Here is a 144,179-nt window from a genome sequence, read left to right as displayed (position 1 = left end):
TCTCTGAATACCATATATTCTTCACTTCATTCATACCACATAGCAACATATATCATATCATTCAACTTACTGTCGGTGTTATGTAAGATTCAGATGATAGCTGGCATCAGATCAAAGGTGTCATTTGAAACAGTATAGCAGTATGAATCTGGCCCAGGCAAAGTTCAGACCTTGATTTTAGGCCTGCTCTTTCAGTGCTGACCCCCAGGCTTAGCTTCCTCATGTTGGCTTTCTTGTCTCAGGAAATGTGCCATCGTTGCAGCAGTCAAGGTGTGTTGACAAGCGAGACGAAGGTGGCAGATGGCTGTGAGACCAGCTCAAGGTCGTCCTGCCCCACTGATGTCTAAGCTCTGGATTTGAAATCCAACACTCTTTTCATCTCTGTACCTCTCTCACTCTCACTTGCTCACTCTTTGTCTCCCTCTCCTTCCCTGTTCCACTTGTTTTAAGTCCCAACCCACGATCTAGGTGAGCTGTATTGACCTCCTATCTTCAGTGCACCACATAAAGACATTCACAAACATGCTTCCCTGCCCTCTACAATGCACACAGCCTCTCTCTCTCTCTCTCTCTCTCTCTCTCTCTCTCTCATATACACAAGCCAACAGTGAGTTGCCCTACATACTTTATGTTCTTGAAATGTGTGTCTGATGGCTTTAGAAGAATATGAGAGGGAGGAGAAAGATTGCTTTAATTACTTCTTGCAAGCATGTCTGTGGGGTATAATAGTAGATATCCCAGCCATGATGTTGGGAGTTGCTGCACATGATTCATATTCATATGATTGTCTTGTCTTCCAATCCTGAGAGAGAAACAGGCAGATGGACAAACAGACACACAGAGGCGAGAAGGAGGGCACCAGAGAAAAGTGAGAAGTGAATGATCAAGAGAGGGAGGGTGAGAGACAGGAGGAGAAAAGAGCGAGTATGAGAGATTATTCTCTGGCTCTGACTATATTTTATTTTTCATGCATCTTCCTGAATCTTCCAGGAGCCTGAGTTAGGCTTTGTAGTGAATTCCAAAACCAAAAAAAATAAAATAAATATATACTAAAATAAAACGTACTCACCTAATAAGTAGCACTGTAACCTGCTTGACTTCTAGCAAGAATGATGGCATTTGAGCAGCTAGACTTTGAAACCACTATCTGCATATAGCATCCTTAGACAAAAGCAATCCAACACTGGAAAAAAAAACTGAAAACAGCAAACCTCTGGAGACAACACATGCAGTTCTTTTTTTTTTTTTACAGCTACATTCAGGAAGAAAATGAAACGCCTGCTGTTACTGCATCCATTTAATAAGCAATTGCTGGAGATAAACCAGCACTATTGTGTTGCTATATTGCTTTATATATGTAAATGTGCATATATATTATAGAAGGTAACACTATTTAAATTCAGCCATCGCATGCAGTCAAGTTTTAGTGCAATACGTACTCTCTGTTCAACAATAACTTGCATATTGCATTAGGATGGCATTATTCCTGTGTTGTTTCAGCATTTTTTTTTTTTATTTAGAAACTCACTGTCATTTGTATTAATTCCTCTGCCTCTCATATACAGTCTATAAAATAAAACATTAAGCCTTTAATACATTGCAAAAAAAAAAGTTAAAAAAAAAAACACTTACTAAACCCAGAGAGAGATCAGAGATGCATTTTAGACAGTCTGGGAAAATCATGAAATGAGACAGCCGTTAAATTACCAATTAAATAATTCTTAAATTCTTTTTGCTTGAATAATTAAATAATTCATTTAGATGCATATGCATTTGGTTAGTATTTATGTGCTTTTGTATATATATATATATATATATATATATATATATATATATATATATATATATATATATATATATATATATATATATATATACACACAATATCATTGGGAGATATATATATATATAGTGTTTATATGTCATTTAATGTGTGTGTCAAAATTCAGTATTTATTTATTTTTGCCTGTGGTTTGTATTTCATAGCATCATTGTTGTAATATTAGTCAACTAGTATGTCAAATTTTAATTTAATAGCTAGCATCATGACTAGAATAAAATAGAAAACTTGAAGTAGTAAAATTTTCATTATATTTATTTGCCAATAATACAAAGTTACTTCCAGTTGCGAGTGAAAACAAGCCAGGTAGTTGAGGGTTAAAGGCTTTCCTTATGGGCTCATCAGGGGGTCACCAGAATTTGAACTCACCATCTCTCACTACTGGTTCAGAATCTTAATCACTGAGCCAGCAGTGCCCACTTTATTATAAGAATGTGAGTAGGAAAGTGTTTTTGGCATAGTGTCAAAAAAAACACCTTTGAAAAATATGTTTTAGTATGAAATATATATTTTTATTACGTCATTAAGTATTCCACGTCGTTTAACTTTATATTTCCTAAGTTCAAATAAGGGGTGTGCACTAATGATGTTTATATAATTTAGGGATTACAACAGAATAACATTCAAAACCGGGTTTTCTTATCAGTTTCTTACAGGGTTTTCTTATCAGTCTAAAAAAGAAATGTGCCATTAAAGCTGTAAAAGCTTTTATAAACATACAGATTTATTTATAGGTTTGTTAAATAAATAACTAACCTGTTTTTTTCTTTCTTTTGGCTTTTGCTATGGAATGCCACACAAATACAGTGTTATTTATCCGCACTGTGTAACATAAGGGATTTTCTTTGTGCAAGAGCCACAAAGCCACAAACTGGAAAAGGAGACAAGAAAGGATCATTGTGTATTGAATATCATTGGGATTTGATATTATATTACAATTATATACTTAAAAAATAAAAACCTAAACATCTCTCGAAACGTTCATCCACGGTTAATGCCAAAACAAGGCTTTGTGAAAAACCCATGTTTATTGCCTTGTACAGAAATATGTATGGCCACAACAGAAACCATCTGGAAATGTTTAGCCACCCACTTTCTTGTCCCAATGTTGAAACAAGGCACCATTTTGTTTTCTGGGTGCATTCAGGGACTTTATTCTTGAAAGTAGAGTGACACCTAAAGGCTGTAGCCTTTCCTTCCATCTGTGTCATGCACTTGACTTAGTGATTCATTCAAGGACATGATGATTTTGGGGGAGAAAGTGATGAGTTTTTAGTTATTTTACTGTAGGCTTACATGCTATTGCCAAGCGTTGCTGCCTACTGGGCCTCGAATTCCCTCCTTAATGAGCCGCCTCAGGCTGGCCCGAGGAAAAGCGTAAGTTGCACGTCAAAACTTCGCGCCCGCTGATTGGCCGCGGGATAGAGGTTATGCTGATTCGCCATCCAATCAGACCACAATGGTGTTAACGTTGTATGACTCCCGGTGCACTTTCGCCCGTATATACTGGTGTAATAAAAAAAAGTACTCACACAGGAGGACATGAGGCCTGTCACAGAATGATATCCGAGTTTTTAGGAGCCTCTAAAGTAAAATTTATTTGAAATATTTTTACCCTTCCTATATGAAAGACTTCCTTTTTTGGTATAACCGCAAAAACGATGCGCGTTCGTTGCCAGGCAGACAGGGTCGAATGTGTGTGCGCGCGCGCATTTAGACGCGCGAGGAAGTTTTCTGCGGCAGGCCTCGTGCAGTGACAGTAAACTTCATCCGGACTGTCATCGGTTCTTAATCACCGGGATTCCAGAAACACAAACATGTGAGCTTCATGTCAGTTAGTGCAGTAGTGAAAAAAATGCAAGTCACTGGACTTCTCCTTTGAACACCTCAGGTTTCCCTTTGAATTCGTCTTTCCATTTCATCACTTGCAAATATGCAGCAGTGGGAGAAAGAGCTGCGGCCAACTGATACTTTCATGTGGGACTTTCTAACATTACAGCAGCAAAATGGCACCACGAAATCCTGCACTTTCACCTCGCCAGTGTCATCTAGGGGCTCTGGGCTTCTTCACAAAAACAGCAAATCTAAATACACCCTGCACAAATCTATATACACCCTGTACAAATCTATATACACCCTATACACATCTATATACACCCTGTACAAATCTATATACACCCTGTACAAATCTATATACACCCTGTACAAATCTATATACACCCTGTACACATCTATATACACCCTGTACAAATCTATATACACCCTGTACAAATCTATATACACCCTGTACAAATCTATATACACCCTATACAAATCTATATACACCCTATACAAATCTATATACACCCTGTACAAATCTATATACACCCTATACAAATCTATATACACCCTATACAAATCTATATACACCCTATACAAATCTATATACACCCTATACAAATCTATATACACCCTGTACAAATCTATATACACCCTATACAAATCTATATACACCCTGTACACATCTATATACACCCTATACACATCTATATACACCCTATACAAATCTATATACACCCTGTACAAATCTATATACACCCTGTACACATCTATATACACCCTGTACAAATCTATATACACCCTGTACAAATCTATATACACCCTGTACACATCTATATACACCCTGTACAAATCTATATACACCCTATACAAATCTATATACACCCTGTACAAATCTATATACACCCTGTACACATCTATATACACCCTGTACAAATCTATATACACCCTGTACACATCTATATACACCCTGTACAAATCTATATACACCCTGCACAAATCTATATACACCATGTACAAATCTATATACACCCTGTACACATCTATATACACCCTGTACAAATCTATATACACCCTGCATAAATCTATATACACCCTGTACAAATCTATATCTATATACAACCTGTACAAATCTATATACACCCAGCACAAATCTATATACACCCTGTACAAATCTAAATCTATATACACCAGGTACAAATCTATATACACCCTGTACAAATCTATATACACCCTGCACAAATCTATATACACCCTGTACAAATCTATATACACCCTGCACAAATCTATATACACCCTGTACACATCTATATACACCCTGTACAAATCTATATACACCCTGCACAAATCTATATACACCCTGTACAAATCTATATACACCCTGCACAAATCTATATACCCCCTGCATAAATCTATATACACCCTGTACAAATCTATATACACCCTGCATAAATCTATATACACCCTGTACAAATCTATATACACCCTGTACACATCTATATACACCCTGCATAAATCTATATACACCCTGAACAAATCTATATACACCCTGCATAAATCTATATACACCCTGCACAAATCTATATACACCCTGCATAAATCTATATACACCCTGTACACATCTATATACACCCTGCACAAATCTATATACACCCTGCACAAATCTATATACACCCTGTACAAATCTATATACACCCTGTACAAATCTATATACACCCTGTACAAATCTATATACACCCTGTACAAATCTATATACACCCTGTACAAATCTATATGCACCCTGCTCAAATCAATTTTTACTTTTAAAGTTTCAATACTTACTATCTTAAAATTCCCACTGTATTTCTTATATTACTATTATTTATTATACTACAACAAATTGTAAAACTTTTTGTAACTATGAATATTTATTTTAATTTTTATTTAATTTTTAAATTTCATATTTTATTTTTATTTACTTAAAAAAATTGTGACTTATTGTTAATATTGCTATGTCTAATAATAATTTTAAAGTACCAAATTAATTAACAATAGTTCAATATTACATTATAATTACACTATACTAAATAAAGGTTTCCCTTTGCTCTGAAAACAGCCTCAATTCTTCATGGCATGTTTCCAAAAAATTTTGGAAGCATTCCTTTGAGATTCTGGTCCGTGTTGACATGATTGCATCACACAATTGCTGCAGATTTTTCAGGTGCACTTTCATGACGAAAATCTCCCATTCTACCACATCCCAAATGTTTTCTATTGGACTCAGATCTGTTGAATGTGAAGGACTCTGAAGCATATTGAAATCTTTGTCATGTTCATGAAACCAGTTTGACACTACTTTTGCTTTGTGACATGGTGTTATTGTGCTGGAAGTGGCTGTTAGAAGACGGATAAACTGTGGACATGGAGGGATGCACATGGTCAACAGCAATACTCAAACAGACTATGGCATTTAAGCCATGATTAATTTATACTAACATGCCCATGATGTGCCAAGAAAACCTTCCTCACACTCCTACACCACCTCATCACCTCCACCAGCCTGGACTATTTACACAAGGCAATTTGGATTCATGCTATTGGGACACAATTCTGACCCTGCCATCTGTGTTCTTCAGCAGAAATCGTGATTCACCAGACCAGGCTACATATTTATAGTCTTTACAGTTAGCTGTCTAACTTTGGTGTGTCTGCCCACAGCAGCCCCAGCTTTCTGTTCTGGTATATCCGAAGTGGAACCTGAGGTCTTCTGCTGTGGTAGATCAAGGTATGATGTATTGTGTATCCTGAGATGCTGTTCTGCTCACTACAATTGTACAGAGTGGTTATCTGAGTTACTGTAGCCTTTCTGTCATCTGGATGTTTTTGCTTCATTGCACCATTCTGAGGAAACTCTACAGAGTTTAAAATGCTTCATAATTTTAGGTGATCAGCAGTTATAATATAAAAATCTGGCACTAACAATTATGCCATGGTCACTGAGATCCGATTTTTTTCTCCAATCTGATTGGTTGGTGTGAATATTAGTTAAAGCTGCTGCTCTGTATCTGTATGAATTTATGCACTGTTTTACTGCCACATGCTAATTGTATGAAAGTGTGGGTGTACAAGTATTAATAAAGTGTTCAGTGATGGAATACCAGTAATCGTTATTATTATTATTATTATTATTATTGTTGTTGTTGTTGTTGTTGTTGTTGTTGTTGTTGTTGTTGTTATTATTGTTATTCGTATTAGTTCTTTTATTTGTGTTGGTAACTTGACCATTCTTTTGTTATTTTATAAACTTTAACTTATAAAAACAGCTTAATCAACACTTTTGTGTCTATTTTTCTGAGCTTCTTCCAGCATTCTGGAGTGTGTCAATTTGCATGAACGATTGTGCAGTTGTGTAGAAAGAGAAGCTATATGTTTTGCACGCAAAGGATTTTATGCTCATTATAGATGCAAGCCATATTTCAATTCGCCAACATTGAGCAGATTCATTTAAGAAATCACTGTGAATTGTTTCCTTAAAATAAACATCACTTTCTTTGGATAGAGTTGGTCTTGCACAGCTGCCAAGCAAACTCTAAGGCTGGTGTTGAATAATTAAGAAGCATTGTCACCACTCTACAGCTCCCAAATGTAACCTTCTCACTTTGGCAAAATTTATAGTTGTCCCCTAAAATGTTGCTTTTGCTGTTCTGTCTCTCTAGCTCTCACTATTGGCTATTATAAATATTTGAACAGAAAATTCAAGGCTGACTCACTCTGTTCACTCAATTTTTGATACATTTTAATAATAGACAAATCTAGAACTGATAACCTAATATTTCAGTCTCTCTGCCATTTTACTTGTTGGAATAAATAATAAAATGTGACGTTCTGTTGAAATATGCTCGTTATGGAGCTGAAAATTGGGTAGTGAATGCATCTAATTGAAAATGGAACAAGCTTTTTTATGGCTCTCTAACTCTAAAAATCCCGTCAGTTTGTTCAAAATATAACATATTACTTTCATTTCCCAAACCAGACAAATTTCAGTTGAAAGCATTTCTCATTATTTGAAGAAAATGTGCATTTCAGAGGTGAAAAAAGAAGAGAATTTCACTTGATCACACCAGAACAAAAATAGCTAATCAGTGTTAAAATGTTAAGATTGGAGTGTTTTCACCGTAGCTTCAGAAATGAGCCAACAAACAGTCTGTGTAATTTATAAAAACACCCAGAATAGTATATCTGTTTTGTCTAGAGAAAGCAGCATTATCATAACACATAAAGGCTATGTCAGCATAGATGTACGTGTGCGTGTAGTGCAGCGAGTCAAATGCACTTGAATATAAATGTGTGTCTAAGCATTTTACATTTCTATTTATAATAGGTGTATGAATGAGCAGTATATCAGCTTACAGTGCATGTCTATATCCTAATTATTACATTTCCATAGTGATTATAGACAAAATATTTTAATTTTATATATATATATATATATATATATATATATATATATATATATATATATATATATATATATATAGAGAGAGAGAGAGAGAGAGAGAGAGAGAGAGAGTATTATTATATTATAATATATTATATTATATTATTATAATATATAAATAATTGATTTTATATATTGATCATCAAGTAATTATATTAACAGTGAACTTTTTAAACTCGAGAAGCAAAATGAACTCAGCGGGAAGTTTTATCTAGGCCAATATAGTGTCATTAGTCTGCAAGGTGACAGTTGACTATCTACGGAATAAAAACTTAATCAATTAATAATGCGATTTTTTCAGGCATCACAGACCAAATGCTTGGTACCAAATGACAGAAATATCTGTGGTCTCAAACCACATTCATGTGAAATAATATTCCTTGTGAGACAAACCACACGAGAATTTCTATTTGCAGATTATGGGAAAGCAGCGAACAACGCTGAGTCCAAGGCACAACGTGTGCTGAGCAGCACAGAGAAACTTAGGGCGTTACTTAATGCGTGCCTTTGTGCACACTTTTATATTCACAGCATCTAAAGGGAAGAAAGAATACAATCCAAGCAGAATGCTGTTAAAAGAGCTGACTTTGATAGAAGTGCTATAACACAAAGTCTACACCAATTGATCAGCCAGACAGCTGCGACTCAACACACACACGCACACACACACACACACACACACACACACACACACACATAAAAAGAGAAGCAAGAAAACATAATACAGCTAAAAAAAAATTAAACAGTCACCTTGTTAAATTGTTAAACAAACAAAATTTACTCATGTATTTTTTTCTTTTTTTTTCTGGTCAAATAATATTCATTCAAAGCCGCCACATACACAGTGTGCACATGGACTGAAGTGTTTTACATAGCCTCCATGACGACACACTGCTTTCTGTGCTTCCAAGGCTTTTCAGGAGGTGATTGTCTTTTGTCTTTCAGTTGCGACATGAAGAAAATACGCATGTGAATTTGATCTGCAATTGAAATCTACATTCTATCCAAAGAGACCGCATGAGGAGATGAAAGCTTGGATCCATTAAAGCAGAATAAAATGTAAATAAAAAAATAATAAATGGTATGTCTTTCTTTAGCTAAAATGGAAAAGAAATTAGTGAAAAAAATGACAGACTAAACCCTTTTTTTCCCTTCTTTTTCTGTTTTTATACCTTTCTCATTCTTGCTGTTTGCGGAATGTTACAAAAGTCTGTGAGTGTGTATGTATGTGATTTAGACATCTGCATAAGCTCAAACTATATGTTTTCCCTTGTCAAAGACACTCCGCAGAAAAATCCTTGACTGCCATGCAGAGCGGTATGAACAAAAAAAAAAAAGACCAACCCAGGCAAACAGAGAGCTTTGCACTTGCTGATTTTTAAACAGGCTTGGATATGTTAGTATGTGTGTCTGACAGGGAACTTTAGTGTTTTGCCAAAATGGTTAGATTTATGAAATAAAAATTCTAGTTGCAGGAGTAACTACATACCTGTCATCACATTAAATAGTGTAATGGTCCTGCAGCTTGATGGCCGGTACGTGAGGAGCTGTCCGATCTGACTGAAAATAATTCACATTTTGTGTTACAAAGTAGAGCAAAACAGAAATATGTCAAACGTGATTACCTCACTCATGGCAAGGGTGTGTTCGTTTGTGTGTGTTTGTGTGTGTGTGCGTGCATGGGAGCACGACTGGGAGGGCTCCAGCTTTTGGAGGACATGTAGGGAGACTAGGAAAGTGAAAGGGAGGGGATAAAATATATATATACATTATTAACTTCATCACGTGTTCCCTGTTTCTTAGGGACTTATTATTCTGGGCCGCTTTAATGAATAACACAAGAGAGGACAGATGAGTGGGTGATTTATGGAGTGAGAGCGGAGACCACCACCATCTGGTTTAGCCCAGTACTACATCATAAAACAGCCTCGGTCCTGCTGTCCGATTAGAAAAGTATACAGAGCTACACAGGACACACTCTGCTTCAGCCAGATTTAACAGTCCACAGGGTCCTTGTTCTGCCTCGATCTGTTCTGATTTCCCTCTTTTATTTTTTTTTTTTGTTTGTTTTATTTTGCAGAGCTTGCTTTGCAGCAGTGAGCGGGTGAAGTGCAATGTTATCGCTTTGTTTCTTGTGATTTTTTTTTTTCTATTGCTGACATGAACTTACCTGCTTTGTAAATCAGTAAAAAAGCATCATTGGCACTGTGCTAAATCTCTCTCTTGTCGTACCCTTTTTACTTATTCCTTGGCCAATGTTGCTCCAATTTATGCCCTTTTTTGCCCTTTCTTTCTTTTCTTTTTGTTGTTTTCTTGGCCGAAATATGAGTTCCCCTTTGTTTGAAAAGGCTCATTCGAATTACACGGCATCGGACTAGATCACTCTTGGTACCCTTTTTAGTCCATCCTCGGCACCCTTCATGCACTTTTCTTCCCTTTTTGCTATTTTTATACCTCATTGTGTTGTTCTCTTTGCTGATATAAATTGCCCTGCTTTGTAGCTGATCAGAATGGCCTTCTCATTCAAATTCTCTGGCACTGCACTAAATCTCTTCTTACCCTTTTTAGTTATTCCTAGGCCAACCTTTTTACACCTTTTTTTTTTTTTTCATTTGTTTGTTTCTTGTGTTGTTCTGTTTGCCAAAACGAGTTGCCCTGCTTTTCATATGATTGGAACAGCCGCCTGAATTCAATTCCCTGGGAGTGCCCCAAATCTCATTTCTTCCCCTCTTTACTACCTCCTAGGACAGCTTTTTTCCCTTTTTGCCATTTTTGTTTCTTGTGGCGCCATTTCGTTTCTCGATGTGTCGTCCTACTTTTTATACGGCTGCAATGCCCATCTCATTCAAATTCCCTGCCACTGTACCAAACCTTTCTTTCTGCACTTTTTTGCCCCACTGTACGCAAACATTCCTCTCTTCTTTTCAGGACCTTTTTCCATTTACTTTCATTTCTTGTGACATCCTGTTGGCTAATGTGAGCTGTTCTGATTTTTAATTCATCGCGATCGTCAGCTCATTCAAATTCTCTGATGGCAAAGAAAAAAAAGTTCTTGTTTACCTCTGTTTTTTAGCAGGGAGGAAGAAAGGTGCATCTTCAAAAACCTGCCCCAGTCCACTTTCACCTGTCACTGGGTGCACTCTCGCCAAAGCCAGTCGTTTCAATGAGTGAAAGCAGTCTCTGGTTGTGCAACTATCCCTGCCTTTTAAAATTGCAGCGAGAACTGAGCTCTTTTGGGGGAGGTGAGGCAATATCGGAGGTTGTCAAGTCCATTTACAGAGCAGAATGATTTGTGCTTGCATTCTCTTTTCTTTGCTCTTTCATTTCTTGGAGAGGAGCAATAGGTGGTGAATTGGGAGGTAAAGGGGAGCCTCAATACACAATGGGGGTTTTAGCCATTTGCTGCTATTCTTTTTAGCAAACTCAAAGGCATGCTAAGATGTCTTGCTTGGCCCATCCATGGTAAATAACTACGGAATTTTTCACCATCCGAGCTTGCAGAAAAGCCTAATCCTGAATTAATTAAACTGATAATGCTGCTGCAACAAATGAAGACTGATGTTTGCTTCTGTAATGACTTTTGTGGGCCCTTATAAATTGCTGTGCCATTCCACCATAATGCGAAGATTAATTTGAGAATTCGTTCCACCATCGTTGTTTTTCAATAGCTGTCCCAGTGAGTCCTGGCTATAAAGTGGCTACATTCATGCCTAAAGGCTACTTATCCTTATTAACGTTTCTGCACCGCATTCCAAAATTTGGACATTGTATAATACCCTCCCTGCAGCAATAGAGGTTTTTCATTTGCTTCCCAGGAATTGACAGAAGCAAGCAAAACCTGTTTGCACAAGGAGCACACTGTAAGATTCTCATTAAATGTTTTGGAAACACAAGCTCCCTATTGATGTTTCCTGTCATTTTGGGTCAGTTCATACTTTGTAACATAAAACCCATTTGCAGTTGTTTTTCAGGCTCTTTGATATTTCCCATGAATCCTGCCAACTGCTCACCAAATGTCCTCCACACCACTGCTTGTCCAATCTGTAGATGACAGCTTAACTATTTCTTTCGCTCTGACGAGGTCTCTTGTGGTCGCTAAGGGCTATGTAAGCCGTAGGATTTGACGGTGAACACGTCGGACAAAAACTTTGCCGGTGAGCCCGGCAAATGTTTATCAACACAGTCTAAGCCTGTGCCTTGTGATAATCTCTTACAAAAAGTCCTGGCTCTTTGCAGCTGATTGAAGGGGTAAGGTGGTGTGCACGGAAGCAGCTGTTTCTGTCTTTGTTAAAAGGAAGAAGCCGGAAGGGGGCTGCATGAGTCCCACACCTGTAACGTGTCATTTAGAGTCTGTCATCACGAATCGCACTCATTAATCATGTTTGGAAAACCATTAATCTTGCTCCTGAGTGTGAGAGCAACTGCTGGAAGAGCTACAGAGAAAGATGTCTTTATTAGAATTGTTGGTTTGATTGAAAATTATAATAATAATAATCATTATTATTATTATTATTATTATTATTATTATTATTATTATTATACATCGGGCATGTTAACTGAGTATTAAATATAATTAATCTTTTTACTGAGTGTAAGATCATCTGCAGAATAATTCTCAGTAAATTATTTGAATTTTAAATTATTTGATTGAATAATCTATTATTATTATAATTATAATAATAATAATTATAATAATAATAAAAATAATAATAATTATTACTATTTTTATTATTCTGTAACGAATAAATTATGTTCTTGTATGTCTTATGAATACAATATCATATTTACACCCACGGACCACATTACAGATCACAGCTATTCAAATCATTCCGCTTAAATGAACACTTACAGCGTACACTGATGGGCATAATTGCCTAGTGTACCTCGGAGAACTGTTTAACACTGTAGGTATTATATTAACTCAAGGTAATTTTGCTGTGCAGCAACAGTGAAAGAGAAGCGGTTCACTATCGCTCGGAGGCATTTCTGTAGTTTTTCTAATGGCTCGCTGGTCTACGCACATTTTTCCAAGCAATAATCCTAGAGAAAATCTCTTTCCCCATGGATCATTACTGTTCAGAGGGCTTGACCCTCAAGATCTACAGCAAAAAAAAAAGGATCCCCATTTCAGTGATACCCGCTCGGAAGCCAAAGTATGTCACTGTTTCATCTCAGCTGCTGGTAAACACAATAAAATGCAATAAATTGGCCAGGTGCATTAAAGTCAGTGTTTGTATACTGGCCTATCGGAGTCAGTGATCTTCACTCGCCTTCATTACTCCTGGCAACTAATAAAGTTAGATCTTCCACTCCTTCACTTTGTCTCTTCACTTTTGTGAATGTTGGGAACAGCTAAAAGGGGAGAGTAATATTGCTCTGGCTGGGTAAATATTTCCCTTCATAATTCAAACCTTATCTCGATTCCCATAACAGAGTAATCTCTGCTCGGCGGTTCAGAAGGAAAACAGAAGGGTCCTGTCTCTGAAGTAATAAAGCCATGTTTGGTGTGGTTTGCTGCATGTCACTGTTTGTCCTCTAGCATCAAATATACAATGAAATCCTACTAAAAGCTACAAACAGAACTGCATTGTTATCAACTTTTGATCAAATTAAAGATTAAATAAAAAAAATTGTTTATATACCGTACATGATTGTATCAGAAATGTAGCATACTGGAAAGTTTCAGTGACCTTCTTTAATCTTGCAAGTTCATGTCCAGAGATCAGATGGTCATCTTGTGAACTGGAGTTTCTTAAATCTCAAAGACGTTGGTGGCCTGCTATCCTCCAGGACTGAAAGAAGACTTAAGCAGAATAACAAATATCCCGGTATGGTTCCGTCCACGCATCAGGCCATCGTGACCCTTCTCAGGACCCGCAAATGCGATCAGGAAGTGGGCACACGAGGAGTTGGCCCTCAGTACTCAGGTGACCAGGAAATGCCTGGCCAGTGTTTGTGACCATCTGTCCACCACGGCGGAGCTGAGTAACAGCAGAGCAGTCTGGACACATAATGAGAGCTGTGTTCAGCTCATTTACTTTGTGAGTTTCTGGCAGTCGAGGCCCCGATTCTGTTGGAAAAGCTGTCAGATGGGATATATCAATCAGAAAAAAACGAGAGAAATATGGGAGCTTGTAATTACAACCTGCTCCTTGTTACCGAATGTTAAGTTGAAAAGCGTGTTTGCTTTTAAGTGTCAACGAAGAACAATTCGAAGGCGATGTTTGGTTTCGGACAATAATTACTTAGCAACAAAAACGTGGGCAGTGTGTTGTGCTTGTTTTCATGGCGCAACACTTTTTCATGCTGTAAGTAAACAGTGCCAACAGTAGCAGCATGATTCAAGCAGACCTCAGAGAGAATACAGCAGTGTATGTTCAGTTGAACTTAATTTTTTCTTTAATTTTTTTCTTCCTTTTTAGAAACCCTCAGTGCTTCATGGATGTTGACTTTTGTTGCTGACTAGTATCTGATGATTTTAGACATCACCTGTCACTGTGTCCTGAGAGGCTATAGCCACTGCTCCAAAGTAACATCCCTGCTGTGTGCAACATCAAGCCATTTAAACTTCTTTTGATGTCCGGATGGGAAAAGAGACTCCAACATTTTTATTAAACAGCATATCAGCTGCCACTCAGTTAATGGCTTGAGCAGTTTGGTGAAAACAATCCCTGTACAGACTAGCCAAATCTCCAAGCTTAATGAGAAGAGTAGGGGTGGATGGGACGTGCAGCTGGGATGTTCTCAGGTTCTCTGTGTGTTCTCTTACTATTTTTGTTCTGCGCTCACACCATATTATTTTTCTTTTCTTTGCTTTGTATCTTTCCATGTCTCTGTGTGGGGTGTAGGAGCCTGTGACCCGTCCACATCCCTGTGGTTCTCGCAGCAGGACATCTCACGGTTGGACACGGCTGAGCGTGTCTCCAAACACCCTGTCTGTGCGGGTCGGGGGTCCGTTTGTTTTACCGGACTTGTGGGAGGCTGAGAACGAGTCAACTAGGGTCAAGGGAATATGAGTCAATTTTGTAAAATGTCCAAAGACCTGGATAACTGAACATCTGGTTAAAGGCACAGCTGGATCGAAGGGTTTATTTAACTTCGCACTAAATGTGTGGGATATACACCAAGGCTTGAATGGAATATTAGTTTGTAAAGGATTTGTGAAATAAACCAAGTCAATTTTTTATTTAGCAACTGACACTGTCAAAAATCAGTTTTACAGAGACTTGGATATAGATTTAAAGTTAACACTGGTAAGGGGTCGACATGAGGAAGAATTATAATTATAATATAGTTTACAGGTATAGAAGTGTAAAAATAAACATCACTACCAGTGAATAAGAATCCTGCAATTAGCACAATCTTTATGATTATGAACCTAAATGTATGTCATCTCCAAACAGATGTGGGCAGCTGTGTTCCTGAATTTCCATCAGGTCTCTGTCGGCATTCCTGCCATTGTAATCAGGATTTTAAAATCCTCTCTCGTTGCCTTGATCAGACCTCATGCTATTTTTACCAACCCAAGAGGCTCTTGAGCTGTTTTTCTCTTTGATTGCAAAAGAAAACGTGCTTCTTTCTCAAACTGCCTGATATCCTCCCTAAACTGCAGCTCAAGCTCAACTAACCTTTACACCAGTAGCTTAGAAAACATCACATTCATGTTGAAAATGAAGGGTGTGATCATTAAAAAAAAACAGCTGGATTGATATTGATACAAAATGACTTAAGCATTTGTTAGAGCCTCACTTTGTATAAATCTTAAACTCGATCGTGTTCGGATTCTTCTGAAAGGTTTTTTTACGACCTCTCTCTGGTGTCGGCTTAATTGATAAGGCAGACGATCTTACCGTAGAGACGGAGACAAGAGGATATAAAAGATAGCTGCCTGGGTGTTCGGATGGAGACAGAATCTTTTTGGAGCTAAGCGGGTAGGAGGCCACCTGTCTGACTGTCTCGGCTGACTGTCGCAGCTACTGAACACTTGACCATGTACATTCTTTTTGCCCCTCCCAAGCACGTACTGAACACATTCAGGAACTCTTATCATAAGAGTATTATTTATGACTTCTTTATGCACAGAGTTCCCCTGAGCTTTTTACTCAAACACAGGCTAGAAACTTCAGAGCCTAGTAGGAGCAGGGGATTTACTCTGAAGAAGTATAAGACCAGTTCTATCAGTAGAGGCCTTAAAAATTATTTTCTTAACTCAACCACAACCCAGTTCACCAGAGTGTGCTGCGTTTTCATCGAGATGTGAAATCTCTTAAGTATCAGTACCAGTGTGTTGAGATGTGGCTTGATTTTCCATGAAAACTGAGGCTAATATTGAACGACTATAGAACGGTTTGCATTTTGCGCTTCAGTGTTTATTACGATCTCTCTGATCACCGTGCATCAAAGACAAGACTATCTTAGAGTCATGTCAACATCATATAGTGTAAAAGAAATGAACCAAAAGAAAAAGGCTGTAATAGCTTTCACGGGAGTTGCTAATTCGAATTAGAATAAATATAATTATATGTATAAAAATAAGTATATGCTATTATATTCCCCTGAACACAGTTTTCTGACTAATTTAATAAGTGCATTTAAAAGAATACAAAAAAAAAAAAAAACACCACACGTTCACCAGATATTTAGATTTACATCAGAACTTTGCCTTGAGAGACTCGTACAACAAAACAAAAAAAAACACTCATAAAGCAACAGAATGCCTTTGGACTGTATATCTCATATCGCTAATGACAGTGTTGTAAGAAATACAGGCTCTAAGAATGTTAAGAGAACATTAAGAAAGGTTGCAGGGGAAGAGCAATGTCCCCCTGTGGAAACATGAAAACATGTTTTGGAAGTTCTCTCCAGCAGGCGTAACGCTTCTCAGCATAAATCCATCAGCATCAAGCAATTCTGCAGAACTTAAATACAGCCACAGTATTATGGCTAAATCACAAGGGGAAAGGGAAGTGACTTTCTGCTTGTTTCATGATCAAATCCATTTTATCTCATTAAATCCTCGATGGACTGGCAAATAACCTGACATTAGCCAGGTTAATACAATGTTAACAAGCAAGTGATTTCACTGAGTGTCTTTTATTTCAAGGCAGGAGGTTGGATACAGCGAGCCCCATTTGTCAGCCATTTAGTAAAATTGTGTGGATATGTTTTCATAGGCCAAAAAATCCCCACCAGATTCTCACCAGCTAATTTTCTTCATACTTGCACATGTATGCTGATCATTGGCCATCATGTATAAGGCAGAAAGCGAGTTCAGGACACATTAAAGATGCCCACTAAACTCAAAAAGCCAAAGCTCACAGAGAGCTGAAAAATAAAGCGGTGAAGCAGAACCTCAAAGACGATGAATGCACTAAATCCAGTAACACCTCAGTCACTGCAGCCTACTGTATGTACCACCAAGGACGCAAAGGAACTCTTCCTACTTTTATATTTGTTTTGTCTTAATTGAATAGCTAGTCTTATTTGTATTTCATTTACAGATTTCTTCTGGATTACATGAGTTGAAGCCATAATATGACTGTTTCATAATGTTTGCTATTTAAATAAATAAGCTTTTTAAACTTGACAATGTAATCTGTATATAAAATTGCAGTACCCCAGGCCAATTATTTGATCTTGAAGCCTATCAGTCAACGTTTACATTAGTGAGTCTCCTCATACAAACTCAAAAGCTGTAGTTGGTTACAATATTTTTTCATTATTTTTTTTATACTAACTGGATTTTCATGAATACTACACTTCTTATGTAAATGCACCTGCGGACAATTTCCGAATAAATCTGTTGGTATCCAGCTTGATAAATGAAGCTCGATAAAAGGAAAAAAAAAACAAACAACTCAGCTTCTGACCTAATATACAGCATACAAGAAGCGTTTTTTTTGTTGTTGTTGTTGTTGTTAAACAGAGTCCTTCACTGAAATCAAAAATTGAATTAAGGTTGAAAATCCTCCCAAGGTATAAGCCTTCGCAATATTTTAGTCCCAACCCATTGGATCAAATGAAGGTGGAAAGTGAATAAGAGGTCTGACGGCATGTAGAGTGATCACATCCTCCTCATCCTCCGCAGGCAGCTATCTCCAGAATGATTCCTTTAAATTCCTTTTGCCTCTGACTCATCAAATGGTAAAAGACGACAGACGGTTATATTTGTATTACCACTCCGCTATATTTACCAAAAACTGATTGCATGCTAGACCACGGCACTGCACATGTCATCAGAAATTTCTGGTTCTGCAACAGTAATATTGCCTACTTGGAGTAAGAATGTCTACATGAGTCATGCAAAGCTACATAGCTAGAGAAGGATGAGGCATGATTAACGCTATATGAGAGCTCGTGCTACAGTATAAAAACAGAAGGGAAATGCTGAGCTGACTATATTTGCTAAAACCTACAAAAAACATGCACAGCTTTGACATACAGTTGAGGCCAAAATTATTAGCCCCCTTATGAAATTAGACAAAACTCTTGATTTCTCCATGGAAATGACCATTAACAACAAGTGTTTTATAGTGTGTTTGTTTCCAAAATAACAAAGACAAAATCTCCACTAAGTTTGATTAGGATATTTAATTGAAATAGTGAGTTGAAACAAGAAAGGGCAAAAATGAAACGTCCAAAATTATTAGCCCCCGGTCATTAATAGTCAATAGTGAACCCTTTCTGAGCCACAACTGACAACAACCTCTTAGAGTAGTTCTTTACTAGGTTGGCACAGGTTTCCTGAGGGATTTTAGCCCATTCTTCCATTGCAAATTGCTCCAGCTGGTCCAAATTACGTGGTTTCCGAGCATGGACATTCACTTTGAGCACTCGCCACAGATTCTCAATAGGATTGAGGTCTGGGCTCTGTGCGGGCCACTCCAGGACCTTTGTTTTGGTATCCTTCAGGAACTGTTGGACCAATTTCGATGTATGCTTTGGGTCATTGTCTTGTTGGAAGACCCAGCGACGACCTAAGGCTAGACTACGAGCAGATTTCTGCATATTATCCCTCAAAATGTCAACATAATTTTCTTTTTTCATGATGCCATGCACCCGAACAAGGCTCCCTGTGCCTGAAGCTGCAAAACAGCCCCACAGCATGATGCTCCCACCACCATGTTTAACTGTGGGAACTGTGTTCTTAGGGTTGAAGGCCTCACCCTTTCTTCACCAAACATAAGCAACATCCATGTGCCCAAACAGTTCCAGTTTAGTCTCATCAGACCAAAGCACAGACTCCCAAAACTCATCTTTACCTTTCAAATGTTCATGGGCAAACCTCAGTCTAGCTGTGATGTGCCGCTATTTGAGTAAAGGGGTTCTTCTGGGACGATGGCCCTGAAGCCCACCACGATGAAGAGCCCTCATAACTGTGTTCCTTGAAACATCAACTCCAGAAGAGGCCAGGTCAGCAACAATCATCTTGGCAGATGTCTGGGGCATCTTGCTGATATCTCTGACTATTTTCCTCTCCAGGGTTCTTGAAATCTTGCGCTTACGACCACGCCCAGGTTTGTTTCTTACAGAATTTGTCTCCTTGTACTTGGCAATGATGCAACGTACGGCGGTTCTAGACACTGTGAAAAGCTTGGAAATGGCAGTATAGCCTTCCCCCTTATCATGAGCCTCCACTATCTTCTTTCTGAGCTCAAGACTGATTTCCTTTGTCTTTGGCATGGTGAGTAAAAATAGTCTCTCCCAATAATGTGTTCAAGTGCCCTGTTCCTTGGAGTCCTTTAATGCTGATTGAATGCCCAGGTGTTGTTAGGAAGCCAATTGACTGCACAGGTGTGGTTTGAAAGCTGATTGATTAATTAGGTGTGTTTTGAAAGCTGATTGATTAATTGGGTGTGTTTTGAAAGCAAATATTCACAAGGGGCTAATATTTTTGACCACCCCATTTTCACTATATTTGATTATAAAGCAAGCCTAAAAATGTATTTTATATTCCAAAATGTACCAAAAGCTACTAAATAGCACTGGCGAATGTTTGATTATATCAAGTTTTATCAATGCTGCAAACATTGGAAAGATCTTTAGGAAAATGTTCCAAAATTCCTGGGGGGCTAATAATTTTGGCCTCAACTGTATTTAGAATAAATATTAAATTACATTCAGAACACACAAGTTCTGAGTTGATTTTTACTCATTAAGCTGTGAATACATTAGACAGGAAAAAAAACTCACTGAAGGTGTACCTGCTGGTCAATAGACCACTGCTCTGCACTGGAATGAGGTCACAGACCCACCTGTTGAACTTAATCGGCTTCCCGATTTCCAGAACCTCTGCTTGGCACTCTTGAACCAGAGCCCAAAAAGCTTCAAATCTTCTGACTCTGAGCAGAGCTTAACCTAATTTTTGACTTCCAGTGGAGGCTGGCCAGATTTACTGATTGGCATGAGGTCCAAAGACAGTTGTAGCAGTGGCAAGTAAGAATGCATGAGCTTATGTAAATGGAAAGAATAAATAGAGAAAGTCCTACTGATTGAAAACTATCCAAGTTTTGTTTCTTTTCTTTTTTTTCAGTACCAGCTTTAGCCTGGTCAGAGTCACAGTGGATCCAGAGGCTACCAGGAACACTATAAATGAAGCAGGAACAAACTCAATCCATCACATGGACAAGCATGGTTCTGGGAGGAAGGATGAAACTAAAGAACCCAGAGGAAACCCACATTTTCGAACTGTAAAAAGCTTTACACTTCCTAAAGGCTTCACTTCCCTGCTTATGACCCTCTGTTGTAATGATCCACATATTACCTTAATGAGGGTCCCTATTGGAATAACATAAAAACTTTTTTTCTAATTGTGTTCATATTCAGAAATTTTAATCTTTTAAAGATTTTTTCTTTTTTTCTTTTTGCATATTCAGTGAAACAAGAGCCTATTAAAAGAATTTTTGACCAACAGCTTGAAAAATGTGAGCTCCTTCTCTGAGAAAAAATTCTGTCTGATTCACAGCTTCAAACCTGAGCAAATTTAGCTAGAACATGTTTGACCTTACAGTTGCGTGAACATGTCAGATATGAGGAAAATATTCATAAAGAGGGGAGTGAGGTCTAGGAATGGAGCAAAGGTTTAAACCCTGGTTATATACGGTTTATTTATGGTTCACACTGACCTTCTGTTGCTCATCTTATGATTCTATCCAACATTTTCTGAAATACAGAGAACACTCTGACAGCCCTTATTGTGCACTGTTGGGCTGAACAGAATTAAGCATGCCTGTGAATAACCATCAATTCAGAAAATGACTGCGCTCAGCATACTGTGGCTTTGAAAACAAGGTGAAAAGAATGTGGACTTGATTTCCATTAACATGATGAGTACAAAATGAGTTTTCTCTATGAAAGAAAAAAAAACCTAAACAAATGAAAGCTTTTTAAACAAAATAAATACCTTGTTTCCTCGCAGCTACAGACAAGAAACTTTCCAGAGCAAGTAGTATGCTTTGATAAAATTAATTACAATCAGAACAAACAAAATAGTTATTCTGCAATTATTTCAAATGAATTAAATCTGAAACCTAGAAGACGAGATGCGAAGAAAATGTGTGAAGCAAGATTCCATTCAATAGGTTCAGAAGTGTTTTTGCAACTTAAATAATTGTGTACTCCTTCTTACCAAGCCTATGGAGGTTAACCAATCAGTGTGAGGTGGGAAAGTCCTCTTACCCAAGCTACTTGTGATCTTTAGATCAATACTTGCATGTGAGTCAACATCAGGAAACTGTCCTTAAAGTCTCACGATATCTTGACAGCATAAAGAATGGGAGACTGGAGGGCAAAGTTAGAGCACTTTGTCAATGGATCAATCTGTTTCCATTTGCTTAAGCGTCCCTCAAGATGATTCTTGATCCAAAGGTAACCATGCAGAATTACAGCTTAGAAATACAGCTAGCACATCTAATTAGCTAGATTCAGCAAAGGTAAGCCTCAAGTGCATTGGCATGCAACATCAAGGTGGGAGAGTGATAGAGTCTGTCTGGTCTCTGAGCGAGCAGACAGCTGTTTGTTCCCTGAGCTCAGCAGTAGACTAATGGGCAGAGCAGCTCTGTCTCATGTCTCTGAGCCTGGCTGGAGGGGATATATTGATAATCTCCACGAGGATGTCTCAATCCCCACAAGAACTCCCAGACCAGTCTCCTGGGAACAGTTGGTCTTTCTACTCTGACACTGTCATACCACTGAGAAGGAGCAGTGGGGCTCCTTCCTGCCTTTTGAAGCGCCCCAAGTGGTAGAGAGAAAGAGGAAGTGAGTGATCCAGCTCTCCAGATCCAAGCCCCAGCTGTTTCAGAAGTGCTAATTTGGCCTCAACAAGGAGCTTGTGAATGTGCTATTTTTCCTGGTTCAGGGCAGGCAGGCAAGCTCAATCTTTAATCTATCACTTTTATTGAAAGTGTAGTACATGAAGATAGCTATATCTGTAGATCTATTATCTCAGCACACTCAGATGATGGTCTTTGGGGCAGTCACTAGAGTTCCATGCTGCACGTCATCCTAGTTCTGGAACAGTTGAGAGCTCTTTGTAAGCTAAGCTCGGGACTTAGGGTCCAGTCAGGAGTGGAAAAATTATATCAGGAAAAATACAGTACTCTTAACATTCTCTTACAATGTTCATTCAGAAAGCATCTTTCCAAGGCAATGTGGTGTCAACTGATATTTAAGTCATGTAAAACTAAAAAAAAAAGACATGCTTGATAATAATAACTGGAATAACGGCCTAACGTTATAAATTAGGCCATTGGTTATCTTATTTTCACGATTAAAGCCCCTTATGAAGGATTTCTGTCCTTTTGACTTACAGGATTAAAACAAATAGGTTTTCGCATTCACCCAGGACATGATCAGAGACAGGCATGATATTAACAAGACCTGTAAGTGGGTCACTGGTCAGATCCTACATAGTGTCCACACTCCAGGGCAGGTGCAGCTCGGTTCCCACTTGCTGACCATGCTGGGTGACAAGGATTTAACACCAGAGGGCAGGGGAATAGTCCTCAAGTTTCTGAGTGAGTTACTTAGATAGCACCGCCATTGTTCAAGGAAGAATTTCAAGGTCATGACTCTACAGCACTACACTTGACAGATAGAAGGAGAGAGGGATGTAGGGGGAGGGAATGCAGAGACGAGAAAAAGATGGCTAGCAGCCTGGAATTGAGTACACTAGTGTAAATAAGGGATAGGATCACATCTATTCCCCTGACCATGAGTCATGACTTGACACGACAAGGTTAGTGAGGTTGCTCTTCTGAGTTTTCACATGAGACGGGGTGGAATGATGCAGAGTGTCAGTTTTATGCACGTTGACAAGTGTGTTGCACATATGTGTCAGTTATTTAGATATTCTCAAGATCGCTCGTGTTACAACAACATTAGAAGAGAGAACAAAAAGCAAAGACAAAATTGCCATTCAATTCAGTGGGCAGAAAATCAAAAGAGACAAAGACAACTTAATAATATTTACACAGATAAAATAAATCTAGAACCACCAGTCTTTTATTGCTGTTAAACTTAAAAATCTTTATCTAGAATGAACATGAATGAAATCCAGGCATAGTGAATTGACACTAAGGGATAGGAGGGGAAAAAAATAGCATACAGGATTCTTAGCATAAAGTTATCGGCATATTCATTAAAAAGGACTGCTGAAGGACATAACCAAAAACATCCTGCATTAGCATTTTTTACGGAATACAATCTACCTGAAAATTAGCTACCAGGAGCTTTTTCAAATTGAAATTCTAACACTACCTACTGTCATACGGAGCATTCTAATTACTCACTAACCTCAATTTAGAAGCCATTAACACATTCCTGTTTGTGCTTAGACTTGGCACGCCACAATCTGCACTGGCACTTGCATACAGGCTGAGAAAATGCAGGGCATTGCTGCTAAAACACAAACATGGCAGTTTAGCATAGACCTATGTTACTTTAAAACTCATTCTCATACCTTTAGTATATCACAGAAAACCCTAATGAATAAAACCTAATAAATAAAAAACCTAATACATACAATTTACACAAAATGAAAATAGGCTTTAAAACACTTAAGTTAGTAGTGCATGTAAATGAAATCATTTCAAAGAAAATAAATAGCATAAATAAGTTCAAGTATTTCTGATGTGCAGTGATTTGCCCTTCGTCAGCTGAAAACATCTCATTTTGAAGTGTAGGCATAAACATGTGTACGTCGGCTGCAGCAGTGCAGAATTGTACTCTCTTCTCTGAGAGGCATGTTTTCAGAAGACCTTCCTTCATTCTTCAAGTAGTTTTACAGAACCTTTCTGTACCTCTAAATTCTTCTTACTACTACATACTGTGGCAAACTGTAATAAAATCATGTAAGAAAAACAGCACCGGCCATTGGCAAACGTTGCAAGCAGCGATAAAGAAAAACAGCATTGTATGTTATCTTTCTTTAACAATGAGCATAAACACAAATCCCATTCCATCTAAATTTCACTGAAACATTCACTGTTATTGACAGAATTGTTTTGCAAGTCCTGGACATAAATCCATGATGGGGAATCATAATTTACAGTATAATAAAGGATATAACTGAACAGCAAATTTTTTTTCTTTTTTTACACGAGATCCACGGGCACAAGCCGAACTCAAGGGAGGGACTGCCCAACGTCTGCCTCCGATGTACCAATGACTACATCTAAAAAAGCGGACTGGCAAAACCCCTTTTTGCATGCTTTCAGAGTTAGCGTATCCCCAAGGAGGGGAGGCATCTTTGCCCCTTTCCTCCCCAGGAGGCGGCGAGTGTCCAAGGTGGATTAGAAGTGGCCCATGCGGGTGGTGAAAAGACTACGGGAGGCCACGTTCCGGCTCGAGCTGGAGGAAGGCCACTTGATGATGAACTGGGAGGTCACTGGCACCAGATACCTACACACACAGAGAAATGGGAAACAGGGACCGGGGATGGACAGGAGATGTGAAAGCAGGATTAGAGCTGCAAAAGGTCAAATGAGGAGATCAGACTGCGTTAGCAATTTGACAACATAAAGCAAACCCACCCAGCTACCCCCCTACTGTCCAACCCAACACGTTCAACCTCTCTGTTTTCCCCTGATCCCTTCTTGTAAGTGCCGTCTGTTTTTAATGATGAGTGACATTTTGCATCTTCACTCGGGCAGCTGAACAAGCTTCGTGTTAATAGACTGGCGGAGGACACTGTTTAACATCAATGCTGGTTAAATCTATCTAACAGGAGAAGGATGTCCGAAAGTAGATACAGACTCAGATAATTAAGGCCTGAAATGAGACGTAGAGGTGAACCAACTGAGACATAAGATGACCCACATAGGATAGCTGTTCTTATCTCATCACAGATTGTTAATGAGGGCATTTAAATTGTTTGTTCATTAAAAGGTAGTGAAAGCTAACACAATGGTTTGCTTTAACCAAAAACCTGGTTAGTGCAATTTGTCAGTAAAAAAAAATCAACTGTAATGGTAACTGTAAAATAACCCCTGGGCTTGTCACTGTAACTTGTGACAGTTTCCTTGTATAATATCCCCAGGACAAATTAGCCATGCTGCTTCTTCTAAGTATACTAAAAAAGATTTGCTCTGAGGGCTTCTGCTGCATTGCCGCCATACCCAGGAGACTTGTGAAAAGTCAAATTAACTTCATTTAGTTCAAGAAGAATGCCCTTGAAACTGCTCAAGAGTACTGCTAGTGCTTGTAAAGCAGATATTTTAGAATGTAGATTAACTTCTGTACATCCAACCCATTCACCAAACTGCAGTAATAAATGGAGGGAAAAGACACATTTGTTTTCATCAAAGTTAATTTTTCTCATTTATTACCGTATATGCCATATATAAATGTCACTATTTGAGAATATGCACCGTTTTATCAAGTAGTGACATTAATTAGACACTTAGTTGGATCTACAGTCATTTAAAATGTATGCCAGTCATTTAAGAAATGAGATTTTAGATTTTTATTCAATTTTAGGAGCTATTCACATGAAAATCCATGTAATTCCAAATGGGGTTCACAAATATTTTGCCAGCCAAAGGTGCCATTCCCATATAAGTCTCTGACAAAGGTGTCTGTTTAAGGATGCATGTAAAGGGGCTCCGTTACTCAGAGTCCAATCAAGCTGCCGGCAATATTTAATTGGGCCTCTATAATGCTTCCACCAGGTCCTTGGCTTTTGATCACTGAGTAGTTCTTAGGAAAACCTGCCAACCGAAAGCCCCCTGAGAGCCAGCAGCTGTCTAACTGTATTTTTCTTTTTTGAGAATGTGCAGGTCTTCCTAATTATACACAATGACTTGGAGATCTGCACGTATCTCCAGTCAGTTTGCATGTTTAAAGTATATGTTCTGTAGTCCTGCCACACTGTACTGCAGAATATTGATGGGGAAAATAAATAAATAAATCAGACTGGTTATATGATGTGATATGAGACTTGATATATACTGTATATATATATATATATATATATATATATATATATATATATATATATATATATATACACACACACACACACATATATATATACTGCATATATATTATATATATATATACACACACACACACATATATACTGCATATATATATATATATATATATATATATATATATATATATATATATATATATATATATATATATATATTACATTTTAAAGTATCGTATTCATTAAAAAAAGTAAATGTTTACAATTTATTACATTTGAATTTGTAAACTGTCATTATAGTGTTAAAAAAAATTGGACCGTAAAAAATCCACTTAATTTCAAACAAGCATCATATATTCTAAGATCGATCTCAATAGGAATGACTGGAATGATGGTTTGCAGCCTACATCCTTTTAGAAATGCATCTTAGACAGTCACTCAGAGAGTCTGTCTCTGCCACCCTGATGGCTCTGGACCCTGTGTCTCTCCACTGGCCAAGACTGGCAAGTGGAGGCAGATGTAGGACAGGCAGCGTATGGGTGCAGGTAGGGGGGCAACGCACATGCCAGAGAGGAGGATGAGTGGCTGTTGAAAGGAGGGGGGGGTCACCAGCAATATGGTGCCATGCCCCTACTCAGACATCATTTTCCTAACGAGGCAAAGCATATGCCGGCTAAGTGAAAAGTCTAATCTGTCATCCCCCTGCTCCGTTCTGCCACTGAGCCGTCAATGAGGCATGTCCTGGGAAAGATATGGAAGTGCGCGTCATGCACCATGCAGTGAAACTGTTGCGATTCGCTGTGACGAATGAGCGGGTGCTTGTTGCCATGGTAAGTGGAGAGGATGGAGGAATGGCTGGCTTGCTTTCTTAGAAAACTTTTTTTTTTAGTCAGTCAGCACCCCCTCCAAGATGCCATGTTTAGAGACAAGCGAGCAAAAGTGGCAAACAGGTGCATGAGGGTGGGTGGTTAAGGTCTGGACAGACTGGAGATATGGAGGGAGGGGTTGATCCATAATCAAGAGTAGAAAGACCTGCGTCAAGGAGTGAGAGGGTAGAAGAGGAAGGGGTCGAGCCACGAGACGAGACTGGTCCGGCTGCCGAGGGCGAGCTTCACCGCAAGTCCGCAAGTCACCGCAAGAGCAGAAAGACAGGGTCATAGTTTTAATGTGGGAGCTGAAAATGTTGGAGGCCATGCCCATACAAAGCTTTAATCTTTAAGGAAGGATATAAATTTCTCAAGTCAGTAAATATTTTAGTGAATACTAGCATCAGAATAATATATATGAATGTTGGAACAAATGAAGTGTTAGCACAAAATCTGAAACTTCAGTCCTTGGCCAGAGTCCAGTAAAATTTCACAGCTCTAACACACCTAATAAACTTGGTAGTTAAATGCTAAGTTGAATTAGGTGTCTTTGAGCAAGGATAACACTGAACCAGAACTGGACTCCAACACAGTGGAAAAAAACAAAAACACAAATGAAGCATGTTTGATTGACTTAAATAAGTATACAGCTGAACACAAGTGTTTGATTTATCATGCATACTTTTGACATGCTTTATTCACACTTAATTTTTATAAATGGGAAATGAAATATTGTATGGGCAGGACCTTGGTATAGACTTGAGTCAAGTACAGTGAAGCAAAAATACATGCTGGAAAGTCAGAGAGTTTAAAATAGAAATACATGAACCTATTGCACGTAAACATTTTTAAAAAATCCAAACATCTGGATTTGGATTACACCTTAATTTTTGGATTACACCTTGTGATTACGCAGCTGTTAGCAAACGCTGAGTTCACCTGCAATTAATTGTCTCATTTGTTTAGAATGAAACAATTAATTGATAGCCTTTAATTTTACATTACATTCTAACTAAAAGCAAAAACATTGTGCTATATATTACAACCAAACGCCTGTTAGAATATATAGGTATAAATAAATAAATCCCCAGGCTGTGCACAAGCTTTTAAGATTATTTCGCACTGGCTCATCTCTTTTATAATTGAATTAGCTGCGCCTCAGGGGGCCTACTAAGTTAAGTGATAATCTGAGGGTCATTCTTTCCTGTTCACAGCTTCTCCTGTGCAGCTGAAAAGTCAGATATGCCACTTCCCAGCCATGTCCCCGTGAACTTTGCTACACAGGGGACCGAGGTGGAACAGATGGAAAAGAGAGGCGTGGAGGAAAAAGAAAGTCTGAATGGAGGGATTTACCTGGGGTCATCCCACTCCGGGTTGAGTCCGGTCAGCGACCCGTGCGACTCCACTACGAACTTGTAAACTATGAGCAGGCAGTCACGGCACAGCTGCACCAAGCGCTGGCAGCACTGCAACTCCTGTGGTGTCACCACATCGCTGCTCTTGCTGAAGATGCTCTCCCATGATGACCTGCTGTTGGTCCAAGCATGTACAAGCAAAAAAAGGATCTTAATACAAAAGGTTCCAAAAAGAATTCAGTAAACACCCCAGGACTTCTGTCTCACCAGATGCTTTGATGAATGAGTGTCAAAAAAAATTCAAAGGCCCTGGTCCTCAGCGTGGGCTGAATAAAAGGGAAAATATTGAGCTAAAATAATGTCTTTTTCTTTTCAAAGTCGTTGGACAGCAGCAGTGATTGTGTTTGATTGTGGAGATGAAGGAATATAATGGCTGGGGATCTGAGAGTACATTACAGGCGAGGAGGCCTTCACAATGCTCCCATGCTGGGCTTTCCTCTGAGCACTAGCTGCCCACAGACCTCCTGCATGCACCGGGCCTTGATTAAATGGCAGCAGCATGGGGTGCTTAGCACCATCACTAATCCCCTAGTGCCATGCATACTCTCATTAAGTTAAAATAAACCTGGGTGGTTACATATCTCTATATCTGTCAATTATACGTACAAGTGGGTTGTTGAAAAACCTTGTAGACCCACTACACTACCCACACAAGAAATGAATAGAAGAATACTTCTGGGATTTTATGTATTTCTTTGTTGTCCTAACGGTCAAGAAACACAAAACAATTCTTGGTTGGCTTGTCAATTTAAATGCTGTTAAAGACAATTACATGTACACAATAGAATTTTCATTTTCATTCATGCAATTATCCAATAAGACAGTCACACAGCAGCAGAGCAATACATAAAACATGCAGATAAAGAGCTACAGGTTCATTAAACTGAATGGCTGAAGAGTGGAAAAACATAGCATGTTTTTTTTTTAATTTTTAAATCACTGTCCTAAGATTCCCGGTTGACTGAAGTGGAACTTGATGTGGTCTTGTGCTGTTGTTGTCCATCTCTCACATTAATGAGCCACCCTCATTTTGCCACCCACAGAAATGCTGCTTGTTTTTTGTACTATTCTGTGTAATCTCAAGAGACTGCTATGTGTAAACCCCAGGAGATCAGCAGTTTCTGAAATAATCAAACCAACCAGTCTGGCATTAACAATCATGACACACTCAAAGTCAATGAGAAGGGTAAATTGTGGAGAGACTTCTTCAGTGATGTTTGATGTTAAAATTAACTGAAGCTCTTAAGATGTATTTGCATGATTTTATGCTTTGTGCTGCTGTGACCTGATTAGCTGACTGGATAATTTAATGAATTTGCAGGTGTACATATTTTGCTATTAAAGTGGCCGATAAGTGAAAGCACCCTTTTGAATCTCTGTGAAAATGTCTATAAATCGCTGCTGAATTAACCTAGATACTTCACCAACAAATGAAAACATTTCATACAATAACGTTACTAATCATTTTCTGGACGAGTGTTACAAATAATCTTTAAGTCAAAAGAGGAGTTCAGCCAATCATCTTGTTTATTTGCTCTGTATCTGAATTATGAAGTGTCCCTTACCCCGAGCTGCAGAAACAGTTCCACAGGCCTTGACCATGGCTCCAGAGCAGGCGGCTGAAGACACGGTTAAAAAGGCGGTAGAGACGTAAACTGTCAATGTCAGGCTCCCTCCAGATCCTCTGGAGCAATGAACGAACATTTGTGCGGACGATGTCCAGGACCTTAACGTATGAAGCACATAGATGAGAACAAATGAATGGCACTACAGAATCTAAGCAAGCATATACAATTAAAATTATTCACAGAATATTTTTTTCACTTTCTATAGTCACAATCAAAAGACTCAAGAATGCAGATTTGGTGCAGGTCTAATCAATCGATGAGGTCTGTAATGAGGGCTAGAGAGGGGGAAATATGGATAGGCAGGTGCAAAGACTGAATAGAGTGATTGGAGTGCAAGGCTGAAAGATAAGTACTAGAATGTCATGCTCAGGCTAAACTCAGGCTAAACACGTTGAAGAACCCTAACAGTCCCACAGGCTGATTTTTCAGGCAATTTTCTGTCATGTGACACTCAAGCTCTAAAAGATCTTCTGTTGGAAATTCTCTGCAGTGTGATCTTTTATATTTCAAGCTAATATTCAGCATGACAATGACCATCACTGAAAATAATCAGACCTTCTTTATATTTTTCATGTCAATCTTGCACTATAGATTTCACAGAGTAGGTACAAGTCTAAGAAAAGGTTTTGAACAGAAGTCTTTTAAAGTTATCCTAATTATCTATAGGGCTGTATTGAAAATTGGCAAATTATATTCAAAATATGATCCGGTTGATACCTGGAGAAAATGACTCACATTTAGATTTGTGTAAGTTTTCTAGCCAGTTTGTTCAGGTTACTGTAATTTGCTGCATGCACTTCATGCTTTCACAATTTTTACCACCTTTACAAGCACCAGCTAGATAAAGAAACATGCTGTCACGTGAAAAAGACAAATAACTGCAAATGTCATTTAGACTAATGTCATAACATACAGTTAACAAGGCAACATTGAGAAAAATCTTAAATCCTTAAATAGACTGTGTCTAATTCTAATGATTAGTTCTATTCCCATCTTTGCAAATGATTCTAAAATTAGCAGTTTGGGTTCTATCTACATTAACTCGCTGCCAGCCTAATTAACACTTGACACATACCACAGTTACTACATCATTACTACTACTATATACCACATTTCCTAACTATCACAGATGCAAGCCAAATGAAGAAAGTCTTTTTTTTTACAGAATAAACTAGAAGGGTATTAAGCGTACCAGAATTTGAGGGTTTAGTGACGACTAAAATGTTTTGCTGTTGTATATAATTGCATTGGATGTATGGACAATTCATGATTATTTGTCATAATGGCATATTTATATATTAATTGTACATGTTAATGCTGCACAAAGCTTCAATTCCAGGGTGATATAATGTGGTTACATTATATATATTCTATTAATAACTGTGAAAATGCCAATAATGCTGAGTAATAACATGGATTTTTGGCTCAAACGGTTCTGAGCTCAGAATATAGATGTGAAAAATGTTGGAATGGATGCCTCTATGAATACAGTCATGCAGAAATATAGAGCCATATTTTGACATTGGTTATTTATGAAAAAGGCACATAATCCTTTACATTCTTAATAACACCAAGAACCTCATAAGAACCAAACAAATATTGTAGGTGCTCCATTTGCTCAAATCTTTTATCCTGGATCAATGAACTGCTTGAGATCACACCACAGTAAAAATGTAATAAACATCTGAAACGCACATAACTTCTCTTTTTCCCCAGCCACACCAGCTCAACATTTGTCACTGTATACTGTACTGTACTGTATACTGTATAACTACGTATATCCAGGTAACCAGTGGATTTCTACTCTCCAGTATGCTCTGAGCATCAACAACTGATGGGGACAAACTGATCAAAACTGGACAAATAAAGACCAGAAAAATGTATGCCTGGTGTGATGAATCTTGATTTCTGCTGAGGCACACAGATTACAGGGTCAGACTTACAGCATTGGTCCTAACAGCATTAATTCATAGATTCAACCAACCTTATGTCAACAGTCCAGACTGGTGAAGGTGGTGTAATGATGTAGGGAAGGTTTTCTTGGCACGATTGGGACATGTTAATACCAATTAATCATGGCTTGAATGCCACAGACTGTTTGAGTATTGTTGCTGACAATGTGTATCCCTTCATAACCACAATTTACCATCTTCTATTATCTACTTCCAGTATTAAAAGGCACCATGTCACAAAAGCAAAATGAGTTTAAAACTGATTTTATGAACATAACAATGAGTTCAGTGTTCTTCGGTGGCCTTTTCAGTCGCTTGATCTGAATCCAGTAGGACACCTTTGGGATGTGGTAGAGGAGAAGATTTGAATGATGTAATCATGTCAACATGGAGCAGAATCTCAAACAAATGCTTCCAAAATCTTGGAATAGATCTTCAAAACTTTCAGGCTGTTTTCAGAGCCTAATCATGTGCCCAGGGTGCATTTTATACAGAGGGGTTCAAAAGACTGAGACCAAAATGAATCTGGGGTTTTAGTTTTTCATTGTAAATTGAAACTAAACAGAAGATTTTGATTTTTTAAATGTTGAAAACAAAGAAAATAAATCTATTCTAAATCCCTATCTGAATCCCTATCTGAAATCTTTCAATGATTTTATTTCACACAAATCACCGTCAATAAAATAAAATGTTATGTTCAAATATTTACAATAGTGGTTTATATTTAAATGGTGGAAGGTGAATATGGACTCCGTCCAGGGTGTATCCTGCCTTCATGCCCGATGACGCCTGAGATAGGCACAGGCTCCCCGTGACCCGAGGTAGATCGGATAAGCGGTAGAAGATGAATGAATGAAGGTGAATATGGGTTACATTAGTACATAACAGATTTGATGGGTGTCAACTCAATCTCTAATCCAGTAATTAGCCAGCTCATTTCAATCTGCAGCGTGCTTCACAAACCACACAGAAGTTAACAATATTCTAGTCTGAGAATAAGGCAGAGGAGACTGACACTTATCAAGGAAATGCTGGTTCATTATTTGGTGCTGGCTGTTGCAGCAAGGTGAATGAAGCGGTTATACATTGGGACACGACAGGAGCACAGTGTATGTACAGCCCTACTGGCAGCCAACTGTGAGAGGCCAGGATGTACTGCCATGATCTGATATAGAGACAGCAGCTGTTACTTAGCAACCCAGCAGTACAGGATTCTCACAGTAATTCACCCCATTATACTTAACATAACACTAGAGAACACAAATAACTGCCTCTACCAAACTTTAGGCTATTTTGCATAAGAAAAATAAATATGATTTCATGGATCCAGAGTTTAAGAGTTATCAAACCAAAAATGAAAAGAGATTAGTGCATTAGTGCATAAAAAAAATGCTACTACTTCCACCACCACTAATAATAATAATAATAATAATAATAATAATAATAATAGTAATAATAATAATAATAATAATAATAATAATAACAATAATAGATTTGATGTTGTTGTTATACCTTTTATTATCAACAGGCTCATTAAACTAGTTGCTTTATTCCAAAAAGATGCAGAGCTGAACAGAGCTGATTATATCATTCCAAGAAAAGCTGCCCTCACTCTGCCATACTCAGTTGACAAAGCCCCAAAATGCACGCTCGTTAGAATGGAATAAAAACTCAGGCTGGTTATTTTGGAATGACAAATCCAAGTGACAAGTCCATATAACAGCAGTCTTACATTGCAATGGCAAAGTGTAAGAACCTTCTGACATTTCACCACTCTGAGAAGGACTAAGAATGCTGACATAACAGTTCTTAATAAATTAGCAATATTTTTCAAAATTTGTTACCTCATCAGAAAATACTGCACAATGCGAATTTCCGTCCATTCAAACATTTGAGGGACAAAAAAAATCTAATTAAGCTTATTCTGGAGTGCTTATACTGTAGAGAAGTGGGAATGTCGAATCTGATTCCAGGCAATTGCGTTAACTTTAACTTAAGCATGTTTCTAAATTTTTAGTCCATACATTACTCTGGAGTATTCAAGAACAGGAAACTCTCCTGTATGCTCAATAAATAGCATCAGTGAATAAATAACATACTACTTAATCTACTGTATAATCTATAAATAGTGAAGGACAAATAAATAAGATATTATGATATCAACAATGCAAACAGTCAAGAAAACAGTTGTATCCCAATCTATCATACTCGTATGAAGTGATTAATGCTCCTGTAAGCAATTCTAGCACGTCTCCCTACCTAGAGTTAACCACCTAAGTTGAAGTCAGCCAAGAAAATTTCTCTTTAAACCCTTTCTCCAAAGACTGGCACTTGCACAAAGCCAAATGGGTTACAAACTTAATTTCATGTGAACGTAAAATTAATATATTATCATCACACTGCAAGAAATTGGAGAATTAGCTTTAGAGACTTTTTTTTGGGTTGGTTCTCATCCTTTTAACTCCTTTTAAGCAAAATATATTCACTAAGCTAAATATAACTAGATGTTTTATAGATACTGCTATATAGATTGTACAGACAGAAATATGTGGTGGTCTGAGAATTTTTCCACGATGCGCCTGCACTGTTACCTCATCTAAACAAATTGGTTAAAACAAACGAATAAAAAAAGGTTATAAATAGAAATTTATTAATCAGCATTAATCAGTGATTGTTTTCATAAGGCATGTTAGCATTAACAGAGATCAGTTTGAGTGAAAAGAGGATGATAATGAGGCTCAAAAAAGCCATGAGTGCCTTTTTACCTCAGGTGATTAGACAGAGACTGATGCGGATGATGCTGATAATCAAAGAGCAACTGAATTAGACTAAAATTTGGCAGGGATGCTTTTTTTTTTCCCCCTAAGTAGATTAGGTTACAAATGTAGTGAAGAGGAATGGACCCAATAAATGGGATTTTCCTGACTTTCAGTTTTGGAAGTATCTAGATTTTAAATTGCTATAAGTTGCAAATGAGACATGTGCAGAGAAGACACCAGTCACTTCAGGAAAGCCTATTTTTCAAAATGAAACACAGCAAAAAATATGAAGCAGTCACAAAAGCTAGTGTCGTGCTCAAGCCCTTTCCACTCTCAGGTGGAATATTCAGTTGACTGTCAGCACTGCTTCCATGTCAAATCCATAAAGTTTCCACTTTATGAGTGCACGTGTATGCATAAAACAATTAACAGGCAGACCACATCATATGATTGAATAATACAACAAAACGTGGAAATCTTTTAGTTCCAGGAAATTCATGAACAATTTTTTTTATTTAGTGCCATCAGAACATAAAGACAGTTTAGCTAAATTATTTATCAAACTAATTATCTAACTTATAATTTTTGTGTTTTACTATGAAAAAAAAAACATTTTAAAGATGTATATAACTTGTATATACTGTATATATGTATGTATATACAGAGTCATATCCTGTTAGTGGATTTATAATACGTTACCTTTCTTTGTTTGGTGGCATCTAACTTCACAAGCCAATAAGATGCCACTTTTGGTTTATGATATTTCCAGTTGTTTAAAATCTGTGGGTGACAAAAAAAAGCATTACATTCATTTTGTGACAAAAGACAACATTTCTGTCCCATTAAGTATGCATTTCCCATTAAGTTGCTGATATTCAGTGCATTTTTTCCCTTAGGCATTTCCTAAGAATGGCCCTGCTAAGTTGTTTTTACATTATTTGAACTGTTTTTTACTGCTGTGAAATAAAATCAATGCCTGTCTGCAATACATGCATAAACAAACACAAATCTTGACACACACAGACCACACAGCGTTCTTTTTCCTCTTTCTTTCTGAAATGAGACGCTGCATACTTTATTGTTTCCTTTATTCATTTTTAACTAGTTCATAGATCAATCTTAATGTGTGACTACACTGAGATTATTATCAAGTATGAACAGGCAAATCTTTCTTCTTATACTTATTCTCTCATCAGCATGTCTCGTCCCTGTGTTACTGAGCTAATATTCTATTTATGTTCTCTAGTGGACTTGCAAGTCAAGACAAATCTCTGGCTTGTTCCTCCTCAGAGGAAACGAACCGTGGACATGGTTACAATGAAGGATGATGGCAGAGCACTCTGGCATTGATATGGTCATAAACGTTAAATTCATCTTCTTGGATAAATCATTAATAATTCATTTAGGCTTACATCTGCTCCTTACTAATCAGGAGGCCATAAATTATGATGCACACTGATGCAGACCGATATCTAAATTACAGTGTTCTACTTTCTAATGGAAAGTACTGTACTGTAATGAAAGTTAATGTACAACGGATTTTTCCTGATTTTTTTTTTTTGATAACGGATTTTTTCATTCATAGTGTTGTTTTATTACATGAGAGGCACAATAAGCACAAAACTTGCAAACATTTGTAAAATTTTCCTTTTGAAAGTGCAAGTGAAAACATTTTAGGATATTGGAAAGGGTCTCAAACAGGTGCTGCTGCCCAGCTGCGTTTTCCATGGCGACAGCTAATAGCTCTCATTAACCATACAGGTGGACGGCTAATGACACTATGTACAAAATGAGACATAGTGAGAGAGAGAGAGAAAATGAGAGCCAGTGCTACAGGCAGCACTCTCCACAAATGAGCTGGGGGAACAAGGAGTGCGGCATACTAACTCACCTCATCCAGCACGGCCTCCGCTTCTTCCTCACTCTTCCCTGGGAATCGGATGCGCAACTCCCCCAGCGCGGCCAGCGTCTGCCGCGTCAGCTCCGCCTCCTGCTCCTTGCTCCTCACGTTCAGCAGGGACTCTCCCTGCGGTATGCGCACACACAAACACACACACAATGCAATGAAGATGAATTAGTGCACGCTGCCTTTTTTCCTTCCGTCATCAGCTTTTCCTTTTCTCACCGCTCTCCGCAGGCCCGGAGAGCGAGGCGAGGCAAGGATGCCACAATTAGAGTGGCACAGCCGCAAGCTATTGCTTGGCGGCTCCAGCCTAGATCCCAAAGGTACCCGCTGTGCCAGATGAGCCCAGGTGACTGGAGGTTGGCTCAGCATGTCAGAACTGTCAGATTGTGAGACGGAGTGTAAAAGTGTTAGTGCAGCGCTGACTGTAGGACATCTTAACACTCGTTACAAAAAGTGCTTAAAGAGAGGAGCACCGCTGAATGGAGGGAGTTTAGGGGCTAGTAATATTAGCATAAAAAGAACGAAAGTGTGAGCTGGGGCACATGTTAGAGGGAGCAAATGCGGTGTGTGTTAAGGGATATGCGTGTGTGATGGAGCCATGGTGCATATTCATGACATGACATGTTTATGAACACATTTCTGTGTGTGCATACTATCACTCAGAAATTCATGGCAACTGGCTTTGGTGTGCACAAGAGCCCATATCAAACAAGTGTCCCTAATTCAAAAAAGATCCACCTTACCTGTTTTATGTACACTCACCAATCACTTAATTAGGAACAACTTTACACCTACACATTCATTCAGTTATCTAATTGGCCAGTTGTGTGACAGCAGTGTAATGTATAAAATCATACACACATGGCTCAGAGGCTTCGGATAATGTTCACATCAACTATAAGAATGAGGGGAAAAAAAAATCTTAGGAATTTTGAATAAGGAAAGATTGTTGGTGCCAGTCTATTTGGAATATGTCTGATGTCAACTCTTGAGGCTACAACAGCAAAAGATCATGTTGGGCTCTACTTCTGTCAGCCAAGAACACAAAGCTGAGGCTTCAGTGGGCACAGGTTCACCAAAACTGGACAGATGCAGACTGGAAAAAAATGAAATCTGGTCTGATGTATCTTAATTTCTGCTGAGGCACACAGATGGTAGGGTCAGAATTTGGTGCCCATAGCATGAATCCATGGACCCAAACTGCCTTGTGTAATCAGTCCAAGTTGCTGAAGGTGGTGTAATGGTGTGAGGAAGGTGTTAATACTGTACCAATCAATCATGCCTTGAATGCCACAGACTGTTTGAGTATTGTTGCTGACCATATGCATCCTTTGGCCACAATTTCTGAATCTTCTAAAGACAATGTATGATAATGCATTACAAAGCAAATGTCACAAAGCAAAAGTCCTCTTATACTGATTTCATGAACATGACAAAGATTTCAATATGATTCCCAGTCACCAAATTTGAATCCAGATGCACACATTTGGGATGTGGCAGAATGGGAGATTCACAGCATGAAAATGCAACAAAAAAAAAATCTGTACCAATTGCATGATGCAATCATGTCAACATGGACCTGATTCGCAAAAGGAATGTTTCCAGAATCTTGGGGAATACATGCTACAAAGAACAGAGGCTGTTTAAAGAGAGAAATGGGAGCCTAGCCAGTATTAGTGTAGTGTTCATAATAAAGTGTTCAGTAAAGGTATAAATAAATACATTATACCATATATACATTAGAATTGGCTTTTTAGCTGAAGGCGCTAGATTAAATTACTGTGAACATAGTCTGGTTTAGGTAAGAGTGAGTGTGTGTTTTACACTTACCGAGGTGGAATGGATAGTGCCCAGGCTACTGCTGTGGGGCATTCTGTGGGCAGAGCTGTTGCGGCTAAGAGAGTGTGAGCGCAGAGCTGTGTGGGGTCGAACCAACGATGTTGGCGTAGCTAAAGCTCCTGCATGGGCTGATGCCACAGCAGTGCTTCCTATCTGGGGCATACTCTTGTTCGAGGTGCTTCTACTGTCAGTGCTGGGTGATTGTCCACTAAATGAAGAGATGGAGCGTGGGCAAGAGACAGAGCGGCGGATGAGTCCTGACAGCGCTGGTGAGGAAACTGAGCCCAATTTCTCTGGTTTGGGAGAAGGCTTCCAGTGCACTCGGCCTGAAAAAGAGGATAAAACAAAGCTTTTTTACATTTCAAATATTGCTGTTTTTCTTTAACCATTGAGTGATACTAGATGCCAGAATTAAGCCTCTGAACTAAATACGTGAGCTAAGAGAGTAATGACTAGACTCTTAGATACACACAAAAGCACTGACATGCCTGTATTGAGGCACAGATGAAGTAAGAATCCCCCCTCCCTGACAACAAACACAGAATAACTGTGGCTTCCATTAATCACAAAGGCATGTGCTGGTCTTAGTGGCCTAGCTCTGCAGTTTTCGGATTAGAGCCGCAGCAGCTTTTGCCCACACGCGCACCGAAGTGTTGAACGACCTCCAGCTTGTCCACGGGCCAGCCGGCCTCGGTGTTCTGCCTGCGAGTCTTGAGGGAAGGAAGTTGCCAAGTCGTGCGCATTATAGGGGCTTAGCTTAGGCCACCCCCAGATGGAGCGTCAAAGTCACTCCAGCCTCAGCGACTCACTCACCCCTCAAACTTCAGCCAAATCACGGCTTTGTCCTTCATTCCAAAGCTAATGGAAAAACTGGAGAGTTTGACCGCTTGCTCAAGCAAAAAAGAATCTTTAAACAATCCGCTCTGGCCCTGTGACACTTCAATACAAGCTGGCATGTTGTGATAGCAAGACCTGGGCATGGAAGGACAAAGGCAGGTGATGAAAATAAAACTATAAGAACTATATGTTTGTGGACCCCAAGGAAGTTTGAAACCTTTCCATTTTGAGAGAATTGGGTTTGTTTGCTCTCTTTTCAAGGTAAACCAAAAGCCCTTCTGTGAGGATCTCCCGGAATTGCGCCTTTCCCAAGCTGAGACCCTAGGCTCCTTACAGACTAGTGGACTAAAACACATCAAAAAAGCTCATTAAGGCCACTGTGTATGGGAGCCTAGAGAGCTTTCAAGCTATCACCCACTACTGCCAGCCAGTCAAATTAAGAGCCTCTGGACTACACCATCAGATCCTTGTGACCCTAATTAAAAAAGATGGATTTTGGCTGTTTCATGTATTAATTAGGTAAACAAATGCATTAAACTAGATTTACATCTGTAATTTGGGGTTAGCACTGCAGCTGACACCACTAGATTGCATAATTGTGTCTACAGTTGATCTGTCCAGAAAAAGGCTTGAGGGTGTGTATGTCTATCTGTGAAAATGGTATAAGTTTGTTTAAGTAATTAAGAAGCCTTCATGGTTGTATGAACAGCATCAAGGGAATGAATTCCTATCAAGGGCTGTGATATAAAAGAAGGGGAATGTGTGCAGCATAGTGAAGACTGTCCTAACTGGCCCCTGATGAGTACTAACAAAGAATCATTTCCTTCACAGACTTACTGGAACGCTCTGAGGCTTTCTGTCTGCTCTCCCCAACTTCAATGGAGACCTTCTTCTCCTGGAGGTCATTGGTGCTCTCTTCCTCTTCATCTGTGTTTGAGCCTGACGTTCTGCTACTGTTGCAGCTGCCTGAGCTGTCTTCATAGTCCCTGTGCCTCCTGGGCATCTGGGCGCTCTCAGGCATGGAGGACAAGGCCTGCAGAGACAGATAGACATGTCCAAGCCAATGATGTCCAGTGACTTTGGGAGGAAAAGACAATGTTAGACAGAGTCAGTGCCTTGGCGGATATAGCTTTCATCCTGACTCCAATTAGCATTTGTCATCAGCAGTAGCTAAGGTGACATGAGTGGAGAGGGTAGGTGGATAAAGTGATGGGAAAAGGAGGGGGAGTAGGATTGTGACACGGCCCTTGGTGTGCACCTTGATGACAAGTTGAGTGTAGACCTGCCTGTGATTAATGTCACAGAGGAGATGCGTTAATTCAGTATAAGTAACTCTGCCCAGATACCACCTTTCATAGCTAAGCATTCGGGAATATTAATTTATCATTTCCTTCCAAGAAAAAAAAGATAGGGAAGCAAAGTTAATTGAAGTGAATGCCTGTCTTGCGCTCAGGAAAGAGCACACTGTTAGCATTAATAAAGCATTCACATCAGTTATTCAACAGCTAATTTAGCTCGGCTTTCTCTTGCAAAATTAACAGTTAGGCAGCTATTGCGAGCACAGGTTTAAACAAATCAATTAGAGAAAGTGGGAGACGGAGACTGAAGAGACGGAGACGAACTCAAACATCTATCTCCGTTTGATTGTGCTGCTCTCCGTGGCATATTTAAGTGGAAATGCTTAAAACTGAATCCCGCAGTATTTCAACTGCTTCATTTCTGCCCTGATTTTTCCAGATGGCCCATAAAGCACCCCTGGGAGTCTGTCTATCCATCAGATCATTGAGCGCTGTGGGCTCATGGGTTGTCAGAGAAGAAAAGCATACTCAGAAGTGACAGGGGCAAATTAATTTCAACTAATGCCAATTGTGTAAGAAAGAATAGTTAGCCTTGTGAGCTTGATGTATTTAAAAAGGCAACTTACCTTCACTCCTCTCTGCCTGGATGTCTTTCCCATCAGTTTCTCATCGTCCAACTCACACTGCTCCAGCAGATCCAAGATGTCCTCTTCCTATACACAAACAATACAGAAATGTTGTGTTTTAAATGATGGTCATATGAACCGTTTGGCCAAAGATTGCTGACTTTTGCCGAGGGCATAAAAAAAGTGTTCTAAATCAGTGTCTGATAGATCATACAGGTGTGTGTATCCCTTAGTCCAGATCAATGCGCTTAAAAAGCTAACTTTTTTAAGCTACCACTTCTTAGCCTAGCCAGTTAGGTTTACAGACAACCATTGTGGAGCTTTTACATGTCTGTTGGGCTAACTAATGAATTAATGATATATCTCCCCCCCGTTCGTAAAGGCAAAATAAACAAAATATTATATCTGACTGCAATGAGTTTTACATAAAATTATTAATTGTTTAAGAATTTAGTTATATATATATATATGTAAGGACTCTGCCTGGACTCCGGCCACGTGCGTTTGTTTACGTTTCTCGTCACGTGTCTGCCCCGCCTTCGTCTGCTCCTCCCTGTCATCACACCTGATCCTTATTGTGTCATTGTCCTTTTTTGTATTTAACTGTGCCGCGTTGCCTCGTGCAGCGCGGCATCTACTGTGGTCTTAGTCCTGTTTAGTCCCGTCTCGAGTCTGTGTTCCTGTTTTGTGTTCTGTTATTAAACCCCGTTTATTTATGCTATCCTGCGTTTGGGTCCGCTCTGTTCCGTGTTCATGACAAAATTATATATATATATATATATATATATATATATATATATATATATATATATATAAATGTTTTTTTTTCTTCTTACTTGATATATTCTTGATATATCTTTCTCTTTTTTTCAATATTTAGTCTAAGATTTCGCAAAATTAATGTGTTTAACTAGCTACCCATACAAATGACTACTGGACATTATGCGCATGATTTACTTAAAATGTATTTTTACAATTGATAATTAACTTTCAGTGAACAATTTGATTAACACAGTTGTCCTAAATGTGAATGCGAACCCCTCTGTCAATGTCAGACTCCTTCTATACACCAGAGTGCCATACTCAATACACACTTCACCTTGTGTTAGTGTTTATATTAAATAAGAGTTTATTAAAATCATTTAATATAAAGTCCAGCAAATAGCTAGACTAAACTATGAGATTTTTTTCTTGATTTTATTCCTCTATCCAAAAGAGTGAATAGACAATGAATTACATTTTCTGAAATATGAAATATCCTTGACATAAAACATCACATAAAAGGCTCTCAGATGAACATTTGTCTCTAGTCATCTTGGCAGGTTTATAATGAGAAATACTGTCCGCTGTTCCACAAAAGAAAAGAAAAAAAAAAAAGATAAACTCTTGCAGAGTTAACACCTGTAATCTCCTCGCTGATTTGTTCTACTAGTGCAAATGGACATAAGCATATTCAGTTCCATTTCTCACACATCTGTGCATTGTTTCCTAAATCCAGATTACTATTCAGGCAACAATCCACAGAGAAATCAGGCTGTTAAACACTCATGTGAGTTGAAGCCAGTTATCTTCTCCATGTTGTGAAACATTCCAGTGACTTATGATTAAGGAAACTGATTTCTAAATCATCTCTTCTTCAAATCCAATGCTTGAAAGAGCGAGCGAGTTTCTTCCTCAGCAATCCTAACCCGTACCCAAATAAGCCAGATCCACAGATTCCACTGTATAGGAATTGCATTCTCATGCAGATAGATGTACACTAGAAAGCAGTAGAGATGCCCAGGCCATATCAGCCATTCTGATGCATGTCTAACTGATCCCACCACAGGCAGCTCAAATTCCATTATGATGGAGAGTGTGAATGGGCGATATTTAAAGAGGCTGTCCAACAATGCAGCATGCTGATGTGCCTGAGCTGACATATTCGTGCCTTGAAAATCCTCTTCAAACATCTCCAAATATTACTGCGGGAGGCACAGGACAATGATGAACTCCAGGTGAATAAAGAATGAACACAGAGGCAGAAGGGGAAAAACAACGAGTAAAAAGGCAGGTGGTGCTTGTAACAAAAAGGGATGTGTTTGGTCTTTAAAACATCATGTTCACTATAGACTGGAAAGCCTTAGACTCAAGCAACAAGGTCATGGCAGGAAACATAAGGAGGAGCCACAACAGTATCTTGCAACAATTCCTTTCTTCTCTTGCTATTTTCTAGCTGAAGGGATATTCTAAATACATAGAAGGAAAGAAGAGGGAGACAGAGAGTGCATAGGTAGGAGGGAGGGGGAAAGAAAGAGTATTCTGATTCTGCTGAGACTCAGGTACATGCCTTCATTCGTTTCAGAGGATTATTCATTTCCTTTTGAAGTGAGGCTGCTCGCCCAGCGAGGAACGTCTGAAAGGCAACCGAGAGGAGGCCCTCATACTTCTCCAAGAGCAGCTTGTCATCTGGGGGGTAAATACGTCTGTAAGCAAAAAGAAAAAGAGAGAGAAAGGCCATAGAGTGTGAGTGAGGAGAATGCACCTGCTTATCATATTCTTTAAACAATGCACAATCACACGTTTGACACCAGGGTTGGTATTAAAGTAATGCACTTTTGTTAATATGACTATTAAGGCTTGATGGAGTTGCAGTACCTTTGTTGGAAGGAACTCGAGGGTGAAAACTAAACAGAATAACATAACAAGTCTTGTGTAAACCTTCCATCTGATCTATGTCACACATCATGATTTAACATCTACTTACTTACCGTGTCGTGATGTTAATCTATATAAACATAAGGTTGGTAGGAATGATAACTAATATCTGTCGGAGATACATATTTTTGCCTGGTAAATATTCTGTTATGTTTGAACGTCCGCTGTAGTCAGGAGCTCGGCCAGCTGTTGGATAATTAAGGGATCAAGGAATGTAAATGTTAAGATCTTTGTCTAAAGCTCTAAAATCCATTAAGGCCTACATATGTACATTATGGCCAAACTTGTGCGGCAGCATAAACCTATTAGAGGCACGTGGGCCTTTGAATCTTCTCACCTCTCCTTCTCTCGCCTTGTTCATACGTGGTAATGTTTAAATCTTGGTCTGCCCCACATATTTTCTGAGCTTTTTTAATGTTTCAGCATCTTTTTGGTGTGTTTTTATTAGGATAGAGATGTAGGGAATAAAAATTACATCAGCTGGAAAACAACCTATTTAACAACCAGATTCTCTCCCCATGCTTCCTCTGTGCTTTTTAAGTGGTGGCATTATTCCAGAGCGACTCGTCACAATTATTCATCGAGCAGTGTGATAAATGCTACAGACACTAAATGGCTGTGGCTCCTCTTTGAAGCAGGCTCCTTGTACCTGAACTCTGTTCTAGTAAATGGAAAAAAGGTTAGTTGGTAGACTCAACTAATGAGGGGTGCCTTAATCAAGTCCCAGTGCCGCTTCCCAATTGGGGGGTCTTCATTAGGCAGCACCAGACGCTCGGCATTCGAGTGTAACAAACAGAGAGCAGCAATGGTAATAAAGCCCAGGGCACTGCCGTGGCGTATAGCAAGCACTTCTTTTAAGCAAAAGAGCATTGGCAATGAGCAAAGGACGAGGTGAAGCCAAACCACCCCTGACTTGTCCTCTGAAGCAGGCATCTGCTCATCTGACAGGCGAATATTAAAAATTGATGATCCCTGTTCTCTGTGGCCTCATGTAAGAGGAAAGCTCCTGATACTTTGGCATAACATGCCGTAGGTCTATGAATGTGCATGTTTAAGTGTGTGCATACCAAGGGGCATTCAATTCACGCCCTGGCCGCTGTCTTTTCTCATTTCAGACCCGTTCTGCTTCTTGTTTCTTTCCTGAACTGGGCCGTGTAGCTGTTACTTTCTCTAGTGCTCTATTCTCCTGGGAACATCCTGCTCCATAGCTGACCTTATAAATGTAAGAAGAGTCCCACAGGACGAGATGCTCCCGTGGCCTACCTGTAGTTCCCCAGATGACGCTTTTCGTACTCCTCCCTGGAGATCTGTTTGCGAACCTGGGCCAGCCTCTCTTTCTAAAACAAAAATATACAAGGGTGAGGTCCTTAGAAAGGATCAAACTCAATTGGGTTTATTTCGACAAACAACAACATCAGGCATCTATGTACCCCATTAGAGGCACCTTAATGAAGTCGAGTATCGGAGCGAACAAAGAGCTGAATGCAAAAATCCACCTCTCCCTTACACTTGTTAATATGTAGAGTCGAATCATAATTCATATGGATTTAAGTCCCGTGTTCCCATTTTAATACATCAAAAACGGTAATTGTGAAAAGGTCAGATGGTCAATTTGCAGCGGAGCAGCAGGGAGCCTCCAATTATAGTCACTGATCTCTGCTAAACACTAGAACATGATCGCTTGCTGAAGACCCCCCCTCCTCAATCCCACGCTCTTACCCTCTTATGCACTTTTCGCCCTGGCCTTTGAAAATACCACCTACCTGCGGCAATTTTACATTCATTCATCACTTCATACAATAAAGCTTGGCCCGAAAGACCAATCAAGAGCCGGACCAGAGCACAGAGCACGTCTCGCTGAACTGCCACTTAAAAGTTTGAAATGTATCGCCTCTGTAATTTCTGAACATGAATAATTAAATACTGCATTGTCGCCCTGAACTGCCAACGAAGCATTACCCGTGTGCCTGGGGAGAAGTTTTAGAGAAAGTTACTGCAGGAGAAAAAAAAATCTATTATGCCTCACCAGCTCTTCTTTCCTCCGCTCCAGGGTGAGGCGCTGTTTTTCCCACTCGGAGGAACCTGCTGCAAGTTTCTTCATGGTGCCCTGGCCGTAGAGGCGGCGCTGCGCCTCGGCCTTCTGCTGAGCCAGGTTTCGTCGCTTATCACTTGCTCTGTGAAGAAAATAATGTAAACGTGACCAAAAGCTGTGAATTGCATTGCGCTAGTATATGTCAAAATTTTCTGTTAACGGGTTCCTCACTTTTTGTCTTCACTAACTGGAGCTTTGAATTTGCTGTTGTTCTCAGGCTGCCTAAGGTCACTGAATTCTGAATTCTTGTTTTATTTGACGTTGAAGGCCTTGTGCTTTCAATTTCTCTTTATATCCCTAATGCTGGGAGAACTAACCCACCGAGCCAACGTATTACTACTTCCAAGCACTAAAGATGTCATACTAACTTTCCGGAATGGGGAAGACAGGTCGCTCGGGCACTGACGATATACTGCCTGTTTAATGGCGAAATGTGTTGGCTTTCAAGCAGGAATGACTCTTAGTCTGGAAATCCACAGAACCGCACTAAACGTCTGGAGAGGCTAGAATGAATTCGCTCTGACAGTTGGATCACAATGCATCTTGGTTCGTTTACACTTGAAACATGATCCTGTGAGCTGCAGAACGTTCCACGTCCTCTTATGTCCTGATGCAGTGCTGGCGCTGCTTTGGAGAGCTATATTTAGGACACAAGAGTCCAAGCATAGAGGTCAGGTCTGAGATGATCAATCAGCCTGGACTGTGTGTACTACCTGGGGACTGTTGTCTTTGCACACACACACAAACACATACACACACACACAAACAAATGCAAATACAGTATGTCCTGTATGCAAGTGATTAATTACTGTACACAGTCAAACAGGAGGCATGTTCAATGCTACATATCAAATTACACATACACAAACACACACGATCCCAATCACTTACATACTTTCAGCGTTGTTAAAAGTGACTTTGGTCAGTGGGCTTTAGAGAAAACAATACTGGGGTATTATTCCACAGTCTTACAGATTCCTACACATAAACGAGCACAAACTAGTGTGCATAAAATTCTCACACACGCTCTAATCAGGACGCTCGGAAACATGAAAAGTAGCTTGATCCTTTACAGATGAACTCAAGCTAATCGATAAAACTAAAAATGCCTGAACGTGTGCCTTCCAGACTTCCTCCACTTCTGCTAGGAAAGAATATTGAGTGGCAAAATAAAAACTAAACAATAATAGAAAGACACCTTTCAGCCTACCTGATGTTCAACAGTTTCAGGGCATTGAGCAAGACCCCCCTCTTCACGTCATAATCAATCTTCTGATCTGTCCCAAAACTCGGAGCGCGATTGATCTGGAAATAAATACAAGAGTGCATTTTTGTGGGTGTAGCATTTCTTTCTTCCCTACATTCCCAGGAAACAGTAGCAAACACCGTAGTGAAGTAGAAACATACAGGGTGCTTGGGATCGAATTGAACTTTGACCTTGTCTCTGAGTACATCCTGTCGAGCTTGGGGCAGCTGTCATTTGATAGTTAGATTCTCCAGTCAGTCAGCAGCAAAAGCTCATTCTTTCTGTTTTTCTGTCACTTACCTCCTTTTCCTCTCAGCATCCTTGTTTATAACCAACTGCTGAAAACTACTCTAGGCTTTATCAGTGTCACAGAAGAAACTACTATATCAGGAGACTGTATCGTGTTCTCTGCTAATAAGGGGGCGCCATGGAAGTTGATAACTTCCCCCCCCCCCCCCCCACACACACACCCCCCACAAAAAACCTCCGGAATCTTATAATAACCTTCCTTTACTTTTTAGTAGGTAAACAGTTGTCAAGCCAATGAATTCAGGTATCAAGTGTTATTTGTAACATGCCAAAATCAATTCTTTGCTCTGTCTCTCCAGATGGCCCGAGAGCTGCTCGGTGTAACAAAAGGACTGAAGGAGTGCACTGATTGAATTGCTGGCCAGTGGAAAAAAAAAAAAGAGTGAGGTCAAATAACAGTAGAAGTGCCACCTCACAGCACAAGCGTTAGGACACTGCCATCTGACACATTCTTCTAGAAAACTCCATGCCAACAGAATACTGCTGAAGGTTTATCTACTATAAGATCTGAGAGAAACAAAAACATTTCAAACCCCATTTTGTCCATATGATCTGAGTGCACGAGTAAAGTGAAATATCCGTTCATGGCGTCAATGCCGTTCTCCTAATGCATCGCAGAACAGTGTGAAAGGAATCCGTAAACACGCTATCGTATTTTTTTTAAATCGTTCTCTTCAAAGAGAATTAGTGTGTTTCATCAGGCTGGAAGTGTTTAAGAGGGCCGCAGGGGCAGCGCAAACGGACACGCACAACGGTGGCAGATTGGGACATGGAGTAAAAAAGGTGGTGAAAAGAACAACCCAGCTGCATCCCTCCTCCTATGCGGCCACGGCTACACAAAGGCTTCCAGTTCCCTGGATAAATCAAGCCCTGGCTGGATGCTAATCCCACAAAGGTGCTTACTGATGTGTGTCCAGCTTAGAAGTGAGCTGTAAGATAATATTTACATCACAACTGAGTGCCAGGCACAAATAAAAGGAGAGAGGCCCGGCAATAGTGGGTTAAATCAACGAATTTACTGTACCAGATGTAACCTTAGCAGCTCTCTCTCTCTCTCTCTCTCTCTCTCTCTCTCTCTCTCTCTCTCTCTCTCTCTGTGGATGCTTTCAGCTATGCAACGTTAACCACACAAATGGCTTGACTCACAAACCAACAAAGAGGGTTCATCAAGTTTGGCAACCCAGGTGTGCTGCACATTTACTATGTCAGGTATAAAGAACGGCTCTTTTTCAACTTTTATTGTTCTTGATCCTTCAAAAAACACTAGATTTCACAGCAGCTCCCAGGGAGTCGTCATAGGTTTCCACATCAGACACAGCGCAGGATTGTGTGTGGCAGAGCATTTGAGCTTCTTTTCGCTCTAATTCATAGGCCGCATTTATCAGGGTGCGATCAGGGCAAGCTCACGCTGAGGAAGCCGAGCAGGTCTGAGGTTAATGAATCCCCGTAGTCAGTAATTCTCAGTGCTCAATTGTTTCCGTGCACCTTTTAGCTGGGGTCTTAACGGCCATGATTAAGTAGGCATTAAATAAAATTGTTGATCTGTTTATCTATTTATCTATTTTTTCCCAAATTAAAAAAAAGGTTGTACGGACAAACACATAACAATGTAACAGCAAGCAGACAGCAACAAAATAAATATCATTTTTCAGGGTTTTTTACTATTCTGCATTTTTAAAACCCAGTCCAATTAACAGCATGCTTTATGGGGTAAACTACACTGACTGAGTCTTTAGTTTTCACCTCCCCACCTGAATATGTCTGGCTTTGATACATAAATAAGCTGTCAGTGATCTCAGGGACCAGTGGTGTGAGACGAAGCTTCAGTGATTCAATTTCTCTGTGCGATTAGTCCCACATGTATGAGGCTTTTCGTTTGGTTTTACTTTGATCTACTAGTGGGCTAACGATTTTGATTAGTGTTCTTTGAGCGCAGACGCAGAGTCACAGCGTGAGCTAAATTTTACAAGATTTGATTTGAATATTCCTGTTGAGGAAATCAAGGAAATGAACGCAAGTATAAATTTTGCATAGTCTGACCGCCAAAGGTGCAAAAACAAATATTTGCGAGGAACACAAAAGCTTGCAGAGGAATATTTTAAAAACTTGATATGTGATATTTATCTTCGGAAAGATCATCATATCCGTGCCCGTGTGAGAATAAACAAATGGTGCTTCTTGGATTCTCGGCAAGCAAAACACACATCAATACGGAAATACAGAGTGTAGAACAGGCTGACTGCTACAATGCAAATCAGAGGGTGGAAAGAGAAACCCGCTACAGCCGGGTGCCCTACGAAAACCTTTGTGGCTCCCGTTTCACATCGTTATCAATCATTTTTTTTGTTCCTTCGCCACATTTCAAGTGGCTAATTCCAGCACTGAAACTCAATAGCTGCCGTCTGTGCATTTTAAAGGTCAGGGAGCTAGCCAACCTGCAGCCCTTGAGGTCACCTTTACCATACGGCTGAGAAAGCTTCCACATACACACACTTACACACGGTCTAAGACAAACACACACAGTCTCTTGGGCTGCACAAACCCATGGCCTAATGATAAATGGCAGTATGACCGTTGTGGCTCTTCTGCTGCATTGCCCATCCTTAAGGTGTCTATTTCTTCAGAAAGTACAGTAAAAGTGTAATTTAGTTTTTGTGTGAGTATAGATAAAGACGGACAGATGAATGGATGGCTGCTATCATTCTTTAATAAATCTCCCGATGGTACCACACGGGAAAGCTAAACACTGCCATCTAGAGTTATTGAACTCATCAAAACTCAGCACAGCAGCTTATATAGATGAATCAAAATTTTGCTTAATGGTAAATGTACACAGAGGAACTAACAGACACAGGAAACAAGACCTTATAAAATTATGCCCTTCTTGTATAATTTATGAACCCAGTGCTTAATCCTGTATCAGATATGAAAGAATCTGAAATTTTTGTTTCATTCGCAAATTCTTGATGTTCAGAAAGCATGTGTAACCAAATACCAGTCTACATTTTTTCACTGAAAGTATGACTTTTCCCGTGTCCCTGTGAAACCCACTACTACAGATACTGTTTAACAAATGAAAGAATGTGCATAGAGACATACCCCAAAAAACTAGGTTGATATCTTTGAGAGAATGCATCAGCTTTGTAGTTGTGTGTCATCTGAAAGCACGCATGTCCGGGCTGCACAATGCAACATGGGGGAATTGGCCGTCATAAGGTTGCAGAGACAGCCCTAAGATCAAACAGGCGCGTCTGAGTGCACCTTCAAATGGGCCTCTGTTTGTGTACGCTCTCTGATCCAGATCACTTCCATTCATTCACTCACTCTGCACGGGAAGAAAGAGCCGAGGTCTGGCTTATGTCGCCTTTCAAGGGAAAAGGTGACCAAGCTCATCTTGAAATGATCGGGGCTGGAATGGTGGCGAGAGAAAAGAAAAGACATGGAGGCCGAAAAGAAAGAAAGAATGGAAGTGAGATGAGATACGGAGACACTTTGGCCCCTTGGTAAGTACTATCCCTGTAATGGAGCCATGCTTCTGCCTCATGGCTCCTTCACAGGCTGCCAATCACCCACAACACACATTCCACAACGTCCCCTGCAAGATGGCAATTATGCCACATGACCTAAAAACAAGCCCAAAAAATTGCATGGACTACCCGTCATAGCCGTGGCAACACGTGGTGTTGTGTTTATTTACCATTGAGTATGTGGTGGTCAATAGAAGCAGGGACAGAGCCATGGGTGCTGAGGTCATGTGCTCTGGCCCTTGATTGAAAAGCAGTGTTGATAACTACTGGTTTAATAACTATAGTGCATTTGTGACTGTGTGTGTATGTATGTTAAATCAATAAATAGCCAAAAGGTTATCTTTTGCTTGCTGAAGTTAAGGTTAAGCATTAATTAGTTTGATTAATAATCATGTCAATCCAAGGACCCGACAAGGATAGTAAGACATCCTTGTGTGTGTGTGTGTGTGTGTGTGTGTGTGTGTGTGTGTGTCAAAAAAGAGCCAAAAGGTCCTCACAAGGATAGTGACAGTGTGTGTGTGTGTGTGTGTGTGTGTGTGTGTGTGTGTGTGTGTGTGTGTGTGTGTGCACCCAGTAACCCTCCTGTCACTGAGGACAAAGACTCCCACCAATCCTTTTTCAGGTATAATTACTGTATTGGTTAGAACACCCCCCACCCCCCATTTTGCATGTGCATATGTGTGTATGTGTGTGTGGAAGTGTGTGCTCGTGTATTTAGATTCACAAAGTAATCTGTGCTTTAATGAGGCTGAACGCTGTGAGGGGTCTTCCACCCCTGTACAACAGGCCTGTAAAAGCCGCCACACAAAATTCATAACCATAATAAACCCCCTCCCAGTCAGAGTCCGCCCTCATGGACCTGGGACACATTATTGTGAATGTATATTTTATCTGGCTTTCTCTCTGCCTTTCTTCCTCTTTGTCTATCTTCTTCTGTCCCTCAATCTTTCTGTGTACCCTGAATATCTCCCTTTCCTTTCGCCTTTGCATTATTCATCATGCCAGCTTAACAGCTCCAGTGTGACCGGCTTCAGCAAAGACTTGAGGGAAAAAAGGATGGGAGGGAAGCAAAAAAAAAACAGAGAGTGTGCCCAGGGGGCAATGATATCAGTGTTGCACCACAGCATTTGACTAATGGGTGTTCGTGTCCCTCTGGAATCCTCCTGACCTCTGGAGGGGGCTATCCTTCCTAGCAACCTAGGCCTGAATCACATCGCCCTGAAAATTAGCATGCCAACAGCGGCAGTCACTAAAGAACCGAACAACGGCGGCTAACCGCATCTAGTGAAGAATGTGAGGCTTCTCAAGTTACGCTGTTTTGGCATCCTCACTCATGTAAATGCCCCAAATGTTTTGAATGTCAAAGGGAGGTAAAAGCGGTTGTCGAAAACCTGGGGAATTAAGATAAGGATCGTAACAAAAGCTTCCTTTTCTCTCAACGCGGCACAATGCTGTGTGCCTGACGAGCTTGAACATTTTGCCGAGCTGCTCTGCCTCCTATCTTGTTCCCGTCATACATCTGACGAAGAGTGAAGCACTACGGAATAATTTTCACAGGTGTACACGTGGAAGTTCCTCGCAAATATTATAATGTCTTTTAAACAGAACTGTTGGATTTTTTTTTTTTTTTTTTGGCTTCAGTTCAAGTAGATAATATTGCTATGGGAGTGGAATTCTTGTTCTTCTGTCTGCATGAATACATACACAAAACCGAAATGGCTGATGATATTGAGAAATAAATCTGCATAAAGCCTGAAAAACGTAATTACTTTGTAGTGTAATTACCAAATTTAATGTGAAGGACATTTCCTTGAAATATGTGCCATGCAAGTGGGGGGAAAAAAAATCCTGTTCTACATTTATACATCATCTACCTTTCAGATGAGTGTGCATATGTGCGCAAAATTGATTTGGGACGTAGATTCGTTCCCTCGTTAGGTTTACTTGCACTCGGGAGTTCGCAGGCTGTCTGAAGCAAGGCAGGAAAAGGGCCTTGCTAACACCATTAGAGGCTGAGGGCTGGGACTGCTATCAGAGCGGCTGCCTAATCTAGGCTGACACCAATCAGGCAAGCCAAGACTCTGTGATGGAAACCATCTGCACAGGAAAAGAGAAATAAACACTGCTTCGGAAAAATAAAAAAACAGGAATAATAATTAATAATTATCAAAGAATAATTCATGTAAAAAAAAAAATTCAAATATAATTGTTATTACATTATATTTCTTCTGCAATCTATAATTATTTAATAAATATGTTTTAGAAATCACAGCATTCGCAACACATTTTTGTGTGAAATTAAATTGCATTTTATACAAATGAAAATTCTATATTCAGACTAATCATAATGTGTCTATTGTGCTAGCTACACATTATTTATCCATTACATAGCTTCTAACAGCGCTCTCACTTTTGTCTCTCCCACGTTTGAAAAGTTACAGTGAGTCCATGTTGCCTCTACTGAGACTGAGTTTGGAAGTGTCTCCTGACTAATCTCTCGAAATCGGAAATAAATGTGTACCGCTGTAAATGTAGCGTGAAAGAGAAACAGCTTTTTTTCCCCCTCTGTGCGGAACTTGTGGGGATGTTAATTGATGACAGTTTGCGGTGGGCTGCTAGTAGCACCAAGAGATCATTAGCGTTGAAGTGTAACAACTGTATCTACCACTGTTAGCACTCTGCCCCAGTCACAGACACACAAACACCTACGAAGACCAGGTCTGTGAACTTCAGCTTCATTCAGCATTCAGCAAACATGGCCACAGTCTGAGACCTACAAATCTCAACCAAAGTAACCAGAGAGAAACAATCCATGCATGCTTACACTTTCAAGGCTCTATAAAGGATTTATTAGGAGTTTATAAAAAAAAGTAGAAGAATGTAGGTGAAAGAAAAAACTTTTTTAATAATAAAAAATATTTACTATTTAGAAGCCACTTCATATCCTGGAGTCAATTGGAGGGGAAAGGAAAAGGGTGGAAGTAGGTTTTTTAAGCACTTTGGGTTAAAGGATTTGGGTCATGCTTTAACTGGCTGACATCAGTGTGGGACAGAAAGAAAACCTGACATGGAATGTTCAGAAACAAGCATTCCATAAATCCTTAACACCCCGCATCCACACCACCACCACCACCACCAGCACTACTACCGCCCACCCATACACACACACACACACACACACACACACACACACAAAACTAAAAAAAGAAAGAATTCTAGCAATCGCGGGCCCCAGCCACTGCTGAAATTACAATCCTGACCTACATTTTTGTGAGTCTGAGAGAAAACGAAACAGAGACAGATACACAGAGAGAGAGAGAGAGAGAGCGCGAGAGCACAGAATGTAGCATAAGCCATATTACCCTCATGTTTACGTGATTACTCGCTTCCTGATTATCGCTGCTGTCTTAAAAGAGATGCTCCCGACAGCCTTTTGCCTATAATCTTCACCGTCCACATACCCTTGAAACATGTGCTGCATCACAACCCAGCTTTACAGATCGCATATACACACTTAAAGGGTAAAGCATTTCACATTCAAATTTTAACTGTAAATAAAAACACTTCAGGCACTGACTAAATTATGCCTTTTTTCTATTCAGGATTTGGCCGAAGACTGTGAAATTATTGTACCATCTCAATATAAACAACATGCCAGGTAAAAGTTCCAGTTATCCCTTCTATTTCAGCAATGCTGGCTTTCTCTATTTTATCTACATTAAAGAAATATAAATGTATACAAAATTCTAGATATAAGCAGACGTAATAAAAATGAAGCATCTAGGAAATAACTGTGGTGTACCTCAGATGTATTAAAGCTTAAGCACGGTACATAATGTTTCAGAATAACAGGATTTTGCACAGCTAATAGAAAGACTTTTGGTGTAATATGCACAATCATGAACTTACTACATCTGCTGAGTCACTGCACATTCCTCTTCTTCCTGATATATCTACCACTTTAACAATGATTCGGTCATCAGCTAATCTTATGGCAGATGCACAATGCATAAAGTAAATGCAAGCCAACAGCTTCAGTTCATGTTCACACCAAAAGACTGAGGCTATTTTTGATCTGGGTGACTTTGACCTTGGCATGGTTGCTGGTGCCAGACAGGTAGAAACACCTCGTTGATTAAAGAGGCAGAGCAGAATGGCAGGTTAGTTCGGGCTAGATGGACGGCTGTTGTATATCTAATAACTACTCTTTACAGCTATAATGAACAGAAAAGCAGTTCAAAATAAATGCAGATTACATACGGACTGGACTTTATATTTATCTTCAGTATGTTCTTGTCTTTTGTGAGGTAGATTTAAAGCTATATTAATGATAGGTAGTTAGTTATAGTCAAGAATATTACTACCTAGAGATATTACCTTCTACAACTATTCAGGATATTTTTTCTCAAATTTAAGTCTCTCTGAAATGCTAACCAGATTACCAGATTACACTGAACTCTTCTCACCGTGGTTAGATCAATAGAGAATTCAGGGGCAACAGAAACGTTAGATCAGTACAGACTTTAATCAGTCTGAGCTGGTTCTTTAAACAGATTATGGGCTGTTACAATATTTTTTGAGTAATATTACAGCAGCTATATTACCTAAACTAAAACTGGATGCCAAATGGCTTCCTTCTCCTTATGAAACACTTAGTATTAATACTGATTTATGCAGTATTGCAGTATAATGTACTATAGGAAGCTGGGATTGAGACTTGGGTTTTCATGCATTCATTTTCAGTGCCCACTTTATCCTAGTCAGCGTGATCCCTGAGCCTATCCCGGGAACAATGAATGTCGGAGCTTTTAGAAAAGATTTATTAAGAGCTTATGAAAAAGTGGAAAAATGCAGAGGAAAAATGTGTTTTCAATAATAAAAAATGTAGTATTCAGAAGACACTTCATATCCTGGAGTCGACTGGAAGAGGAAGAAAAACCTGAAGACTATCCCGAGAAGAATGAGTGCTATACAGTTGGAGGTATGTAAAGCCATCACAAGGCATCAGGCGCACACACACACACACACACACATGCGTGTTCACAACTGGGTGCAATTTTACCATACCCAGTCCACTTATCATTATATTTTTAGGAGGTGGCAGGAAACCAGAGAACTCAGTATAGAGTCTGTACTTTTGACACTGACATTAACAACAATCTGTCTCTCTCTTACCTGCCACTTTACAGAAAAGTTGGGGACTAGCAGAAATCTTCAATTTACATACTCTTGAGATCTAAGAGCAACTACACAGATTAAGAATAAAAATACGTACCTCCAACAGCCACGGCTTGAGCTTGCGGTCCAGAATGATGTCGAAGCCGAGGACCTCGAAGCAAACGCTGTCGCTCCCTGGCGGTTGTCCTGGGCGACACATACGGTATGCATGGAGCACATGAGGCTCGGCCACAATCAGCGTCTTCACCACCAGCTCCTGCCGTAGGAGAAAAAAGAAATGAGAAAGAAACACTAGTCGAATTAGCGATGATGTTTATACTATAACGTACGAATCTTTCCACACCAATGCACATCTTTGATGTCATGTGTCATCATGTAGCGAGTTTAATGAAGTTATAGGTGTGAATCATACACAGAAGATGCAATTATCATAACTATTAAGTAGTACTGATAAATTCTTTTTCAGTACATCCTAACAAAAAAATCACAAAAATATCATAAATGATAAAAAATAAAAAAAGGCTTTAATTCCTTCAGATGAGAGCAGTACAGAGCAGCAGTACTGAAGAGTGAGTGCTTGGTTCTTTGGTCTTTCATCGGAAGTCATATTTGGGTCGCTGTTTATGTATCAATGTGTACTTCAGCATGTTTTTAGCAGCCTGCCTATCAGGTATTGTAGCTATAGTCCCTGACCAGTGTATCGAGTAAGCCTGCCATGAATTTTTGTAGGTCTACATTTACTGACTATAGTCCGTCTGTTGCTATGCACAATCTGTCAAACCCAGAGTTAATAGAGTGAATCCACCAATTGAAAAGGTCCACCGATGAACATACAGTATGCTATTTGGGTGATGGAACATTCTCAGTGATGACAAAATGTTAGTGTGTGTCTCGTTCTGGCAGAGACACATCAGGCCCAGCAGTTAAGAAAAGTCCACCATGCAAAAAACATCCAGCCAGCAGATTTCTGCGGTCAGAAAATGACGCTAAAGAAAACGGCTAGAGGATCAACACAAATTGTGCGTGAAAAACATGAGCTATAGCTTCAGGGGTTCCCAAACTAGGAGTCGCAACCTCACATGGGGTTGTTTAATTTACAAATGGGCTCATGAGAGAGACACACAATCTCCTCTTGTGTTTCATTGGTTTTTACAAAGTAATATTTCAAATATCGCTCCTACCCTGAAACAGGATGCCGTGTGCTACTTATTTGAACTGGGAGTAAAAGGCAAACAAGTCACATTATTGAACATGCTATTTTAGTTTTGTTCACTCTCCCGAAACGGTGCGCTAGTGTAGGGGGAAAAAAGCCCTACACATTTACCTCTGCTAGTCCCTCACTAACATGGAGTTACTGTAACAACAGAAATCAAGAATTAAAAAGGATTCCTCAACGTTTCAAAATATGGGTTGGAGTTGTGGTGTGCTACAAAAACAGTACTGAGATGTTCCTTTGAAATGTTCTTTGTTTCTCTTCCAAACTCCCATCTGTGTGAAGAGTGATTCTGTACTCTTGCTTGCATTAAGTATTACGCCATGGTTTGGAAGGAATAACACACTCTGGAGCATGCTGTTGGGGTGTTAACTGTTATATATAACATTCTGGAATATTTCGGAATGCAACTCCAATATCTCTCCATTTGATTGTCCATTAATACGCTGGAAAATTGTGAGGGAGAAAATAAGCTTTTACACTTTTGCTTCATGACGGAGAGCTGAAATACGACACCGCTGTAACCGTGCTAGCAACGTGATTGCAGAGCAGCAAACAACCGCTAACTACTCACAGAATACAGCACAAATTAGCAGTAGAATCACTAAGCACATGGCAAATATTTCAATATGAACATATTTATTGTGATTCAGGGTAGAATTTTTCTTCAAAGGAACAGCCTGCTAACTAGCTTGTTTGGGTTCAATTACATTAGATGCCATTTTCTAGAATGTCATTTTTTTTTTTTCTTCAGCCAAACAAAATGTGGACTTGCCCTGTGGGGTAGTTAATGTGTATATAATTTGTCCGCCCGTTCTCAGTGATTAGTATTTGGTCACAAGTTTAAACAAGACACGGAGTAATAAATGCTTCAAGGATCAGCAAGAAGCAGCCACATGGTGGAAGCGTGGTGGGTGTGGCATTTACTCGCGTGGATGTTCCCTTCAAGCCGAGAGAAACCCAGAATAGATCTTTATCTTGCGTAAGAACTGGACATCAATATACAATACGTTAAAAGGGAAAGTAATAGAACGAGTCAAATGGTCAAAGAGGTGAAAGAAATAATTAGCACACTGACAGGAAACTGAATCAATCTAAGCAGAAGGGGAAAAAAAACGGTCATGGAGGATGGAATAAAAAGGCAACGTTTGCTGGTCGTTTACAAAATCCAGGAGGATTTTAAAACCGTTAAAAACAGCCTGGTAAAGAAAAACGGAAAGCAGGATTGCTAATAGCTGCATATTCACACGTTCACGGGTGTCAGAGAGGTGAAGGGCAGTTACATGAGTGGGACAGGTTAAGGCTGCCTACTATAGCTAGCAACGCTGCACTGAGACGCCGCAGCGCTGACAGATGAGCTAGTAAAACACAGAAGCACAGGACGAAAATAGAACAGCGGGGGGAAAAAAAGAATGACAGCTCAAACTGCAGGCTGCAGACAAAAAAGTTCCCTTGGGGGTAAAAAGGGTAAAGTGGAATAGCATGTAGCCCAAGTGTCAGGCTAAAGTGGCTACCCAGAAACATATGGGTAAATGTGATTGAAACAACAATGGACGTTTCATGAAGACGGATCAGGCTACATACACTGCCATCAGTAATACTGTTTTAATTGAACACGCACTGTCAACACAGGAGTACAGAGATAAATGCACGTTTTCTGTGAACCATAATGTATTAAATATGTTTAGGGGAAAAAAACTCCTGCTTATGTAAGGTGGCTTGGGGAAAGTACAAGAAAATACACATTTCGAGTTTAGATGTATTCCTCGGCTTATATCGTAATTTCTCACATCAGCATCAAGAAACCATGAATATAGTTTTAAAATTGACAAGGAAATGTTTTTATTTATTCTCGAACCTTTCCTCAGCTGCAAAGATCGTAAGGGGCCGGTTTAAGAGTCTGCGTGACGTTGTTTAAAACCTCACTAGCTAAGTGTGACTTCCTCACACAGTGTATGTTTTTATTAAGTTGCACTATATCCATGTACTATAGACAAAAGTTTAATCAATCACGTTGTAATCGAATACTGACTGTCAACACAGCTACATTCTCTTGTTAGAATGGAATCTTTAAATTTCCTTTAATTCAGGGTGAAACCAGATGCTAGGATTTTACATAAAGTTTACATTTTCCTTTTGTGCGAAGGAGAAACATATTTCGTATTTAAGTAGTAGAAAAGATCAGGGTTTCATACCGTGAGGTTCCTCTAGGCCGTCACATACACGATCATTTTTCTGAACATAGCAGACTTACGGAAACGTCTCCCCAGAATTTGCCGACGTCGTAGTTGTTGATGCGGAGATACTCGGTGAACCAGCCGATGGATCTCTTGCTGCCTTTGTCCACGGTCTCATCGCGCTCAAAATTCTCGTTGTGTTTGTTTACTGAGTAATTCGTCAGGTGCATGTATAGCTGACTCTGAGAGAACGACAAAGAAAAGAACTAAATCAGCTTTAGCAGCGACCATTTGGTATCCGTTACAAAAGATCTGTTGGCCTATTAACAACAAATGAGGTCTGTGAGATTTATTTGCGTGTCTGTGCTAACAATTAATATCACGCTATAATTGTATCCAGATGATTGTCTGATAATAATCATATTTCCATTAATCATTTTAGTATCAAATGACAGAAAGTGTAGAATTCATCAAAGAACTGCAGGAAGGAAATATCCAATAGGCCAAAATATTAACGCTGTTTTCTTTCCGTTTTGATAAAGTGTGGCACTCTCACCAGGTTGGACTCGTTAGGCGTATGGTACTTCTCCGTCCCCATCCGCACCAAGCCGTCATTGTAGAGGAAGATCCTTAGAGGGTCACAGGATGTGACCAGGATGTAAATGCGCAGGTCAAACTTGTATCCCTCCATTAAAAACGGCTTGTCCAAGTATTCCTGCACGATGAAGTGGTCTTGCGCCGGGAGCTTTTCGCAATTCCGAATCAAAGATATACTGCAAAAGAAAAGGTTTAAATTGTTTTTATTTTTAAAGGAAACATTCCTGAACTGTGCTCCATACATATTTAAGAAGTGGATTTGTGCTGGTATTCAATATGGATCTCTGTAGTATAACAAAAAAGGCTGGGGTTTATTAAGACTGCCTCTACAGCTGGTTTCTAGACCATGACTAGGTGCAGGTTAATAGGATCAGACATCACGGACCATTTCAGCCTCTGCAATCATTTATTTGCTTTGGGGAGCTTGTCGCTGGAGCTCAGGCGTTATGGCACACAGTCATGAGTACGTGCGCCAGTGGAAGAATGCATGATGGAGTGAAGTGCTGGGGATTTTGCAAACAGGGGGTCTTAAAAAAACCTCTTCAGGCAGCAAAATATACTGACATCAGGCGAGGATAGCTTAATTGGTAGTGTGCTACTCTGGTTTACATGAGTTTAAAAATGTTTAGCCGAGGCTCTAACTTTGCGGCACTAAGCCACTTGTAAGAGGAGGGAAAAGAGTTTGTGAGTTACAGTTCATTTGTTCTGCAACCTATTAAGAGTCAGACATGTTACACTTGCTGTCCTCCAGCTTCCCATGATACATCAAAAATGGTCGTGCTTGTTTTAATCTTAGGCTTTTTATCAAAGAAAGTATTAAGCTAATTAATAAAATCATACAAAATAAAACAATTCCATTAAACATAACATTGATCTTGGAATACAGCTTTATCTCAGGAATCTTTTGGGGAAAAGAGGCATAAATCTAAATCTTGTTATGAGGGCAAAAGACATTTGGCAAGCACCTCGCACAGCATCCCAGACTAAATCCTGCATTAGACATAACAAATTAAATAAATCTAACACATACTGTAGCTGTGCTGTTGAACTCTTGAATCTGATTGGTCAGAAAGTCTTGTTTAATTTCCTACTGTATAAATCTAGTGCCGGCTTTATGTCAACGCGTCCTTAAATGTAACAGCTCATTCACAGGGATTTGTGTAACAAATAGAAATGCCTACTTGGTGTGTTGTAACAGTCAGAAGGTTTAATGTCACGAGAAAGACTTAAAAAGCATCATGAGCTGCGTTTATTCCTTTACATCAAGAAGAGAAAAAAGCTATATATAACTAGAGATGGTTAAAAAGCATGATGTGTCATTTATTCATAAAGTAAAATTTGTGATCGTTCGCAAATTTCTGTCGTATAAAAAAAATAAACCACTATTTTTATTAGAAAATAATCGACATTGGAGTAGGAACAGCATCACCGCACCGTTATTGATTATATTCCTATACCAGTGCAAAGCTAAGTGGTTTATTGCTTACAATGCAAACACAGCATGGTAGTATTTTAAATGTGAAGTCAGTGGTAATGATACAGATGTTCAGACCCCATGTTAAGTACACATCATACCATTACAGAAATAAGACTATATTTTTTCTCAGCAGCATTCCAAGATGTTTTAATGACTACATGTGTAGTGCCAATAATACTACCTGTCATTTGGGCCAACAGACTTTTGTTCATTTAAAGTGCTGTTAAAAATCTATAACTCAGTCATTAACACTAATAACGGAATACACCCGGCTACATAACCTAGTCATGGTGATACATCATACTATATTGTTGTCTGTATGTACTGTTTTGAAACCTGGCTCCACTCCCCTGAGCTGCACTACATCCGGACGGGGTTAGAGTCGTTTGCGGCTGTGGTGGCGAATCATATGACATGATTGATGAGCTCTGATGGCAGATAATCAAAACCCACTTTAGCCAACTGTTTAATTTGGCACCGGTGGGGATCTCTTCTTTACGCCTCTGATGCTCTGTGCTTTTTTAACGTGCCTAAGCTCAGACATAAACAATGAGTTTAGCTTTCCAACTGGAAAATAAATTACGGAGGAAGATATAACTTCATTTCCTGCGTCACGCCGAGCGTTTTCAAATTTAATCTCCCGCCTCTCTCCCCTCTGAGTGGCCAAGTTAAGCTCATCTTCTTTCACATTCATAACATGCTACAATAATTCAACCTTTGATGACTCTTAGTTTTAATAAATACAGGCTTACTTGTAGCATACGTACATAAGCAACGCACATTCATATACCTAAAGGACGTCTAACAAAAAAATTATTTAAAAAAAAAAAAAAAAGTGCCTGTGTTTTTTCTACTGCCTTATGTGTCAACAGCACCATCTGCTGGTGCAGAAATAAACTACAAGCTGAAAGTTAACAGAAAGTGATTATTAGAAGACCCCAAGCCAAAGGTTCTGAGAAAACTACTTGTAATAAAGTTTAGAGCTGTTATGGAAATATATGAGATGGAAACTGTGATCTCTTAATAACACTACATCCATTTTAATTCAGTTTATCCCATCGATCTGTGCAACTTCAGATTCTAGGCTAGGCCTGTCATTAATAAACAGTAATAAACACCATACAAAATGTGGGAAATTGGTTAAACAGAATTTACAACAATATGATTCAAATATAAGTCCTAAAAAAAATGCAACTAAAACAGAAAGAGACAGGGACAGAAATCAAAGGAGTTCAGACACAGCAAAAAAAATTATCATCTATTTATAATTAATAATAAATAAAGTCGCCCTGCGATGGGTTGGCACTCCGTCCAGGGTGTATCCTGCCTTGATGCCCGATGACGCCTGAGATAGGCACAGGCTCCCCGTGACCCGAGATAGTTCGGATAAGCGGTAGAAAATGAATGAATGAATGAATAAATAAAGTCATTTCTGGCAAAAACAAAGCTTGCAGAGTATTTATGACTATTTCTGTGTGAACATTGCTCACACTTGTAAAAGTGGACTAGACTCAAGCACTTACCCATGACCCATTGCACCGTTTGCTGGTTTGACAATAAACGTCTTTTGCTTCCGTTTGCGTCTAAGCTCCTTCACGTAGTTCTGGAACTGAGTGTACTCCGCCGGGAAGATCCAAGTTTTGGGAATGAAGCTGTATTCCTGAGGCTGGCTTTTAATCATCCTGAAGTGAAGGAGGAGAAAAAGTAGTAAAAGAAAAAAAACAGTCCCTCTAGAGCTTGGATTAGGAGAGTGAGCTGGAGGACGGTGTTTGATGAGTAAGTCGCTAATCAGGTGTTGTAATATTTATGTGTGCTTGGAATGTTTTGAGACTGTTTGTTATTTTTTTTATGTGAAAGTGACTTACTTGGACATGTTTCTTGCCAAACAGTCTTTCCGACAGATCTCTCCCATTCCCGGAAAGTGGTTAATTCGCTGAGGAAAATAATAATAATAATAATATTCGGAGGTCGTTTAAAAATTCACTTCACAAAAATAAAACCAGCACATTACAGCCAAAAAACATGAAGTGGAACTATTATTTTCTGACATTTATACCCAATTACAGTCACAAAACAAAAGCCAATTTTAAAACCTTTAACCCTTATTTAGATGGCCAGATGATTTTAGATGAACACTAAAAAAAGACAATCAATCTCATCTTCAAGGGGCAAAGTAATTGGTTCTGCATCAGAGCCCCTGCAAGTGTAGGTAGTGACAGATGAATGTATTGCTTTGAAAACAACAAGAGGAAAAAGGAAAGGAGTATGAAAAGTGGGCTTTTCTGTATTCTGCAAGCAAATGAGGCTGAACAGGGCCATTAATTAGGACCATATGAACTGCAGCTTGACAGCAAAGTTTCTGAGCAAATCACTGGGAAGGACGAGTGGAAAAAAAAAACAAGCGTTTCAGTGAGTGTAAAAGGAATATGTGATTATCTGGATGGGACAGCCATAAGGAGGAAGAAGATCAACAACATGGTGACATGAGAGAGGATGTCATACATGCGAAAATCCAGAAAGATTCAATAGTGTACATTTAAAACTGAAATCATTTTGAATGAAACATTCTGTACAATAAGGTCTAATCCTGGAGGTCACCAGCCAAAGGAAAAGGTGCTGATTAGTACCAGTTTTTCTAAGAGTGTGTATTGTTGTTTCAGAAAACATTAACAGAACCTACATATGACAGCAGTTCACGCTACTTCTACATCAAATAGGGTTGTTTCAAAATGCACAAAATAACATTAAGTAGCTTTCTACCTGAGGTTAGGAAGGAATAGATCATGACAGGGCCTGCTTTTACCAGAAAACAATCCATGATGATTTTGTGTGATACGACAAACCACCAGGATTGTTGCTTTCCTACAACAGCATATCCTACGTTTTATTTTTCTTGTAGCTATGTTCATTTGATGCTATGGGATATCTGTGAGACAAATTAGATTCTGTTATCACTTGTGTTATTTCAATTTTCTCTCCAATTATTCGCAGACGCCCGAGACTCCTTCCATAAATGGCCATATCAAGGATTATTCATATTTCTGTCTGTAATAGAGGCATGCTGTTTAAATTTGTCTATTAGCCTTATATGTAGACTGTTCGCCACACGTCCCTATTACTACAGAAATATATTGAACGTTTATTTTATTAGAATCAGATTATTATTTAAATTAAAGCCTGTCAGGACCATAATGTTACAGAAAATTATCTGCGCCATCTGAACAGTCAAATTCTGGAATTCAGCATCATTCTGATAGAAACCACAATAAATAAGCAGCAGAGTATGAACAATTTGTTCGTACCGTATGTCAATAAAACAAAGCCTGTCAAAGGATATAATTGACTTTACCACAAACATGTGCTACAGAATGAATAAATCAATCAAGATTTTTTATTAACATGAAGGAAAAGGAGGTATGCTCAGGCCCATATGTGCTCCTGCCACTCAGAGCAGTGTTAAGGCTGGGTTTAGACTGACTGGCACATGGATATGGCAGGCTGACAGCGGGGAGAGTGGAGAAAGTTGGAAGCGTTGGCAGAGCCAGACACATCATTCTATGTTTCTTTCCACACACACCCCAGAAATGGAGGAGCCTGAGGCCCTTATGCCTGACTACACACACACACACACACACACACACACACACACACACAGAAAGACTACATGCTTCCTTCAATGACCTTCACCGTATTACTGACTGCCTGTCGCTAGCTCGGTGTTGCAACCTGATGTGTGGATGTGGGTGAATGGCACTGCACCTGGTAGTTCCTGAGCTCTGCGATTTTCTCATGCTGTACAGCCGAGTCGTTCCAGATGAGGTTAGCTGTTTCGTCCTCGTCTCTGGTTTTGTGGAAAGCCATCTCCCCAACAACAATACGAACTGGAAATAAAAAAGGAAATTACAGTGGGCATAGATCACAATACTAAGCTTGTAGATACTATAGAATTTAAGTCAAAATAACACATTGCAAATATGGATCTAAGGGTTTAAAATTGACCATTGACAAATATGTGGAATTTGTGAGTTTGCTTTTTGTTGCATTTCGCCACGCACACACACACACATGCACACACGCACACGCGCACACACACAAGCATGCATTTATTCTGAATACAAATCAGGCAAATAAAATGATTTATTTTCATATTGCTAATGACAAATAAAATGGAAAAAACTGCTTATTTAAATAACTGATATATTTTCTTTACTCTAAATCTATTGTTTAATCCCCATGCTATAAAAATGACTTTACTCGTGTTAGTGGAAAATCTTTTGCTGAGTACGTATATGTACTAAAATGCTCCTAAAGACTATAACCTTATTCCAGTACTTTGTACTACTGTGATGTTTCTATTATGTAAATACTAATAAACTAATAAACTGTTTCCTGTAATTGGATGGCACTGAAGTAGATGTGTAAGTGACTATGACCGAAGACGCAACCGAAGAGAGCATTAGATGAAAACTGTATTCACCAGCAGTGCACTAAGTGGTACACAGCCTCCAGAAATGCCTTTTTTAAACAGATAAATGAACAAACAGTAATGTATTTAATTCCAAAGGGTAGCTGAACATTTCAAATAGGTACAAATTTGTACATTATACCAATGACTATTCATTATTAAGCCACTAAAGTAAAATTTAATGAAGCAGGATATTAGTTATTTCTACAGTCCATTAAAATCTATGTTACATCTAATGTTGTGTGATGACTTTCTTGCTTCATTTCCAATTGGTTATAGCAACTAAAGTGTAAAGCCCAGAAGTGTTAATGCAACAACCTGGTGATGACGTGATCTCTCAAATATAACCGTTATTTAGCTGATAAACCTCATTTTGTCATTATCATTAGACAAGAGCACTTTAAAGTCCAATTAGTGCTGTGTTTCGAGATGTGATAATGCTGATGGGTGAATTTCTGTTTGTTTTGCTTGCAGCGTGTTAAAGGAAACAGCCACAGTGAGGCCTGTGAGAAGGACACTAATGTGACATGGTATGGTAATAACTTACTCAAGCAAAGTCCTAATTAATGGCCCTGTTCAGCCTCATTTCCTTAAAGAATGAGGAAACTAAGTGGTAAATACACAGAATGGCAGCGTGATCACTTTTTTACGCTGTTGGGGCTGCAGAAAATTCGCCAAAGTGATTCCTAATTCTGAAAATTCTTTCAAAATAGAAAGAACTACCATTGGCTGCCTTTAACCAGTTAGCTGTAAAGTCATCGGAACAGCGGCACATCTTTTGTTTGTGAAGGCCAGCCATAGCTGTGAAAGGAGGCAGGGAGAATAAAAAAGTACTGTGCATCTGTTCAGCATGTAAATTAGTTCGTTAGCAACCATTTTACCTTTTTGATCAGGTAATTCAAGTTGAAATACGTGTGATCCACAGCAAGGAATGCAGCAAGTTTCAATAGTGCTGGCTGGGAGTTCTTACCGATCTCATATTTTGTTCCTGCCGCGTTGGCAGTGATGATTCCCTTCTTCTTCTTAGTGCGCACTTTCCTCTTTACACCATTCTGATTGGACAGCGCAGTTGGCAAGTTCACGGGGGACGACTTTTGATCATCTATGAAAACATGAGAACATTAGTGAGTTTCGCTTCTTTACACATGCACCCAACTCATTTACTGACATGAGATGTTATCAGGCGTATCACGACAAATATCTCCTGAAATATTTACTATTAGCCATAAGTCATGTCTAATACCTCATAGACATCAAGGAAGGTAGTAAGATTTTTGACATAGAATGATGCGTTTTCATTACATTACGTAAGCTAAAGCCGTTTCATTTATCATTTTTTTATTTTTTTTTATCACTTTTAATTTCAATTTATTTTTCTGTTTTGACATTTAACACAGACGTTTGATTGACATGTTCAATGGTGATAAATGGCTATTCTAAGAGTGGCATACAGTCAACAAAAAAATGACAATTAATTCATTACTTGCAGTGTTTTTACAATTAGATTATTTTGCTATTAATTAAAATTTTATAATTGGAACAAACCTAATTATGAGACAAAGGTATCATTAACAGACTTGGTATTTATGTGTGTGATAAATTACTCTGATTTAATCACATTTATGACATTCTAGTGCAAGTATATGTAATGTTTTATAGAGCTATATGTTAAATGATATGCTGAATGTTACTGCACATATTTAAGGAGTTTCTTATATGCTGATATTCACCTCCATCATTGGGGAGTGATGGCATGTCAGGGATGTGTGGACCAGACGTTTCCTCCGCCAGGCCTCTGGGACTTGCCAGCGAAGCCTGATGCAACTTTCCACAGATCTACTTTGTCTTTCCTGTCTGTGTGGCGTTGTGAGCAGCAGACTGTCCGTTCATCGGCCTTTACCTTCCCTCCTGGATCTGGTTCTCTCTTTCTCAGTAATAGGGTGGAGAGGGAAGGGGGTGGAGGAAGGGAAGGGGGACGTCTTCTCCCAAAAAATGTAACCACAGTGCATTTATGTGGATGGATAGATGACTGGACAAGTTGCCTATTGAGAGAGTAGGAAATAAAGTGTGTGTGAGACGGAGTGAGAGAAAGAGAGACAGACAGACAGACAGACAGACTGTCAGGGCTAAAGGTGGGTGGCAATTGCATTGCTCAAACTGTTCTAATACATATCAGTCAGCCTGACAAGAGCAGTTTCGCTTGGCTGATCACCCTCTAACATCTGAGTGAGGATTTCGGCAGTTGTTAAAAGCAGATGACAACGTTCTGTCTTCTGTCAATCTGATAAAACATTAATGCAGCTGTCTAATTAACAGCTTCTGGTTTTGCTTTTTTAAACATTTAACATTGCAATCAGTGTCATGAATCATAAGGTCTTGGATGACAAGTTGTCCATCTGTGTATCTCAGTACTTTTGACCTGATTGGCTACTTCTGACTGGTTATTGTGTGTGATGCATTTACTGGTCGACCCTGACCTCTTGTGGTTCATTTGTGAAGCACAGCTGAGTACATGTTCAAGCGCGGCTGAGTGCAAAAATTAAATACCCTTACTTCAAAATACTGAAACATTTTATGTCAGTCATGTTTTACAGATTCTTCTCTTTCGGTGTCAGAAGTAACAGAAATAGAGTAGGTAAACTGTTCCTGTCCTGATCGGTTTCTTTTATTTCTGAATGATGAAATTATGATCCTCCTCTTTTCAAAAATGAAATTCAGGTCCTATACTAAATAAATCAGCTGTTACAGGGGAAACACTAACATACACCAGCCATCATTATGTGAACACCTGACCATCCTTTCCACTTGTAGTCCATCATGTAACAATCCCTGGGAAAGGCTTTCCACAAGATTTTGAAGCAGTATGTATGGTGGCTTAGTGTTTAACACGTTTTTCTCATGTTTGCCGCTGCTAGGGTATAAATTCCACCTTTTGCTTTGGCCTTTCCATGTACTTCAAGTGCTTCAGGGGTTTTGTCCTGATACTTCAGTTTCCCACAATCTTAAGACGTGTTGTAGGCTGATTGGAATCTCTAAATTGTTAGTAGTTTGTGAATGTTAGTGTGTAGAGATTGTGCCCTGCAAAGGGATAATCCCCTGAGTCACAAGATCATCAGTAAGATCATGCGCTAATGGTGGGCGAGGTTGGTGTTCCAATTCTACCAAAGTTGTTCAGTGCAGGTCGCTTGAGTTTTCCACTGCAACCTATAATTGACCATGTCTTCATGGGCCTGCGCTTAGTGCACAGCGTCACCAACAGGCTGGAACAGGTTTGCACCTCTTTGTTCCAGTGAAGGGAAACTGTACTGCTACAGCACACAATTAAAGACATTAATGAGAATTGTGTTCCTCCAACTTTGCGGAAACCGTTTGAAGAAGACCCACATATAGGTGTGATGGTCAAGTATCCACGTCATAGAGGTGACACTATAATAGCTCTAAATCTAAAACCTTATTTGAAAACCTGAAAAATGAAAAGCTTAATCAGCTATTTTTGATACTTTTCCAGCAAACATCAAAAATTATACACTACACTGAGTGCTGTTTAAAATTTTAAACATAATCCTCCTGTCACTGAACTGAGAGAAACCAGACAGAAGGTCACAGAAAGGCTGAGGAAGCGCAGCCGTCCCTAAAGCACTGTACTATGTGCTGTGATCTGTGGCATAATTTGTTCACTCAGCAAATACTATTAACTTTGTGAAGCTGTATCTATTAAACACTTCTTTCTCACTCACTCACACACCACCACCACCAAGCCTAAGCCCTAAGCTCCCTCCCCATATGCAACCCTGCTTCCCGCAGCCCCCCTTCCTCAATCCCAGGCAATGCTCATTCAGCATAAAAAGCTTTCTAGAGGAACCCAGGCCTACCTGACAGATATTCAATACTGTGCTCTCTACAGTGCTGTGTCTGTGTTCGATCGATTAAAAAGAATTACGTGTTATGGCAAAAGCTCATAGGGCTAAATAAAGGCTAGCTTCCTACTTAGGAAGTTACATGGGCATCTATATCCTCTCCTTTATTTTGTATTTAAATATTACTACTGCTGCTATTTCATTAGTCATACTATTAAAAGATGGGCACTTTACTTCCAAAACTAACCAATGAAGTGTGACGAAATAGTCATTTATTTTAAGCCAAGAACCGCTTGAATGCAAGTGTTTCTCTGAAAGCCAGTTTCTCTCTTGTGATGCTGTAGATAGACACAAAAGAATCGTATGGGGCACATAGTAAGTGATCTACAAAGAGCCCAGTGTTGAAGCAATCGCTGTAACACAGCCTGGACAACCGGTGTCCTGTTCACAATGAAAACAAAGCTGTAATGTCGATGATCATAGAACGTTAAATTAGTCATGATAACAAACGCACATTTGTCTGGACGGCGTGTCAAGAACCAGCTTCCACAGCCACTAGCAGATTTAGGAACTAAACACATATATATTTAAAAGATATATATAAGATAACCTGTACTGCTTAGAAATACACACTATATTGAAAAGCATGAGGAAATATTACTGCTGTAAAACATTCTTTGGCCATGATATATTTGAAAAGCACGGTCATACATATGCTAGGTAAAGTAGACTTAGAGTTAAGGTTTAATGTTTACATTCATATAGACTATAGCCCTATTCGGACGGGATTAGTTTTACATGGGGACGTTGGGGTAAAGTAATTATTACCAGAGCTTCTCTGTGATTTTAGTCCCGTCCGAATGTGCCATCTCGGTAATCATTACGGACAATGTCAGTAAAGATTACGCCGACTTTTACCTTCTGTAAAAAGGTCCGGAAAAATTACCTCAGGTAATACTAATCCTGTCCGAATAGACCCGCTGTAAATATCTCCGGTAAAATTCCGTCATTTCCTGTTTAAAAGTAGTTTTTGGCGCTTAACTCTTTTTACCAGTACTTTGGCGTTCCATTCCAAATCAACTTTCTGGACTAGTCAGGACATCGTTGGCTTTTAGTGTGAGACATTTATACCTCTGTTGGAATAAACTTACACAGAATTTAAGTGGAAATATTATACTTCGAGTTTAGCTGCTTATTAACAAGTACTTGGGAACAAATACTTGACATGACAGTGAAATCCAATGTTAAACATAAGCGCATCAAAACTGGTGGAAATTCCATCTTTTGCCCTCTGGTTAAATAGAGTTAGGTTTAAAAAGCAGTCCAGCAGTTATTTATGCACCTTTAAGAATTCGTTATTCACAAAATGCCATAATCAATGGATCTGATTTATGATGACTCTGTCTTGTTAAAATGCCATATCATCACAGTCATAGAACCAGCAATGATGAGCACTTCTACGAAGAGGAACAGGATCTCTACCGAATCGTAATGCTGACTGGAGATGCCACAAAACCATTTAGTATAAGACGCAAAAATTTCTGTATCATTATCAACAGCAAGGCTTGTGAAACGTCAGTAATACAAAAAACATCCATATAAACTCATTAACCATTTGCACGCCTGCACATTCATGCCATCAATCCATAATGTGGAGGAAGCATAACGCATGCAGATTCCGATTGAGAGCTTCTGTTTACAGTAAACACCAGAAGTAAACACCAGAATTAACAAAAGTGTCATTTCTGAGACTGGGACTTTAACAGCAGCATGGCTGTTAGTGCCAGGGAGGCTGGCTTGAGATTTCAGAAACTGCTGATCTGAGATTTTCACGCACAACAGTCTCTAGAGTTTACACACAATGGTGTGGGGAAAAACACACACGCATAGCAATCGACAGTTCTGAAGAAGTAAACGATCTTGTGATGAGAACAGTCAGAGGTTTTCGGTCTGACCTTTTTTGAGGTTTTCTAAAAAAAAAAAAAAAAACTAAAAAAAAACTTGGTACAACTGAGAAACAGAAAAGCATTTCAGAATGCAAAACATACAGAACCTTGTGGTGCTTTAACAGCAGAAGACCACATCGGTTCTACTCCTGTAGAAAATGTTGTACCTTTGTACAAAAATGTTTTGATGAACTGATATTTGGCATTTTGTTTCTCTTACCAGATATGTTATAGCAACTATAAACAGTTGTTCCCTCAATAGCCTAGGGCTGGGCGATATGGCTGAAAACTGTATCATGATATCAGAGTTTCATATCGGTCGATATCGATAATTATTGATATTTTTTATGACCCATTTAAAATAAGAACCAGGAGAAAAATATATTACATTTAAACATTTTTATTTTAAACTTAACCTTCCTCTGATCATAATCCCCTCAGTTATTAAGACAGAAATGTCAACAACAATGGAAAACTCAAATAATTATAATGTAAACATAAGTCTAAAGTCACAATGAATCCTAAAGTCACAATGAATCTTATGATTCCTGTGGGTGTTGCAGCTACAGATGTTGTTGGTTGAATACGGCTGTGCTCCAAAGGGTGAGCGTGGCTAAGGTGGTAAATCAAGTTCATGGTATTACCAGTCTTGGTGGGGACGACGGTCTTGCATAATTTGCAGACGACATTGGTCTGACTACGGTCAGACTTATAATATCCAAAAAACTGCCATACTGGCGAGCTGACTTTTCCTCTTTTATTTACAATTTCACAGCCTGGACAACCGGTGTCCTGTTCACAATGAAAACAAAGCTGTAATGTCGATGATCATAGAACGTTAAATTAGTCATGATAACAAACGCACATTTGTCTGGACGGCGTGTCAAGAACCAGCTTCCACAGCCACTAGCAGATTTAGGAACTAAACACATATATATTTAAAAGATATATATAAGATAACCTGTACTGCTTAGAAATACACACTATATTGAAAAGCATGAGGAAATATTACTGCTGTAAAACATTCTTTGGCCATGATATATTTGAAAAGCACGGTCATACATATGCTAGGTAAAGTAGACTTAGAGTTAAGGTTTAATGTTTACATTCATATAGACTATAGCCCTATTCGGACGGGATTTGTTTTACGTGGGGACGTTGGGGTAAAGTAATTATTACCAGAGCTTCTCTGTGATTTTAGTCCCGTCCGAATGTGCCATCTCGGTAATCATTACGGACAATGTCAGTAAAGATTACGGCGACTTTTACCTTCTGTAAAAAGGTCCGGAAAAATTACCTCAGGTAATACTAATCCTGTCCGAATAGACCCGCTGTAAATATCTCCGGTAAAATTCCGTCATTTCCTGTTTAAAAGTAGTTTTTGGCGCTTAACTCTTTTTACCAGTACTTTGGCGTTCCATTCCAAATCAACTTTCTGGACTAGTCAGGACATCGTTGGCTTTTAGTGTGAGACATTTATACCTCTGTTGGAATAAACTTACACAGAATTTAAGTGGAAATATTATACTTCGAGTTTAGCTGCTTATTAACAAGTACTTGGGAACAAATACTTGACATGACAGTGAAATCCAATGTTAAACATAAGCGCATCAAAACTGGTGGAAATTCCATCTTTTGCCCTCTGGTTAAATAGAGTTAGGTTTAAAAAGCAGTCCAGCAGTTATTTATGCACCTTTAAGAATTCGTTATTCACAAAATGCCATAATCAATGGATCTGATTTATGATGACTCTGTCTTGTTAAAATGCCATATCATCACAGTCATAGAACCAGCAATGATGAGCACTTCTACGAAGAGGAACAGGATCTCTACCGAATCGTAATGCTGACTGGAGATGCCACAAAACCATTTAGTATAAGACGCAAAAATTTCTGTATCATTATCAACAGCAAGGCTTGTGAAACGTCAGTAATACAAAAAACATCCATATAAACTCATTAACCATTTGCACGCCTGCACATTCAATGCCATCAATCCATAATGTGGAGGAAGCATAACGCATGCAGATTCCGATTGAGAGCTTCTGTTTACAGTAAACACCAGAAGTAAACACCAGAATTAACAAAAGTGTCATTTCTGAGACTGGGACTTTAACAGCAGCATGGCTGTTAGTGCCAGGGAGGCTGGCTTGAGATTTCAGAAACTGCTGATCTGAGATTTTCACGCACAACAGTCTCTAGAGTTTACACACAATGGTGTGGGGAAAAACACACACGCATAGCAATCGACAGTTCTGAAGAAGTAAACGATCTTGTGATGAGAACAGTCAGAGGTTTTCGGTCTGACCTTTTTTGAGGTTTTCTAAAAAAAAAAAAAAAAACTAAAAAAAAACTTGCAAAACATACAGAACCTTGTGGTGCTTTAACAGCAGAAGACCACATCGGTTCTACTCCTGTAGAAAATGTTGTACCTTTGTACAAAAATGTTTTGATGAACTGATATTTGGCATTTTGTTCCTCTTACCAGATATGTTATAGCAACTATAAACAGTTGTTCCCTCAATAGCCTAGGGCTGGGCGATATGGCTGAAAACTGTATCATGATATCAGTGTTTCATATCGGTCGATATCGATAATTATTGATATTTTTTATGACCCATTTAAAATAAGAACCAGGAGAAAAATATATTACATTTAAACATTTTTATTTTAAACTTAACCTTCCTCTGATCATAATCCCCTCAGTTATTAAGACAGAAATGTCAACAACAATGGAAAACTCAAATAATTATAATGTAAACATAAGTCTAAAGTCACAATGAATCCTAAAGTCACAATGAATCCTATGATTCCTGTGGGTGTTGCAGCTACAGATGTTGTTGGTTGAATACGGCTGTGCTCCAAAGGGTGAGCGTGGCTAAGGTGGTAAATCAAGTTCATGGTATTACCAGTCTTGGTGGGGACGACGGTCTTGCATAATTTGCAGACGACATTGGTCTGACTACGGTCAGACTTATAATATCCAAAAAACTGCCATACTGGCGAGCTGACTTTTCCTCTTTTATTTACAATTTCCTCGCTCGCTGAGGCGCTCATTTTCTGCTTATCAGTCGCCGGTTACTGAAGAGGAATCCAGCAGATCTGCACGAGACAACGATATAGCGCAACCAAACGTGATACTGTTACATGATTGGCTGTTAGCGTGTCACTCCCTACGTTGCTAGGTTACCAGAGAGTGAGTGCCTTTGTTAATGCAACCAAAATTGCTTCGCAACCTCTGTTTTCTTCCAACTTATAAAGAATCGAACACATTTTTTCGAACACATTTTTTATTGATATCGATCACGTGTCTATCACGATACATATCGTTATCGTTTTATCGCCCAGCCCTACAATAGCCCCCTTTTTTTTTACTTACATCTCCATTACATTTCCAGCATTTAGCAGACACTTATCTATAGCGACTTACATTTAATCACATTTTATACAACTGAGCAATTGAGGGATAAGAGCCTTGCTGGGACCTGGGACTTGAACTCACAACTTTCGATCATTATTCCAACGCCTTAATCACTAATCTACCACAGCCCACAGTTCTCTAAAAACATTTGCTTCTCAAAACATAGTTCCAAAAGAAACGGAAAGCAACTATATTTCCTGTGACCAGTTCTCTCACTAGTCCTCTTAAAATGTTCAATAAATCTTTCTCTCTTTCTTGCATCACTCAATGGTACTTTTTCTAATTAAATGCTAACTGCATTGCACATGATCTGCATAATGGCAACAGATCAACTCTAATCTCATATAATTTAAGTGTTAAATTTACAGCTCCTTAGCATTGGGGCAGTCTCTATCATCAATTGTACGTTTTATTTGTTAAATAGAGGTACATTTTAAAATTGTTTATTTTTTTTTTCATTTAATTTTGGCAGAAGTGTTACTGCAGAAGTGATACAGTGGCAAGAAAAAGAATGTGAACCTGTTGGAATAAACTGCAAATAAATTTTCTGCAGTAATTTGCCATAAAATGTCATCTGATCCTCATCTAATTCACAACAATAGACAAACACAATGTGCTTAAGCTGATAATACACAAACGATTCGATTTTTCTTGTGTTTTTATTAAACAGACACATTAAACCTTCACAGTGCTTGAACCCAAAGAGAGTGAACCCGTAGACTAATTACTTCAAAAAATGCTTATTTATGTTTGTTAAAAGTGATATCCATAAGGACGGAATGGATACATAACAATCTCCATCAGTCAAACAAAATCCATCAGTCAACAGTGCTACTCTTCCTAGAAGTGGGCTCCCAGCCAAGATGACGCAAGGCAGAATCCTCAATGAGGTAAAAGAAGAACCCTCGAGTAACAGCTAAGGCTTGAAGACATCACTGGAACTGGCAAACATCTCTGATCATGAGTCTACCATATCTACCATATCTCTGATCATGAGTCTACCTTTGAACAAGCAGGGTGTCTACAGCAAAACACCACAGAGGACGCCACTGCTCTCCCCATAAAAACATTGCTGCATGCCTTAGAGAGCACATCAGCTATCCACAGTGCTACTGGGTAAATGTTCTAAGGACTGATGAAACAAAAGCTACCATACCACTTTTTCTCTTCCGATCCGATACCGGCGTTTGCCAGTATCGGCCGATACCGATCCGATATCTGTGTTCTTTTCTACCTTTAAAACTAAAGAATGTATACAACTCGCTTAGTTATTAAGTTATTAAGACAAAAATGCCAATTACTGGATGAAAAATGAAAACACAAGAAACCTGAAAAAAGTATTACTGCAGTAGCAAACAGTACTTTTAACAATTAGTGGTATAACAATCTAAACAATATATACTGCAATTATTAAATGAAATTATTTTCTGAAGAAAAGGCAATATTTTAAAGTCTTAAATTAGAACTCTTGAAACACAATGCAAAATGTATTAAACAGAAACCCTGCACCCAAATGAGCGACATGTTTAACGCGCTGAGGTAAATGGAAAGGGTGCCTGCTAAACTTGCCTGTCTGTCGCAGGCGGTTGTGCAACATATTTCCTATAAAATTTATTATATTTATTTTCATTAATGCAGTTTAATATATAAGTGTATTTATATTATAAGTTTAAGCAATAGTGTATGATGTTTGCTGTTCATTAATCAACCACCACAGTCATGGGCGGCGGAAGCAAATAAAAAGTGGGCGTGTCCTGTCCCACCCACATATAATGGTTCTGACGCCCATGGATTTCAGGAAGCAGGAGCGTGGTCAATGCTGTAGGTAAAACGCGGAATGGAGTTTAATTTATTAGGGCATTCCTCAAGCAGAATGTATTCGACTGGCGGTGCTCTGAAAAGTAATAAAAAAAATACATATGCGCTGAATAGAGACGGTAAAAGTGGGTGGGTGCAATATTATTGGTCTTAAAAAGTGGGTGTGTCCTGTCCCACCCACATATAATGGTTCCGACGCACCACCGATACCCGATCCACTCAAAATGCTTGGATCGGCGCCAGATACCGATCCGAAATATAGGATCGGTATATCCCTAACAAAAGTTGAATCGTTTCAAAAAGGACACAGCTTTCCAACATCACATCATCCCACTGGTGAAGTGTGTAGGAGGGAACATCATGATTTGGGCTTGTTCACTGCCTCGGGGCCTGGACCACTTCCATCTTTGAGGGGAAAATGAATTCCCTAGTTTACCAAAATATCCTACAGGATAATCTCAGGGTGGCCATCTGCCAGCTGAAGCTTAGTACAAGTTAGGTGATGCAGCAAGACAATGACCCTAAGCATCGGAGTAAATCCACCACAGACTTAGTTCTGGCTTCAAAAAAAGAAATTGTGCCTAAACCTTGTGCAGGTCTAATCCAGAGCTACCAAAAGTGCTTGCTTGAAGTCCTTGTTGCTTAAGAAGGGTCGACCAGCTATTAACTCCAAGGGTGCACTTACTTTTTCCTCCTGCACCGTGAATGTTTAATGGGTGTGTTCAATAAAGTCACAAGAAATATGTTACCACAAGACCTTTTTAACATTTGAAACTAAACTGACCAAAGATAAAGGACTATGAACTATTTTAAAATGCAAGAAAAAGGAAGTGTTTATAGCAATTATTGTCAATCCATAATCACAGTCCATGTTTCATAAACATCCTACCAGCCATGGCACAGATAATGTAGTAGAAAATAACAGAAAAAGAAATGTCCTTGAACAACACACAGTCATGACCGGGCCCAGTCTGTTTAGTGTAGAGGAAACAACAGAGATGTGTGATTATTTTACAGTCGCTTTTGCTCAAATTAAACACAGCTACAAAGATGTTTAAAGTGGATCCAGGAAGCAGCATTAAGTGTGGTCTACGTGCGAGAAGGTCCATCCATCACAGCCTGACACATACACAATGATTGAAAAAGCATAGTGCTTTTTTTGATGAAGATATAAGAACAGTTGACGCTTTACTGACACATTCACCTGAAAAAGGAAACCCATCCACCAGTTTGTCTGTAGACAATCAAGAAAGAGTTTCCTTTGTATGCAAATCATTAACGCACTGGCAGAGATCGTGTGTCAGAGGTATCAGCACTTACTAAATTTCTGTGTAGGAGGATATGTACTTTACTCAAGTGTTACTGGAAGTAAATACTTTTACTCAAGTACATTTGCAAGACTATAATATTTACTCAAAGTACTAATCAAGTAGTACAACGTATTACTCAAGTGCCCAGAGTTTACCACATATACACATCTTTCATATTAGTTTACTGTAGTTTACAGCATTTGACAAACATCCTTATCCAGAGTGACTTAGACTTATCAAATCTTTTATATATAACTGAGCAGATGAGGGTTAGGGCCTTGCTCATGGGTCCAGCATTTGCAGTTTGGCACTGCTGGTATTTGAACTCACAAGCTTCCAAACGGTAGTTCAACATTTTAACCACTGGGATACCACTAATTCGTAGAAGAGATACCTATAGAAAGCATGTACAGGTTCTTTGTTGCCCCTCTAGGAAACCCCTTAAAGCGTTTGTGTAGCGCTTCCCTACCAGAAACGGTTCAGAGTAAGACCTTGTTGGGAAGAGGACTTGACAACCTGGCAAAGTCATCTAATGTGTCCTGTCTAACTTTGTCAGGGATTGCTGGAAGAATAAGAATTTCATTGTATCGTGTAAATGATTGTCTTCTACACATATGACAATCAGCTCTTGAATATTGAAATGTTTCTTTGTATAGGAAATGCATAATAAGTCATAAACATGCATGCATCCAAATGATATCCAAGTCCCCAGTGATCATGATTATAATAAATGTAGAGTTTCTGGCTAAGCATAACATGGGATATGGGACAAAACCTTTGCCTAGATGTGATGGTTAAGAAATGTATAATGATCTGTGTGTGGCTACCTGGTTATGCGAATAAAATATCCCCTATCTCTGGACATCAATTTTAAAAGTGAAGAGGTTCATCAATGACTCAAACTGAAGAGAAACAGAAACAGAACAAAGATTTAGTTGAATGGGTCTTTTTTATAAAGAGTATATCACTGATTTCACTGCCAACAGATGAAGGGCAGTTGATGGTTTATCTACCCCGGACCAGCTCAAAGAAACTGGCCAGACTCTGTCTCAAAAGAAAATGATATTGTAAAGCTTACACTGCAATAAATCTACAGGCTGCTTTTTGGATCAGTTGATTCTTATTCAAGACCACTTGATGAAATTATTTGAGAAAACTGATCCTTTTTAATATCACTATTTAGTTTCAACATATTCACCATATTTTCAACAATGTTTTCTTAATCCAGGTGGTTTAATCAGGTTTTATAATAACTGCTGAAATGTGATGATGAAATAATAAGTGTGAAAATGCTAAATGTAAATGAGCTTGTCTTTATTTTTTACTAACATTGATCTTTGAATTCAAATCTCACTAATCTAAGCGTTAAAAAAAAGTCTTTTGTCTGTTTCAAAAGTTCAGTATCAGTAAACATTTGTTCCAGCATGCTTTAGCGTAACCCAAGCTGCTCTGTAGCAGGTGAACAGGCAGGTCACTATTGTTTTTTTTTTCCAGACAATCATTACTATTATATATCTCTGGGCTGCAAATTAAGAATCAGATTTTTTCTCATGCTGATTTGGCAAACCGGCGTCACATTGCCCTGATGCGCTCTCTGTTCCAGTCTAGTGTCTGGTCAAATGTATTCACTTTTTGAGCAGATGTTAGCAATGACACATAGTATCATGAAATAACAGCTGCTGGTGGCACACGTTGACAACACAGATTGTGCAAGCCTATGTTCCTAACGATAAATCATTGATCGTCAATGATCTCAACCACCAATCACTGATCACCTTTTGTTCCGAACAACCAATCAATACTCACTGATTGTCTCACCCCACACTTCTTTGTTCTTAGTATTAAATTCACTCTCTCACTCTCACTCATTTTCTACCGCTTACCCGAACTACCTCGGGTCACGGGGAGCCTGTGCCTATCTCAGGCGTCATTGGGCATCAAGGCAGGATACACTCTGGACGGAGTGCCAACCCATCAAAGGGCACACACACTCTCATTCACTCACGCAATCACACACTACGGACAATTTTTCCAGAGATGCCAATCAACCTACCATGCATGTCTTTGGAACGGGGGAGGAAACCGGAGTACGCGGAGGAAACCCCCGAGGCACGGGGAGAACATGCAAACTCCACACACACAAGGCGGAGGCGGGAATCGAACCCCCAACCCTGGAGGTGTGAGTCGAACGTGCTAACCACTAAGCCACCGTGCCCCCCTGTATTAAATTCAATTCTTGTTTATAATTACAAATAATTTAACAACTTCTCCCTAATGATTCTTCATTTTGTCAGCTTACTTTATAGAAATTATGGTATTTTTTTAAATACACATTTTTTTTACTTTCTATTCTGATAAAAGTCAAGTATTCGGATGTAATTAATTTATCTGGGAATTTCCATAAATTAAATGTTCGTGTTCAAAATAATATGCATCAGGACAGCAATAATAACTATGGAAGAAACGATTCTAGGGTTTCTAGTGCGTTGTATTTCCTACAAACGTAGTTTGCATCATGTGGTCATCCCCAGAAATCCAATGTTAAATAATGATAAATTAATAACTGTAAGTAATAATTACAATATAAACTAGAATTAGAATATAAACAATTACATCATTGACAAGTGACAGTGGGCCTGACAGTGTGTATTTATCAACATTTAACATTTAGATATTTAAGGAACTCTCAGTGATACTAGTGAGTTAATATGCATTTATATTATACTGCAGATAAAATAAAAATAAAAATAAAGTAATACTCTATAGTCAAGGTTTTTCTACCCAGACCAAGTACATGGTTGAGTGTCATTTACTTAAGCATACATTTTTACTTTGAGATTTGGGAAGTGTTTAATATCTGGGGATTAGACACCGTTATACATGCTTACGAGGCTAAATGCGGCGGGGAGCAGCAGTCAAAAATGGTTGTTTCTCCCAACACGAGGTAACATCTGTACAATGTGTACCAATGTGTCGGCCTGTAATTTCTGAATGGAGGACAGAGAAAAACACTAACGTGCCCAATCTAGATGAAATAAAATCACAAATAATAATGGACCCCAGGACCCTATGTAAAATGTATTCTGTGCGTTTAAAAGGTTTTTGGAAAGACTTCCATATTCATGTAAAACGTTTGGTTATGCAAATATATACTAATGAAGCAATGACATCATCCGGCGACTTCTAGCCACCTTTATGAGTATGCATCAGCTACTTGCCCCTGAAAACAGTGACAACAATGCTATGGTCACGTCAATGCCCCACCGCAATCCCTACTACAGACGTGTAAATCAAGGTGGGGACGCATTTTTTTGCTGCATAATAACAGTTTTATAGTGAGGATGAAGCCTATAGTTCACCGAGATCATCTTAGTGAAGGAATCCTGTGCCCCAGATTCATACTGCGGATCTGCAAAGTCAAATCTCATGCAAATACACATGCATAAACATGTAAGCCGTTTAGAATCGTGTGCAATTTTAGGTGATGCGTTTGAATACACAGGGCTTTAGTGTTTAGCTCGCGCTGCTATTTCTGCTCAGGTTCTTCAATGGGCGCAGATTTCTCACTATTTGCACTATTATATCCCATAATGCAGTGTGACAGAGACTCGGCTGGGCCGTTAGTGCTCAACACATCTGTTTACAGCTGTACACAACTATAAATTATTATGTGGTTACCGGTATAAGGAGGATAATGTCCGTGAATCAATCAATCAATCCACTGCTTAGCCGGTGAGTTAGCTGCTAGCTAGCAAGTGAAGAATGGGATAAATAACCCTGATAACGTCGTGAGGTTTTACCTGAACACTTGTTCCAGCTTCTCTGCTGCGTCCTTTTCGTTTTCTTTCCTTTTTTATTAAACGCACTGCCGTTTTTTATCAGTATTGTATGTTTTTTTATTCGTTTACAATATAGCTAGCTGTCTACAGTAGTGGAGAATGAACCTGTCGTGTGTCGCCTAGTCAACACAAGCGTATAGTGGGGGGGGGGGGGTTAACGGAGCGGTCCATTCGTCACACAGGGGGATCCGTGTTTATAATAACCATCGCTCAGACACGAAACATACTCTGAGGCTTTGCTAACTGTTTTTCACTACTTACTTTATTTCCTGGTGATATTAATGTTGTTAATATTTATATCTATTAAAGAGAAATATACTATGCACCGACTCCCTTTCCTATAATTAGGACATGGTGCCTTCCACGAGAAAGATTTAGAAATATTTCTAGAAATATAATCTACTTAAATTAGTGAAATATGGCCATTTGTATTCTGGTGTTTTGTTTTGTTTTGTTTTTTTATTTACGTGTGTGTTTCTTTACTTTACATTTTTTGATTTTTTTTAAAAAACAAATGTAACATTTGATTCTAAATAAAAAATATATACAGCAGATATTTATGAATTTTTGTTGCTTGTCATGTACTGTTCTGTTTACCTTGGGAGATTGCATTCTCTTTAGAATCATGTAAGAGTCAAATTTAACAAAATGCAAATGGGCATATGGCCAGTCCTATGTCAAGTCAAGTCAAGAAGCTTTTATTGTCATTTCAAACATATATAGCTGTTGCAGTACACAGTAAAATGAGACGTTTCTACAGGATCATGGTGCTACATAGAACATAGACAGAGCAATAAGGACTCGGTAAGTTGTCCTAGATAAATAAAGTGCTTCTGTGCAACATGGTGCAAACAGTGCAGGACAAGACAAAAAAGACAGAAAGACAAAAGACAGTGCAAACAAAAAATATAAGACAAATACACAAAAGACAATACACAGAAACTGCGCCAGTGTAAATACTGTATGTTCAATCAATATTACGTGTGCAGAAATACCAGAATGAACACAGTATTATAGCAGCAGTTACATGAGATATTGTAAAGTGTTGTGCAAAACAGCAATCGGCTGAAATGTGACAGCATGTGCAAAGAGCACAAAACAGTGTGCATAACAGCATGTAAACAGTTTTGATGGATGTATAATGGAAGAGTGTGTAATTGATGTAGGTCTGTGCAGTCCATACAGTTGATGTGTGTGTGTGTGTGTGTGTTATGCTCTGTACAGTTCAGTTCAGTCCAATTATTAAGGCTTGTGGATGGCTTGTGGAAAGAAATTGTTGCACAGTCTGGTCTTGAGGGCCCGAATGCTTATGTCTATGTCTCTGTGTAGATGAGCTTGACAATATTAATCAACATGTGTCTGAAAAATGGTGTGTTTTCACTTTGTAAATAAATTTATCTGACCGCTCACATGCTATCTCTCGGCCCGATTATGGAGCTATCAATCAATATTCAAGGAGGGTTTTATATGTAACATAGCTACAGGTTCATGCACTTGATTATGGGAATATATTTATTGAGATATTCAGGTTGGATTATGGGAGCCTAGGGCATATTGCTCAGAAATGAGAGAAGCACTCCAACATTCTAAACTTAAGCTGATAGTATGAGTGGTGGAATGAAATTTCACCAAATTTTCAGAGGTAAATGAACCCCAAATCTGCACATATGAAATAAGGAGCAAATAAGATCCATACATGACCCATTCATTCAACGTCAGTGACAGCTTTACATTGGTCATGCAGGATCAATACATAGCATGCACCTGAGAAATACATTGTCTAAGCAAAATATGTGTTATAACACAGATATAACTACAGTAATACATATGATAGGAAAGGATCCGTTATTGCTAAACAATCTACTGCTAAAGTTATATATTTTTTAGAGGCAATGTCAGTGGTGACTGGTGTGATAACAGTGGCTCATAAATGGCACATCATAAGTCTAACTGTTTCATGTACAGATTTGGTTTTGCTTTGCTTTGTTTTGTTTGTACTATACAACTGAAGACATTTGGGTTTGAGATCAAAAAGTCAACATAAATGTCAAATCAGAATGTCAGATTTTTTTCCTGATTTTTAAATGTAGATGTGTTAAACTTACAACATGACACTTTTCGTTCATAAAATATTAATACATGTGATTGACAGGTGTTTATTTTTGACCAGGTGTGCACTATTGAATAGATTTTTTGTTACAATTATTAGCTCCAGCGTCAATTATTATTAGAGTGTGTTCTCTAGGTTTGAGCCCTGGGCTTCACCTGTAAAATCTGCATTTGTTGTTAAAAACAATGAACTAATATGAAGATCAGAGAGCTGACTATAGAAAAGCAAACCATTATGATGCTGAGAAAAGAGAGGGTCAGTCATTTTACAAACATTGGGCATAGTCAATAAAACCGTTTGAAATCTCCTGACAAAGAAAGAAAGCACTGGTGTACTTAAATCCAGATATTGGATTTAACAATACGTCAGCCAAGAAAGGCAAAAGCAGTTGAGGACAGAAACCTTTTGAGAGCTGTGAGGAAAACCCCAAACACCGCAATCAGTGACAGCAGCAACAAGCTCCACAGGGCAGGGGTGAGTGTATTACACTTCAGAAAAGGCTTCAATAGCAGAAACATAGCGGCCATACTACAAGACACAAACCCCCCAATTGGCAGAAATTCAAATATGAGCCATAAAGTCGTTAAATCCAGATTAACCTTTACCAATGTGATGAAAAGGCCAAACTGTGGTGAATGAAAATCTACTTATGATCTACAATTTAGAAGCTTATTGGTCATGGCTTGTTCCTGCATGGCTGCTTCTGCTTCTACATGACTGTGTGGCTTATCAAGACTGATAAACTGATGCAACACTTGCCTCCATACACCAAAGTAGATTTCCATACGTTTGTAATTGTTAGTAATAATAAACTTGGTATATACTCACTAGACACTCCATTAGGATCACCAGTATTCACACATGTAATTATGAAACAAGCTAATGACATGTCATAAAAGCATACAGATCTACTGTAGCACAAGAGCTTCAGTTAAAGTCCATATCAGACTTCAGAATGGGGAAAAAAGTGACTTCATTTACTTTGACCTTTGAGTATTTTACAAACTGCTGATCTGATTGTTAAATGTTTCGTGACCAGGCAGGAGTTTAACATTGCATTTTAATGAGAACATTGCCCAAGCATGGAATATGCAAGTATCTGTAGACATCACAAACTTCTTAAACACATAGCTAATGTTATAATTACTCAGTCAACTATTTGTATTAACTATTCTAACACAGAAACGCAGTTAGGCTGTGTGGATCTTAATTAACATGCATGTGAAATTTCATGAGGACATAAAAGACCACGTATGAATGCAATACCTATTGCAATGATTTTTTTTTTTTTTTTTACAAACAAGGCAGTTCCATTTTGTGTTTCAATCCTGAACCCAGGTTAATGTCCATGTTAAGGTTCCGTAAATGTTCCCACTGTGTCCAAATTTCTACTACCTACCTACTACCTTCCAAAGGTTTTGTAGGGTGTATTGATATCCATCAAAACTCTTTACATGCTGGTTTGCACACTGTTTTGTGCTCTTTGCACATACTGTCTCACGTTTCAATATCTCTTTACAATATCTCATGTAACTGCTGCTATAATACTGTGTTCATTCCGGTATTTCTGCACACGTAATATTCATTGAACATACAGTATTTACACTGCCGCTGTTTCTGCTTATTGTCATTTGTGTATTGTCTTTTGTGTGATGTCTTGTATTGTTTGTCTTTCTGTCTTTTTGTCTTGTTCTCACTGTTTGCACCATGTTGCACAGATGCACTTTATTTATCTAGGACTAACTTACTAAGTCCTTATAGCTCTGTATTTGTTCTATGTAGCACCATGATCCTGGAGAAACGTTGTCTCATTTCACTGTGTACTGCAACAGCTATATATGTTTGAAATGACAATAAAAGCTTCTTGACTTGACTTGACGTGACGTGACGTAACGTAACGTGACGTGTCTTGACTTGACTTGACGTGACGTGACGTGACGTGACTTGACTCGACTCGACTTGACATGACTTTACTTGACGTGACTCGACTTGACTCGACTCGACTTGACTATTCCTGTACAACCTCTAATGTTCCCAGGACAGACTCTGGATTCACTGCAACCCTGACCAGGATAAATCCATTACCAAACTCAATTTACTGAACTGAAATCACTGTGATGTTAACCAACAGAGAGAATGTGATGCTTGATGTGGCGTGTGATGCTTTCGGGTCCTGATGCAGGCCGTAATGTGGCTTGTGATCCACTGACTGGCGCTATGTTTAAAACCAGCAGCAGGACCACTCAATCTGCGTCATATCCGGTTGTTCATTGGGATTTGTTTGTTTTTATTTTTGCTCGGAGAAGAGTTTTCTGTGGCTGCACTGTTTTTGGTCGGCGACGTTTCACGGGTCTAATAATGCACACGAATGAATGTCAGTAATAACGGGTAGATTTGCCGATGATGTGTAAGCGCCTGTGAGGCGATACAAAGTGCTCCCACTGGAAGCTGTATAGCCGATTAGCCGCCGGTGTTGGCTACCATTGACTGCTTGCTAGCTAGCTTGCTAACACGATTAATGCAAACTATAAAGCAAGCTGAAGCGCACAGCTAGCTAACAGGCCAGCTGTCCACCTGGACCGGAGACGAGGAAGAGCGCTTGTTAGCTAGCGAGCTAACCAACCAACCCGGGAGTCCTCTGGTGTCCCAGCAATACTCATCCGACAGGGTTTCCGAGTCTTCCTGACGATGGGAAACGCCGCTGCAGCCAAGAAAGGCAACGAATTAGAAAGCGGTGAGTGCTTAAAAAAAAAAAAAACACAAGCCAGGTTTATACATTAGTCAGCTAGCTAACACCGAGGTTAATGTTATACTGCAGCAGGACAAGATTTCACTCGTTTACTGTGTGACTGAAAATGTCAAAGCTTTCATTAGCACTGCGGCTATCAGTCTGAAAGGATTTAACCTGCATTGACTGGGACAGTTTACCATGATGATAAGCACAGAAACTGTAAATTAATAATGATTAATATAATACTACTACTAATAATAATACATTTCATTTATAGGCGACTTTCAATGGACTCAAGGACTCCTTACATAGTAGTAAAAAAAACAACAAAGCATGAAAGTACCATTAAAACCAGACAAAAATAAGAATATACATTAAGTGTCGTGAATTAGATTAACGTTAATGTCAGGATGCAAGTTTGAAAAAGTGTGTTTTGAGCCGGGATTTAAAGGTGGAGAGAGAATCAGTACTGCAAATGTGATGAGGAAGAGAGAGAGTGAGAGAGATCCAGAGTAGGGAGGCAGAGCGACTGAAGGCTCTGGACCCAATGTGATGAGCTGAATAGCACAAGAGGACCCGAGAGTACGGTGGCGTTATGAAGAGGCTCGAAGGTGAAAAGCCGGATTTTAGATTTCTACTCAAAATTTAAAGGAAGCCGGTGGAGCTACTGCAGAACAGGAGTTTTGTGCATTATGGATGGAGTTCTAGCAATGATCTGGCAGCTGCATTTGGAAACAGATGGAGTTTATGTAAAGTCTTGTGAGCGAGACTGAAGAGGATAGAGTTAGAGTAGTCGATACGGAAAAGTCACTGAGCTGTGGACAAGATTAGTTCTGATGTGGCTTTATGCAGAGAAATCGTTCTTTATTCGACCACAACTGGATTCGCCAGGTTAAAGTGGAGCTGATTTTAAAAGGATCGCTACTATGCGTGTCTATTAAAAATGAACTTGATATCTGAAATGTCTTTATTAAAAAAAGTGTCGATTGTTAATACAGATTTGTCTTTTAATTCTCAGAAGGTTTGTAGAAAGTAATCAGTCACGGTAGATACATATCTGACTGTGGTTTTGAACTCTGCATGTACATGCTGAGATGTATCCTCAAAGACATGAAGTGACACATGACTTAGTATTTGATTTAAATACCTTCATTCCTTGGCACTGATTGAACGACCAAGTACCTGGTGGTTGATAATCCAGTGTTCATGGAATGACTGTACACATGTAAATAGCTTTCTACCTCAGCGCGAATAACCTAGCACAGTTGTGGACATGCCATGAGAAATCCAGCTGGAAGATGAATGCCATGCTATTCATGCTAACCTTGTAGCATCAATGCTATTCTCACATATCCAGACCTTCAGACTGACCACAGAAGGTCTGGAATCCTTTTATTGGCCAAGGACCACCCAAAAGGGTGACTGACTGACATGTAAATCAACAATCACAATTCGTTTTGTTCAACATCATGTTTCAGGGCGTGAAAATGTAAATGTCCCTACATAAACAGACTCTATGATTCTATACCGTGAATTTCACATCTTTTTGGGGGAAAAAAAGCATTTAGTTGATCCACATAGTTGATGTCACAGTTGTAAAAACAACAGCTTTTTTTTTTCTAGCTAGCAGAGCTTCACAATGGTTTGTATGCAGGCGGACCGTTAAAAGCTGTGACACGCTGGAAGTATTGCAGAATCCAACCAATCAGATTTCAAAACTGACTGAAGTGTTGTTTTTTTTTCCTTCAATTTTGTGTCATATGCATCAGATGTTCCTGGAGCAGCACACTTCTAAGTAATGGCCATGAGAGGGAGACACTCCTTTGTAGAGTGGCAAAGTAGGGGTAATCTCTGTAGGACAGCTCACTCCAGTTTACAGCTGAGAGTAAACAAGGCCTGTATAGTATGAGCTTTTGCTTTTTAATAGTGCTTCTTTGGCTTCAGGGTCCAAAGGCGCAGAGAGGCCAAATTTGCCTGCAGATTATTTGGACAAGGGTGCCAAAACTTGTAAAGATGCCCAGGTGTGCAGTCCAGTAGTAAGAGAAGCAACTGGGAAATAAAAGATCTCAGAGTACCACTGGACCATACGCTACCCTACTGGGTTAAATAGTGGCTGTGCAGGTTTACAGTTTCAGAAACCCAGGCCTTTCCTGCCAAATCTTCTGCCAAAGGTCCAAAGAGGGACCCTGGCACAGAGGCTAGCTTTAACATGACAGATTTAAGTTTAACAGCATGAAATGTGCCAGCTACACTTGCCATGGTTTATAAACTAGATTGGTGAAGAGATGCTATGGTCATGGTTTAGGTATACAACTGCATTTAGAGAGAGGTTTTGTTTCATTTGGGACAAATTCAAGGTCCAGATCTACCTCCCTGGTGCAGGAGGTGTTCTGTCTGGAGACTGATTCTCTCTGAGAGTTTATACATAGTGAGCAGACATCAAGCTCTTATTTGCCTCCAACTTTCAGGGTGTTTAGACGTTCCCTAAATGGGGCACATGAGAAGCAGTATGTATACAATGCAGGAAAAAGAAATGGAATGATGGATTTATGGCTTCGTGATGAAGGTATTTATATCATTTATTTTGTCGTGTAGTTGTTGGCTCGGCATGCTGATGCACTCACAAGATTGTTATAAGTGATATTCACTGCCTCCGGTGTGAAATTGGACTGATTATAGCTAACAGATTTCTCAGAATGAAGCAAATGTGTCAAAAAAAGGTTTTATGGCACATTTGATGATTTTGTGTTTGAAGTTTTCTCTGCGAGACATTTAAGAAAAAAATTCCTAAAAGGAATCGCATGTGAAATTATGGTTCAAGAAACCTGATTAAGTTCTGTTAATGCGAGGCTGTCGTTCATCCAGGCCGTGTGCTTACAGGTCAGACTGACCACTGAGGATTGCATCTCAAGACTTTATCTTAACATTTTAAATGCTTCACAATTTTATGTGCACTTTCCACTTTCAGTTTCCTTTGTTTTATTTTATCTTCATTATATTGAAGATAATATTTTTGTAATATTTTTATTGACTTATTTTCATTTCTGTAACTTCTGTAAAGAGTTATACAGTATGTAAGATATGGTTACGCAGTCTTTCAGTAGTTTTTGTGATTGTTAATTTTTTCATTTATTTTTTGCTGCATTTTTCAAAATTTGCAGTTTCTTAATGCTTGAATGCGTGAATGGTAAAATTGGGGGGATGTGGTAGCTTAGTGGTTAAGGTGTTGGACTACCAATTGGAAGGTTGTGAGTTTGAATCCCAGGTCCACCAAAACCCTTAACCCTCAATTGCTCAGTTGTATAAAATGAGATAAAATGTAAGTCACTCTGGAAAAGTAAATGAAATTGCATGTACAGGATTATTCTTTTAAACTCCTACCAGTGAAGACACAACATGAATCCAAGAAGACTTTGGCTGAATGTGTGCTGTGTTGTCATGACGTCACATGACGAGTCTTGGCGCCAAATCTGCGGAAAATCTGTGGTAATTTTGAATAATTGCAAATTCCTTCTGATATCAGAGAGGGATCGCAAATTCAGGAAATCCTGGAGCGTCTGGTGGTAGAAGCACGGAGGATGACGCCTCATTAAATTCAGTTACTGGAGAAAATAACTAAGGCAAATGACAGTATACCATCAAAACTCTATTCCAATCTATTCCAACAAAGAATCTGTAAGTCTTTTTTAAAGCAAGGATTTAAAAAAAAATTTAAATATTTAAAAATATGTCTTTTAAAAAAAAAAAAAAAGCGTTAATAAAGATGCATGCTTTATGTGCTTTCGTTATTTTAAACCATGTTGAATTTTAGCTATAATAAAAAGAAATAAAAAGTAAACTTGTTTGTAAACTGGTATGTACACAAGGTGTTTTAGTTATCAGTTGTTTTATTTGTCCGTCTATCATTTCATTCTAAAATATCCCTGTGTCTTTTTCACAGCTTAGGTTACAGAACAGAACAGCTAAAGCATGAAGATGATTTTATTTAAGTAAATATTTGATTTAATTATGCAATAAAATGAGCGTTTTAGTTGAAAGTTGATATTGTGTTGTGAGTGTTTAGATCTAGATCTAGAGTCTCTCTCTCTCTCTCTTTCTCTTTGTTTTCATTTCATTGACTTTTCCATTGATCTGCGTTTAGAACGTAGCATCAGTTATGAAATCATTAGGAGTTAAGTAATAAAACAAATGAAACACTTTGGGCATGCTGTTATAGAGTGCTGTAGGGATGAGGACTTTTTGACAAAAGGCTAATAGGATTTTTTCCATTGACTTTTTGATTATTGCAGAAAATAAGCTCTGTGACCAACAAGAGTTCATGATGTGTTTTTTCATCATTGTGATTAAACGGACTATACCAAAGTCACATGACTTCAGCGTCACCAGCCCTAATCTTTCAACTCGTTCTTATATACAAAGAAGTATTGGTGCCCTTTTTTAAAGGTGAAAGTTCTTGCACCGGCTCCAGAACAAACAGCAACCACAATTAATACAAATAATATTTTTTTTTATTGGAGAGAATAAGAGCACTGAGCCACTTTCTGTAAAGCAGATATGTCTTCATATCTATATGTAATTTCATTCACGCAGGAGCTACACCTGATCCCACCCAGCAGACTTCACCTTCAGACAGCAAACATTATTGTCTAACCAGCTTTTTCTTGTGTTATTTAGAGTTTGTGCGTGTGGACCTACTTTATTGTACAGGTCACCATTTAGTGTTGATTTGGGTTATATTACTGAAAGTGTCAAGTTTAGAGGAAACCAGTTTTATTATTGGGTAAAATATCCTGCTTATGCATCTTGCTCAGACTTTGAAACTTCTGTTATGGTTGTGATTGTAATTGAAGGCATGTTGTTTTTGTACATATGTTTCCTACAGGACAGTAACTTTCTTTTTTTTTTTTTTTTTTTTTTAAATAAATTTGTAGCGGATTATCTGTGTTAATTGTAATTGCATTCATTTTAATTTTCATTTCATCCATTTTTTTCATTTCATCCATTTTATTGGCAATGGCATTTTAAGGGGTGGCAATAAGATTCACAGCTATTTTTGAGAGAAAATGCAAAAAAAAAAAATAATAATAATAATCGAGTGAATTTTGGGTAAGGGAAAATGTTTGATGGGATATTTTCATTCATTGAATGCAGTGTTCATTTTATATATATTTTTGTTGGTTCCCCCAAAGGGTGCCAATAATTCTAGAGATCAATTTGATTTGAAATATTAATTATTTTATTGTTATTTTTATAATCTAGCCATATGGGGTTGCAAGCTAGTGATTTCTGTGCTCGTCCCAAGCCCGGATACGTAGACAGGGTTGTGTCAGGAAGGGCATCCGGGATAAAATGTGCCAAATTTAAACATGCGACTCGTCAGTGGGAATTCCATACCGGATTGGACGAGGCCCGGGTTAACAACGACTGAAATTGGACTACTGTTGGTCGTGGAAGGAGAGGAGGAAGAAGGGTTTGTAGACAGACAGAATAGGAAAGGCAGGAGTAAGGATGTTGGAGATGGAGCTGCCAGGTAAGAGGTCAAGAGAAGGCCAAAGAGGAGATATATGGATGTGTTAATAGAGAACATGAAGTTAATTGGTGCGAGACTAGAGCATGCAGAGGATAGTTAGGTGGGAACAGATTTTTTTGCTGTGGTGACCCCTAACGGGAAAAGCTAAAAGTAGAAGAAGAAGAATTGTTATTTTTCTATAGCACTTAGAAGCACAAATAGAAGCTGTCACAAAGCAGTTTTATAGAAAAAAAGAAATATATACCTATGAATAGATATTTACATGAATATCAATAAACTTTTCTGTAGGTCTCGGATGCACAAAGTGTTATAACACCATTATAATATGGTATTGTTTCAGTAAGGCTAAGCAGAACCAGTGTCCAACACATGCTTTAAAAATATGAAGCTGGTTAACGTGAACAGGAAGTGGAACTAGCTGTGTGTTCGTGGTAAGGCAGACCAAAGTTGCTATTTAGCAAAGTGAGGGAAGTATCGCAAACAGGAAGTGTATTTTTTTCATGCAGGTCCCTGAAACGTACAGTCGATGCACACTGAACACATAAGTCAGTCATAGGACAGAAAACATCAGCCAATGGCCCAATCAAGGGATTTAACCATTCGCCAGTCTGTGGGCACCAACTCGGCTCTGCAAAAGCTGGACACTTTAGCCAGTCGTTTTTTTTTTTACAAGCACCGCAAGGGAAACAATGATAAATCGCAAGACAGTGAAGGACCGCATGTCTCTGAGCACACCGTCATGTGGGACGAAACAAGTAAGTGAAATCAAGCTGATCTGGAATAGGAGAGGAGAGTCGAGAGTAATGTATTAACACCCAAGGGGAAATTTACCCACACAACACCAGAACAACAGGGAGGATGCACTTGGCGCACAGTAAAATACCACAAATAAGAACAAAGTTAAATACATAACTCTCCAAGTTATGGCAGTGCAGGTCATGTGTTTTTTTTTAATACAAAATGGTTGGATAAATCATGTGATGTTGCTAAAGGGCTACTCAGTCACCTGCTTAATTACCATGAATAAAACGATCCACTATGTTTCACTATGGATAAGAGAGTAAAGGTAAATTTGCCTCGCAACAGGACAAAATGACTTCCTATACAGTTGTCTAGACTCTACACAGCTGAAAGTGAAAGAAGTGAAGCCATTTTATTTTGCGACCTTTTGACATTTGAGACAATTTTTATCTTTTGTACGTCTGAGGCCAGTTCATTGTACACTTCTTTGTGCAAGATGACAACAGACTGCATTATTCTTTTAAATGTGTACATGATGTATAAATGATGGTTTGTAGGTGATGTCAGGAGTATGTGTGCTGTCTATTTCTTATTTAACAACTTTCAAATATTTATGAATTTACTTCAATTGCAACCAATAGCTACCTTCCTTACCTTGCTTAAACAGACTTAAGAGTATTTAATACTGGTTTATCTGCTCATTTACTTTTGTAGTTACTTTTCACTTGCTGTTCTTCACGGCCTCTTCAACATCCTTTGGCAACTTGTTACAAGCTTTTGAATGTTTGCTATCAAAGTTGAAATCAGAACTGTCAGTTGATCTTTTATTTTTTCAGGAAATGCATCATTTTTTACATTTACAAAAAAAAATAAATAAATAATAATAATACACAGTGTCCAAAGATAAACACTATAAAATGTCTGTTTTTTAAATAGAAAACTAGCATAGTGGAATAAATTATTATATTTTTTTTTTTTGCCACTGCTTTTCTTTGTCGCACGTTCCTTTATTCAACCTTTTTAACCATTTAGTTGCTTTAAATATTTCTCCTATCTTGTCATATGAAATCAAGTGCTGATTAATAAAATTCAGGACTGTGAGTATAGTCTGACTGCGTACACAGTTGTTGGCGTTTCAGACCAGCCCTCATGTTTTTTGTGGTTAGCACAGTGCTATCTGCACTCTGACAGGAAGACTTCTGTTTCCTTCTCATGTTGTAGGAAAAAAAAGCTTTTAGATTTAACGCTTCATCAGAGTGGAACTTGGGGGAACCCTTAAAGCTTGCCGTGTTCCCTTCGTGCTTGAGTGTATGCCATGTAAATAACTTTGAGTGTAGCCATGTTGGAAGTTTCTGTGATGTTTGATGGTGTTGAACGTTTCCCCTCCCTCTCCCCCTTCCCCAATATTTTAATAGTTGTTGCGTCTGGAATAGTTGTTGTGGCTTTCTTGGCCAGGCCAGTCTACAAAATCCTGTCTTATAAGCTGTTTTAAAATCTGTTTTTTAAACAGCATTTTGTTATTATTTCTATACAAATGTTTCTCTTTCAGGCATATCTTAGTGTGTGTTATATTGTGTAGATTAAAAAACTGTATTTAACAGTATTTGACCTAGAGATCTAAATATTTCTAACATTTATCTAAACATTACTTTTTCCACTCTTTTTATCCCCTTTTCTCTTTTCATCCGCATGGGTGAATGTTCCTGCAATCCTCGGTGAACTGTAGAAGCGTTTGGTATGCTCTTGGTTTCCAACCTGCCCTGTGTTTCAGAGAATGTGATTTTAACTACAGTCTAATGCAACTTCATTCAAATGAATTAATGAAATGAAAAAATATCAGTATTTAATAAAATAGATGCACATCGTGCACAAGGTAGAAGTGATCGGTTTTATTTATATCATCCTTAATCCCACACTGAGAATCCTCACTGAAAGATTTTCTAGCCTGATCCCAAAATCTTAACACTGCCTCCAATGTGAATAAATCAGAAGTTTAAAAAAAACTGAATTTCTTCAAATGCTATAAAGCTTTCAATAGTGTTTCAATTTCTGTAACAACTTTAAGCTCATTATCATCGTACTTTATTAGTCAGTTATTCATTTATCATTACCCTGATAAATATTCAGTAAGTTAGCGATCCTGTTGTGATTTTAGGGAAATTTTATGCTCTCTCAGTCTCTGAAATGAAGGGCAGATGTATTTACTGTTTAGGACAGCTGCACGTTTCTTGTGGTTTGTCTGCTTTGAGTTTGCATGTACATCTGTAAAACGTTGCACCTCCTCATAGGTTGCCTTAACTTTGTAGAGTTTTTTTTTTAAAGGTTTGTTTTTGGTGGAATGTGCCTTTAATCTTTAGATTGTTGCATGCATAGTAAATATACAACAGGAAAAAATCCTAACATCCGATTTTTCTTTGTTTGTTAGTGAAAGAATTTTTAGCCAAAGCCAGAGAGGATTTCTTGAGGAAATGGGAGTGTCCATCACAGGTAATGGATTTACTATACAACTCTCCAAAGAGATACTTACATGTCTACGTACAACGCTTTCACACAAGCAGTCTTCTCTCTAATCTCTGTAGAGCTCGACCTGCCTGGACGACTTTGAGAGACTGAAAACTCTGGGCACCGGTTCTTTCGGAAGAGTTATGTTAGTGAAACATAAAGGAACAGAGCAATACTATGCTATGAAGATTCTGGATAAGCAAAAAGTGAGTAGAATGCGAGATAAAAATAATCAGAGTTTACTAGACAGAGGAAACACTTTTTTGTGTTCAATGTAAAACCTTAAAGATGACACCTACACTTTTTTAAAAATCTTCTCTTTTAAAAATTGAGATTTGCGTGACACATTTACTTAAATCACAAATCACATTAATAAATTGATTAATTGACTTTTATAAATGTTCTGTTATTCTCTTGGCTTTGTTTTTTTTATATATGATCCTTATATTAAGGATCCCTTAATTAACATTATTTGCTGCATTTTGGTGACTTAATTGTGGCTTATTGATCATGGAGATAATTGTTAATAAAGCATACATACATGTAAAATAAATAAACAAATGTATTAATCAATTATCTTTAATTCTATAATTTAATCATTTTTTTTTTTTTTTTGCTGATTAGAAAGTGCAAGACAAGCCGTTATTTAAAGCTGTAGTTATTCAGTTATGGTTATTGACAGTAAAAGTATGAACGTTAATCCAGGGTTTAGGAACGTACGTTGTGAAACCGCAGATTACGAATAACCAAAATGTAATTGTTGACCCCGGATAACGAATGTGTAGTGTGAACAAGGAAATCAAGATATCCCAGGGTTCTGTGTATCCGGAGTTTACAATGAACCAGAGTTAAAGTGTGGAGAAAGATTAGTATAATTAGACCAAGTATTATTTATTTTATTTATTATGTTTGTGTTATTCATGGCTTAATAAATCTGAAGCATGTTGTGTATCAAATAATGTCAGTCAAGAGAACCTTAATATAACATTCTAAACACGCTACCAAATGAAATTTTCATGTATCACAATTATCATTTGAAAGATTTTTTACTATTTGAAATATCAGTGTACAAGTCAAAAGTAACAAAATTGAGTCTTGAGACTAGTGTTTGTAATTTTATATATAGCCACAGACCAAATAAGCATGGATATTAGCAGTACTGCTACAATAAGGATAAGGCTGTGTAAACCGGAGTCAATACGGAGGCAGTGGTAGCTTAGTGGTTAAGATGTAGAATTACTGAACAGAAAGCCAGTGCTTAACCCTCCACTGCTCACTAGATGAGACTAAATGAGAGAAATGTATGTCGCTCTGGATAACGGCATCTGAATGTAAATGTAGTGTGAAAATAATTCATGTGTCGAATTAATAGTAATAATAAGGGTTTCCTGATGTTGATCAAAATTATACACATTTAGACGAACCAAAAGATCTTTTCATTTAGAACGAATGCTTTCCTACTCACTAAAAATGTTAAGTAGGTAATATAATGGTATAATGTTCACACAGTCAGTTCATCTATTTTTTTGCTTGTGTTTTTTAGGTGGTGAAGCTGAAACAAATAGAACACACGTTAAACGAGAAGAGAATATTGCAGGCTGTCTCTTTTCCGTTCCTCGTCAGATTGGAATACTCGTTCAAGGTAAATGGACAGTTGGACGATTTCTCAATTAATGCCTCTGTGTGTGTGTAATAATTTCATCATTTTCGTAGCACTTACTTTAACAGTTACGTTTTGGCATTTCAGGACAACTCAAACTTGTATATGGTTATGGAGTATGTCCCTGGTGGAGAGATGTTCTCTCACCTACGACGAATTGGAAGATTCAGGTGAATAGTACGACTGAAAGAACGTGTTTTCCCTCCTTATCTTTAGCAATATTTCTTAATTAGTTTGGACTAATTTAATATTTTGCATTGTGCCCAAAGTGAGCACCATGCCAGGTTCTATGCAGCACAGATTGTGCTCACGTTCGAGTACCTCCACTCGCTAGACCTTATCTATAGAGACCTGAAGCCTGAGAATCTTCTCATTGATCAGCACGGATACATTCAGGTAAACCAGTTACACCCACCATACATCTAGTAACCCTAAATTAGTTTTCTTACATTTTACAACTCTTTTTTTTTTTACAAGCTCTAACATGTGTCTGTCAGGTCACAGATTTTGGCTTTGCTAAAAAAGTAAAAGGCAGAACTTGGACATTATGTGGCACACCAGAATACCTGGCTCCAGAGATCATCCTTAGCAAGGTTAAGACTACATTGTATATCCTGTGCAGTGCTTTCACATACATAGCTAATTTATTTCAACATTACATAATGATGTTGTTCTGTACTTTGTGTGTTTTTAGGGCTACAATAAAGCTGTGGATTGGTGGGCTCTTGGTGTTCTGATCTATGAGATGGCTGCAGGTTACCCACCTTTTTTCGCTGACCAGCCGATCCAGATATACGAGAAAATTGTATCTGGAAAGGTAAACAGTTGTATGCCATAGTTATCTAGAAGAAACTTTTTTACTTTTTTTAATCTCCAAAGCTTTCCTAATGACATTTCTTTGCAGTTTGTTTTTCTTTTTTCTGTGTTGGACCATTTTAGCATAGCTTTAGAATCAAAAAACACAAACGTTTTTATTCCAGTCGAAATCACATTAGTAAACATTTGCATATTTTGTTTCCAGGTACGATTCCCTTCTCACTTCAGTTCCGAACTGAAGGAATTGTTGAGAAATCTTCTTCAGGTTGATCTCACCAAACGCTTTGGCAATCTAAAAAACGGCGTCAACGACATTAAAAACCACAAGTGGTTTGCTACGACAGACTGGATCGCTATTTATGAAAGAAAGGTATTCCTGCTTGTTTATTCATTTTAATTATTTAAAAAGGTTTTTTGTGTCGAAGTCACTTCTAGTGTGAAATAATTGTTAAATATTTCTGCACAAATTTATGCGAGGAGAATACACAGTGGAGACTTTTGTAGTTGAGATATTGGGGGCCATATCGTGTATCCAACACTTATTTTTACAACACTTATCCTTTGGGTCATGGGGGACCTGGAGCCTATCCCAAGGCAGACACACCCTGGATAGGGTGCCAGTCTATCGCAGGGCACAATCCCTCACACACTCACACACCCTTTCATACACTGCAGGTAATTTAGAGATGTCAATCAGCTTACAAAGCATATCTCTGGACTGGGGGAGGAAACGGAATACCTGGAGGAAACCCCCGAGGCACAGGGAGAACATACAAACTCCAAACACACATGGCAGAGGAGGGAACCCTGGAGGTGTGAGGCAAATGATCTAGCCACCAAGCCCACGTAAACACGTAAAAAAAAAAAAAAAACTGGTTCCACACCTCCAAAAATTAGCATGATTTCATTAGTTGGCTGCTGAATAGGGTCAACCTGATCTCCTGAGAAATTCATTCACAATTAGAAAGCATAAGAGTGATGTGGTTGGAGTTCATTAATCCCATAAACATCTTTGCCACTATCCCCTAACCTCAACCTTGCCGTTCTTTCCTAAAGAAACGATATGATGTTTGTATGAAATTAAATTACTTCCATCCACTTCATTTACTCAGATTTCTACAAACTTTACATAATATTACAGTCTTAAACGAGTAGTAAAGTTAGCATTCCAGCTAAGAATAAAACATTATCATATCTCAAAAACAATTCAAATGGCATAAACCAAGCAACATGGAGACATGGGTTGCTAAGTTTGATGTGGATGATTTTGAGTTGTCCTGACCTCAACCTCACTGAACAGATGGAACCTTTGCCTGACCTCACTAACGCTCTTGTGGCTGAATGAGCACAGATCCCCATAGCCTCGCTCTAAAGTCAAGTGGTAAGCCTTCACAGGAGAGTGGAGGTGCAAATGGGAATACCTATGGTTTAAGAATGAGATCATTTGTGGCTCTGATTGTCAGGTTTCCACATACTTCTAGCTATATAGTTTATGTGGAAACATTGACAAAGCCAAGTAAAAGAAAGAGCCGGGCCTAGCTCTCCTTCTAGCACAATACGTCACTCCATCGTTAACCATGGGAGAAAATAATAAAGACGAAAGCCAGATTTACATGATTTGATACATCATGATGTGAACTTAATAACCTCATCAGGAGAGAGTAAGGACAGTACCCTGCCCAGATAATATACTCAATTCCTTGCCATATGCTATTCCATTAGTTACCACTTCTTAGACCTCACATTTTAGTCGTCTGCTGTTTTGCACAATACATTGCAATACTTCATATAAACTGCTGCTATAATACTAATGTGTTCATTCTAGTACTTCTGCACAAGCAATATAGAACATACAGTATTTACACTGGTCAGCGCTTCTTTTGTGTGGTGTCTTTTGTTTATTGTCTTTTGTGTAAGGTCTTGTATTGTTTGTTTGCACTGTCTTTTGTCCTGCACTGTCTTTTTGTCTTGTCTTGCACTGTTTGCACCAGGTTGCACAGATGCACTTTATTTATCTAGGACTAACTTACTAAGTCCTTATAGCTCTGTCTATGTTTTATGTAGCACCATGATCCTGGAGAAACATTGTCTCATTTCACTGTGTACTGCAACAGCTATATATGGTCGAAATGACAATAAAAGCTTCTTGACTTGAGTCTTGACTTGACTTGACCTGTTAACTAGGTTTCCAGGCAAAGAAAGCAGACATCACATCGTTGGAACATTTGTCATGTACAATGTACAACGAGAGAGGAGTTTTGGACCCACTTTGTGAACGTTCTCTTTTCAGGTTGAGGCTCCCATTATACCAAAGTGCAGAGGGCCAGGTGACACGAGCAACTTCGATGACTATGAAGAGGAGGAGATCCGGATTTCAGACACAGAGAAGTGTGCCAAGGAGTTTTTGGAGTTTTAGAAGGACAAGAGTTCTCAAAGGGCTCTTACATGTTGGAATTTTTTTTTCCTCCTTTACTTTGCACTCCTTCAAAGGTGAGAGTGAAGCTCCGACCATCATGTGTGTTTAGACTGTTTCACGTTTTTTCATTCCATGAGGTTGCGAGAGATTAATGAGTGCCATGATCTCTGCGTGCAGTTTGCACCAAGCTATAGATGAAGTTCGGCACGAAATGCAGTTTCTTTTGGGCTGCAACACAAAGCACCAGACACACTCTTAGTTTATTTGTTTCTCTCGCTCTCTCTCTTTTTTTTTTTTTTTGGTTAGGTTTCTAGCATCATTTTAAAAAAATGTTTTTTTTCTTGTAATTATTTTTTTAACTGTAATGAACGAAAAGAGGCCACTTTTACTTGTGTTTGAGGAAATTATTACTATTAGTCTGTGATATTGCACTTTTTTAAGGATTGGTGCTGCTTGTTCTTGCCAGCAACATATTACATCAGTTACATGCTAATTTAGTTCTGAAGCTTTATGCTGTTCGTGACATATTCACTTCCCGCCTACGTAGCGTGAATGTGTGTGTGCTTGTGTATCACTGTGTGTGGGTGGTGTGTATGTGTGTGTGGTCAAAAAGCCTACTGAAAGAGTATTCTTAAAGATGATGATGATGATTATTATTATTAAACACAAATTCCCAATTACATCCAGAGCAGACTGTAGAAAAATACATATTAAAATAATGCATCCCTTCTGTGTGTTAATTTCCCGATGACCTAGCTAAGATGCTCATTACCTTTGTAAGACCGGTACATGAGCCAGCTAGGCCTGTCCCGATTATAAAATTCTGCATGACAATTAGCATCCAAACACTTACAGTTTACTACTTTCTTTTATCTTACTCATAACATAAAAGCAAAACAGTAGTATAATTAAGAGTAGTGTATTTTTGCATCCCTCATGCTTTTAGGATGAAATCTAACTATCTACAAATAAATTCCACAGATTAAATGTGCGTCTATCCATCAGTAAGACAACAGTCTAAAATGTAAAAGGACATTTTGCCACAATCTAAAAGGATTCAGTGGGTAACATCTGTTCTATATAAAACATTTATATCAGAAAAGAAAACTCTTACCATGAATGATTAACCTTCTTTTTGTTACTAAATTACATCATTTCCTTTGGTTTCTCATGAGGGTATACAAAGTTTTGCACTAGACTGTGCATTTATCAACAGTGAAAAACTTTTTCAAAACCATAAAAAAAAAAAAAACACTGGGACACAAATTCCAAATCATGAAATATGTAAAAATCTTTTACTGAAATTTGTAAGAAGGTACAAAAGCAAAAACTAGAAATAACAAATAATGTACTGTTTTATGCTAACTTTTAATCTCTGCACATTTTACCAAGAGTTAGTCTATTTATACTAATTATTACACCACAAAATCGAGTCAAATATTTAAGCCTGCTTAAAGTCTTTGATTGAAAATAGTGATAATTGTGCAGCGATTCGAGTAGATAAATAACAAGCCGATAAACTTCCGACGCGCAGTAAATCTCTATGTGAAGGAACTGAAGTTATTTTGTATCACAGAACTGTTACATTCTTGAATCTGATTTTTCAAAAGGTGTAGATTTTTTTTTTCTAGAACAGCAGCTCTGACTGTCGATTGTAATTCAAGTCATGTTTATTATAATGCACTCGTTCTAATTTATTTCTCTATCTGTTGTAGCTACTTATTCACAGAAACTTGGAACTTGAAGGACGCAGCACACGATCAGTATGTGTTCTGTTGATAAGCAGAGAAATAAAATGTGAAGTTCAAATTATTTAACATAGAGATATAATTGATATGGTGAAAGTTTCTGTAGGGATATGTTTCTCATATGAGTCTCAGGTGTCAGAGCTTTGTAACGGTCAGAGGTTTTCCTCCAAGACAGAGGTACAGGATGAAGTACAGTATCATGACAAGCTGCTGAGAGAGAGAGAGAGAGAGAGAGAGAGAGAGAGAGGAGCTGGTGATGGAACGACTGTATAGTCCAGAATGTTACATGTTCACGTAAAAGTACAATGTGTCACTCATTAATAATTAAATGCTGACAAATCATTATAGTGCAAGAGGAAGAAAACTTTCTAGTAGAGGAAAATGAACAACTTTGCTGTAACAGGAAGTCGCCGTTACTCGATCGCATGCCTGAGTGTTTTTTGTAACAATCATTTATTTTATGGGGGCAGTGGTGGCTCAGGTGGTAAAGGCTCTGGGTTGTTGATCACAAGGTCAAGGGGTCAAACCCCAGCACTGCCAAGATGCCACTGTTGGGCAATTGAGCAAGGCCCTTAACCCTCCCTGCTCCAGAGGCGCTGTATCGTAGCTGCCCCTGCGCTCTGACCCCAAACTCCAAAGTTGGGATATGTGAAGAAAAGTATTCCACTGTGCAGTACTGTATATATGGCGATAATAAGTGCCCAATTTTATGCCTCATAAACTTCAGTATAGGTTTATTCCGGTCAGTGGATCCGAAGCAGGAATAAACCCTAGGTGAGACAGTAGGTCATCACAGAACACATTTCTTTCAATCAGCTTGAATAATCTCATGATTAAGCCATCATATTAACTGTGAAAGGCCTAACAGCTGCATGGAAAAGACAGGCTTTTAATCTGTGACTCCACTTCCTCAGTTCACACTGTTACTCTTCCAGAATATCCTCAAATGTTTACTGTATTTCGCCTCATGTTTTTCTAGTCAGCTTACATTCCACAGCTTTTTATTTCGTTCACTCAATCGCTAGCATCTTATTATGGTCGTGGCATTTACATTCAGCACAGAAAAACACATTCTTTTGCTGACTGAACTCTGTTTATCATTTCATATGTCTGTTTCTCTTTATGAAGTTTATTTATCAAAATGTTAAAGATGACTTCTAATACTTATAATACATATAATGTTCTATTCGTTGAACCCTTCTGAATGACATTTCTACAAAAAATAAATAAAAGAAATTAAAAAAAACATTCAAAATTTTTCAGTTTTTAGTGGAAGCCAGTGTTTTACTTGATTTGAATGTTCAGCATTCCCAAAAAGAATATCTTAAAAAATGAATTAGTATTTCACTCGTCAGTGTGGGCTCTAGTATGCAATGTCTATGTATTTAGTTTGTATGATAATTTGCACAATGTCATTTAGAAAGCGCGCCCTGTTCCCCCTGCATTATTAGCCTACATGTATTTTTAAGGGATGTGTCCACTTTTTCGCTGTAGCATATTTTATGTATTAAATGATATGTCACTGTAACAAATAAAGGAAACTGCTTTGTATTTCAGTGTTTTTACTTTTTAAAACCGTTGGTCCTGTATGCACTGCAGAATTGTTCACTAACTCACTTTCAGAATGAGCTTTGTCCTGCTCAGGGTCATGCTGGATCTCAGGAGAAAGTGGGAACACGCCCTGGATGGGACACCAGTCTGTTGCAGGGCACCATGCAGACACACACAAACACACACATTGACACACTTATACACACCTAGAGGTGCCATGTTTTTGGGATTTAGTACGATACCTGAGAATGCGGCTGTAACCCATGCAGGCACAGAGACAACGGAGAAATCTGCACACTCAGGATCAAACTGGACACACTGGAACTGTGAGGCAGCATATTACTTATTGTGCCACGCTACCACTATATGTGGATGTTGATTCATGTTTTTCTGTTCAGTTGTCTAATCCACTGCATAGTATGCACAATTTGAAGCTGCCTTGAAATTTCTTGAAGGGTTGGAGCAGCAAGAGGAGTGAAAACTGAGTCACATGCCTTTTCTACTTTCATTTCTGAAATTGCTAATATAATAATTATAATTGTTATTTAATATAATATATATTTAACCACAGTCTGCTAAATGTATTGTCTTCCGGCTGTAATTCAAATCACAGGTACACAATCATATATGTACATTTCATGTAAAGTCAAATATTAACTGGATTAAAATAAGCATTACCAAAGCTGCTGACGGTTTCTGTATAGAGACATGTATACAGATTTTTGGAAGGAGTCTCCAGTGGCAGTAAGACTTCTGCCATGGGAAACGCTTCATGACAGTGGACTTTTCACTTTGACTTTATCTGGTAACATTAAATTCAAGCTTGATTTTTTTATTATCTTAATATATTCAAGAGAAAGGAGAAGAGAGGATGGACAGGCTGAAGCATTCGGGCGCTCACGACCAGACTGTGTAACAGTTTCTTTCCACAAGCCATCAGACTCCTTAATAACTGAACTGAACTGTACTGAGCACAACACACACACATCAACTGTACGGACTGCACAGACCTACACCAATTACACACTCTTCCTATATACATCCATCAACCTGTTTACATGGTGTTTTTGCACACTTTTTTTGCTCTTTGCACATACTGTCTCACATTTCAGTCGTTTGCTGTTTTGCACAACACTTTACAATACCTCAGGGACCTGCTGCTATAACACTGTGTTCATTCTAGTATTTCTGCACACGTAATATTGTTTGAGCCTACAGTATTTACACTGGCGCTGTTTCTGTGTATTGTCTTTTGTGTAATGTCTTGTAATTTTTTGTCTGCACTGTCTTTTGTCCTGCACTGTCTTGTCTGTCTTCTTGTGTCTTGTCCTGCACTGTCTTGTTGTGTCTTGTCCTGCACTGTCTTGTTTCTTGTCCTGCACTGTCTTGTTGTTTCTTGTCCTGCACTGTCTTGTTGTTTCTTGTCCTGCACTGTCTTGTTGTTTCTTGTCCTGCACTGTCTTGTTGTTTCTTGTCCTGCACTGTCTTGTTGTTTCTTGTCCTGCACTGTCTTGTTTTGTCTTGTCTTGCACTGTCTTGTTGTGTTTTGTCCTGCACTGTCATGTTATGTGTTGTCTTGCACTGTCTTGTCTGTCTTGTTGTGTCTTGTCCTGCACTGTTTGCACCATGTTGCACAGATGCACTTTATGTATCTAGGACTACTTACTAAGTCCTTATAGCTTTGTTTATGTTTTATGTAGCACTATGATCCTGGATAAACGTTGTCTCATTTCACTGTGTACTGCAACAGCTATATATTGTTGAAATGATAATAAAAGCTTCTTGACTTGATGTGGGGAACAGGAAGCTTATTAATATGCATAGGAAGTGTCTTAGTCCTGAATCAGACACTTTTTTAGGACTTGTACAGATGTTTCCATCTTTGTATTAAGAGTCATTCATTCATTCATTCATTCATCTTCTACCGCTTATCCGAACTACCTCGGGTCACGGGGATCCTGTGCCTATCTCAGGCGTCATAGGGCATCAAGGCAGGATACACCCTGGACGGAGTTGTATTAAGAGTCATGTTTAATAAATACATTTGTGTAGAGAACTACATGACTCACAATGCATTGCGGTAGCACCAGCCGTACGCGTCTGATTGGCTGGACGGCTCGTTTGCGTCGAAGGATTTTGCCGGAAGTTAAAATGGGTTTGTGTCAAATTTAGCAGAGCTGCAAGAGGCAACATCACAATCCTATTGATCTGTTCGTGATAGTGTGTTCAACAAAAAAAGGTGTGTTTATTGTTCTTTCGTGTTTCCCGTTTGATGAGTGTGTGTGTGAGAGAATCTGTGTGAGTTTAAATACAGACAGAATTATAGTCCTGCAGTAACGTGAGCTCCAGTTTAATTAACGTTGGGTGTTTTTACTATTGTAGCGAATCAGCCTGTAATAAAGCGACTGATGCTAACGTGCTAACGTTATTAGCTGGCTAGTGGACATGTTTACTATGTTTTTGTTTTTTTAATCTTTTAATTTAATTTCTCTCTGTATGTGTTTGTAGAGTGTTTAACATGAAAAAAAGTTGTTTTGTTTCACACGTGGGTTTTCTTGCGAAACTCCGAAGTGATATATTTACATTTTGACTTTTGCTAAGCTAACAACAACTCGGTATCGTATTAGTGAGTCAATTAGAGATTCGATTCATCTTATTAAGGACAAATGTCTTTATGTTAAACATCTACGTTAACTATATCGAGACATCCTGTATGTCTTTTCATTTAGAATTTGCAAATATGAGTTTAAATGACATCGTTATTTGAGCAAATGTTTTATTCATGACGGTTCTCTGGTTATTAAATGACTGAGAAAAAAAGTTCCTGAAGTCACCGGATATTGTGAACATTTTCAGTAAACCGATAATAAAGTCATGGTGTAAAGAAGTAAATGAGTGAAAATACGAGAGCTGTTTTTCCTGCTTGTGCAAATATGGATCACAAGAATCATTAGTGAGAAAATCCTGAAGAAAGTTCAGACAACTTTGTGTAAATTCTGTACTGCTAAACTGTTTAAGTTTAAAGCGTATTCAATTTGTGGCATTACTTTAAATCTTTGTTTTTGTTTTGATATTTGTTTATTTGTGATTTGTGCTTCATTGTCTTTGTCACATCCATCTCTCTCTCTCTCTCTCTCTCTCTCTCTGTCTCTCTCTCCTCCTCCTCCTCTCTCTTTCTCTGTCTCTCTCTCTGTCTCTCTCTCTCTCATACATCCTATTTTTTATTTTGTTAATCAAAGATGGTTTGATGTCTTTCTTTTGAATGAATTCTTTTCTATCAATCTGCCCATCTTTACACCCTCATCCATGCTGTGATTAGGATCGTGTCTGCTGATGTTTGTACAGTTTAGAGTTCAAAACTTATTCAGTATTGCTGATATTTTGGATTATGTCTGTTCACTAGCATAGACCAAGAATGGACAACATGAGCCACGTTACTGGGCAAAATGTGTTAGAAAAGAGAAAATTAGAGATACATTCTGGTGAGTTTAAAAGAGTGATGTTAGAACTCTGGGGATTGTTTTGGTACATGATGTTGCTCTGCTGCTGGGATGTTTCTCTGAACAGCTACCAATCAGTGCTAACACATGGCTCCTCATCCGAGGCATGTGCTTCCAGGAAAACACTTCTTTTTGAACTAATAATAATGTAGTGTCAGGGAGGAGGCATAACGCTCTATCCTCCTCTAACCTGCTCCTGCATGAACGAGCTGAATGAGGTGATGATTGGCAGGTGTTCCTGTGATTGATAAGGGAGAGTGTATACCTCCCCTCCCTTCTTAAGAACATGGCCAGTTTTGCTCTTCTGGATTTCCGGCCCCGGATGTCTGTGACATCATTGAGATTTAAACTCGGACGATGGGGCGAACGCTTTTCTGTTTTCAGTCACACCACAATACAGCGACGTTGTCAGCATTTCAGGCCGTTGTCAACCCTGGAAACCGTGTTCGGCTCACTTAACGTAGGTTTTCTTCTAATACGTCTTATTCTAAGCTCACGTCCAGTAGGTTTACTCTCTTTCAGGTAAGAGAAAGTTTTACACAGACCACTGATCACCTTTACTGACTGTTTTGAAGGTTGTCATCACAGCGCCCCGTTCTGAAGACACTCGGCAGCTGTGAAGGCGGTTAAAACAATGGCCCTGAGTGTACCATGAGGTTTGAGCTTAGGACATCAAATGAAACATTGCGTTCAACTTTGACAACCAGGTAAATACAGGCACATTTATTTAATAAGTTTGTTTTTAAAAGATTTGTCACCTTGTACATGCTCTTCAATGGACACACCATCGTAATTATTAAACATGCCAATGTAATATAAATGTAGTATGTAGTCATAAAGAATACAATGCTCATACTGAAAACAGTTTCAGCACACTTGCGCTACATTCACACAAAGTGACTAGCAAAAAAGCAACCAGAGATCATTCACATTCAGTTCAAGCTGCTTACTTTCAGTAGCGTGAGCGAGCGTTTGCGACTAGCTGTGGGTGTGTCCAGCAACATGACCAAGTTGAGAGAGCTTTATGCAAATATTATAGTAATATCAGTGAGTGCACGTGATCCGTGGCACAGAGTGAATACTGTATTGGATACGCTAGTGTACTGGAACTAGAACATCTTCATGCTCTAATACTAATCTCAAATACATTTTTTATGTACTTAGTTAACAAAAAACTGTGAGGTTTTTTACTGTGCGGTTCTCTCTTGGAAGATTTATTTATCCTTTTTGGAAGGAGGAAACGCCAAGGATGGAGGGCTTAGCTTTTTTTCTTAAGATCGAAAGCGGCTTGTATTGATGGACTGTTTATTGTTGCTAAAATGCAAGCGCTTACAGGATAAAATTTTCTCTTGGATGTTCTATGTTACTGAATGTGTCTACATGTGTTAGTCATGTTTTTGTCATGCTTTTCAGTAATACTTAAAAAATATATATAATCTTTGTCAAATTGCTGGAGCGTAAGTGGAATAAACCAATTCAAGATGCTGTAATAATAAAATTTGTATTTCACTGTTAATAGTGAAGTTCTATAATTTATTTAGTATAATAATTTATAGAATTTTATAATTGTATTTTTTATATTCTATGTACAGCTGTGAAAAGTACTGATCTCTGAGCTTTTTACTGCCTCTGGTTTTCTCAGTCAGAATATAAATCTTCCTCTGGTTTCTGTAGATTTGAGACTGTTGTTAGAAGCGATATCCCCAAAAAAATACATTGAAATTAATATTCAAGTTCCTGTTATTAATAGTGTATCTTCGCTGATGAAATGAAATGTGCTGGTCAGTGCTTATCTTTAACTGGCCTGCATAATGTGGTGCAGACTGCATCTTTGCATTTTTACCTGAATTCAAAATTGCTGAACAAACCTGTTGCTAAGCAACTGCGTGCTGTCGACATGTAGAACTGTGGTTATGTGTTTAATCGACTCAAGATCTTCCGTAGATTGCAAAAGCCAGAGGCATATGAGTTTATTTTGTTTCCTGGGAGATGTTTGCCATGACAGTTTGACTTCATGAGAACTGCATTATGAAAGCGATGTTTAAGTTAGTTGCTAAGCTACTTCTTTTTTTATGACAGTTTTTAAAGTTCGGCCACATCTTTAGTTTTCTAATATCACTTCAGGAAAATAAAAATTCCAGTTCAAACAAAAGTGTGGTTTGGTATTTGTTAGCAAATTGGTCTTTTGCTTCAGATTTCAAAAAAGCATTAATTCAGGCTCAATTTGAGTCATTAGCTGGTGAGTGAAGAGCACAACACATAGCCTGGGACAGAGGCACACTGTTCAGTTGGAGTCTTGGCAGCTTCTTAATGAGCTGTTTGTGTTTTTCTAGCTGTCATGGAAACCAAGGCAAATGGTTCAATGGAAACCAAAAGGTACGTACTTCAATGTGTGTCCTCTTTTACTCCAGCTATATAGCCTCATGAAAATCACCTACTGAGTTTGTGTTTGCATTTGTGTTTCATTTCTCCTGCATCTCATTTGATATTTGAACTCTTGTATCATGACATGCAGATTGAAAATTAAAGGTGCCCTGCCACACGTATTTCATTACTTTTGTGGTAATGTCTGAAGTTTACCATGGACTCTGTAACATTTTTTTGTGGAAATAATGCCTTGGTTAACTTGTTTCAAGCCATTCTAGTGTGGTATAGAAAGCCTGCAGGAAGACTCAGCTCGATTTGCGCCAGTTCTCATGAATATTCAAATGAGCTATGCTGCTTGGCTCCGATTAGCTAACCGCTAGGATATGAGAGCATGACTATTCATTCACCCAGCGCAATAAGTAGCCTAGGCTAGAGGAAATTTGTTTACAATCACCTTGAATTGCGGCAGAATGGCTTCTTCACAAGCCCGTTGACGTTCAGCCATCCTTGCTGTATAGGAAACTCACTGAGCTACACGAATTCTGGGGGCGTGGTCTCAAGTGGGAGAGCTCATGAATAGTAATGAGCTCAGTCACTCTGACATCAGAGTGACCAGCTTTTCCAACTGACCTGATTTCTCCCCTTATTTCTTTTAAGTGGCTAGAACTGACTGGGGAGGTAGCAGATCGTTTTCAAATTCACGACACAACACAAACACATATGCATCTAACACATATCAAAAAATCCAAGTAAAAACGTTTTTGTGTGGAAGGGCACCTTTAAGTAAAGAAAAGACACCGTTGTAGCAGGTGACACGTTTATTTTTCTTTCATATTTTACAATTATTTTTGCCATTTCACAATTTTCTCTTTTACATCCTATAATTGTGAACCTGAGCAGTGTGATGAACAAATGAAATAAACAAAGAAATAATTATATGTGCAGTAGTACTTTAGTTGTACAAATATCCTAGATGTACGACAATAACACAAAAACAATGTGTTATACCTGACCTTAGAGCAAGTGTGTTACGTTGCTGAGAAATTAAAACTTTTATGCTTGAGCTTCTTTGTGTTTTGAAGCACTTCTTGTCAGTCATTTTAAAGACACACTTCTCTACAGGCCACAGTAGAGATGCATCAAGATCATGTGTGGAGAATCATAAAATTTTGAACTAACCGAAATATTTGAGACACAATCTTATGTATATCACCTTTTAAATGTTTTCACTACTTCCTGAATAACAACTGCAATTGTTCAGATACCTTATAGCCAGACCTTTCAGAAGCTGGCGTACATCTATGCCTTTTTTCCCCCCAAAATGAGAACAGGTTTATGTTCTTTCGGTTCTAATCAAACACAATACTGATACTGAACCGAGTACTTTTTACAAATCAATTAAGAATATTGCAGAACATTTTATTGAGGTGCTGGAGGCAGGAAAACTTTCACAATATTACAACTTTTAATATTTCAAATACAGAATATTTTTGAATTTAATTAAATGTTTGATTAACATCTGCATTTGCTATGAAATCGCTAGAGAGGCTGATATGGCAGTAAACTAATGTAAAAACAAACAAACAAAAAAAAGAGAGTCAGTACAGTAAGTAAAGTACGTTTCATTGTAGTCATTATGTTGTATTTTGTTAGTGACCGAATGTCATGAACAATATATTGGACGAGAGGCTTTTCTTGCTTAGCCAGCATTTGCTGCTGCTGTGTGCTGCTAGCAACGACCTTGTGTTTGTTTGAGTTTTAGATTTATTAATAGATCTGTGATCATCTTATTTGTATTGTAGGAAGATGCTATATTTCCTCCTCTTTATATTCTAAAAGAACACAGTTTGCAGCACACTTTGCTTTGACTGCAACCGTTAATGGAGTTAGTATAGCCATGTTGCTAGATTGTTCATTAGTGTAACAACATACACTTGCCTCATGTCACATGGATGTAGATATTAATGGATATGAATATATATATTTTTTATCAGTACTAGTAAATTAAAAAACTGCTACTAGAAAAGTAGAATTTTCAGCTCCAAACCGCACTATTTGGTCCCTTGATAAGTCCCAAGAGAAACTGTTTAGTAATGCTGTGCCTCTGCACTACAGAGCTTTGATTCCTCTACTCTCAAATAAGTCTACTTTCTTATTGGAAATGAATTTTTGAAACTGCTTCAGAGAATGTGCTCTTACTAAAAGCAAGATCAGTTTGACATACAATCACAGATTTATGGATGAATTTTGTATTCCAGTTCAGTTATAATATACTGTAGATTATTATATTTGCTTCTGCCAGTAATGGATAAATTGATTCATAAAGTTATTAATGGTTTAGTCTCATTAGGGTTGAGTGAACAAACATGTACATGGCAATCTAGTTGTAATATTATTATGTACACAGGGATTGAATGGATTTTTATCAAATTATTTCTTTCTCTCTTTTTCTCTCAGTACGGTGGAGAATGGGCAGCTTCCCGATCCTGCCCACTGGGCTGTAGCCGATGTTGTCAATTATTTTAAAGCTACTGGATTTGAAGAGCAAGCCAATGCTTTCCAAGACCAGGTAGAGTAAATGGTTATGCAGGTTTTGTTTTTAGACACTTTAGTTTTTATACATCCTGACATCTACTATATAAGGTGTAAATTACCTCAGAAGCATGGGCATAAATTTCATTTAACAGTGGGGGGGACAATAAATATAAAATTTTAGAAGGGGGCATAAATAATACAGTCAATAATACAGTCAATGGTAATTCAAAAGAAAGTAAAAAACTATCATAAAAAATAATCACAACAATAAAAACAGGGAATTAATAAAAGGTTTAAAATTGTATTTAAATTAAGACACTTAAGAACAGAATAGAAATTGATTATACAAAAAAATACAGTGGGGTCAGTTCGGACGTAGCACAGTGCTCATTTAGTAAATGCACAGCTAAACAATATGTTAATTGTGGCCGTTAATGTTAAGTTAACATTATGCCAAGTCATCCCAAATAAAACAATGCACGGGAAACGGCTTTGGCGTGTTAATTGCAGTGCACTATGCAACAAGCTATTTTAAACAAGCTAACGTTAACTAGGTAAATAATATTTTAATCGCTAATATAGCAGATTCATGGAAAATTACATCGGTAATCAGCATTTTTGCCGCAACTAATTTATGAATGAGTCTGCATCAACTACATTAAAGAGAATCGCTTTATTTAAAGTGTATAAAATACCCTACTTAATGGAGTTCAACATTAATTGAGGCGCAGCCACACACCTGACTCGTGTGTGCAGAGTAGGTGAGATGAACTGGGAAAGCAGGCAGTGGGTCAAACCACTCTGAGGAAGGGGAGGGGGAACTCAACTGTTTCTAAATGTGTTTTTTGCGTTTTGTTTTTTTCTACTTACACAATTATTTAGGTATACATACATGTATTTTTCACAATAGAGAGTGCAATATTTTTTAAATAATTTTTTTTGGCCCATGAAAATACACTTTTTCTTCCATCAGGTACAGTAACGCATTCTTTAATTTGTATAGTTTTTAAACCCTACAACAGAGTTCGGTTCTTCAGGAGAGATAGAAATTCATTCATTCATTCATTCATTCATTCATCTTCTACCACTTATCCGAACTACCTCGGGTCACGGGGAGCCTGTGCCTATCTCAGGCGTCATCGGGCATCAAGGCAGGATACACCCTGGACGGAGTGCCAACCTATCGCAGGGCACACACACACACTCATTGAGGTAGAAATTAGAAAGTCAATATATTTAACCACATCTAAGTGTCATACACTTCAAGAATGCATTTGCATGAGTAGCTGAAGTATAGATAGATTCCCTACTGTTTTCAAAACACTTTGGTTAAGGAATTAAACAGGACCCGGTCATGGGAACATTTTATTCCTCTTAGTTTGCCTGTGCTAACATTTTATTTTCATTTATTAATGAATGGCTCCTCATACATTTCATGTTCATAGTTAGATTTAATGTTGCAGAGCATCTGTGAAACAAGTTCCTTCCTGTTGTGCCTTTAGCCACCTTTTCTTCCCCCCGTCTCTTTCTTGACATAAAGACAAATAAATTCTAGCTTTTCATGTTCATGCTACTGCCCTGAAGATATTCACACGTTTAAAGCTTTAAGATGATTTTATTTCTGACGGTTATAAACGTTATCCCTTAAAGCTTGTTCCAAAAATGCTACGTTAACATCAAAAGATGTCAAAATTATCAGAATTTTTCTTTGAAGATTTTAATCAATCTGTATCTACTATACTACGCAGGCCCTCCAGGATTATTTCTAGGGTTGGGAACAAAATTGCTTGATTTTGCTTTTTCTTTTTTTTTTTTTTCTTTTTCTTTTTTTTTCCTTTTTTTTTTTTTTTTTTTACGGAAAACTACATGAATTGGTGAAATTACAAAAACGTTTGTGATCGTGATCTGAGAATGTGATTGTGGAAAGGGAGATGAAATCAAGCTCATGTCTCTTTAGTACTTCTGTTTCATATGACTTTTCATCCTGCAGGAAATTGATGGCAAATCTCTATTGTTAATGACCCGTAACGATGTTCTGACTGGACTCTCAATAAAACTGGGGCCGGCATTGAAGATTTACGAGTACCACGTGAAGCCGCTTCAGACCCAACACTTAAAAAGCAATGCCTCATAGCACTCTGGACGAACAGATGGGCCGAGCGTTGGACGACAATCACGCCATGGAACAGCAGGGTAACTGCAGACTGAAGACAAGGCCATGTCCTTATGTGCATATTATGCATCTTTGTAGGCAAATACACAAAAAACTTTAATGTGAATTTCTTTCTCATTCTAAATTTGGTTGTACAGGTACAACATTGTCTCTTTTTTGGTGTGTGTGTGTGAGAGAGGGGATTTGTTGAACTTGTGTTATGACTGTTTTTTTTTTTTTTTTAATGACCCTTTGCAAACATGTAAATATGTCAAAATGTTTAGTTTGGTTTGCAATTTTTAAAAATTTTAATGTAGAATATTGCGTGAAAGTCTTTGGCAGTAAGAAGATAAACACTATAGTGGAAAGTGTTGCTAGGTGTACCATGAATTTCAGAGGTTTTATTGAGAATGAACTTATCGCATTATTGGTCTGTATATAAAATGTGACTAAAGGAGTGATGGATCAATTGTTTTGTTGGTGCTTGCTTCCTCTTCTCCTTAAAGCTATTTAAGTCTTTAATGGTTATAAATAAGTTACAGCACAAATGATCATGAAAACTAAACATGCTGCAGCTGTATGTGTTTTTATCAAAGATTTATTTAAAATGTGCTCAAATAAGGACTTTGAGGCAGTGTAACAGGTAGCTAGAGCCTGGGATCTAATTAAAACCAGGCTCCTTTTGTGTTTAACTGGGTTATTTGCATTAAAAGTCTATTAGACTTATGTAATTACTTTCTGGTTAATTTTGAAACGAGGATCACAAAATACTACTTTTTGAACAAGTAATCTCTGACGACAGGCTGGTGGTGTTTCTGACGCCGGTGCTTAAGAATTAAAGTTCAGTTTTACAAGGTGTCTTTTAGCAGTATTTGTTCCTAAATATCCTGCAATAGCGGATTCACTGAATGTCAAATGTTTGCAATAAACTGCTTGAATAACAAAATCACTGACTCAACCATAATCCCTGGTTACCATTCCAGTACAGAGATCACACCCCTAATAACTAATCATTACAATCTATGTTCCATGATTGGATGCCCAGATTATTTCTTGTATGACTTTTTTTTCTTTGCTTGTTTTAATAATTAATTACTGTGCTTTTTGTTTAAAAACACCATATTCATTCGCAATAATACCACATTATATAAGGAATGAAAGGAATCCATTTTATCTCTTTTCTCTTTCCAAATACATTTATATCTAATTTTACATAACTTCAAATTAGTGTTCCAGATATTTCGATGTATTAAAAAAACAAAAAAAACACAACTTTAAATTTGTTTAATCACACCGAGCCCTGCACAACATTGTGTAATGATGTATATGTATACATGATCACCTTGTTCAATTTATTTATTAAACCTCTTATTTATTAAATGTGACTAGTATTTGTTGCAGTCATTACATTCAGATCCAATTCAGGTCTTTGAAGAAAAAAAATTGTTTTTATTATTATTATTATTATTATTATTATTATTTGTCAATAACTCCACTTGTGAAATTTGAACACATAGCGTTCATTTTTTGTTGACTTGTTTTTATTGCAGTTTATTAAAGTCTGTTAAGACAGCTATGTTTGTGGATTCTCGTATTCTTCTGTACTGTTTCACAGTTTGGCTTGTGGTTTCCTGCGTACAGTTCCGGTAATGTTGCCTGCTGGATTATCTACAGGTAGAAGGACCTGAAAGGTAAAATAATAGAGAAGACTTGATGTATTATAACACACTTATAACCAGGATTTCATGGAAACTTATACCTGGGAGATTAAAAAAGGTTTAAATGACAGCACACATTAATTCAAGTCTCAGAACTGACAGAGAGACGATGTCGTATCCTCATGATCTTTTCTGTGAGTTGAGTTGTTCAGGTTGCTATCAGTTTTTGCCATTTTCTTTCTTAAAACATTTTTAATCTAATAGCAGGTGTAAATTCTTTTGTTACAAACATTGGCTGATGTTTCATAAGATGTCTGTAAGATTTTGTAACTCATGTCTTGTGATTATTCAGAAACCTCTGAGTGTTTCAGATCTAGCAGATAGCAAAGATGGAGACTGTGCATACAGTATGCACTGTAATCAGGCATAGATTCTCTGACCACAGTGACCTAAAGGTTTCAAATTATGAGCTTAAAATAAGGGTCAAAGTAATTTGCATTCACCAATAGTGCTGTTGAAAAATGTTAAATAGTTGTGCACCAGCATGAGTGTATCTTAGCAGAGACAAAATCCAGAGAGGCTTTTTTTTTCAGACTATGATATTGCTGTCTGTGTCTCATTTCCAAGCAGAAAAAAAATGCTGATTCTAACCAAGATGCTCAGATTCATACATGTGACCTGTTTATTTAGCATGATGGAAAACTGGGGCACTGAATATGCTACAATTTACTGGAATTCAACCTTATAGAAAATGATTTTTTCATGACTTTAACTGAATTGGACACCTTGGCAGTGGAAGAGTGGGCTAAAATTAACATGTCTTGGCATTCTTGGGATTAGATATTAGAAGAGAAATATATTGCAGATTTATCTTTTTTTTATCCAGGGAGCTTAATCAACCGATAATTGGAATTTTAATTAAAGTAATTCAATCATGCTTGAAAGAAACCAACCTCATCCTTATTGGCGAGACCGATTTTGGTCATGTCGATATTAAAGTAGTGCTGGTTTGGCATGATAATTTCAATCTCCTCCACCTATGAGACAAGATGAAATAGTTTGACATAATGTAACACTGAGTCTGTTTTTCAAAGCCAGATTTTTAAAAACACCATCAAATCAAATCAATCAGTCTCACTTGCCTCTGGCAGCCTCTCAAGCACAAGAACCTGGGTATCATAGAGTGTCTTCTGTACAGATGGTGAATACTCCCCATGAGAGAAGGGGCCAGCAAACCTCTCTATAATGCTGTCCTTTACAGTTTTCCTGTAAAGGCAGCCATAGAATACAGGCATCTCGTTTGGTTTATCGTATTGTACTGTATATTAAGTTAATTTAGATTTAAAAATAAAAAAAATAAATATATATAAATTTCATATAAATAAAAATATATAAATATTTACCATGCCATGTCAAAGTTTACTTCCTTGTACTGGTTGTATCTCCACCTAGCGAAGACAGAAGTACAGAAGACTCTGTCCTTGGTCTCCTGCAGTGTGGTGAAGCGGTCTCTCAGGAAGCCCTCGAAACCTGACTGTGTGGTCTTCAGAACCTTCATGTCTTTGATTCCACTGTGGATCACTGCAGTCTCTGAGGAGATGGACAGCAATGGTGTCCAGAATTATCTGCAAAGTTGTGGCCGGTGTGGTGCAGGTTTCCATTCCAAACAAGCAGTAGCCGCAGCTAATTCCACCTCTTTGATCTTAGTTTCAGTAGCCTACCAGATGCGGCTTCTGCTTCGTTGGAATAAAAAAACTGGCCTTTAATTGGACACCTCTTACACACAACCACTAAAAACTAAAAGAGATTTTTAAAAGAGAAAGTGATTTTTGTTTGCAGGGTTAACTCCTTTCTAACAAGTTGCATCCTATAATTAATTGCAGCAGTTATGAATAATGTACCCTGGCTAACTATAATACCTTCCAACACAAATAAAATGTGACACAGTATTTCCAATTAATTCAGAAGAGTCAACTTTTGCAAATTTGGCCAATTGCTATGAAACAGCTATAGTATTGCCAGTGCATTCCACACACAACTCAATATTGCAGTCTCAATAGGAGGTCATCAGTTTGTCTCCATTCACTGCTTGGACCGTGAACATCTGGCTAGTGTTTTGTCTTTTGACTAATGAGATAATTTGACAAACAACCCAACCTGTTCTTAATCTGTCAAATGTGACACAAAACCTGTGTGTCATTAAACTTTCTGTTCAAATCCTTCTTTAAATCTCTCAATCAGTTCCTAATATTTGATTGGATTATGTATGTAAAATAAGTCTGTAATGAGACATCCAATAAAATGGATTCACAGTAAAAGGTGTACAAGACTGCAAAAAAATTGAGAAACCCTGATTTAGAGCCTAGTGGATTGTTCAGGGGCTGTTGAATACTGTAACATCCTTACACTTCTCCAATGTGGAACATGAAGACTAGTGACTAGTCTTTGGACTGCAAGACTGTTTTTTGTGAAGGATATTTAGTTTTAGTTTTCTCAGCTTAACCAGAACAAGACATTCATTCTTTCTGTGGTTCTTGTTTGTATGTAATTCTCTTGCCTTAATTAACACTTAATAAATAATAAAGCATCAGATACATTAATGTGGCATACACAAATAAATTGACTAGTGCGTGTCAAAAGAGATGCAACCTTCGGAGATTACTAATAAAGTAACTGCTGACTCAATTGCAATAATATTTTGGTCCTACTGTATTAGGTTTTCAACAGGAAGCCATCATTAAATAAACTATAAAACAGAAATGAATTGTTTTCCCTTATAAAACGATGTGCATTTCAAGCTTATTCTCTTAACAATAAATACTAGTTTAATAAAAACATATTTGTTTGTTCTCACCATTTCGGTATTGTTCAACCTCACAGAAGCGGCAAGACTCTGGAGAGAAGATGAATGCATGGGCATGCTCAACTGCATTCTGCAAAATAGTAATTATACCTAGTACTTAGTACTTGTTAGAATAGTACTCTCTCCCATGGCCTTACATTATAAAATGTAATGCCATGGGAGAGAGACATCTCTATTTGTAATCACTTCATTGTTAGCAACACCTTTTCAATTCTCTTCCATGGGGCTTCCTCAATGTTGACCTTTGCTCGTGTGACATGTTTGAATGCTGTCAGGAAATGGCTGCAGATGTCCAGGGCAAAGCCCTCAATAGTTTTAACCTGCACACACACCCAGAATATTTGACTGATAAGCAATCAGTTATACAATACACAACACACAATATTGTTTTTGTGTACAGTGCAAAATCCTCTACTAGAAGAGATGGTGGAATATGACACTAAATCCTGAATGAGATGCTGAAGTTCATTTATGGAGAACATGTACTGTACAGTTAAGAATGTAGTCATATTTGTAAGACAATACTGTGATAATAATTTAAAGTTCTGATATGACATGTAACTTGCACATCATATTTCCCTGCTACTTAAATGTAAGATGTAATATAATGCACATCATATTCATTTACTTCATCTTATTTCTGATTATTTCAATTACATTTTAACTTAGTTTCTTAAAGTAAATTTATTTATATGTAGAGTCTGAAGAGGGGTAGTCCAGGTTTTCATTTCACTGCAAGTATTATATACAATACAATTTTCTGCTTTCAAAAAAAGTCATTAGGTCTTTTCTGTGGAACGGCTGGGAGCTGAATTCAGAGTGTTTAAAGGCCTAGGTTTAGTACCAAACCGACACAAATTGAAATGTCTCTAAATATTCCACCTACTCCTTTTAGCTTGGCCAGGGCATGAACAGTGTTTTTAATGGTGTCGGTTGGGATGATGTCAGAGTTGTCTCCAGTGAGATAATCTTTCCGAGAGTTTAGCGTAAGCTGCACATCTGCTTTCAGCTCCATTATATAATGTTGATTCCTTCCCCGTTGGATATACAGAAGTTTAACTTGATTCTTCCCGTAACCTGTTCGCACAAACTCAACATTCTACAAAATAAAATATTTCACAATGAGACATTCAACAAGGAAAATGACGAATTATTTAGAAAGAACTCAAATATATCGCTCTGGATAATGGCGTCTGCCAAATGCTGTAAATGTAAATGTAAAATATAAAAATAAACTGTGTACCTTGTTTGCGGTAGCCATATTTCTCAGATTGATTTACCGGTTATGTGTGTGCCTTCACCCTCTGTTCTTCAACAGCAGCAGGATTTACTGAGGACAGAAGATTATATTTAGGGGGTGGTATCGCTCGTGTATTTTTGCATTTCGCAAGGGGTTCCAATGGTCGTGTACATGTCCGCGGGTTGAACTGTTGAATTTCTGTTCAGAAGACTGCAAACAAAGAATGAAGTGAAGAGAAAAAGTGATTGTAAATATTGAATATGATAAATAAACTGAACTCCAAGCTCTCCTCTCCCCTGCCTATTGTCCTGAATTTTGCAAGGCCATTTTTCATTCACAGAATAACTCTCCCATTTAACACAACAGCTACCAACCAGGGACAATGAAGGCTAACACATGCTTCCTCCAAGACAAGTGAAGCCAGCCAGCATCTTTTTAACCTGCTGCTCATCACAGGGCAGCTTAACACTTAAAGCATTCTCTGCCCTCTTCCTCATACCTGAGCTCACAGACACCTGTGATTAATGTCACTATGACTGAGATGGGAGAGAACGTATAACGTTCCATCTATTCAGAGTGAACGGTAATTTTGCTCACAGATTGCTGTGGCATTGTTGGGATTCAAACTTTTGATAGGGCCACCACATTTCTTAGGAGCTGAATGTCTAGCTTTTTGCTATATACTTGTCTCCAACTTATTTTACATGCCTTCATCAGATTTCAAACACTCTCAGCTGTAATATAAATATATATAATATAAAAGCACTTTTTTCTGGTCCAAATCAATGTTGGGATGAAAGCCTTTGCTGAACTGTGTATCATATCTGCACTAAAACTATGGCAAACTATATACAAAATCTACAATATAATAATCATGCCACCGTGTGGAATAGTTTATATATCTAATGATATATAATTGTATGAATATTCTACTTGTCTTAGCAGGTTGTTCCTACACTATTAAGTTTCTAAAACCTTTTAGCGTATTCCAAAGGTTTAAGTGTACCTGTCCTCATCATAACAGTATACATTCAAATCCCTAATTAATCCTAAATCCCTACCAACTATAATTTTGTTCCTTTTCACTGTCACTTGTAAATTTGACCAACATTCACAATGAAATTCCTGATCCAGATTTCTATCAATACTGTGTAGTAATTTAAATGTATACTTATATTGATATTTAATGCCTTACATTCTTGACCAATTTTCATACATTACGTAGTATCTAGTATGTTTATGAATCATAGCTGCTATGTTGAGAGTCATGAGCCGAAACTCTCTCGGCTTCCTCTTTCAACCTGATACAGCTGCATAATAGACACTTTCGCTATTGCTAAATGACCAGGAAGACATAAGTTCATTCTTGATTCCACATCAGTAGGAACTAGTTAACTTTCTTTCACGGAAGAAAAATGCTATTATTTTGGTCTTTTTGTTTGATTTTCTTCCAGGTATTCTTCTTCTTAGGTTCACTGTGTGAGGGTGAAATCTCCTGCTTAAATGAAGATGGGCAGCCTGTTGACTGGTAAGTGGAGTTTAACCCTTTAATATTCTTTTGTTGTTAACGTTTTCCTGTAAGCTTTTGTTTTACGGAGAGCTTTGGCATTTCTGTTCATTCTTTCCAAAATTTAAGGTTCATTATATACAAATTACCAAGATATAAAAAGGAGAGTGTGGGAAGTGGAGTTGACTACATGTATTTGGATCCCTCATTACCTAACTGGCACATGAGTAAACATGCTGTGAATACCACTGAAGGGGCATTAGGCAGAACATTGAACCAGCTGTACCAAAGATATGAGGTATGTCTGTATCTGTACGATAACTATATTCTGTATATATATATATATATATATATATATACACACACACACATATATATATATATATATATATATATATATATATGCTACTTTTGATATAAGTTTGTTTTCATGTCTCTTCTACATCTTCATGACAAGTATAATTTAAGGGCTAATCATTTTTAAACACTTTTATTGCACCTTGCTACTCTTGAAAAAACTGAATATAAATTCTATAATATAAATATCATTTTGGGGAAAAAATAAGTGCATGTTAATTACATTATATTATATTACATTAAATTATTATATTAATTACATGCAGTTTTTATTTTTGCTGTACTATACCGTATGGCATTAATCGTATCTTTATTGCACTAATAATGCAATGTTTTAATAGTCAAACAGCTTGGTATACATACTCTACAATGATGCTCCTCCAGTGCTTGAGTATGTGAATAATTCTGGACACTCAAAAGGTAATACTGCACTTTGGCATAGATAATGTTTATATGATTTATTTGACATTTTACGGTATCAGTGTAGTTCCCCTCATGTGGGTTTAATATTTATTTATTTATTCGTGTATTTTTCAAAAAATTGATTTTAAACATGACTATCCAATGCTTTGCTGCTTTCACAGAGGGGAGTTCTAGTACAAAGAGCACAACTGATAAGTGCTGTTGAGAGAGATTAACCTCCATCCAAGTTTATCTACATCAAATCAGCCTGTGATTAACTAATATGAAGATGATTTCCTTTCATAATGTCATTGATCATGGATTTATCATTATCAGAATGCCCATTAAGTCATGTAAATGTAATTGTGTAACTACTGTATGATGTTTGTGTTGTCCAGGGGCTCTGCTTGTTGACCAGTTTCAAGGATTCTGGTTAACCCACAGCATTCCTCACTTTCCGCCTTTCCCCGAAATTGGTTTTGGCTACCCATCCACTGGAAAACTCTATGGTCAGAGTGTTCAGTGTACAACATACAGTTCCAAACAGTTCCGAAAAATATGTAAGCAAACATATCACATAATGCATTAAGCCATTAACAGAGCTAATTTTTATATTACCATGGCTATACACAAACCATTGGCACATTTTTACCTTATGTTTTTTCAATTTTCTAATTATTAATATAAGCAAAATCCTGTATATTTTCTGCTACTGCATACAATGTATGCCATTGAATTTGAATGATGAAAAAATCTCTTCTTTTTTTTAACTAGCACAGCAACTAGCATATATTAACCCAAACACATACAACTGCTCAATACCATCAGCCTACTACACAGAGATGCCAGAAATGGCACGTATCTGTGCTGGAAAAACTGTGAGTGTGGTTCCCAGGAGAAGGCTTGAAACACTGATGTCAGTCAAAGGAGAGACGTTCCTCAGTTTTGCCAAATCACACCGTTATGTTGATGGTAAGAGAATTGTAATGTTTTAAGATAATTATAGCAGTCTGTAAAGTTTATATTGTACAAACATTTCTCCCTATATTGTATATTTATTTGATGTTTTTTTGGGGGGGTAGACAGTGACCATTTGCAAATGTCACCCTGCAATATGTTTTTGATTATCCCAAAGTTCAACTGCTCTTGAGTAAATATTGACTTTGCTTGTGTAAGGGGCAGTGTCTGTTTTATGATGTGCAGTTTATCACGTTTTCTGTACCTTTTGCACATGTAGTACAAATTCGTTTATTCTGAAATTGCCTAGGTTCAAATCCAGGTATTGGCAATAAATTCTTGTACCCTAGAAGTGTTCATTTTACCATTTTGTTTCAGTATATGTATATATTGTACCTTATCAAGATGATCTTTGCTTATAGCCTCCTGTGTATTCACTTTATGTACCAGACATTTATGCTGGCTGGATAGCACAGACACTGGATACAAACCTTCTAGTGGAATCATGGCAGCGGAAAACCCACCAGCTTCCCTCCAACTGCTCGCTGCCTTACCATGTGATGAATATCGAGTTGGTCTGTCTGTCTAAGCTGGTAACTTTCAAATCCTATGATGACCACTCCAAGTGGTGTGTCTCTTGGGGATATCAAGCCCAGTGGACTTGTCTAGGGGACCTGAACAGAGAGAATACACAGGCATGGAGAGGAGGTGGCCTCATCTGTACCCAAAATACAGCTGTGTACAAAGCTTTCCGTTCATCTGTTCTCTGGTATAAAAATTGTTAGTAGTGAGAAGTCTGCTGTTACCTACAGGAACCTGCACTAGCATTTTGAATGGCAGGCATTCTGCACTGTGATGGAGATGGTGGAGCAACCCATATGCAGTACACAGTCACAATTATTAATGATCAACTGATCAGTGGAGATCCTCACTTGCACCTACAGTGCCATGATTATGGACAGAGCTGTTTAAAGTACATTATATTAATGGTCGCCAGCTTGGCCTGTCCAGCTACTAGATTTCAAAACAAACCAAGCTGGTCAAACCAGTAGACTAAAATTTTCATAAGGGAAGTTACTAATTAGATGTCTACATTGATAAATTCTCTAATTACCCACTAGTACCCATTATTAAGTCTGATTAGTAGTTGTTGTTTATTTAAAGATAGATATTGAAGTATTATGACCACAACAAGGCTCATTTTGTTAAAAAAATAAAAATGTACTTGAGATTCAATCAAAGCTCACAAACATTCAAGAATTCATTCTTGATGAAAATTAGAAATGATTGTTGATTTTTTTTAAACATGTATTTTTAAGTCAGTTGTTTTTAAAATACAAAATTCCCTGGTGTGTTCGATATGGCTTATGCCTTTATTTCTTTTTCTAAAATGATAAAATAGAACTGAACTCATTGTCATGTTCATATTTAAGTTTAAAGTTTAAGTTATGTTCAAGTTTAAGACAACTTTTGCATACTGGCATGGTGCATTATCGTGAAAGTAGCCATTAGAAGATGTAAAAGTAAATTATTGCCATAAGTGAAACACCTACTCAGCAATAATGCTCAATAATCAATATAACCAATATAATCAATATAACATTGCTGTTATGTAAAACAGCAATAATACTCAGACTACAGCAATAAAGCCATGATTAATTTGTTTTAATATGCCCAAAATGTGCCAAAAAAAACTTCCATTGAAACTGTATCACCTCCACCAGCTGGAACTGTTGACCTGAGGCAGGTTGGGTCCATGGATTCATGCTTTTGGCACTAAATTTACATTAATGGAATTTGGCAGATGCCCTTATCCGGAGCAACTTACATTTATTTACATCTCAATTATCTGAGCATTTGTGGGTTTGAGGGCCTTTCCTAGGGTCCCATGAATGTCAACTTGGTGGACCTGGGATTTAAACTCAACCTTTTAATCAGTAGTCCAAAACCTTAACCACTGAGCTACCACATCCCATAGCCCAAATTCTGACCCTATCGCGTGCCCACTGTAACCTCAGCTTACTGTTCTTGGCTGACTGTTGTAGTTCATCCACCCCAAGGTTTGAGATTTTTGTATTCTAAGGTGCCTTTTTCTATTCTCACTCATACAGACTGGTTATCTGAGTCCCTAGAACTGCTAATTACTGGCTGTTTTTTTTCTTTATTGCACCATTCATTCAAGAGTAAACTCTTGTTGAGCCTGTTTTGTGTGAAGATCCTGAGGGCTCAACGGTTACATAAATACTAAAATCTGACTATTTGGCAACAACATTCATGCCACTGGCAAGATCACTGAGATCACATTTCCCCATTCATGTGGTTGATATGAACGGTATACCGAGTAGCTCACTGCATGAAAGTGTGTGTAAAGGTGTTTCTTATGAAGGGTTCAGTGAAAGCATCCACTGTTATCTATGTCAACACTCCAGCTTTAGGGGGCGCAGGCAGAAATATAAACACCCCGAACACTTCCGGTAAAGCCGGAAACAACTTGTTCAGTAAACACACGTGCGTTCGCAGAAAACACAGAATAAAAGCTACAGCATGGATTTCGTTGAGGTTTCAGTGTCTGAAGATTTACCCCGCACTAAAAGTAAAGCTAAAAAACAAAAGAAGCAAAAGGAAAGTCGTGAAAAATCGGCTGATAATGTCACCGAGTCTGAATCTACAGATCCTTCAGGCTGCTCGCTGCCTCCTGCTTTCAGCTTGAAGGAAATAAAAAATAAACAGCGGAGACACCTCATGTTTATGAAGCTCAAGCAAGAGAAAAGAAAGGTGAGTGTAAATAAATAAGCTGTTAGCTGAGCGCTAAACAAAATATACACACAAGCTGTCGCCTTAGCGTTGGGTTATGATGTGTTTAATGCCATGCTGCTGTTAGGGTTTGGTCATTTTTTTTTTCTCTCCCAGCATTCATTTGATCAGCTTGTCATTTTATATAAAGGGGAAAGCACCATTTTGTGATTAGTTTTTCTGAGTAGTAGAAGACGAAGAAGAAGAAGAATCTCCTACTATATGTGCACTACACATTTATGCAGCACAGTGATTTGTTTATTTATTGATTGATTGATTGAAACATATTCCAGCTTGTCAGATAGGGATTATGATCCAGCTGCTCTGAAGCAGAAAGGGTCAAGGGCCAAACATTGGCAGCTTGCCAGTGCTGGGGGTTTGAACCTCCAACCTTCTCATCAGTAACTTGGAGCTTTTGTATTAAGGGGCCAAGCATCAAAGGTGCTTACACAACAGCATCACAGGTTGTTAGTGATTTATATAAAATTTGTTTCAAGATATAAAATTTCAAAGTATGTTATTGTCATTTAAAAATAAAAACTAATTTTGTTCACTGTTTTTTTTAAGTGCATCACATGATTTTAAATATCCACTATCATTGCTAAAAAGTTTTTAGTACATTTGTAACCGTGGTTCAGTGAACCCTAGATAACTCAGTTGCCCGTTGTGCAGACCCTGTAGCCTTCTCACAGGCAAGTCTGGAGATTATCTTGAAAAAAATTGGTTTCTATTGTAAACTGCATCTATGTAATTTAGATAAAACTTTGAGTTCCTTAGGACAATGTCAGTGCTATAATTTACTTTTTAATAAATAGACTTTTTTTTTTTTCTCTATTTTTTTAACTGTTGAATTGTCTTCCTTCATTGTTTAGTGGTGGGGACAAAAGTTGCTTGCCCTCTTCATTGCTACTTGCAGATAGCAAGTGTCCAAATAGCAAATAAATCAAAAGTATATATTTTTCAGACTCTGTTAATCGACTAAAAAGTGTGCAGTAGTAAACTGTTAAAATTTAGATCCTTAAATTCTGCAAATCAGGAATACATTTGATATAATCGTTTAGTTGAGCAGGTTTTCATGGCTGTTTCTCTTTTAAAAGAAATCCCTTGTTTGTTTTTGTATGAGCGGTTTTGTACTTACCTTTTTAGTTCCAGTCCTTGTGATCCCAAGCGCATAACTTTAAAAAAAAAAAAAAATAATAACCTTAAGTAAGCCTAACCAATAGACAGTGACAGTCAAGCATATGTGAGATACACCCTTGTCTGATCTTTTGTATGCCTGTTGAACTAGAACTGGCATAACATGTTTAGCAGTTAAAAAAGAAATTGATGGCCTAAGCTAGCAGAACAAGATCTAGGAGTTAAATAGTTCTGAGCTCCACGTGTTTCTCTCAAGTCACCTGGTTTTCTGAAGTGTATAACCTCACAGTGCATGTTTGAAACAGTAAATAAAACATTAAAGCCCCTCCCTACGTCTACATTTGTAACTAAACCTAGTTAAGAAAAAAAACCTGACCTTGTCTGCTTTCATCTTTGCTAATGTATCTTTGCTGTGGCATGTGTTTGTCGTATAACTCAATACAGTTAGCACACTTGGCTCATTACAAAAGCACACTTAGCTAGCAAGATTTTAAACATGCTCTGTTCATTGTACTGGCTTTTTCCCCAGTGTGAATTTTGCAGAGTCACGGCAACGTATTAATGTACTAAAAACTTTTTAGTAATGAAAGTGGATATTTTTAAAATCATGTGGTGATTTTAAAAATATCCACTTTCATTACTAAAATGTGTTTAGTACATTTGTAACTGTGGTTCAGTGAACCCTAGATTACTCAGTTGCCCATTGTGCAGACCCTGGAGCCTTCTCACAGAATTCCCATTAGAATGCTGCAGGTTCTGAATAATGGGCAAGTCTGGAGATTATCTTGTTTTTACTTAAACAAAATGATAGGTAATGCAGCTTAGCGTCATATTGTGACATAGTTTATTCAGAGGATTCTCGCCACCCCTGGGCACGAGAATGATACGTGGAACCTGACAACCTTAGAACTGATTACTGAGTCTTTGTAATGCAATGCTGCAAGGTCACTAGATTACAGAGCAACAGTGGTTGATATAACTTTGGGCAGAAACCAACCAGAAGACATTCCAGAGTGCTGCTTTTAAGGCCAGTACAAGCAGCACAGTGGCAAATGTTATAAGAGATCAACAGAAAATGATCAGCATGTGTATTGGGTGCTCTGACTCGGAATATTACACTTTATCCAGTGAAACGATTAGTTATAGGATGCAAGTATAATCAGGCATGTCTCTGTTCATACATCCATCTCAGTTTGCAAATTTCTTATATCAAATTTGACTAACGTATTCTTTTTCACCTCAGCAAAAATTGCAGCTGAGAAAGAAAAGAAAAAAGGAGCGAGAAGCCCTTGGCGATAAGGTATGTGAATTCTTATTTTCAAACAAGAATTTATTTTAATCTTTTGGTACTTGTTCAGGTGAATCCCACCAAGCATATTTTCATTTTGACATCACTGACAGCAAATGCAAATAATTCCCTATTAATTTTTTTGTGTGTTTTGTGTGGACATGCAGGCACCGCCAAAAGAAGTCCCAAAGACTATTGAAAATCAGAGAATATACGACGAGACAACAGTAGACCCAGAGGATGATGAGGTATGAATATGACACCAGAGGTGGAAATGAAGTGTGTGTGTGTGTGTGTGTGTCCTATAATGTTATTCATTTAATGAACATGTTCATGTCAGGTGGCATTTGATGAGGGGACAGATGAGTTCTCCGCATACTTTAACAAACTGATAAACCCCAAAGTTCTCATCACCACGTCAGACAGACCAAGAGGGGTAAGCTCATTAGTCCTGTTACTATTACTGTATATTATATTATTATTTGTGAGTGTATCTGAGACATTCATATGTTTACATGTACAAGTTCTGGCTACATTAGGAATACTAATACTGGGTAGGACCCATTTTGCTGTCAGAACCATATCTGTTTGAGATATTGGCCCATGTAGGGGAAAAATGATCCTGTGCAGGCTGCACATAAAACATATTTTATAATGAATGCACTGTTTGCATTTTTTGGGAAATCAATAGAATGTATTGTAACAATGCATATCATTCTGGCCATTTATTTCAGAGAACTGTACGGTTTTGTGAGCAGCTAGCGACAGCCATACCAAATGCACATGTATACTACAGAAGAGGTCTTGCTCTGAAGAGGATCATTCCTCAGTGCGTATCGCGAGACTTCACCTACCTCATGGTCATCAATGAGGACCGAAAAGTGCCAAGTATCCTTATATCTGAGCTGGTTCTTCACACCTGGTTTCCCACTTTCACTGAGCAGGAGTTCAGATGTTCCTAGTAAAATATTCGTGATTGTATTTTATAATGTGTTGTGGTGTTGACTTGGCATGGCTTACTTCTTTGAGGAAACGAACTGAAAACAATTTTTGATTTTGTTTGACATTTGCTAATTTGCAACACATGCACTGATTTGTTTAGAACTTTATAAAACATTATTTGTAGCATACTTTTTTGTTGTGAAAAAAATCTAATTTCAACAATAGTAAGACTACTACATGTTAAGAAGTAACAGGTTTTTTACTGTAAGAATCACTGATTTTAGACAATTTTTCATTTCCCCCCATTTTTTTTATCTTCATATTTCCTTAACCTGAAATTCCCAAAGATGGTATGGTTCTTTGTCACCTTCCTGATGGACCAACTGCACATTTTAAAGTCAGCAGTGTTCGACTCCGAAAAGAGATGAAGGTTTGTACTCTTTCTAACTTTTGTGTCAAAGAATATACAATGTTTTTTTCCCATCCACTCAATTTTTACAATTTAGCCCTTTTATTGATGATGTAAAACTATTACTAGATAGACAGAATCCGTCCAGTCGATGGGACGTGTGGAAAAGAGGCAAAGTTGCGAGTGTAGGAGGGTTGGAGTGGGTGGAGAAAAGTGTCAGGAATGTTGTGTGACAGAAGAGTGTCAGAAAAAAATCGAAGGAAATGTGTACAAGAATTGGCAGATCTTGGAAACAACCCTGCTGATGTGTCGCCTGGGAGAGGGACTCTGCTATGTCCATACAGCAGAGCTGGTCTTGTCGGAACTCAGAGTTGGGGATGTTGAGGTTCTCTTTAAGAGTGATGAGGATGGACTGGATTAGGAACAAGCACATCAGAGTGACAGCTCAGGTTGGCTGTTTTGAGTTGGTTTGGACATGTGCAGAGGAGGGAGATTGTTATAAATAGAAGGATGTTGGAGATAGAGCTGCCAGGTAAGAGGTCAAGAGGAAGGCCAAAGTGGAGATATATGAATGTGTTTGAGGATATGAACTTAATTGGTACAGGAGTAGAGGATGCCAAGGATAGAGTCAGGTGGGAACAGATGATTTGCTGTGGCAAACCCTTAATGGGAAAAGCCAAGAGTAGAAGAAGATTGATGAAGAAAAATGACAAATATTTCAAAATGAGCACTTAAGCAGTCTTGTAGGTCATTTTTTGGCCATGAATATGCATATTAACAGTAAAGGTTAAATTAACAGATTTTCTTACAGTATACTATTATAGCATCATACTGTATATTTACCACTGCAGTTTTGACTCTTTGTTTACTATCCAGAGAAGAGGAAAGGACCCAACAGAACACCACCCAGAGGTCATTCTGAATAACTTCACCACTAGACTGGGCCATAGCATTGGCCGTTTGTTTGCTGCGCTATTTCCTCAGGATCCGCAGTTTGTTGGTCGACAGGTTGCCACTTTCCACAACCAGCGAGACTTCATCTTCTTCAGGTTTCACAGGTAAAGAAACCCCTTGATGGTGGTGAATAGCAGTGTGGATGTATGGATAACTGAGTGATTCATGGTTCCTTTTGAAGGTTGTTTATTTTACAGAGAAGATTTACAGTAGTAAGAGGAAAAGGTGACTGAAAGCAATAGAAAATTCAATCACACAAAATGGTTAAGGAATAAAAGTACAAATTAAGATAGATAGATATAATTAAAATTAATTAATATAAATAATAAAAACGATATATTGTTTTACTTTGTTTGCTAAGGAGAAGTGTTGAAGTGTTAAGTCTATATGCAGTCTGTCAAGTTTCCAAGTCTATTCAGTATGAAATTACACTGAAATTTGCACTGAAATTTGACCTTGTTTGAAAATGACACTGAAATTTGACCTTGTTTGCGTCTTGTGTAGGTACATCTTCAAAAATGAGAAGAAAGTGGGTATTCAGGAGCTAGGACCCCGGTTCACTCTAAAGCTGCGCTCTCTGCAGAAAGGGACATTTGACTCCAAGTTTGGGGAGTATGAATGGGTTCACAAGGTGAGTTTGGAAGCTTTGTGGAAGCATCGTGTCAAATATTTTGCGACACATCATATTTTTTTTAGAAGCTTTTAGTAAAAAAAACAAAACTGCCATTTGTGTTTCAGCGGCATGAAATGGACACCAGCAGAAGAAAATTCCATCTCTGAGGACAAGGAGAAATAGATTGTCACCCTGATGAGATGTTATTGCTAATATTTAACGTGTAACCAGTTGAATTGTTATTGTAAAATGCATCTATATCAGTTTATGCAATTCTAAAAATCAATCCAAATGGAGATTTGCTAACTGGACAGATTTAAAAAAGGGGTCTCAGATTTTAATCGCAAAATGTGTCTCAGATATGCATCTGGTCACTGTGATGTACACTTACTGTCTACTTTATTAGGAACACTTTACTAATTCATTGTAATGCTCTAAAGTATCCTTTAGAAGATGGTAAAAAGGTGGCCATGAAGGAATGTACATGGTCAGTGGCAATACTCACCTCCACCAGCCTGGGCTGTTGACACAAAGCAGGTTAAATCAAAATATCCCAGATCAGCAGTTCTCCAATAACATAACACTGTGTAAATCACTGAAAGAAACCCCCCATTCCACCCTCCCCCACCCCAACACACACAGTCATAAATGATGATGGCTGATTCTGTACGTGCATAAATGCATAGCTGTAAATGTATGTTCCCAATAAAGTGTTTTATCATTTATTGTGGTGTTGACCATCTACGTGTTAAGAAAGAATTATTATATTCTGCACCATGGCTTACACTTTTGTCACAACTGATTGAAAAACATTTTGTGTTTATGGGAGACATGCATTCACCCAATTAAGAGTTTATATTAGGACATTTTATTTGTAGTATCGTTATTTATGATGTCAAAAAATATTCAATTCTTTAGCAAAGTATTCTAATATTTTGGATATATTATAGAGAAGACAAAGTCAATTTAACTACATGCTACAATTGTAACCTAAGTAATATTCTGTATTTTTATTTATTTATTTTTTAAATAACAGTCACAAAGTTTAGAAAAACAATTCACGTTCTTGAATATAAACAAGATGTCTTAATGTATACAAGCTAAGTATGTACACTTTCGGGACATCTTGAAGAATGCACAAGGAAAAAAAATCTGAAAATATCAGTACCAAAAAAGGTGTAAGGAGTTAAAAAAAAAAAGGTTTAGAATAAATTCTTCATATAATCTTTCTTATTATATATAAGAGAAGTAGACGAACTAACAAATTACAAGATGAATCAACATATTTATATATTGGGTACACAAAGTAGATTGAGTAAAATCATGGTTAGAATTCTGCTTCCTTCGGTCCACATGAATAATCCATTGTGGTGAAAGAAAAACAAACAAAACAAAAACACTAAAACAGGGACCGTTAAATGAACTGCCACTATTTGACTATACAAGATTGTTACTTAGCACTCTCGCACTCCCACTTTGAGACAGTGTGTAAAGAAGCTTCATTTAACAGCTGGTCAATCCCAACTGGCCACTGCATCTTGAAGGGTTATCAGTTGCACTAAACTAAAGAAATTAAAGTAACACAATGAACTGTTATGTGCGTGAGACAACCGCAACCTCAGAGGTATGTCATAGAAGCTAAAGCTTTTTATTTGTTTTATATTTGCCTACTTGATAATATACAGATAATTTTCTTAATAGCCTTTGTTTAACTTGTTTAAACCGATATTTTTCTTATAAAGCGTGCACTTGCTTGTGTGGCATTAATCTGTGTAATGTTGGTGCTGGGAGCAGTGCGTGGAGCTCCATGTGTTTTTTGTCCCAGACAAGCAATGGAACTCGAGGTTGAATAAAGTGTCAGTCGAAGCCATAGACAGCTTCATATCGGCAGGATTCATCAGGCAAGAGAGAATATGGAACACATTTAACTAATGGATAATTTCATATTAATTAACATAGATGCATAGATTTCTGGATGGTCGTGCTGGGATGCATGATATTAGTTTATTTATTACATATGGAAATAACAATCTACTATTTTCAAAGCAAAATGTTATTTTACATTTAAAGGATCCCTGGCTGGAAAATACATAAGCAGAATCCTAATGTAAAGTATTGTTTAAATCATTTATCTCAAATCATTGTAGTGTAATCAGTTTTCATATTTATATTTCAGAGTGTATCCAGACATAAGCCTTAAAGCCATTAGACGAGAACTTGGGTCTTTGCTTGGACCTGAAAGGATCATGGACAGATATTGCTTCTTAAAATGTGTTGGTAGGAGCTTAGCAATGGTAAGTAGCCTGCAAAAAAAAAAAAATATATATATATAGTTAGAACTTCACATTCATCAGTCAGTTATTTGAAACCATATATTCGTTTATTCGTTTAAAACAGCACAAAGGATTTTGATATTTTTAATACGTAATGTCTGGATTTGTTTAATACCAGGTCAAAGCCAAACAAGAGAAAGACTTGAAAGCAAAATCCTTTGCTCCACCTTATGTAAGTATTTTATCAAAATGAGTACCTGTGCAGCTTTTGTTATACCTTGGGAATTTATAATATAATTTCAGTCCCCTTACCCAGAGCTCTACCTGCTGCCAGTTGAAGAAAATGTTAATAGCCTTTGCTCCAGGTCTTTAAGCTCAGACACTGTTCTTTACAACACTGATTCTCAGACCTGTTACCCTCCTAGACCAATTGTTGCACCTGGCCAGACAAAAGAACCTACTAAACTCCCACTAATCAAACAAAAGCCCCAGCAGTATTTCCTAGCACAAAGTCTAGAAAATGAGAGTAGCTCCAGTTCCTTGGAGGAGAGAGAGGAAGACTCTTTAGGATGTGAAGACTCTGTGTGGACTGAAGCTCACAAAATGTGTTGGAATGTCCAAGAGGAGTTTGTGGCAAAGGAGCATGGTAAGTATCTATGTTCAGGAATAAACAATTAAGTAAACTCTATATATCATCTGCGTTAGGATATTAGGATATTATAATATTGATTTAATATTGTTTTGAACATTATTTATCCAAAATATGCAGGTACAAAATAGAAGTAATTACTCACTCACTCACTCACTCACTCATCTTCTACCGCTTATCCGAACTACCTCGGGTCACGGGGAGCCTGTGCCTATCTCAGGCGTCATCGGGCATCAAGGCAGGATACACCCTGGACGGAGTGCCAACCCATCGCAGGGCACACACACACACACTCTCATTCACTCACGCAATCACACACTACGGACAATTTTTCCATAGAAGTAATTAATGCAATATAAATCATTTTCATGCAGAAATGCCCTGCATCAAACAAACTTCAAAGAATACGCAGAAAAATGAGATAAAGCCTTGCTACAAAAGAAATGTTACCAGAGATCCTGGAGTACAGGTTATGCTGAAAGTTCCAGATGCTGGGCTAATTCACTCTCAAGGAAGGTAATTGTGGTAGTAACAGGTAAATGTGCTGAACTGTTTCAGAAAAAAATCACTCAGTAAACATCAATTTTACACAATATTCTACAATTTAGGAAAGCTAAACTGTCTCCGACACCGAAGCCATCCACAAAGAAACCAGGTGATGAGGTAAGCTATACTTGTTGGGGATCATATTAAGCTGAATTTCAAACAGCAATAAACATTCATGAACACATTTCTGAATAGTTCTCCCAGAATGCCTGGGAAGTCTTGTACTCATAAATGCCTAAACCTTGTAAAGACACTATGACCTTTAGGGGCCAGCTAAAATTCCAGCAGGGGTACTTTACTGTCCAGTGTGCAATGAAGATGCATGAAAGGCTTTACTGCAGAAAGCGACTTGTTTTTTTTTTTTTTGTTTGTTTGTTTGTTTCACAGCTGGTCCATGTGAGTAGAGCTGACACCGTAGTTACTGTTTTGTGTGATTCAGATCCTAGTGCCCTTTCTCAGCCTGTGCATGTGCAAAAGATCAATCCCGAGCCTTCAACTAACAGTGAGCTGATGTGAAATTTTTAAATTTAATTTTAAATTTAAATAGAATATTTAAGATAAGTGAAATTAAATGCTGTTATTTACATAGGTGATGAGCTGCTGAAGGAAATTAGGCTGGTCAAAGAAAAAGCTAGAAAGAACAAGACAAGAACTTCTGAGAAAGGGAAAAGAACTGCTAGCTTTGAATAGACACTACAGGAATTTTAATTTGGTAATAATGCACTAGTTGAATATGTAAATCAGTTGATACTTGATTCACAAACATCCAAGCACGAGACAAGTGGAAGAGAAGGTATTTTGACACCAAAAAGGCCACAGCACCACTGGAAGAAACCTTGAAAAACCTTCGGCAGGAACTTGAGATATTTTACAACAAACAGTTCCAGCAACTGCAAGCCAGAGATGGACGAAACAAACAAAGACGAGCAGGGAACCTCTCAAGCACAAAGGTCAGCTATTCCACTTGCTCATTGGAAAACTGTAGTCTGTTGATCAGTAGAGGGAGACAAAGATCCTCTGCCTTATAAAATGTGTCTGTGCTGTGTGTGTAGTATTTGAAACTGAGGATAAATATATGGGGTGTATTAAATAAAACTCAAATTATATATAAAAAATTTCTAAATAGGGATGATAAAGAGGGATGCAGTTTAACAATTTGGTCTATTTAAAAACCATTAAACTGAGTCCCGTAATTGTATAATTTAAAACCTGCTAACATAGACCAGACCAACACCAATAACTAATGCACTAATATACTTATTTACAGAATGACCTGATAATCCAGATAATGACTGAAAGCTATGAAATAGACAACCTGAAGAAAAACATTGATGATGCCAAAATAAAACTTGATACAGAAATTAAGGTATGTAAATTATGGCATGTTATTCACATACAGATTTGTCCCTGTACACAAAACTATAACTACAGTTTCTCTTTTGCCTATTTCAGCTGAGGAATCAGGCTGCCTCTGAACTTCAAGCCTTGAAAGCAGAATTATTGCAGAAGAAGTCTCAGTGCTCATTCACTGGGCCTACCACAGGTTCTGCTGATCTCGGATAATCAGGATAAAATAGGCTTTTTCGTCAGACCACAAGCAATATGTATATAAATGAATAAAGTATACAATATGTCTGTTGTTTTAACATTCAATTCTCTACAACTGAATACGTGTCTTTAAAACGATTTTTTATTCACAGCTTTAAAGATCACACTGAGAATCTTTGTATGCATTGAAAAAATTAAATGCGAAAAATGTTGATATTTATTGAGTGAAGTCATTAAAAAAATCAAGTCTTAAGTAATCTCTTTGATTAGATCTGAGAAAAATGTTTTACTGGATAGGAGGTTGCAGTTTTAGTCTTATAGGAGATTGTCAGAGGTGTACATTTGTTTTGGGAATGAGTGCATTCCACATCTCAGCACTTTGCTGCTGGGCAACAGGGTCATTGCTGTAGTCAAGGAGATTTCCGTTCCACATGCCGATCCCTCTCAAACTCCGCTGTCCTACATAGACAGCCTTCAACGAAATGCTGTCCGGATCATCATACCACACCTGATGATTGTTCCCCTTGCCATCCTGTAGAATGTTAATTGAGAGGTGTTATAGGCCACTAAAATGACATTCAAAATTGTTGTTCAATATGTTTTTGTATTGCTGCAATAGACCTTATAATTATAATAGGGAGCTAGTTGGATTTCATCCCACAGCCTCCCAGACGTGGAGCTATTGATTTGTTTCATTATAGTGCTGTAAGGGATTTGCTTTCCAGATGCATCACTGCAAGGAGCTCCTCTAAAAGGCACTTTAGAAATTGTACAGATCCCCTCCTATAAGACAGTAACAGAGATCAATAAATGATTTAAATATGCTTTACACTTGCATGTTTAAAAAAGCAGAACAGAACAAAATAAATAATACAACATTATTTTACATACATGAAGTGTCATTTAGGTTCATTAATCAATAATACATTGTAATTTTTGCCAAATCACTGTGGTACAAGAAGTATAAAACATTTCTATATCTGCTATTATAGGAAAATAATGTAGGGACATTTTCCTATAACAGCATGTCCAATCATTTTTTATTTATTAATTATATTCTTATATATTATACAAAGCAAGGATAAATTATTATTATATTTTACCTTAGTCAAATTCAGGCATGTGTAGTCATAGCCATACCATGGAACTCCCATCACTAGTTTTTTGGAATCTATTTTTAATCCCAGGTATTGATCATATCCTGCAAGACAAAGCAAGAAGAATAATGAATAATTCTGTATTTACCAAGCATTCTTCAAAAACACAATTGTGTTTCTTACCTGTCAGTGTTTGATTTAATGGTGCATTTGCCATTGCAATGCACTCCCCCCAGATCTGACTCTGTTCATCATAAGACATGACAAAAACCAGGTCACAGGAATCTGCAATCACTTTGTAGTCATAGCAGCGCTTATCGATGCACTTGGGTGACCAAGCCACATCAAACGAGACCTATGATTCATTATCAACAATACTACATGTTAGCTGTTGAAATTATAGCTGATATCAAGACATGTTGTTTGTGTTTCCTTTACATAACATTCTACCTGAGAGCCTGGAATTTCTTTATGAAATGTTTCTGTGGTCTCCCTGACAAGGGCCGTCAAAGCATAGTACTCAGGGGAAGACTCCTCTACAGCCTGCTCAATGTCAAGGTTTATGCCATCCATGAACTGGCTTTTAGCCAAATTGAGTTTTTCTGCAATCCAAGCTGTCCTTTTGGTAGCATCCACAATATCTGAGAGAGGCACATCACCTGTGAAAGGAAGACTTTTTTTTTTTTTACTCGTTGGCTAGAACATATTCATTTGTCTTTGGTGCAGATTAATTTCTAATAAACAATAACAAAATACTCTACCTTTTAAAACAAGTCTGGCTCCTTTTGAATGAGCATAACACATTAGCTCAGCATCATATTTTCCAAAAGCAGCAATAGTCGTCACATGGGACCAGTCATAAAATTTCCATGCCTTGCCCCCAACATCAAACACAAATACCTGTGGAAGAAAATAAAACATTTACAAATACTGGGGTGGAGGTGTTTGACAAACTTAAAGCCACACAAGTATAGACAATTATTTTAATTGCAAAACTTTATGAACCACTTATTTATAGACATTTATTGCATGTTCATGTGATGGAGCTTTTACTTCTTTCAAAGATTTTCTCAAATCTCAGACTTGAAAATGTGTGAAATCATGTTACAAACAACTGTATTCTCAAATTTAATTAAACATATGCATGTGTATGTGTATCTAAATCTAATACGCTATGTAACCCACAATGCCTGTCATCTTCTGTCTAGCTCTGGTTTTATGTTTTTTTTAAGACGATCATATAGATACTCCGTGTAGTAATCAGAAGCCAAATTGTCAGTACACTAATGAGACTAATTCTGACTTAATACTCAAACGAGTTCTCTAAGTAGTCACTTGAGCAGGTGAACAGCCATGTAAATAATTTACATAGGATTAGCCTCAATCATATTCTGAGGTATGATTCCGATGCGATCGTGTATACACACCGAGGGCATTCATTTGTTATGTAATTCTCTAAATCACAACCCATCCTTAGCTGCCTTCATTTGTAAAATATACATTACAGCATAGTAAAACTCTTACTGTATCTGTATCCCAGCTTGATTGGGGGAGAGAGTGTGAATAGTGAGGAGACTACAGTGATAGCTTAGTGGTCCTTATGGTCAATGGCTTGCAAAAAAATATAGAGGCAGCTAACATGTATATATATTGACATTGACAGATTTACATACACAGGGCTCTCAAGTTTTGAAGACAGGCAAGTGTGACATCTCCAACCCCCCAGTGTGTGTGTGTGTGTGTGTGTGAGTGTGTGAGTGAGTGAGTGAGAGAGAGAGAGAGATTATGACTGGTGTTTATTGTAAGTGTTTGTTGCCTTTTTGGACTCCTTTATCATTTGTAATGTTGCTCCCATTTAAAACAGTTCGACTCAAACCCAGCCATTTTTAGGGTCATGATTGAGGACAATGTCCCGTCCAGAGACAAGCTGTTTTTTTGTTGAGGTTTTGTTCAAACCGACCATCGAAAATACCCTCTCAATTTTCTGATTGACTATTGTGTAGCCTTTTTTTTTGATTGGCTATTAAGTGTCAGGCTCGACTAAGAACCCAGCCCAGTTCCATAGAGACAGCGGTGCGGACTGATACATTTTGGGCGCTGCGGCTTATTAAATATATGATAAATAGTCAAAAAGTTTTTCTGCGTGAGAAATACAATGTGTGGCGTTAGAGCGTGAGAAAAGACTAAAATGCGTGACTGTCACGTCAATGCGTAACACTTGACAGCCCTGCATACATTTTTTTAGGTAGCTACTCAATTCCCTGAAATGTTTTGCTGGCTCTGCTTTGGGATGAACCCCTGGTGTATAAAATGCAAAAATACTCACTTCGAACTCATGTTCATGCTGAACAGGACGACACAGCTCCTCTTGTACACACGGACATACTGATGACGACCCTGAAACAGTTAAAGCGACTACGAGCAACATAAACAACCACATTTTCACCCAAAATAATCACGAGACACACAAACGTGTATTTACTTCCTCAATATGGTGCGCGAGAAGGACAATTTTGTACGTGACTGGGAACTATTAGCATTATGTCCATTAAGCTGTATTTAGCATATCAACAGTGCATCAAAAATATTATTCATTTCGTAATAATAAAAAAACCTTATACATAACAAAATCATAACACTTACCTGTTTTGGACCATTAAATCCGTGTTAAAATTTAGAATATGTTAATACTAATGACGGGGGGAGGGGGGCACGGTGGCTTAGTGGTTAGCACGTTCGCCTCACACCTCCAGGGTTGGGTTCGATTCCCGCCTCCGCCTTGTGTGTGTGGAGTTTGCATGTTCTCCCCGTGCCTCGGGGGGTTCCTCCGGGTACTCCGGTTTCCTCCCCGGTCCAGACATGGTTGCTTGGCATCTCTGAAAAATTGTCCATAGTGTGTGTGTGTGTGTGTGTGTGCCTTGCGATGGGTTGGCACTTCGTCCAGGGTGTATCCTTCCTTGATGCCCAAAGATGCCTGAGATAGGCACAGGCTCCCCGTGACCCGAGATAGTTCGGATAAGTGGTAGCAAATGAATGAGTGAGTGAGAGTGAGTGAGTAATACTAATTACTAATTTACAGTAAATTACTAATTTACAGCTAACATATTACAAGTACTGTTTTAATTTCAGCTGAACCGAATAATTTCATAGTGCGAGCAGTGTTTTGATTTTCACTATGTTTGCATTATGTTTGTAAGGCACTGATAAAATATGCCTGGTTATCATTTTTAAATGATGTGGGTCATAAATACTTTTTTTTATATTTGTGTAGAATTTACTTTGTTTAAAATATGTTCAGAGGATTTATACGCTGTTCTTTTTAACACTCTACACCGCAGACTACTTTATGTTTCCCCATCTGGAAAGTGTAACTAAGTGAGGTTCTTAATCAGTAGGTACCTGTTTTGATTGATTTACGGGTTTCTGGACTTATAAAGGGCAAGAAAAAGGAATGTGGGAGTATTCGCACATGGTACGAAAAAAGGTGCAGATCAAGAGACATGGTTGTGAAGTAAGTACATAAGTTTATTTAAGTTATTTTAGGAAACTTTCAGAGACTAGATGACTAGACATTTTGTGTAAAGGCCCAGAGTTTTCAGCTGATAACTGAGCTCTACTGATTACTGTCTGGAAAGATTGTGCTGTAAAGGATGCTGAAGAATTGCAGGAAAAGATACCTAATGAGGCCACAAATCTTCAACAGCATGCGACTGATCATTGCTATTTTATTTTTCTGTTTATTCAGGACATGTTTGTCACAGAACAATGCAATCATTGTCACTTTTAATTTTGTATCAGATGTCATAAAAACTGACTGCTGTGCTGCCATTGGAGATTTGAGGTTTTTCACAACTTGCACATAATTTTGTTTGTAGTATTAGAATGCGGTTCAACATTTTTTTTTTTTCAAAGGTTCTATCACTGGAGATGATGCAGGTAAACATGTGTTTCACACTGTTTGCTATTTTTGAACAAACACAAGAACAACAGTACCAAAACATCACAAAATGGCTTATTTAGCTATATTTAATAAAAGGTTTCACTATAGAATTGGAACAGCAAGAGCAAAACACTTTATTTTGCTTTACAATTAGATTAGATATTTGGGTTTGTGATCAAGAGATTAACATGAGATTTGTATATTTATGGTACATGCAGGAAGTTTCCAGGCTCCTTCGACTTTTGCTCATGTTGATACATTAAGTTTGAATTTAAAACTGAGTTAGAGCTGAAATGATAAATAATGCACTTTTAACCATACCACACATGTATAGTTTAAAGAAACACACTTGAAAATATATTTTTGCCTTTTAGATGCTCTTTATTTTATTTAATTAATTTCCATATTTATTATCAAATAAGTCAACTTGCACGAACATCATTTAGCCATTGCTCAACAATGGCCTGAATGTCAAAATTCTTGAGAGCTGGTATGGTTCCATCTTGTTCAATGGGCAGGCTAATAGGAAGAGGTATAGCAAGCTGGGACAAAGTCATCTAGAAGGGCAAACCACATGTTAAAAAATGTTAAATATGTATTTACAAGTATTAAACTATGCAAAGACTTAATCCTTCTTACCTTTGGCATTCGCAAAAAGATGTTGAGAGACTTTTGACTGGGTAGAGCAATAATAAGGTTGACTTCCCTGTTGTTATTATTAGCTCTATCAGCATTAACTCCAATCAAGGGAGCAACATATGGGATGTACTCCATTGCCCTGTTGGTAGAACAATGAGAGTCATTGAATTTCTAAAATTACTTTAGTAGATTCGCAGCTCTGATCTTTTTGACATAGTACCTCTTGACATAGGGGATAGCAATAGTTAGGACTGTTGGTTCTTTGTTCCAGCCCCATTCTAAACGAGCAGCAGGATGTGCCTCATGCATACCAGTTTCAGCCTTGACAGTTACAGAATATTCCTGGCACTGCTCACCAATGGCAAACCTGGCCTAATAGAAGAGTTCTTGCTCAGTGCAAACAACAAAACCTTAGATCATACATTAGACAGTGTTTTAAAACACTTCTCTTAAGAAACGTCTGTAGCAACTTACAGCAACTTCATGCTTGCTTGGAAGTATAGCATCAGCACATATCTTCAATTTGTGATTCTCAGCAATAGAAGCAAACACAACCTGTACTCTTGAAGTGGGCTTGTCCAAGTACGCAGCAATTTGGTATCCCAGCTTGCGGTCAGCTCTAATTGCACGAGCAATGATAGCAAAAGCAGGAGGAACAGAATCTCCAAGAAGTTTAGCCTGAAATTGTGAACAAGAAACTTATTATATTTTCTTTTACATAAACAGTAACACCAGTGTCTGGGTGTCTAGTAAAATGTCTATTGATTAATGCCATATGTTATTTTACCTGTCTCTGTATGGCCTCAATGCTAGATGCACTGCTGGCTTTTGACATATCCTGAGGGACCATGTACTAAAATAAATATCTTAGGCATCACAAGAAGTATTAATATTTACTTTATATTAAGACCACGTGTTAAAGGGATTCTTTGGGAGTTACCTGATCCTTAAAGAACTTCTGGAACTGACCATATGAATTATTGTTCTAGAAAGAAACATTAAATGTCATTTCACCAATGAACAATATACGAAATATGAAATACAAGAAACTATACTTTAGCATTTAAAAGAGAATTTGAGTTGAGCAAAAGCAAAACAATAAAAAAAAATATTGTTAATATTGTTTTTGTACTTTGCACATGAAGGCTG

The 144,179-nt window shown here is 38.1% G+C and overlaps 9 protein-coding genes across 14 annotated transcripts in view; 5 read left to right on the top strand and 4 right to left on the bottom strand.

The window, feature by feature from the left end:
* Positions 1-23,635: 23,635 nt before the first annotated feature.
* On the bottom strand, positions 23,636-82,999 carry ttll7 (tubulin tyrosine ligase-like family, member 7). Its single transcript, XM_060881727.1, has 21 exons — positions 82,821-82,999; positions 68,400-68,711; positions 67,640-67,771; positions 65,964-66,085; positions 64,070-64,137; positions 63,728-63,886; positions 60,687-60,903; positions 60,208-60,372; positions 56,838-56,996; positions 47,691-47,785; positions 46,415-46,562; positions 45,652-45,725; positions 44,021-44,156; positions 41,692-41,778; positions 40,605-40,800; positions 38,922-39,256; positions 37,077-37,211; positions 35,885-35,965; positions 30,412-30,572; positions 28,785-28,961; positions 23,636-25,034 (listed from the first exon to the last, which is right to left on the bottom strand). The coding sequence occupies exons 2-21, from the start codon at positions 68,422-68,424 to the stop codon at positions 24,926-24,928; spliced, it is 2,781 nt and encodes a 926-aa protein (XP_060737710.1). The 5' UTR covers positions 68,425-68,711; positions 82,821-82,999; the 3' UTR covers positions 23,636-24,925.
* A 4,234-nt stretch (positions 83,000-87,233) lies between these two features.
* Positions 87,234-104,664, top strand: prkacba (protein kinase, cAMP-dependent, catalytic, beta a). 2 transcript variants are annotated; one of them, XM_060881715.1, is made up of 10 exons: positions 87,234-87,703; positions 96,397-96,458; positions 96,551-96,679; positions 98,017-98,115; positions 98,221-98,303; positions 98,403-98,529; positions 98,631-98,726; positions 98,828-98,950; positions 99,155-99,319; positions 101,240-104,664. In XM_060881715.1, exons 1-10 carry the CDS (start codon positions 87,658-87,660, stop codon positions 101,363-101,365), a joined length of 1,056 nt encoding a protein of 351 aa, XP_060737698.1. In that variant the 5' UTR covers positions 87,234-87,657; the 3' UTR covers positions 101,366-104,664. The 2 variants fall into 2 exon arrangements, with proteins under 2 accessions (XP_060737698.1, XP_060737693.1); XM_060881710.1 differs by lacking the exon at positions 87,234-87,703 and adding an exon at positions 93,720-93,985.
* Positions 104,665-106,809: 2,145 nt separating this feature from the next.
* samd13 (sterile alpha motif domain containing 13) lies at positions 106,810-116,598 on the top strand. 3 transcript variants are annotated; one of them, XM_060881689.1, is made up of 4 exons: positions 106,810-106,903; positions 108,740-108,871; positions 112,989-113,100; positions 115,057-116,598. In XM_060881689.1, exons 2-4 carry the CDS (start codon positions 108,816-108,818, stop codon positions 115,198-115,200), a joined length of 312 nt encoding a protein of 103 aa, XP_060737672.1. In that variant the 5' UTR covers positions 106,810-106,903; positions 108,740-108,815; the 3' UTR covers positions 115,201-116,598. The 3 variants fall into 3 exon arrangements, with proteins under 3 accessions (XP_060737672.1, XP_060737665.1, XP_060737681.1); XM_060881682.1 differs by lacking the exon at positions 106,810-106,903 and adding an exon at positions 108,325-108,624; XM_060881698.1 differs by lacking the exon at positions 106,810-106,903 and adding an exon at positions 110,498-110,540 and having other exon boundaries at positions 108,737-108,871.
* Positions 116,599-116,737: 139 nt separating this feature from the next.
* Positions 116,738-121,174, bottom strand: uox (urate oxidase). Its single transcript, XM_060881671.1, has 8 exons — positions 120,983-121,174; positions 120,626-120,838; positions 119,943-120,059; positions 119,731-119,809; positions 118,280-118,466; positions 118,019-118,142; positions 117,830-117,913; positions 116,738-116,902 (listed from the first exon to the last, which is right to left on the bottom strand). The coding sequence occupies exons 1-8, from the start codon at positions 120,998-121,000 to the stop codon at positions 116,828-116,830; spliced, it is 897 nt and encodes a 298-aa protein (XP_060737654.1). The 5' UTR covers positions 121,001-121,174; the 3' UTR covers positions 116,738-116,827.
* Positions 121,175-122,317: 1,143 nt separating this feature from the next.
* On the top strand, positions 122,318-125,453 carry dnase2b (deoxyribonuclease II beta). Of its 3 annotated transcripts, XM_060881637.1 has the most exons (6): positions 122,318-122,507; positions 122,616-122,784; positions 123,185-123,263; positions 123,644-123,805; positions 124,020-124,217; positions 124,653-125,450. In XM_060881637.1, exons 1-6 carry the CDS (start codon positions 122,395-122,397, stop codon positions 124,985-124,987), a joined length of 1,056 nt encoding a protein of 351 aa, XP_060737620.1. In that variant the 5' UTR covers positions 122,318-122,394; the 3' UTR covers positions 124,988-125,450. The 3 variants fall into 3 exon arrangements, with proteins under 3 accessions (XP_060737620.1, XP_060737628.1, XP_060737636.1); XM_060881645.1 differs by lacking the exons at positions 122,318-122,507; positions 122,616-122,784 and having other exon boundaries at positions 124,025-124,217; positions 124,653-125,453; XM_060881653.1 differs by lacking the exons at positions 122,318-122,507; positions 122,616-122,784; positions 123,185-123,263 and having other exon boundaries at positions 123,318-123,805; positions 124,025-124,217; positions 124,653-125,453.
* A 1,216-nt stretch (positions 125,454-126,669) lies between these two features.
* Positions 126,670-133,063, top strand: rpf1 (ribosome production factor 1 homolog). Its single transcript, XM_060881662.1, has 9 exons — positions 126,670-126,977; positions 129,376-129,432; positions 129,588-129,668; positions 129,761-129,856; positions 130,155-130,308; positions 130,710-130,792; positions 131,648-131,829; positions 132,230-132,356; positions 132,464-133,063. Exons 1-9 carry the CDS (start codon positions 126,747-126,749, stop codon positions 132,503-132,505), a joined length of 1,053 nt encoding a protein of 350 aa, XP_060737645.1. The 5' UTR covers positions 126,670-126,746; the 3' UTR covers positions 132,506-133,063.
* An 860-nt stretch (positions 133,064-133,923) lies between these two features.
* Positions 133,924-137,389, top strand: spata1 (spermatogenesis associated 1). Its single transcript, XM_060881591.1, is given in 13 exon segments — positions 133,924-133,962; positions 134,133-134,239; positions 134,515-134,632; positions 134,790-134,843; positions 134,915-135,257; positions 135,635-135,776; positions 135,869-135,923; positions 136,194-136,308; positions 136,396-136,426; positions 136,428-136,508; positions 136,573-136,756; positions 137,074-137,172; positions 137,259-137,389. Coding segments are annotated over 13 exon segments (1,479 nt in total). The 3' UTR covers positions 137,370-137,389.
* An 89-nt stretch (positions 137,390-137,478) lies between these two features.
* On the bottom strand, positions 137,479-140,949 carry ctbs (chitobiase, di-N-acetyl-). The gene is made up of 7 exons (XM_060881740.1): positions 140,778-140,949; positions 139,213-139,351; positions 138,902-139,110; positions 138,635-138,806; positions 138,458-138,555; positions 137,976-138,137; positions 137,479-137,886 (listed from the first exon to the last, which is right to left on the bottom strand). Exons 1-7 carry the CDS (start codon positions 140,889-140,891, stop codon positions 137,683-137,685), a joined length of 1,098 nt encoding a protein of 365 aa, XP_060737723.1. The 5' UTR covers positions 140,892-140,949; the 3' UTR covers positions 137,479-137,682.
* A 1,813-nt stretch (positions 140,950-142,762) lies between these two features.
* LOC132853692 (vitellogenin-like) overlaps positions 142,763-144,179 on the bottom strand; it is a 7,159-nt gene continuing 5,742 nt past the window's right edge. Inside the window, exons 22-27 of the mRNA XM_060881626.1 lie at positions 143,971-144,015; positions 143,818-143,868; positions 143,505-143,708; positions 143,251-143,402; positions 143,031-143,169; positions 142,763-142,948 (exon numbers count right to left, since the gene is read on the bottom strand). Coding sequence (XP_060737609.1) covers positions 142,814-142,948; positions 143,031-143,169; positions 143,251-143,402; positions 143,505-143,708; positions 143,818-143,868; positions 143,971-144,015 — 726 coding nt within the window. The 3' untranslated portion in view covers positions 142,763-142,813. The remainder of the gene's footprint in view (positions 142,949-143,030; positions 143,170-143,250; positions 143,403-143,504; positions 143,709-143,817; positions 143,869-143,970; positions 144,016-144,179) is intronic.

This window comes from Tachysurus vachellii, chromosome 1 (genome assembly GCF_030014155.1).
Source record: "Tachysurus vachellii isolate PV-2020 chromosome 1, HZAU_Pvac_v1, whole genome shotgun sequence".
Lineage (NCBI taxonomy): Eukaryota > Metazoa > Chordata > Actinopteri > Siluriformes > Bagridae > Tachysurus > Tachysurus vachellii.
The sequence above is the reverse complement of the archived record's forward strand: the minus strand, read 5'-3'. Positions and strand labels throughout refer to the sequence as shown.

Excerpts from the sequence above, each read along its gene's own strand:
- rpf1 (XM_060881662.1), top strand. The coding sequence starts at position 126,747 with ATGGATTTCGTTGAGGTTTCAGTGTCTGAAGATTTACCCCGCACTAAA. Across the intron at positions 129,857-130,154 it reads CGTCAGACAGACCAAGAGGG|AGAACTGTACGGTTTTGTGA; the intron begins GTAAGCTCATTA and ends CATTTATTTCAG. Across the intron at positions 132,357-132,463 it reads AGTATGAATGGGTTCACAAG|CGGCATGAAATGGACACCAG; the intron begins GTGAGTTTGGAA and ends TTTGTGTTTCAG.
- prkacba (XM_060881710.1), top strand. The coding sequence starts at position 93,805 with ATGGCCCAATCAAGGGATTTAACCATTCGCCAGTCTGTGGGCACCAAC. Across the intron at positions 93,986-96,396 it reads CGTCATGTGGGACGAAACAA|TGAAAGAATTTTTAGCCAAA; the intron begins GTAAGTGAAATC and ends TTTGTTTGTTAG. Across the intron at positions 99,320-101,239 it reads TCGCTATTTATGAAAGAAAG|GTTGAGGCTCCCATTATACC; the intron begins GTATTCCTGCTT and ends TTCTCTTTTCAG.
- samd13 (XM_060881689.1), top strand. The coding sequence starts at position 108,816 with ATGAGGTTTGAGCTTAGGACATCAAATGAAACATTGCGTTCAACTTTG. Across the intron at positions 108,872-112,988 it reads CGTTCAACTTTGACAACCAG|TACGGTGGAGAATGGGCAGC; the intron begins GTAAATACAGGC and ends TTTTTCTCTCAG. Across the intron at positions 113,101-115,056 it reads CCAATGCTTTCCAAGACCAG|GAAATTGATGGCAAATCTCT; the intron begins GTAGAGTAAATG and ends TTCATCCTGCAG.
- ttll7 (XM_060881727.1), bottom strand. The coding sequence starts at position 68,424 with ATGCCATCACTCCCCAATGATGGAG. Across the intron at positions 46,563-47,690 it reads CTGAAACTGTTGAACATCAG|AGCAAGTGATAAGCGACGAA; the intron begins GTAGGCTGAAAG and ends TTTTCTTCACAG. Across the intron at positions 25,035-28,784 it reads CCGGAGTGGGATGACCCCAG|GTATCTGGTGCCAGTGACCT; the intron begins GTAAATCCCTCC and ends CTGTGTGTGTAG.
- ctbs (XM_060881740.1), bottom strand. The coding sequence starts at position 140,891 with ATGTGGTTGTTTATGTTGCTCGTAGTCGCTTTAACTGTTTCAGGGTCG. Across the intron at positions 138,556-138,634 it reads ATTAAATCAAACACTGACAG|GATATGATCAATACCTGGGA; the intron begins GTAAGAAACACA and ends TTTGTCTTGCAG. Across the intron at positions 137,887-137,975 it reads CTCCCTATTATAATTATAAG|GATGGCAAGGGGAACAATCA; the intron begins GTCTATTGCAGC and ends AACATTCTACAG.
- uox (XM_060881671.1), bottom strand. Across the intron at positions 119,810-119,942 it reads CATGGAAGAGAATTGAAAAG|AATGCAGTTGAGCATGCCCA; the intron begins GTGTTGCTAACA and ends ACTATTTTGCAG. Across the intron at positions 117,914-118,018 it reads TGCTTGAGAGGCTGCCAGAG|GTGGAGGAGATTGAAATTAT; the intron begins GCAAGTGAGACT and ends CTTGTCTCATAG.
- dnase2b (XM_060881637.1), top strand. The coding sequence starts at position 122,395 with ATGCTATTATTTTGGTCTTTTTGTTTGATTTTCTTCCAGGTATTCTTC. Across the intron at positions 122,785-123,184 it reads AGCTGTACCAAAGATATGAG|TCAAACAGCTTGGTATACAT; the intron begins GTATGTCTGTAT and ends ATGTTTTAATAG. Across the intron at positions 123,264-123,643 it reads TAATTCTGGACACTCAAAAG|GGGCTCTGCTTGTTGACCAG; the intron begins GTAATACTGCAC and ends TGTGTTGTCCAG.